The sequence below is a fragment of the Aedes aegypti genome, chromosome 3, assembly GCF_002204515.2.
Source record: "Aedes aegypti strain LVP_AGWG chromosome 3, AaegL5.0 Primary Assembly, whole genome shotgun sequence".
Lineage (NCBI taxonomy): Eukaryota > Metazoa > Arthropoda > Insecta > Diptera > Culicidae > Aedes > Aedes aegypti.
In genome coordinates, this window is record NC_035109.1 from 285,198,846 (window position 1) to 285,343,024 (window position 144,179).

Below are 144,179 nucleotides of genomic sequence, written 5' to 3' on the forward strand. Positions count from 1 at the left end.
AGTGGAAACAACTAAGTGTGAGTAGATCTACGATTCACTGGATTTTTCTTCAGTAGATCCACTACCCATAAACGGTAAGAGCAAGAAAGTGCTTCTTGTTTAAGATGTATGTGTAGTGGCGCAACGTCGAAAAGGGCCTCAAGCGCTGCTGTGGGAGTTGTAGAGAACGCACCAGACATCGCCATCAAGCACATTCTTTGGAGATGGCCCAATTTTGATTTGATTGTTCTCACTTCGCCCTTTTGACACCACACAAGACATCTATATGCCAATATTGGTCGAACAACTGTTGTGTAAATCCATTTGATATACTTGGGTTTTACCAAAGGTTCGCCGGCATTGACCGATGGCCATGCAAGCTTTTTTGAATCTGAAATCAATATGAGGTGCCCAAGAAAGTTTGAAGTCTAGAACGACTCCGACATACTTTACCTGATCAGTTACATTAATCTCAGTGCCAAAAATACGTAAAGGTCGAATTCCATCGCAGTTTCGTCTTTTCGTAAAAAGAACAATAGATGTTTTATTCGGGTTAACCGAAAGGCCATATTGGCGAAACCAACTCTCGACTACCTGAAGAGCACTTTGCATCAGGTCGAATAGGGTGCTTATGCACATACCAACTATCAAAGCTAGATAGTCGTCGGGTCGGCAAATCCATAAGTTGAAAAACCGCTATTATTGAGTTGCCTCAATAGCGTATCTGCTACGAGATTCCACAAAACTGGTGACAAGACTCACCCTTGGGAGCATCCGCAAACACACAATTTTCGAATCGCTGCTTGATGCAATGTCGAGAAGAGATGTCGGTTTTTGAGCATTTGATGAATCCAATTGGTAATCATTGTAGGTAGCCCATGGTTTCGTGCGGCTTCCAATATGGCATCGAAAGACACGTCATCAAAGGTACCCTCAATATCCAAGAAAACACCCAAGCAGGATTGCTTCTGAGCGAATGCTTTTTCGATATCGTATACAGCTTTGTGTAAAAGAGTCACAGTGGACTTTCCAGATTGGTAAGCATGTTGATTCACTTGAAGAGGCATGTTTGCCAAATAAATATCACGGATGTGATGATCGATAATGCGTTCCAGATATTTCAGAAGAAAAGAAGTCAGACTGATTGGTCTAAAACTCTTCGCTTCTTCATACGACGCACGTCCTCCTTTCGGGATAAACTTTACAGTAATATCACGCCAGGATCTGGGAATATACCCGATAGCAAAACTGCTTTCACAAAAAAACACAAAACTTATTTATCTTTCCTTATAACATTACAAAACAAAACACTTAATCTATAGGCTCATATGGTAAAAAACTATTTTTTTTTACCAATTCATTTATTTAAGGCTCAATCGCGTTTAACGCTTTACGGAGCCGAGATTCATTTTTGTACTTTTTTACAATTGTTTAACTTCTTAAGTACCAAGTTTAGTCCGGATTGGAGCCAGGGTACTCGTGGCAACTCGAGGTTAGTGGTCACAAATATTTTTAGGAAGGGCTAGGTTGGGATTGGGTTACAGGGTTCTTTGCAGCTCATCCGGGTGGTATTTCATGGTTGCTCGTTTGTCGTATCATGGCGTATACCAACTTCATGTGGGTTTTCGATTGCCGGATGGCCAGGAACATCAATCCAACACAAATGGGACATAACACAGAGAGAAAAAAAACTGGGGAAGAGAACACAAGAGAATTAAACTTTTATACAACACAAGCGAAGATAATCGTAAATCGACAACATGTAGACGAGATCGCGGGAGCCCAACACATCTCTAACTGAAACATAGGGTTGTCTACCTCGGGTCGCAAGGGTATCCAAAAGTTGTGCTCTGGAGGCGTCCATATCCGAGCACTGCCAAACTACGTGATCGATGTCATCATAACCGGAACCACACCTATTACATATATTGCTCAGCGCGAGGTTAATCCTGTGCAAATGTGCGTCTAGCAAGTAATGGTTGGACATAAGTCTTGACATCACGCGAATGAAATCTTGACTTACATCCCAACCTTTCCACCACACTCGCAAGGATACTCTAGGGATTATGGAATGTAACCACCGTACCAGTTGGTCATTAAGCCAGTCGCTTTGCCAACCGTGAAGAGAACTTTGACGTACTAAATGAAACAATTCATCGTGTGAAATTCTTCTATCATATATCTCACCTTCCTCAGCGCCCACCTTTGCGAGAGAGTTCGCCTTCTCATTGCCATAAATTAAGCAATGTGAGGGGACCCATACAAAGGTAATCTTATATGATCTTTCGACCAGTGCACACATCTGCTCTCTTATTTTTGTAAGAAAGTAAGATGCATGCTTTACAGGTTTCATCGATCGGAGTGCCTCAATAGAACTGAGACTATCCGAGAAGACGAAGAAGTGGTCTGCGGGCATGTTAGAGATCATCCCCAAAGCGAAGTTGATTGCTGCCAGCTCAGCAACATAAACCGTGCAAGGTTCCTGATGTTTTCGGAAGGCGGAAGAGTTTTCATTGAAGACACCGAAGCCAGTGGATCCATTTATACGTGACCCGTCAGTGAAATATCTCCTGTAGGAATCGACATTCTGGAACTTTCCGTTGAAAATACGTGGAATAGTTACACATCGAAGTTGATCTGGAATTCCATGAATAGCAAGTTTCATGGACAGATCTTATTCAACAGAGGAACTGTCATTGGTGAAGCGTACACGTGGAGGGTTATAACATGGAAGGCTAATGTCAGATGACATGTAGTAGAGATAAACTCTCATTAATTTTGACTGAGTATTCAGTTTAAGCAATTCTTCGAAGTTTTCGATGACGAGTGTGTTGCTCACTCCACAATTAATAAGTATTCTTAGCGAGAGCTCCCAGAATCGGTTCTGTAGCGGTAAAACCCCTGCCAGAACTTCTAGGCTCGCATTGTGTGTCGAGTGCATACACCCTAAGGCGATACGCAAACAACGATATTGAATTCGTTCCAATTTAATCAGGTGGCAGTTTGCTGCTGAGAGAAAACAGAAAGAGCCATACTCTAGAACAGAGAGAATTGTTGTTTTATAGAGTTTTATGAGGTCTTCCGGGTGAGCACCCCACCATGTTCCGGTAATTGTTCGTAGAAAATTGATCCTTTGTTGGCATTTTTCTACCAAATACTTAGTATGGATTCGCCAAGTGCATTTTGAATCAAACCAGACCCCAAGATATTTTGAAGTCAAAGACTGATCGATGTCTGTTCCCAAAAGCTTAAGCTTTAGTTGGGCTGGATTCCGCTTTCTAGAAAATACGACCAGTTGAGTTTTTTGCGGTGCAAACTCGATTCCTAAATTTCTAGCCCAAGTGGATAGATTATCAAGGGAATTTTGCAATGGTCTTTGCAAGATGTCGGCTCGTGGGCCCTTAATAGAGACCACAGCATCATCTGCAAGTTGTCTGAGCGTGCATGGTTCTTCCAAACAGTTGTCAATATCTGTAACATAAAAATTATAAAGCAAGGGACTTAAACATGAGCCTTGGGGAAGGCCCATATAGCTAATTCTGGAAGTTGTCAGTTGACCGAGAGTGAAGCTCATGTGTTTTTCTGACAACAGATTGTACAAGAAATTATTCAATATTCCAGGTAGTCCACTATTGTGCAAGTTTTCTGACAATACCGTTTTGATTCATATTACGGACAGCTTCAAATTCCGGACACTCTACTTTGTATGGGAAACATTTCACACGAAATGTTTCAATTTATGCCGTTTAAAAGTTCTCACTTTCGAGGCTCGTTTTAACAAGCATTTTCCACAGATATCTATGAAAATTTAAAATGCTCAACTTCCTTAGGCGTCTCTCTAGTGGTTCAACAATTTCATTTGATGATTTTACTTCTCTATTTATGATTTGTTTGACCTGTCCGGAATTCGAATCGAAATGTCCGGAATATAAGGCAAAAGTAAGGATGCGTTCGTAATAAGAATCATGTAAAGTCCACACATCTCTATTTATTCAAAATTATTTATGTTTCGGAATCGAATTCTTCACTCACCATTCGAAGTTCTAACTCTGCAAAATGGACGCGAAACAAAATACAAAAAATTCTCAACGGAATACAAAAATGGTGTACCGACACAGGTTTCAAAGTTTCAACTTCTAAATCAGCTATAATGCACATTGGAAAACGGAGAAAATTAAGGAACCAAGAAACTGCTACTCTGGAAAGAGAAGAAATCAACCTAGTAAATCACCAAAAAATACTAGGAGTCTGGATGGACCAAAAACTCAACTATAATTACCACATAAAAACGACTAAAGAAGAGATAAAAAAAAGGCTCAATATCATGAAATGCTTAAGTAAAACTAAATTCGGCGCCGACCGAAAATGGTTACTACACATACTCAATATGATTATCTTGCCAAAACTAGCTTACGGAGCTCCAATCTATTTCAGCTCCGATCCAAAAACAGCCCTCAAACTAAACTCTGTTTACCACCAAGGCATTAGATATGCCACGGGAGCCTTCCACTCCAGTCCCATAGAAAGCATTCTATCAGAAAGCGGACAACTTCCTTTAAAATTAATACTTGCAAAGCAAACTGCTATTTGCATGCATTATGCATTTGGCAATTATCAAGAGGAATTTTAAATTCCGACCTACACGTTATAAACAAAACTAGAGAAATACTAAACGAACTACATGTGCCAGATACCACAACTGAAGAGGAAAACCCAACTGCAGCATTAAGATGGGATAAAAGAAACTACCGAATAAACACCGAATTTCCAGACTGCAGCACCCCAACAGAGAAACAAGCCCATTTCAAAGAACTCTGTAATGGAGAATACCGTCATCATCACCAAATATATACCGACGGATCAAAAATGGAGCAAGGAGTTGGATGCGGGATATACTCACACAACTCGAACACCTCCATCTGCTTACCGAAACTGCTCTCAATATTCAGCGCAGAAGCATACGCCATCCTTAAAGCAGTTGAAGCCAGCAATCCAAACAAACTAACGGTCATATTCAGCGATTCGAAAAGCGTACTGGATGCTATCGATAACAATAACTCTAACCACCCGTGGATATCCAACATTAGAAAAACCCTAGAAGAAAAACAAGGAAACGTTGAACTGTGTTGGATTCCAGCGCATGTAAATATATCGGGAAATGAGAAAGCAGACGAACTAGCTAAGAACGGTGCCCTTCTCCAAAACCCTATTGACATCAAAATACCATTTGAAGACCTAAAAAGAGCAATAAATTCAAGTATAATCCAGAACTGGCAAAACACCTGGCAAACAAATAGCAGCAAGCTGAGGCAAATCAAAAACACCACGAAAGAATGGAATACTTCATACAACAACGACAGGTTCATTGACAGAATAATAACAAGGCTAAGAATCGGACATACAAAATTAACACATCAACACTATGCAAAAAAAGAAGACCCCGCCTCATGCTCCACATGCTGAGTACCGATTACCGTTCAGCACATTCTAATTGACTGTCGCCGTTACGAAAAAGAAAGGAAAAACAACCTTTTGGGCTCCTCCCTACACGAGCTCATAGGGGACGATGCCGAATCACTCAAAAAAACAATAACATTTCTCAAAGACAGCAATTTAATTAAGCTGCTGTGAATTTGCACAATTCAAATCACGCCGACTCAACTGAACTTAGCACTCGCCAACAATTATCCAAAGGACTTGTCAGCACAAATCAACTACTTAAATCGAAACCATTCAACAACCTGTCATTCAGTCGTACAAGTCTGGCAACCAGTACATCAACACCATAACTCTACATTCACCATGGGCAAATCGAACTCCAAGGAAACAACCCAAAACGGAGATCAAGACGTCACAATAATAGAAAATCAGGAAATACACACCGGGATCCTGGAAGGACATGAACTAAAGCTGACGTTCATCCTAATCGTCGTGTCGATCCAGCTATTCATCACCATATTGAAAACGGTGAAGAAGCAGTGGAAACAGCAGGCAATCCGAGCCGCCAGATCTGTAGCCGCCCTTGACGTTTAAGATGGAAGACGCTGACCCACAACAAAAACAAGAGGATAAAGTGGTAAAAACGTTCAAAAATTATTTCATTGGTTTACCAAATCTATCAATAAGTTTCTCAATATGTAATTATTTAAATGTAATGTAATTAAAAAAAAAAAACAAACGAAAACGGCTGAATGACCAAGCTGTTAATAGCCGTTAAATAAAACAAACAAACAAACAAACCATTCGAAAGTTAAGGAGTTTGAAAGTTCGATAACGCGGAGGAATCATACGGAGCTATTTATTTTCCATGCTTTTTGTGAGTTATACTTCACTGAGGCCTTAATTGTCCGTAATATGAATCAAAACGGTATTTCTATGGAAACCGAATCAAAAGCGCCCTTAATATCCAAGAAAACCGAAGCCAATTGCTCCTTGTCAGCAAAGGCTAGTTGAATATCTGATGAAAGCAACGCTAGACAATCGTTTGTTCCTTTGCCCTTGCGAAAGCTCTAGGTTTCCCAGAATGGCGGTTGAGCTGGAACTGAGTCTGGACAGACCTTTTTTGCGAAGTTGAATATCCAACGATTGGAGTATTCGTCACTCTCATTTGAGGATGAGCGGTTTCGCATGTTGCGAGCCACTCTCCAAAGCGTCGTCATTGAAGTTTCTCGTGAGAGGCCATCGATGAAACGTCGCCAATAGCTACGCTTCTTCGCTTTAATAAGATTCTTCAGTCTTTTTTCGAGCTTCGAGTACTCTAAATAAAGTTCTGAGGTACCATATCTACGAAAAGCTTTAAAGGCATTAGATTTTTCTCGATACAACTGAGTGCATTCATCATCCCAACCAGGTGTGGCTGGTCGTCTTTTGAAGGATGCACTTGGAACTCGTTGCTTTTGGGATTCTAATGCACTTTTATAAATCAATTCTGTTAGGAATCGATACTCATCCAACGGTGGGAGAGTGTTGAATGATTCGATACCGAAAGTTACCGCTGATGCAAATTTTTGCCAATCGATATTCCTAGTGAGGTCAAAAGGAACCTGAATTGACTGTTCTGACCTTTCAAAATTATTTCTGATAGAAGTTATTATGGGCAAGTGATCACTACCATGGGGGTCATCGATCACCTTCCACATACAATCGAATGATAGTGAACTTGATCCCAAAGACAGGTCAAGACGGCTTTCTTTGCCGTCGGATGAAATACGTGTCACTTCACCTGTGTTCAAAATGTTCAAATTGAAATCGTCGCATAAGTCATAGAAAATAGCCGCTCTATAATCGTCATAAGATTCGCCCCATCCAGTACCATGTGAGTTCATATCACCCAGTATTAAAACTGGAGATGAGAGCATGGAGACTGCATTCCAAAGATGACGGCGGTTTATTGAAACTCTTGGAGGAATATAAACAGAAGCTACGCAAAGGTCTTTACCCTTTACGCTTATTTGGCAAGCAACGATTTCTATGCCTGGGTGAGTCGGGATGGGGATTCTGTAGAATGAGTGACACTTTTTGATCCCTAAAAGCACACCCCCGTAATTATCATCTCGATCCTGGCGTATACTGTTAAAATCGTAGAAGTTAAGATCATCTTCAGAAGAAAGCCATGTTTCACAGAGTGCAAATATATCACAATCGGAGTTGTGAAGCAAAAACTTAAATGTATCTAATTTAGGTTTTAGACTATGACAGTTCCACTGTAGCACAGTGATCATATCTTGTACCTCACTTGATGAATTAGCCATCGAAAGATATAGTCGAAGCAAGGAGGGGCCATGAAATAGTCAATTCCTTGAGATACTCTTCTATTGCGGGGAGAAAAAGGTCGAGTATGCCTCTGAATGTGTTTGAAACTCCGAGAGCATTACATATGCGATCCACAAGAGCCGTAAAAGTTATCAGACCTCGCTTGGCCCGTGGGGTTTTCGAGGAAGAGCGAGGAACTTCAGTAGCTTTTTTCTTGCTATCTTGTCTAGAGCTTCTTTTTGAAGTATATTTAATCGGTGGAGGCGGGGGCGGCAGATCTTTGCTGCAACACGGAACGGAAGCATCAAAGACCTGTATCTCCGGCAATTTCAAATTTGCCCCACCTCCTTTGGAATTAGGCAAACTTTTGAGGGAAGATTTCATTACCTTTCGGCGCAGTCCCGGAGAAGAGTGAGACTTTCGTTTACCGGGTGCGTGTACCTCCGAAGAATCTCCCCCATCGGTTTCGTCGTCGTTCGCTTCATCGGAAGACAACTCTTGAAAAGAGTTACCAACTGGGATGGCTGATGAAGATTCTTTTGTGGACGGATTTAAAGATTTTACCATTTTCGCGTATGTCTTCTTGGAGCGCTTCACAATTGAGCATTTCTGCAGGTCATGAAGTTCCTCGCGACAGTAGTTACATTTTTCGGCTTCCTGTGTGCAAGCATCTTCCAAGTGAGCTTGTTTGCATTTGCCACAACGGGGCTTGTTGTCGCAATAGCTAGCACTGTGACCAAGCTGCTTGCAGTTGGTACAATTGAATACCTTCGGCACGTAAAGACGCACTGGGTAAAAAGCACTGTCAATACAAACGAATTTCGGGAGGACGGAACCGGGGAAAGTCACTCGAAACGAGGCTGACGGCGAAAACACTTTCTTATTTCCTTCCATGGAAACTGATTGCAATTGTTTACAATCCAGTATAGCCACATCAGGAATGGACCGGTTCTCAAAGACGCCTTTGCCAGTCTTAATGTCTTCGCATGTCAGACTCGCGTCGATAATTTTCCCTTCCACCTCGACTTCTCGTGCCGGTACATAGACGAAATATTCCACAGTAAAAGCCTCATGCTGAGCAATTTCATTCGCTGCTTTGTAACTAGGTGCAGTTACACGCAGCTTGGATTCTTTCACTTGGTGAATTACGGTCCCAGGATATTTACGCGTCAGCTCCCGAGAAATCGAGAGCACGTTCAAAATCTTCTTTTTGCGCCGAAAATAGACAACCCAAGGCCCAACCGAAGACGGTTGATAGAACCGCGTTCGAGCAACGAGATCTCTAGGAGGCGTATCGCCTCCATCCGATTCATCCATGCGGAAAAAAGTTCAACCGCAACGTGTCTACTTCCTAAGTTGCTCGCGGTTCGTTAGGCACTTAAACTGCGTCCACAGTGGGATGAACTATCGATATAAAAACCACTTGGGAAAAAAACTCCACCGGCTACGAAGCTAAAGCCTAAAGCCTACGACACAAAAACACAACCGATTGTTTCAAGCGAACGACAAGGAATGGTAAAAAACTATAACAGAGCCATATACTGCAACAAAATGTAGACTTGAGTTTTTATTGAAAAAATAGGATGAGGGAGGAAGCTTTCTAAACACCATTTAGAGATACCAGCATTTGAAAATAAAAAAATAATACAAAAAAAAACGAGCATCAAACAATATATGAGATATCAATTCAAAATTGAAATAAGAATTTAGGTATAGGGCAGCACTTTGTACTCAATATATCCCGAATAGAAATAGGAATTTGATGACCGAAATTGATTATATGTGTTGTTAAATATTTTTTCTCTTGTTAAAATGTATCTTGAACATTGAAGTACAATCTCGTAAACTATGGAGAAACTTTCCTAAAGACACAATTTATCCAAACATTTTTGTTTTCCTAGATATGATATTGGGCCCTATGTGCAATGTACCGTTTTGTCTCAAATTCCGAACAGACTCATATTCCGAACACTCGGTTTTTGTATGGCGATTTGGTTGAAATGTTTCGCTGAAATATGTAACCAAATAACAAGGAAATGGCAGTCAATTGCAATTCAATTTTAACGTCTCCAATATAATTTATACTACGGGAGTAGTGATGATTCACTAGTTTAAGACCAGTAGAACTAGCTCAGATAAATTTATTTGCGAAATTATTCATTTGAATACGGTTTATTCGTGCTGTTCGGAATTTGAATCAAGGTGTTCGGAATATGAGACAGAATCAACACAGTGTTCGGCATTTGAATCAACATGTTGTTTCATACTTTTACGTAAAAACAATACTAAAACTATTTGAATCAACATTATTATCGGTACACCCATCAGCTAAAAGTTAGGCTTTGCGAAGAAATTAAAATTTACCTAAATATCTGCTAATTTAAGCCAAACAGATGCATTTGAAGTCACTGTTGGCCTTAAGTGTTCGGAATATGAGTCAAAACGGTACTCAGTGCAAAAGGAAAGACAGAATTTTGTTGCAGTTTGAATTAATTTGGATTATGAAGCAACTTTTCACTCGTTATTCCAAAAACATGACATCGCCTTTTGCGACACGATAAAAATGACGACGAAGACCATCCGTTGGATAAATTGTCAAGCGATCACATTTTCTAGTAAAGAAAAGTTAGAAAAAAACTGAAATAACAACCTCATTTCCAGGTGAAATGGCTTCCAGTTAGAAGGCAAACGCACACAACAGCGAAAGGACCAACATTTGAGAGGAGTGTACTTCTGAGTTCTTGGCCGCCTTCCAGCCTCCTCTTCCCTTGCGCAATGAAAATCCTTGTTATCTGGAAGAAAACATTCCCATCTACCTACTTATTTTCCCCAGAGTTTTACTTTTTGCGACGTCTCGCATCATCTGCCGGCAGTTTGTCTGCCGGATAGAACTGGGTATGAATTTGGTACCCTAGAGCTTCGGCAGGTGACCATTTTCTATGCTGTTCTACACAAACGACGAAGAAGCGACTCATCCAAAGGCAGTTTCCGTTGAATTGAATGTCCATGACTGAAGTTGTAGCGATTAAAAAAATGTTAGTAGGTGCGGGAGGCACATGGCCAGAGAATTAATTTTGTTACTCGCAATTGGTTGACAGTGCTTGTTAGGATTGTGGTAAATCATTTACTTGCAGCACGCAAGGTGAAGATGAACCGAAGCCATCCCACACCAAGCTGTTAGTGACAATTTCAATCCAATCCAATCCAATCCAATCAATCCAAATCCAATCCAAATCCAATCCAAATCCAATCCAAATCCAATCCAAAATCCAAATCCAAATCCAATCCAAATCCAATCCAAATCCAATCCAAATCCAATCCAAATCCAATCCAAATCCAATCCAAATCCAATCCAAAATCCAATCCAAATCCAATCCAAATCCACCAAATCAATCCAAATCCAATCCAAATCCAATCCAAATCCAATCCAAATCCAATCCAAATCCAATCCAAATCCAATCCAAATCCAATCCAAATCCAATCCAAATCCAATCCAAATCCAATCCAATCCATCCAAATCCAATCCAAATCCAATCCAAATCCAATCCAAATCCATCCAATCCAATCCAATCCAATCCAAATCCAATCCAAATCCAATCCAAATCCAATCCAAATCCCAATCCAAATCCAATCCAATCCAAATCCATCCAATCCAATCCAAATCCAATCCATCCAATCCAATCCAAATCCAATCCAAATCCAATCCCAAATCCAATCCAAATCCAATCCAAATCCAATCCAATCCAAATCCAATCCAAATCCAATCCAAATCCAATCCAAATCCAATCCAAATCCAATCCAAATCCAATCCAAATCCAATCCAAATCCAATCCAAATCCAATCCAAATCCAATCCAAATCCAATCCAAATCCAATCCAAATCCAATCCAAATCCAATCCAAATCCAATCCAAATCCAATCCAAATCCAATCCAAATCCAATCCAATCCAAATCCAATCAAATCCCAATCCAAATCCAATCCAAATCCAATCCAAATCCAATCCAAATCCAATCCAAATCCAATCCAAATCCAATCCAAATCCAATCCAAATCCACCAAATCCAATCCAAATCCAATCCAAATCCAATCCAAATCCAATCCAAATCCAATCCAAATCCAATCCAAATCCAATCCAAATCCAATCCAAATCCAATCCAAATCCATCCAATCCAATCCAAATCCAATCCAAATCCAATCCAAATCCAATCCAAATCCAATCCAAATCCAATCCAAATCCAATCCAAATCCAAATCCAATCCAATCCAATCCAAATCCAATCCAAATCCAATCCAATCCAATCCAAATCCAATCCAAATCCAATCCAAATCCAATCCAAAATCCAATCCAAATCCAATCAAATCCAATCCAAATCCAATCCAAATCCAATCCAAATCCAATCCAAATCCAAATCCAAATCCAATCCAAATCCAATCCAAATCCAATCCAAATCAATCCAAATCCAATCCAAATCCAATCCAAATCCAATCCAAATCCAATCCAAATCCAATCCAAATCAATCCAAATCCAATCCAAATCCAATCCAACAATCCAATCCAAATCCAATCCAAATCCAATCCAAATCCAATCCAAATCCAATCCAAATCCAATCCAAATCCAATCCAAATCAATCCAAATCCAATCCAAATCCAATCCAATCCAATCCAATCCAATCCAAATCCAATCCAAATCAATCCAAATCCATTCCAAATCCAATTCCAAATCCAATCCAATCCAATCCAAATCCAATCCAAATCCAATCCAAATCCAATCCAATCCAATCAATCCAAATCCCAATCCAAATCCAATCCAAATCCAATCCAAATCCAATCAAATCCAATCCAAATCCATCCAATCAATCCAAATCCAATCAATCCAATCCAAATCCAATCCAAATCCAATCCAAATCCAATCCAAATCCAATCCAAATCCAATCCAAATCCATCCAATCCAATCCAATCCCAATCCAAATCCAATCCAAATCCAATCCAAATCCAATCCAAATCCAATCCAAATCCAATCCAAATCCAATCCAAATCCAATCCAAATCCAATCCAAATCCAATCCAATCCAATCCAAATCCAATCCAAATCAATCCAAAATCCAATCCAATCCAATCCAAATCCAATCCAAATCCAATCCAAATCCAATCCAAATCCAATCCAATCCAATCAATCCAATCCAAATCCAATCCAAATCCAATCCAAATCCAATCCAAATCCAATCCAAATCCCAAATCCAATCCAAATCCAAATCCAATCCAAATCCAATCCAAATCCAATCCAAATCCAATCCAAATCCAATCCAAATCCAATCCAAATCCAATCCAAATCCAATCCAAATCCAATCCAAATCCAATCCAAATCCAATCCAAATCCAATCCAATCCAATCCAATCAATCCAATCCAAATCCAATCCAAATCCAATCCAAATCCAATCCAAATCAATCCAAATCCAATCCAAATCCAATCCAAATCCAATCCAAATCCAATCCAAATCCAATCCAAATCCAATCCAAATCCAATCCAAATCCAATCCAAATCCAATCCAAATCCAATCCAAATCCAATCCAAATCCAATCCAAAATCCAATCCAAATCCAATCCAAATCCAATCCAAATCCAATCCAAATCCAATCCAAATCCAATCCAAATCCAATCCAAATCCAATCCAAATCCATCCAAATCCAATCCAAATCCAATCCCAAATCCAATCCAAATCCAATCCAAATCCAATCCAAATCCAATCCAAATCCAATCCAAATCAATCCAAATCCAATCCAAATCCAATCCAAATCCAATCCAAATCCAATCCAAATCCAATCCAAATCCAATCCAAATCCAATCCAAATCCAATCCAAATCCAATCCAAATCCAATCCAAATCCAATCCAAATCCAATCCAAATCCAATCCAAATCCAATCCAAATCCAATCCAAATCCAATCCAAATCCAATCCAAATCCAATCCAAATCCAATCCAAATCCAATCCAAATCCAATCCAAATCCAATCCAAATCCAATCCAAATCCAATCCAAATCCAATCCAAATCCAATCCAAATCCAATCCAAATCCAATCCAAATCCAATCCAATCCAATCCAAATCCAATCCAAATCCAATCCAAATCCAATCCAAATCCAATCCAAATCCAATCCAAATCCAATCCAAATCCAATCCAAATCCAATCCAAATCCAATCCAAATCCAATCCAATCAAATCCAATCCAAATCCAATCCAAATCCAATCAAATCCAATCCAAATCCAATCCAAATCCAATCCAAATCCAATCCAAATCCAATCCAAATCCAAATCCATCAAATCCAATCCAAATCAATCCAAATCCAATCCAAATCCAATCCAAATCCAATCCAAATCCAATCAATCCAATCCAAATCCAATCCAAATCCAATCCAAATCCAATCCAATCCAATCCAAAATCCAATCCAATCCAATCCAATCCAAATCCAATCCAAATCCAATCCAAATCCAATCCAAATCCAATCCAAATCCAATCCAAATCCAATCCAAATCCAATCCAAATCCAATCCAAATCCAATCCAAATCCAATCCAATCCAAATCCAAATCCAAATCCAATCCAAATCCAATCCAAATCCAATCCAATCAAATCCAATCCAAATCCAATCCAAATTCCAATCCAATCCAATCCAATCCAATCCAATCCAAATCCCAATCCAAATCCAATCCAAATCCAATCCAAATCCAATCCAAATCCAATCCAAATCCAATCCAAATCCAATCCAAATCCACATCCAAATCCAATCCAAATCCAATCCAAATCCAATCCAAATCCAATCCAAAATCCAATCCAAATCCAATCCAAATCCAATCCAAATCCAATCCAAATCCAATCCAAATCCAATCCAAATCCAATCCAAATCCAATCCAAATCCAATCCAAATCCAATCCAAATCCAATCCAAATCCAATCCAAATCCAATCCAAATCCAATCCAAAATCCAAATCCAAATCCAATCCAATCCAATCCAATCCAAATCCAATCCAATCCATCCAATCCAAATCCAATCCAATCCAATCCAAATCCAATCCAAATCCATCCAAATCCAATCCAAATCCAATCCAAATCCAATCCAAATCCAATCCAAATCCAATCCAAATCCAATCCAAATCAATCCAAATCCAATCCAAATCCAATCCAAATCCAATCCAAATCCAATCAAATCATCCAAATCCAATCCATCCAATCCAAATCCAATCCAAATCCAATCCAAATCCAATCCAAATCCAATCCAAATCCAATCCAAATCCAATCCAAATCCAATCCAAATCCAATCCAAATCCAATCCAAATCCAATCCAAATCCAATCCAAATCAATCCAAATTCCAATCCAAATCCAATCCAAATCCAATCCAAATCCAAATCCAAATCCAATCCAATCCAAAATCCAATCCAAATCCAATCCAAATCCAATCCAAATCCAATCAAATCCAATCCAAATCCAATCCAAATCCAATCCAAATCCAATCCAAATCCAATCCAAATCCAATCCAAATCCAATCCAAATCCAATCCAAATCCAATCCAAATCCAATCCAAATCCAATCCAAATCCAATCCAAATCCAATCCAAATCCAATCCAAATCCAATCCAAATCCAAATCCAATCCAAATCCAATCCAAATCCAATCCAAATCCAATCCAAATCCAATCCAATCCAATCCAAATCCAATCCAAATCCAATCCAAATCCAATCCAAATCCAATCCAAATCCAATCCAAATCCAATCCAAATCCAATCCAATCAAATCCAATCCAAATCCAATCAAATCCACCAATCCATAAATCCAATCCAAATCCAATCCAAATCCAATCCAAATCCAATCCAATCCAATCCAAATCCATCAAATCCATCAAATCCAATCCAAATCCAATCCAATCCAATCCAAATCCAATCCAAATCCAATCCAAATCCAATCCAATCCAATCCAAATCCAATCCAAATCAATCCAATCCAATCCAAATCCAATCCCAAATGCCAATCCAAATCCCAATCAAATCCAATCCAAATCCAATCCAACATCCAATCAAATCCCAATCCAAATCCAATCCAAATCCAATCCAATCCAATCCAAATTCCAATCCAAATCCAAATCCAAATCCATCAATCATCCAAATCCAATCCAAATTCCAATCCAAATCCATCCAAATCCAATTCCAAATCTAATCCAACCCAATCCCAAATCCAATCCAAATCCAATCCAAATCCAATCCCAAATCCAATCCCAAATCCAATCCAAATCCATCCAATCCATAATCCAGATCAGATTGTTTATTCATATCTAAGTATACCTTAAAAATACACAACGAGCTGCATAGTATGAGTTTTCGACTCTGTTCCTATCCAAAATATCTGCCACAAACGTCCCACTAGAAAAACGATTTCAATACAGTGGGATTCCGTTTTTGGCACGCTCCGTTTTTGGCATGCTCCGTTTTTGGCACCCCCCGATTTTGGCAACAAAATGGATCCGTTTTTGGCAACATTTTCAATATCATTAAAATTTGTATTTTTCTGTAAATATTATTGTGTCGTTTGTTTTAGTCATTTGAAAAGCAATCCAGCTTCACGCTTACCGCATACCAGAGTTCAATTTTCGCCGATATTTCTCAAAATGTCACCAACTTCTAGGAGCACCGTATGCGCTTATTTAATTCTAGATGGCCGTATAGTCGCAACGTTTTATGAAGTCATTAATCTCTATGAGTATCAACTAGAGTTCCAACATCTTTTCTCAGCCATTCACGCTTTATGACCAGCTCACTTAAGTATTCCGGTAGACAATTGTAATGTGTAAAAGTCAGTTTTCTTCAGAGTTGGAACAGCTTTTCTTAACAAAGCAACATTGACAGGAACAAAAAGTCTAAAAATCACACAGAGTTTTCATCTACAAATTCGTTTCGCCATTTCAGTTCACTGTTCTTTTTATTGTAGAATTACGTACATTGCTTATGTAGAACATACCACAGCAAAACGATCCAACATTATATTCTAGTATTACTCAAGTTAGAGTATACTACGTGCCATATCAAGATTTAATTCAAGTATGCCTGCCGCATGAAATAATCAAAATGTTCCTTACGAGATCCTGGTGACCCCTGGCTGGGTCTAGGGTTGTCTAATTGGATTCTGGAGAATCCTTACGTTTTTTGACTCTTTTGTTTTTAATATCAGCTTCTAAGAATTTTCAGTGAATTCTTAGAAATACTGAGCGAAATTTGGGAATTCCTATCGGTTATTACTTAGGGGTTTCTCGCGGGAACCTGAGAATGTATATAGTGGATGCTGTGCAAAATCTGTCGATTCCTTGTAAACTTTTAAGATTTCTATAGCAGCCTGTGAATTTTTAGAGGAATACTGCGGATTCTTAATTGTATTTTGAATATTTTCGGGAAGATCTTGAAGATTCTGAATAGGTTTCCAGCGGAATGTGAGGATTGCTAGTGGCACTCTGGAAAGTCCTTATGAACCTTTGAGAATTTCGATCGGAAACTTGAGAATTTTCAGCAATATGGCAGCGGAATCTTAAAAGTTTAAGCACTATCTTCAAAATTATCACCAAGCTCTTGGGTAGATGTGAATTCCTATCTGGCTCCTAAGTAAGATCCAAAGAATACTATGTAAGATTCTGTGGATTCTTAGCAAGCTAGTATAGAACACAAACGGGTTCTATACCATTTTGCAAAGAATTTTTCATCCATATTTGAAAGACAATACACCGTCGTAAACCAAAGGCTGCACTTATATTATACAATGGACACACGGAACAACCATTCATTGAAGATGAAAAATTTTTGATTCCTGAAATTGAAAAGATTCCTCCGACAAGGAGCGAACCTTCACGAAATCGAACCTACACTCCGTAGTACAATACGCCCAAACGATTGACGCCGCTGACCTTACGGCTACGAAGCCCACATTTCTATGGAAAACACTATAGAAGGCTTTGTCAATATTATGTCCCAAAAAATATAATAGTTTTTTATTGGCACAGCAAATGATTTCAGCTGTCTTTGTGTACTCTTTGGACTGTAGTCAATCATTCGATATCAGATATCTTACTATGCAAGAAATTTAATTTGAAATAATCATTTTCAAATCATCGAATATTTTAAAATTTGACGCTTGCGATTAAAATAGAAACCGTTTTTTCTTTAAGTTTACTTAAGAAGAATCATTCAGTTTTGAAACACCTAGAACTTTTTTTTTTTTTTTGTAAATACGCTTTCAATGAAATTTCTGTATTCTTACACTACTTTGAGGAATTGTTCTGTTCTTGAACAAAGGTCGCTTATGTGATTATTGTTCTACATGACCTAGGTATACAAATAGTATAAATAGCATACATAAAGTTTATAAAACATCATTGAAGATATTTCAGCTATAAAAAATGTGTAGAACGCCTGTCAAAATAAATATGACGAATCTTCAGATTTATAACATACCCCTATCCTACGGAAATCTACATCGAAATGGACTGTTCGGAAGTCTGGTCATCATTTGGTTCCATAATTATGATGGAACAACGTCAAAATGATATTTTTGAAATTGAAAAAATGGGTTCCGATTTTGGCACGGTTCCGCTTTTGGCAACTGAAAATTTTGACTTTGTTGCCAAAAACGGAATCCCACTGTAATAATGGACTTCTAGCAAATGTTCGTCTTTTTTTCCTGTGAATCAAACGTTTGCTCTACTACCTTATATCCGATTTATAGATTCTTACAGGGAGTTTTCGCAGAATCCATCTCTCCTCGGCCGCAGACACAAGCATACATATGTACATATATCTCATTGCATGCGCGCTTATGCCTTAGGTTTGAGGTTGGCTGTACATTTAATATGTTTGGAAAGTCGATGACATAAGCCCAGCATGTGTGCATGGAAATTTTCCTTGGCGTTGTCGCTTTGGCTGATGTTCTGTTGCTGCTCTGTTGTTGGGTGTTGAGCCGGGAGTTTTGTTCGTTCGTTACAGCTTTTCATTTGTTGGCTGGGATGGCGCTTTGTATTGCACTGCGAAGCCAACAGAAGACGATCGAAAGCTCATTTAAATAATTCGATAAATCATCACCACTCACTCATGGCTCTACCAACCACAATGTACGAGAAAGTACTTCTTGCTGCGGTAGTTATCAGCAAATAAAGACGGCAAGCAGACGATTTCAGATGTTTTAGAATCTTGTGTTCTGATGGTGGTGTTTACTGTGAAGGGTGTCCTTATTTATGATTGTTCACTTTAGCTCAAACTTTCAAATGGGTATATCAGAATTACCAATTTTACAATGTATTCAAAATGAAACGATAAAATGAAATTTTTTGTTCATTTCTCATAATCGTGATAGACTAACATGCACTCAACATTATTCCGACAATTTATCCAAATCTCTGCAAGGAAGAGAACCCGTCAGTAAGTATATCGAATTCCATTCATCCCACTTGTTCGGGTTGTCCCTTCCACCCGATTGACCACATTGATACCCAGAAAAGCTGACCCCGACGATACTGCTATACAAAAGCTCGGGAAATGAGATTTGCAAAGCGGGTCCTCTTGCCGCGAGGTTCAGCAGCTTTTCATTACATACCTACACCTACATACATCAATCTATCATTCAGCCATACCAACCTAGCAGAAGAAGCCGACGACGACGGTGGCAGAGTCTAGCGTTGGGCAAATTTGGCCAAATCATCGTTGATACTGCATCGATTAAAATTTAAACGATCGAATCTATTTAATCGATTCCTTTGAAATCATTGTTATGAAAAGTTTCACGTCCAGCGGGATTTGCACCCACGACTTTGTCGCTACGGCTATTTAAGCCTTTCTCTGTCTGAAGTGAATGTAAGTTTCTTACTTCAACGTAAAAGTGTTAAGACAACAAGCCTGGCACTATATCACCACGGAACCCATGGTTCGTTATCGAAACTTGCTCGATTGATTTTCCTTCTTACGTTATTTCCATACAACTTTTTGTCCTTCCGGCCATTAGTCCATATGGCCTATTTTGCCATGTAACGTGTTTCCATTCTACATTTTGTTCCTCAACCTTTTGCCATAGATTCGCACCAAACATCGATTAATAAGACGAAAACTTCGAATCTTGGAACTTAAATTCGAAACCGCCCAATGCTATGACAGACGTTTAGATATTCGATCCTTTTTGCTCTGCGTTCATCAGTGCAGAAGACTCACCAACCGCTGCGGATGGTTACAGGATCTTGGCATTTTATCGATTTGCCTAAACTGAACCGAGACAGAAGGTTATGTGAAGATGGTCAGAGAGGCTTAGACCGATGACAGTGGAGACCGTCGGACCGTCAGGCCACCGAATCCTGCTAGAAAAAGGCTCATGAAAATGGCAAACTAATGTTGCAGCTGGTGCTGCTGCTGATGCTGCCAAGACCAACAAGTTGAGAATGAATGAATATTTAAACTTGGCTCTCGTGCTATGAAACATGCATGGTGCTTCGGATCACGGTTGACTGTAGTTTAAGTGTTTGTCGTTTCGCTGCTGGAGCTGGCTGAGTGAAATATCATAACGTCATCAAAATTAAATAATGGTAATGATTTTTCTTGACGTTGAAAATGAGAATATGCTAATAAATATGTTTTGTTGATATGAGATTCTGGCTATTTCCTTGCTCTTATCTCTGATGGTTTGGGGCCTTCTTTAGCCGAGCGATTTGAGTTCGCGGCTACGAAGCAAAGCCATGCTGAAGGTGTCTGCGTTCTATGCCTGGTCAGTCCAGGATCTTTTCGTAAAGGAAATTTCCTTGACTTCCCTGGGCATAGAGTATGATCGTACCTGCCACACGATATATGAATGCGAAAAAGGCAACTTTGGCAAAGAAAGCTCTCAGTTAATAAGTGTGGAAGTGCTCATTGAACACTAAGCTGAGAAGCAGACTCTGTCCCAGTGAAGACGTAATGCCAAGAAGAAGAAGATCTCTGATGGTGAATCCCAAATGCAACAAAGTTTGCTTCTCAGATTAGTGTTCAGTGAGCACTTCTACTTAATATGTTATTGCAAGAATTCATTCAATTTTATTTCTTGCTGATCAATCGAATAGGTAGCTTATTGCTGCTAAACATAGTAAAATACAAGTAAACTTTTGAAAATATTCCTATTTTTGTCATGTTTTATGCCTTCAAAATACGAATCAGTTGAGCAATTCTAGTAAGGATTTCTATATTTTATCATGGCGAAATTATAACGCAAACATCTTAGGGACCATCCATAAATGACGTAGCATATTTTGGCTAATTTGGCCCATCGTAGCCTATTTTCCCATACCTAATACATGGTTCGTAGCAAAGCCGTAGTCTCCCCCCTTCCCCTTAAAATGCTACGTCATTTATGGACGGTCCCTTATAAAATTTCTGCAGTTATCTTTGAGAAAGATCCTTGATGCAATTTATGAAGTAGTTTTAAAATAAACTTTGAAAAGAATTCTCGGAGGGATTAATGGAAATCTTTAGAATTTTAATGCAGTTCCTGTAGGTATTGTTAGAACTAAGACTTATCCTGCAAGAAATGATTGAGTGAAAAATGTTGGACAAACTCCTAGAAGAATGTTGTCTGCAAAAATCATGGAAAAAATACATTTGAATGATATTTTTGAACAATTTTTGGAGGTGTGTTTGAAAGAATTCCTAGGAAAATTCCTGGAGGAATAACTGTTACTAATTCAAAGGCGTTTCTTAAAGTTTTGACGATCTAGATGAAAATTTTAGATGTAAAAAATCTCAATAGATAAAAAAATCTGAGAAAAATTCTATTTTCAGTAGTAACTTTGAACGATTTAACAATATTGTATGAATTTCATTGAGAACCATTGAAGATAGAAATTATTATATTTCTACAAAATGCTACGAATACCAAAAAATCTTATAAGAACCCCGCGAGGAATAAATTTAGGAATTTCTGGAGCAACAGTTAGTGCAACTCTTACAGCTATTTTTAGAGGAATTAATCAAAGTAATTTCAAAACGAATCCTTAAGGAATCTTTGAACAAAATCAAGAAAAAAAAGCTGTTAAAATCCTTGCAGATTGGTGTAATATTTGTAGGCCTATTTGGAGATTTTTACAAGAATTTAGCAAAAAAAATGTCTAGAGGGAAGTACTTAGATGTTCTAGTACAGATAGACTACTGAAGAAATCTAAGAAGTAAAAAATTCTACGGGAATACCTAGTAGTGGTTCTGGAGTATTTTCTTAAAGAATCTTTAGACAAATACAAGTAGAATTTTTGATGGAGCCAGAGCATTGAGGTGTTTCCGGACAAGTTGTTAAAGGAATTTATGTAATCCTCAGAGATTGGAGATTCTTTGTAGTATTGCAGGAGGAATTACTAAAGATATTCTCGCTGAAATTCTTGGAGGAACTCTATGAGCCATGAGGTGTACTTGAAATGTACTGTTAGAAGAAAAAAAATGTCGAGGTATCCAATACCTATAGTTTCAGCTTTTTCATTAAAAAAAAAGGTTAAATCCAATGAACTTTTTTGGTTTTTCTTGATGGCTGCGTCCTTGCTTTTTTTTTGGATATCAACTGAGCACATTGTTTGTCCATTTTTGTCTTTTAACATCGTGTGCAAGCATAAAGGGGTCGTAGCATTTTGAATCACGTCGGTAAAAACAGAAGCGTTGAAAAAAATTACATGCAATTATTTTTAAAAATTCTCTTTTTTTTCATATGACAAGATTAAAAAGTTTCTAAGAAATTTTAGATTTTCTTGAGAAAGACAATGGAACAATAACGACTAGGAGAACATTGTTTCCCAATTTGTTAACAAGACATAAAATCAACCGTTTTTAAATTCATATTTTCTGTTATTATTCTGCCTAAATACGAGATGTAATCGAAATTGCCCTACCATTCAATTTTCTGAACCACTCGATAATTTGAAGAGAGATTATTTTTATTTTTTATTGTTTCATTATAGGATGTGTATAGTTATTTATGCAACAAGATGCAAAATGATGATTTTTTCAGTACGAGTCGTACATTTATCCAACGAGGCTTGTCGAGTTGGATAAATACGACGAGTGCTGAAAAAATCGAGTTTTGCAACGAGTTGCATACAACATGTTTTGCAATTACGAAAACTACCGTTACAGTAGGATTATATCTAATAGCATAAATGTACTTTACGAGAACCGACATGGACGGACAGCCATGCGTAGTAACAGCTCATTCTATTCCAATCAGGTAGGCTGTGATAAAGTTGAAAGGCTTGTCACAACATTTCCAGGTTCCATATCTGATTCAGTAGTCGAAGGCACACTAGGTAAGACACCGAATACAATTTTCTATACAAATTATGCAGTCATGCTGCGTATGTTGAACTGCTTAAGTGCTTATACGTATCGTGTGATGCTCTCGCCTTTTTGAGGATAGTAAATAGTGAAACACTGACTCTACTGTCCCCTCTACATACGCATGACGAGCCTATTCCCATTTAGAATCCCTGGGTGGGATTCGGATCGTCCAACAGATGTATGAATCAGAAGTCATCAAGAAATTCAGGGAAATTCGTTGAATGGTTCATGGAGGCATTCAGATATAATTTCACAAAACAGAACTAAAAAAAGCTACTTTTCAGCACCGAATCCGAGCTCTTCTTATCAGTTTTGCACAAATCGCGTTATTTCTGAGCGACTTTGTTGTACGAAATTTGTACTGGGTCATAAAGTACGTACAACTGATTTTTTTGGTAGGAAAAGTAGGCCGTTATGACGTTTATTCTGTCGATAAAAATTAAGCTGATATGCAACGGAATTGCAAAAAGATAATTTCAGTATGGGGAACGATAATGGAGTTTAGCTGAAATATTAATGAACATGAATTATTAGTAAAATAATCGCTAAGATTTTCGAAGCATTCCAACTATTACAAGTGTAATCTTTTCTGAATCTGGCCAATGATTGCTAAATGAATTTATTTTGGATAATGATGACGAAGATCCATTTCAAATGAAGATATTTTATTGATCATTTTCATTGAAATCTAGTTCCTAACAACAATTAATTAAAAAAAAAAACAAACCTCTAATATAGAGGATTTTTTGTTCAATATATTATCAAATATATTGTACCCTAACTTGTTACTGTTAGCTTCATCAATTCAATCAAAATTTTATTACATTTTCAGTTGTATTTTTTTTAATGGGAACAATTTTACCTATATGAAACTGGAAAGCTATGTAACTTAAACAGGAAATAAGTTTGTTTAAAACTGTTTACTAAACTATTATTAGTTAGATTATCCTTACGTTTCAGTTAGTAACTAATATCGAACTTTGTATTGAACCTCTGAATTTAATTTTTCTGTTTAGGCCCAACCACTAGGGAAAACTAATAAAAAAATGATGGGGGCGGGGGTGCTTGATATGCTACGTACTTTCCAAGGGGGAGTATCAGCATTTGTGACGAAATGCTACGAGGGGGAGGGAGGTGTAAGAAATCAGTGAAAAATGCTACGTCGTTTATGGACGGCCCCAAAGGTAGTCAAGTCAAGGTAGTCAAAGTTGGGAACCGCATGTAGTACCAGGGGCCGAATGTAGTACAATAAGTACCTATTTTATACTCGACTAAATTTCGTCTTTGGTTCAGAAATATTATATACCTTTAAAATGTATGTATATCGAAATCACCTTTTGGAGAATTCAAGTGCATTGTTTCAAAAACATTTCACAAGAATTTTTGTTTAAAATTTCTTTTAACTTTGCTAGAACACATTTGAAAATGGTAAAAATCTGTATAATCGCCATTTACTCTCTCCACACACGATAACTTCACGAAATAATAGTTTTTAAGGTATTTTCAATAAAAATAAAATTATTTCATTTCAAATTTATTTACGCAAAATATCTATACTTCTGGATGGGCAACAACAAGTTTTGCTTTTTACATGTTTTGTTGGACATACACGGATTTGATTTTGACCCTTTCAAAAATCGACCATAGCTGGAATCGGATTTTTAGTTCCCAGTCACATTTCATATACTTAAGTTTATAATATCCAATATAATTTTTTATCGTATCAGCAATGATAAATATAATTTTTCAGATTTTTATTGTACGTACTTTATGACCCAGTACAAATTTCGTACAACAAAGTCGCTCAGAAATAACGCGATTTGTGCAAAACTAATAAGAAGAGCTTCCAGAAATGTAACACAATCAACAAACAGGTTGCGTACACATCGCTCAAAATTCAAAATCTACTCTTGATAAGTAAAAGAATAAAATGTGTGAAAAACAAATTTTTATCTGCATAAGTCTCAAAATGGTAGTATGGTAAAGTCGTTCCCATACTTTCTGGGACACCCTAAATATGATGAAATTTGGAATACAATTCGAGTGTTATATTTTATTGCATCTGATCTGTAATCCTATGCGACATAATTAATAATAATTTGACAGCTGTAACGGATTTATTTTGTTGGTAGTTCGACTGTAGTTCCGATGTTGATGATAGATAGGCATTTCAGTCTTGACAAAATTAAAAACTGTTATTTTGTTTTGTCCGCACAGTTTTTAATTTTGTCAAGACTGAAAAGCCAATCTATCATCAGTAACGGATTTATTCGATTTACCTCGTATGTGTATACGAAACCAAGCAAAATGCATTGATGAACTCAAATAATATCGATAAAAATAATCAATCCAATCATTTCGTGTTGTGTGAGTTTGATGAAATTTGTCCAAGTAAACGACTTTCTACGTACCGTAATCCGGGGTAACATTGATCAGTTTTTGGGATATTTCTTAAACTGTTCATTTGAAAATGCAAATGTGGCAAGTTTTATATTTTTAAAACAAGTACTGGCACCCACCGCTCGTGATTTTATACTGTATTTCAGTTTTGAAAATATTTATGTAAGTTTAAATAAATGTTTTAAGTGATTTTTTGATTAAGCTGATATGGGGTAACATTGATCACCCATGTAAACAACATTCGGTAATGTTGAAAATGTCGTTGCTTACTTAAATCATGGCCCCTGAAGCCGAATATGAAGACCAAACTCTTACAAATCATATGCTTTTTAAGTTATTTCAAAAATAAAATCACTTTGAACCGCGTAATACGCCTAAAGGTAGGCAATTTCCTAAGGAAATTCTGAATTCTTAATAGTAGTTCGTTAATGTTACTAAATTGAATAAACTTATTAAAAATTTGACAACGGAATCGTTTTCGGCGATGTCATTTTCAGCAAAAACCGCATTTTCTATGCTCATACCATTTGCAGAACTCATGTGAGACATGAATTTTCGGTAGTGTCATCCATAGTGATAAAATTAATTGATTCAACAAGTTGACAAATTTACGCATAAAAGAAACGCGATTTTCGCAAAAAACCTCAATTAATATTAGCTTATGAATGTAAGAAGGAGAGGCACCATTCATGCTTTGAAAATATTCTATAAATAAATGATGATTCGAACTTTTTACGAGAAGGGTCATACTGATCGATGTTTCCCCGCTGATCAATGTTACCCCGGATTACGGTATAATCTTATGCACTTCAGATTCTCTGAGATAGAAGCGAATAGTTTGACGGTCCATTGTATGGCATTTAGTTCTATTTACTATTAAAGTGTATCTGAAAGTTGATTATTCTAATACGGTCGAAATTTTACATTTTCTTACTCTATATACTTGGATCTAACAAAAAAGTAGTGATTGTGTGAAAAAAAAAACTCCAAAATTATAAAAATGATTCGTATTTCGGGCAAATTTCTGTTCAAAATTAAGAAAAACGCCGACTTTCAGAGTTAATCAAGAAAGTGTCCATACATACATACAAGAACTAGGTGTAATGTTGCAGTAACGAACATTTTTGGATCTCTTTTTTTGTCCATGTCTTCGTTTGGTAAGATGAGGCGTTGTTAAAAATCACGCTGGATTTAATCCCAGGTCTCCTGTCAAATGACGCCGTTGCGGCGATCAGCTGTTCCGAAACGTCTCGTAAAATGGCTTATAGTCCATTTTACGAGACGTTTTTGAACAGCTGATCGCTTATTTTATGAATGAATTTTTGACAGAAGGCGGTGTCGTAACGTGTGAAAGTAGCCGCAATATCATCAGTGTTGTCGTTTCGTAAAATGGACTATTGTGTTAATTTCGCGGCACTATGGGCAAATGCCATAATTGTACGGTCAAAAGGAATTGTGTTCATATGTTTGGGCTGAATTGTGATGACGAACAATGAATTTACATATATTCCATCATTCTGGAGGAATGGAGAGATATGCCCGTAGATCTGTGTATTCTAGTAAAACATTTTATTATAGCGTTGATTTGTTGTGTTTTTACCGCTCAATATATCACAGTGAGCCGTGAGTTGTGGGACGGATCTGGAAACTTATTGCGACAGAAATGAAATCGATACGACGGATTGAGAATACGGCAAGATGCATTTTCTTTGCATTATGCCCAAAAAGAGATCAAGATTTATCAAAATCTTATTGTACAATGCTAAAGCCGTTTTGAGAAAGAATTGTTTGGCATCGGTTTGTACCAGCATCATTCACTGCAACACTGGGAAAATTGCAGTACTCACTGATCAATGCTTAATACGATGGATACTACCCAACTAACATTTTTGTTGAATAAGAGCTGAACAAATTACTTTTAAGCTAATAGCAGTTTAAAAAAACTATTGTTCAGCTACTAGTGTTACTTGGGTAGAACATCACCCTAAGATATATTGCTGTGTGTGTTTTAAACGCAAATATCAAATGCGGGAACAACAAACGCGGTAAGATTTTCCACAAGAAATGCGATGTCAAAGATAGGTTTTTCTGTCTAGGTCAGCGATGATTAAGATAATCGTTGCTAGGAGTTCTTCGATTGGTTTGTGTTACCGCATTTGGAGGACATTTAGTCTAGATTTGCACCAGCAATAATCTCACGTCTGTTCTTAAAATTACACGACGTAAACGGGCCAAAAAAATCACACATCATGACGTAAAAGTAAGTCAGTTACTTTCAAGGAGGTACCAGAGTAATTTGCAACGCGTGTAAAGAGACTATGCTCAGAGATTGGCGGCAGGAATGGAATAACTCCACTAAAGGTAGATAGACCCATCGGTGAATACCAAATGTGCTAGATAGGTATAAAAGAAACCGTGGGGAAGTGAATTTCCAACTTGACGCAGTTTTTCTCAGGTCATGGTTACTTTCCCACATTCCTTGAGTTACCTTCTCAGGGGTTTGCAGATTTCCTCCTTGTATAAAACCGTTTTGTGGAATCCGAAGTAAGCACAACTCCCAGCAATGATACGTCTCCGAGTTCCTCTGCTGCTGTTTTTATCCGACGTTACCCATGATCTGAGATAGACAAATTCATCCACTACCTCGAACTCATCTTCGTCGACCATCACACGTGTTCCAATAAGAACTCTATCGCGTTCGGTTCCTCCAGGCAGTAGATATGTTATCTTCGACGTATTTACCTTCCATCCACACATTTCTGCTTTACGTTTCAATTTGCTATACTGCTCAGCAACCACATGGAACGTTCTTGCGACAATGTCCATGTCGTCAGCAAAGCAGATGAACTGGCTGGTGAAGATCGTGCCATGTTGAAGCCCGCCCGTTTCATAACACCTTCTAGCGCAATATTGAACATGAAACAGGAAAGATCATAGACTTGTCGAAGGCGTGTTTTAAAAGGGTCCGATAACGCTCCCGATATATTTACACAGCACTGTACACTATCCACCGTTTGCGCACCGTTCGTTTCATTGTCATGGTCACAACACGAGCTTTAGAATCAACGTCAGCAAACACAAAAATGTTTCAATTGAATGTCGTCTGACACGATAACATTTGCATAAATCATAAGTTTTGCATAGATTTCAGACATCGGATCATAAACAACATGAATAGTTTGATCTTGCCTGTTATGTCGAATGTGTCACATTGAAAGCAGAAACAGAAACAAACAAAACCGTAACGTTTCCTAGCGAAGCTATCGTGGTCAGTGGCATTCAGTTGACATTTTTCGAATTGAAGGAATTTCTGGCTTGCAGTCTTTAATCCTTAATTAAAACAGTGTTTGTCTACTGTCATTTTTCTTTTCGACATTCGTTTGACCTCTCGAGTTGAGAATGTTTAAGCGAAGCGCTGCCGAATATCAGCGAAAACGTGTCGACTACCGTGATTGCTTACAATACTGATCCTGACTATCAATCGGTGCAGAAAAGTAGACAGTATGGGCCCATTTTATTAAGATCCGCTAAAAACACCATTCTTCGCAGCTGCTTTGTTGTTCTTGAGCTGTTTGATAGCATCCTTAACATCACTTATTGTTGGAATTGGCGCGTCTCCCTGATCCGTCGTACCGATGAATCCGTTTCTCCTACTACCATGATCTTCCTCATATCCCACATTCAGGTGTTCATCGTAGTGTTGCTTCTACCATTAAATCACCTCACGTTCGTCCATCAAGATACACAGAAAAAATAAGTGTAATATCACGTCAAATTAGATGCACATTCAATTGAAATAATGACATGTAATGTAAATGTTTAGAATGTAAAAAAGTCGAACCTAATGATACCTTCAGCTGCGTTGTTAATGGACACTACTCTAGCAGCACATAACATATGTGAAAATTAGAAGGGAAAGCTTGCTGGGAACTTGTACCCACCAGCTGCTGGAAAGTGGTATATCTAGTATAGAAGACATCGATCTGTCAACCTGCCAATGGTAAACAAAAACCATGTAATTCGAGCAGTAGAGAGGTTGTTGCAAAAAATCGCAGATATTAAGATCCAGGAACGTTCGACAACGTTGAGAAGCAATGTCTAAAGACAAAAACATTTATTTCAAATATATTTCTTTTCAAAAAAAGATAAAAAGCTTTCATTTTCTAAATCCTTCAATTCACATAAAAATTGCTTAATGCATGATACATCATACATAGTATAAGGTATGACTCAATTATCTCGGTTATGAGTGGCCTAAATTAAATTCCTAAGTTGGACCAAAAATAGTTATTTCCATTACCTTTGTTGCTAGTCTGGATATATGTTATCTTTGTTTCATTCCAATGTAATGTCGATTAATGTATGGACCAATGCACGAGTTCACTAATTTGACGTTTGAGCGGTGCCGAATTCACTCGTTACCATGGCCACGTAAATAACATCACACCGCTCAAACGTCAAATAGTGAACTCGTGCATCGGTCCATTGGTGATATAACTTTTTTGACATTTCGATGTTCTTATTCCAGCATGCAAAAATTAAAATGGGTACCGTAATTTCGGGTGAAATTGATCATTTTTCACGGTTTTTCTAGTCTGTTTTCTATAATGTTAACAATGCCAAACAACTAAATGCAGGAAAACAAGTACGAAGGTGAGCCTCATCGACTTATGTACCGACATTTTCTAACAAATGTCATTTTAGTGTTAACAAATACCTCTAAAATAAAAAATCAGAGGATCTCATTTCGGGGTGAAATTGATTACTTGTCAATGCCATTATTGTTAGTTTCTAAAACAACTCTATATGATAAGTTTGAGCTCCCTGAATCCGAATATGCTTGTAAAATTCTTAACATTGCAATATTTATATAAATAACAAATAGTTAAATTTCAAGAATTACGCGGAAAACGCCTAAATGTATGCAATTTCCTAAGGAACTTAATGATATCTAACAGAAATTCAATTATTTCAACCATATGAGCTAATTGGTACGAGTTTTGGTGATGAAATCTGGTTTGGGGATATATCTCAACAATCCTCACAAACTTTCAGGTTTATACCATGTTCAAATCCTTGCTTATAAATAGAAGTTCATAGCTGTGTGTCAATACTGCACCGTGCATGATTTTGAAATTTTACGTTATTTTCATAGTAATAAAAATTCTTTAACGCAAAAAACTTCACAACACACAATTCTACAATAGTTACGACAAGCAACGTTCATTTACTGCAGCTTACATTGATATTTGTGCTCCATTACGAATAAATAAAATCGTGTGGTACGATGATCAATTTCACCCTTCTGATCAATTACACCCGATTTTACGGTACCACTTTTTGAGCTAGAGTTCCACTTATATTATGTGCTAGCAGTCCTCGAGAGGGCCTTCGGTTATCTCTCCCTCATCCAGCAACGCTGCTTCAAGGCTTTGCGGGTATTCAGTTGCGTCTTTGGGAAACATTTATGAACTTATAGCAGATAGAGATTTCGAATCGAAAAGTACTGTGTATATGGATACGTATTCCGGACTAGGGCCAGACCCAAACGATATCGAAGGGTGGATAAGACGACTATATTATTGCATCGGATTTGGAGAAACTTCGGTTTAGAGATGTTTGGAGTAATTAAAAATATTATTAAAAGTTACGCTACTTCTGCACCTTGAGTTCGTTACAAGCAAACATCTTCCGAGTAGACGTATGGGATCGTTCAAATATTACGTAACGCAACTCTCATTCAGAAAGTCAATTAACTTTGATTTCCTTTTCTATTTCCAGGTTACAAACGACACTACCTATGGCAGTAAACTAGTCCCAAGGAGACATTTTAGTCCGTATCCGACAAAGCATTTCAGTTATTTTTAATAGTCGGTATACATACTACATGGCTATCAAATTGATCCAGAAGTTTGCAGCAGTGGAATGCAATCAAATACAGATGGGAATGAATGGTATCAAAAGTGATGGCGTACATAAAAACGTCACGATGAATTAAAATTCGTCAAGCATAGTTTTTTAGGGTGGTGGCAAACATAAAACTAGTTGGAGTGTTTGATAGCAATTCTCATATCTAGATAATTGAAATGTAACTTTCAATCAATTGAATATTGAACGGTGAGAGCAACGGTTATTTTTAACCATACATATTACTAGTGGTTTCAAATGCGTTATTTTATTTATGCTGAAAAGCCACAATTGAGCACGAATTGTAATTGAAATTGGATTGCTGGAAAAGTTTCTGTATATTAAATTCCCCTAATAATATGTTCGTGATGGTATCGGTTTTAATGAGGACAGAGAAGAGCAAAACTGAATTTCCCAAAAATTTACGATTGTCACCAAAAATTGAAAATTGACAACGGTTCTCGGATTAGAATTGAGCAGTGCTGCTGCACCAGCCAGTGATACACCCTTGTACTCAGCTAGATAGTGCAACTGGACAGTTATGCAACGGATGCAAATTGCATCGAAGAGTCGAATCCCCTTGGGAAGGCAAAGCATCGGAAGCTGAATATGGTGGCGAACGCTTGATGACAGTAGTGGCCGGTGGTTTGAGAATTAGGGAAGATAAATAATTTATAGTCTAGCGAGAGTTGATGGACAGTGACGAGCAAGCATATTGCTGGTGACCGGAAACTGTGCGATAGTCTACTAGAGCGTTGTTCCTGTGACAAAAAGTGCGAACGACAGCTGAAAATGACCAAAGCAAATTTCATTTTGGCCGCAGTCGGAAGTGAAGTGACATCCGTCGTGTGAACCGTGAAGAGAGTAGTAGGAGTACGTTTGGAGTGGTGGACTGCTGTATCTGCGTTTCCGGATCGGAATTGGAGATTCATTTACCGTTGGGCATAATGGGTAGAGCACAGCCAAAATGGATCCACAACCACAGGGAGCAGTCACGTACGATTGTTATATGATAAGGTAAGTGGCGACGAGGAACGTTGTTTTATTGCGCAGATAATTATGCTTGCGTTTGCCAGAGGGCTGGACAGCGAGGATTTATCGTTTTGTTGATTGAATTTATTCTATTGTGTAAAGTTCAGTGAACCGGTTTTCAGATAGCAGAGAATTGAAATGATGTTGAACAGGGAAGCTGTAGCGGAAATGGTGTATCGGATTTAAAAGTTTTCATCCAAAAATGAGTAAAATGCAAAAAACCGGTTTACGGTTGCAATCCACGTATTGCAATCCAATACCACATTTTTTTTTAACTATGGCCTAAACACTGTGGTCTGATCATGAGTTACCCATGTTTTATTACAATAATTACGATGAAATCAACTACTTTCACAAATCATTATCTACCATATCTTTATCTGTAAGTTGCATGTGTGACACTATATTTTCCATTCAATTTATGGATTGTTCTAAGCTAAAGCAATAATGGTCAAGATGAGGGTTAAAATCATACCATCAAGGCATCGACAATTCCACTTCAAAGCAGTATTGGAGAAAGTATTGATACCAACAAAATATCGAATTAAAAGTTTCTAGGGTAATTGTACCAGCTATGGACATAATTGTTCGCTATTACGCCATACGTCATAATCTGATTATCTTAAAATTTTTAATCATTCTGTGTGTTCAAGAAGCTTGATATCAAATATATCTTGATGTTAAAACATTCAAAAATATACAAAATGTGAGAGTTTTGAAGAAAACTGTTCAAATAGGGAACCACTATAGCCAAAACTGGTACACTTTTCCTATACCTACTTGAGTGACATGAGGTGGTGCGAAGAACGAAAATGATTTCAATAATCATTTTTCAAAATATCGCTCTATTGATTTATTAATATTATAAAATGCTTATAAATCAAGATTCTTATTCAGTTTCCGTGAATGAAACAGAATCTTTCATCCTATTTGCGTTACGGTTGCACCAGTTGTTACCAAAACTTTATTTCAGAAAGTACTTATCCGATTCTTGTAGTTTCTTTCGATACCTACTTGGTATCACAGTGAAAAGTATCGAATCCATTTTACTAGATATCAAATCAAAAGTAGCGATTATTTACATAGATCGATTCATTCTTACTTAACATTCAACGTGACTTCGAAAGTAGTGCGTTTTATAGTACATCTGATAACTAATAGGATGCCTTGGGTAATGTGCATTTTCGGGGCGTAACGCAACTTATCAAATTCTCTGGAATAAATAACTTTCGAGTGAACAATACTACACAGATTAATAGAACGTTGCAAATTGTACACACCCTAAGAATTTGATACATTTTCAACAACTAAGTAGGGAGAGAGAACAATACATTAGAAAAGCGCGATTCTTTTGAAACTTTCCCGATCATAGCATTTGCTATTTTGAAAGTTTAACCATAAAATTATAATACTTAATCGTGTTCGGTTCGCATTGTGCGAGAGCGAAAAAATAAATAATCGTGTCAGAATCGAGTGCGAGAAAAAGAATCGCGTCAGTATTGTGTGGTCTTTTGATTCCGTTGTATGATCCTGTTGGGTGAGCGACAGAATCAAGATCAATCGGGCTCGGTTTGCGTTGTGCAAGTGCGAAACGTTATGCGTTTTCACTGTAGAGGGATTACCAACTGGTGAAGTCGTTTCATGATTATGATGATAAATTTTTTACCTAGCTATGTTACGTTTATGTTCAAACCTAAACGGTGATTCGTCACTACAAGTATCGATATAAACCCCTTATTCATGTATCATATAATTTTATCACATACATACTTTATTTTTCATCATAACTAAAATAATCTTTGAATAGTTCTGAAGCAGGTTTTAAATAAGAGTTGTATTATTCCTGTATTATGGCTCAAATCTCCTAACTGGTAGGGAACGTGCCTTTGGAGCCGGTCTTCTGATCGCATCACCCACCAAAGTTGACTTCAGCTCTCTTAGACGACCAATTTAACACTGCTAAGCGTGCGTAGGAAAAACAGAGAGTTTTTTTTTGTTAGCGTCGATACTGTTGCTCACGGCACTTACTCATGTCATAAGCCAACTACGGCTTGCTGAGATCGTCCAGTACGCGTTGAGCTTTCGACTTGGTCGAAAGTCTCTTACTGGATCGCTGTTGCAATTTGGAGATTGCCGCTCAATTTAGATTTGATCTGTGTAACATTTCCATCATATCAATGCCAATCTTGACATTTCGGAGAGTTCTCGCATTATTTAACGACACAATTAATCTGCACACAATTAATTAATGTTCTGTTAAGTGTTTCAAAATGTACTTGCAAGCCATCATCCTGACTGCAGTGCCGGTGAATGATCGACTTTTAGTAGTTTTGCTTGACAAGCTTGTCGACGATTTTAACTGTTGGGAAGTGAAAACCCTCGCGTTTTACAACAGAGCAGCTCTTGTAAACTTTCGGCCGACGAATTTCCAAGTTACACTTTTGTGAATAGATTTTGCTGCCTTCAAGAATATGGCCATCCGTAGCACCTATTTCCAGCACAGTCTCCCGTATCGGTACACCTGGAGATCACCTCAGCAGACAGAATCGCAAATCGACCACGTTTTGATCGATTTACGGCACTTCTCCGACATAACCGACGTCAGAACCTATCGTGGCGCTAACATTGACTCCGACCACTACCTGGTGATGGTGAAACTGCGCCCAAAACTATCCGTCATCAACGATGTACGGTAACGACGCCTGCCTTGGTACAATCTCGAGCGGCTGAAACAACCGGATGACGCCAATGCGTACGCGCTGCATCTTGAGGTAGCGTTGCCGGATGAGGGCGAGCTCGATAGGGGCCTTGAGGACTGCTGGAGGACAGTCAAAGCAGCCATTAACGACACTGCCGAAAGCATTGTCGGATATGTGGAACGGAGCTCAAGAATTGATTGGTTCGACGAGGAGTGCCAGGAGGTTTTAGAGGAGAAGAATGCAGCGCGGTCTGCAATGCTGCAGCATGGTACGCGGCAAAACGTGGAACGATGCAGACTGAAGCGGAAACAGCAAACCCGCCTATTCCGGGACAAAAACTGTAGTACTTGATAGCGATGAATAATTAGCATTGTACAGAAAAAATCGTTCTTATTCTTAATGTTACATGAACGATATGGAGATGAATCAAATTAATTCCAGTCACTAAGAGTAATTTTTATTCAAAATTCAATCCATTAAGTGTTAGAATAATGATTCACAAGTATGCTTTTGTCAGATGCAGAATAGTTAATTTTTAGCAGTTGAAGGATGGCTTTGCTTTGTACAACAAATTCAGGTAAAACATGACCGAAAAATGTTTGTTTAAGGATTATGTTGTGAGTTTACTATTTATACGAATTGAATTATGTACATTAGACTGGCCCAGCTCAGTATGGGAGAAAAATAAAGTTGTATAATTCCACGGGGCACCCCCTACGTTTGTTCCTTAGTGTAAGAGGGTGACTTCCTGAAAATTTCAGCTCATTTGGTCATTCCATGAGTTGGCGCATTTGAATTGAAGTTAATATGAGATTTCCAGCTCAAACATATGGGAAACAATACATCGTCTACTCTTTGGGTCAGGCAAATTGTTGATCGCATTCAATTGAACCCAGAATGTCAAAAACACTACTTGATACACTAGCGAACAATATTGTAGAAGATTGCATCATGATTAAAATTGAAAAAGTTGGTGTTTTAACTATCTGAAGCAGATTTGTTAAGTACAAGCAATATTGCTTTGTATTTCTTCAACACCTATGACGCGGGCGAGCTGCTGCACAAGGCGCATGCATATATGTGATTGTACATGAGTTCTGACCTAAGCCTAATTTTCAACAACTGAAATGTTAATGAAAATGAGCTTCAATTGACATACAATCTTCAACAATTATGTTCATTAGGGTATCAAGTAGTGTATTTGACATTCTGGGCTCGATTGAATTCGATCAACTAGTATATGGAACGGAACAGTGACATTGGGTCAATTTTCAATATATTTGAAACGAATATCCCATACAAACTTCGGATTGAATGCGCCAGCTGGTGGAGCAACCAATTGAGTTGAAATTTTGAGAGAGCTTTTTTCTTACCCTAAGGTACATATCTAGGGGGTGCCCCGTTGAGTTTTTCAACTTTTTTGTTTAAGGGCCAGTCTAATGTACATTTTATAATTATTCACTATTATTTATCCTTTGTTTATTTTTTTATTGTGTTGTAAGATATAGAAACCAGTACCTAATAATAAAATATGAGTCGTAAAATCAAATGACTTATTTATTTTTATAAAACAACAACTTTCAACATAAAACAATCACAAATTTCTTCGAAACATGACGATTCGATAGTTTTTAGGTGTTCCCAATAACTTTCCACGATATTTGAAAAATTCAAACAATGTTTACATAGCAACTGTTTTGTAGCTTGTGAATACTTGTATGGACTTTTTTTGATATATTTTCTTGGATATCCTGTTATTGTTGATGTTATTCCAAAAAACATTCATGCCTGGTTGTAGAGCATATATTGATTAATAAAAGCGTTGAAGACACAAAATGGCTCAGATTAATATTTACGCTGAAAATAAATCCAAAACGTGAATGTCCAAAGTAGCCCCCGGAATCAAAAGTAGCCCCTTCTGACGGTATGTCATGATTTTAGATACTGCTTCACGATTTCATGACCGAAATTGTCACTTTTCATATCAAAAATAGGAATCATATTTGACAGATAACAGATAAGTCCATGAACAGTGCTTATATTTCATGAATTCTATTTATGGTTCCAGCATATATATATAGTTCATGATTTGAGGATGTCAATTCATACTTTTTTAGCTAAGAATTGAAAACGTAACGTACAGCTGTGCGTTATAATAAAATGGTAAATGATTTTTTCTCATAACATGAACATACACCTTCCTCCAGCAATCATGACTCTTTCTCCTTGTTTAGAGAATTGTATTTTTACCCGTGTACGATAAAAATATAACTTGTGATTCCGGCCTTTAAACCATTGATAATCGAGTGTGTAGCTTGTCGTTACCGTGCAAACGAATGAATTTACACGTTATTCAACAATGTTACGATGAAGAAAAGATCCTCCTCTATCTCCCAGGGGTGATAATTTTCATTCTGGCCTATTAATTTGCTTAGAAACAAGGTGCTACACACTCGGTTACCAATGGCTTTTGGGGCGAGATCACAAGTTATGCGAGATTTCATTATCGAATTCCTCCAAATTTATTACACAATCCTGTTGAACATACTCTGAACACGCATAACATAGGGAAGAAATAACATCGATGTTTTTTTAAGGCAGTCATAAATACGAAGGTCGATAAATTAGTCGTAAATTCATGCAATTTGATACGTATTCGTGCTCTACATGCAAAGCATTTCTTCTGCTAAGAGGGAGAGGTGCTAAGGTTTTCACCCCCTCCACGTATTGACTTGAGTGATACAGTGGGATTCCGTTTTTGGCATGCTCCGTTTTTGGCATGCTCCATTTTTGGCACCCCCCGATTTTGGCAACAAAATGGATCCGTTTTTGGCAACATTTTTGAAAACCTTGAAAATATGTAATTTTTTGTAAATATTTTCGTGTCTGTTGCTTGAGTCATTTGAATAACAGGTCAACTCCACACAGATTGCATTCGAGAGCTCCATTTTCATCGATATTCTCCCAAATCTCACCAACTACTAAGGGCTCCCGTACACGCGTATTATCTTCGGGATGGTCATTGGTCATGCATTTGCAACGTTTCGTGAGGCCAATAATCTCCACTAGTATCTCAACTAGAGACCAATCTCTATTTTTAGGCATTCATACTGAGTGACCAGCCCATTTGAGTCTGATAGTAGGTGATATACTAAAAAAATACTTTTCTTCGTATTTGGAACAGCTTGTTTTTTGACGTAGAAGTACGTCTCTCTTCTCTATACAGGAGTGAAATTGGAATTTCAAAACCAAGAGCGTTACGTTGGCATGAAATATTTTAAACTTTTATAACTTTTCGCTGGCTTAACGAAATTTCTTGATTAGCATCTCAATCGAAAGCCAAGACATCAAAGCTTCATGTCGTTTACTTACTGAATCCCACATACCTGTCCAAATAGTTTAATAACTGTTTTAAAAGAGAACGTTGATTTCAAGCAAATCTATAAATAGGGGTGGCTAGAGAAAATTTGACGTCATTTGCTTTTCACTCTCCGATTGGCTCGCATCTCAGCAGGCGACAGATCGGCTTGTTCTGACCGGGCGTGCTTCTCAGGCACAGACATCGATAGCGAAGGACGCCCCCGTTTGTCTTGCTTCGCTCAAATCAAACTGTCGAGCGAGCGAGAGAAGATGCCGTCCGAAGCTAAAGCCATCACCGCTGCCGCCGCCTAGAAGAAGAAGAGGAAGCAGTCCACAGGAGAAATTGCGGTCGAACTGTGAACACGGTCGGGCGAGTCATTCTCGCTTTGTGATTCACCGCTTGTTTGCGTTTACCCAGCCATCGTCATCGCCGCCGCAAACTTCATCGGTTCACCCGCGCTTAAAAATTTCGACTCGTGATGAAATCATCATTGGTGGTCAAGAAGCAATCCCGTTAGGAGCAAATCCCAGAAGCCCCCTGAGTTTTGCTGGTCCGAGCAGTTATCCGTAACAACATCGAAGCTAACAAAGCCATCGGTTCTTTTCAGAGCCATCAAATTTGTGGAAAAGAGTTAAAAGAGAAATATTTCCGACTTTATTTATAACTTCTAGTATTCCTAAATCAATTTCACGGCCTCATACAAAATTTCATTTGTCGTGAATAATTTAGGACTCAACCATTTGAGATTGTACTCGTGGACGCTGCTGCACTGCCGTCGGGGTGAGTGCTCAACATTTCACAACGATTGCAAAATAGAGTGGCTTTTCCAACAGCGCCTTTTATGTTCCATATTTTATGGGAACACTTTGATTAGGAAAATTATCCCATGTGACGAAATTGCGACATATTAAGAATGCTTTTGAAAAGACATTCTCATTGAACAATTGTAATAATTTTGGCACCCATGGATCAGAAATTTACCGTCATAATAAAGAAAACTATTAATTATCAATAGCTCGTATTGAATATTTAGGGAATGCCAATCATTCCAACAATTCATGTTCGACCAATTTCTCACGTATTAGTATTCTCTGCAATTTTCAAGTAATTCCAAGCAAAACACATTATTGGCACATACCCATTTCCCAGATTGGTCGATCAGAAAGCGAAGAGCACAAAAGGGAGGAGCATCATCTGCTATTCCAAGGTTATAAAACATGCTGCCTTCGTTGGATTCAGTTTCATTCCATTTCCGCTTTCGAGCTGGTAAGAGCTCCTCCGAACTTGCTTAGCGAGAAGTACCTCGCTGCTAGAAGCCTGCTGAGCTGTTAATCCAGAATCTGGTTTGTGAAATCGCTCAAGATTTCAAGATTGAGCTACGTTTCCAGATTTCAACTAAATCCCTGTGTACGCTACTCTGTTGCTGTTGTGTACCCATGAAATATTAAGCTTGTTTGTCGAATAAACAGAGAACTTATTCACATCTTCTTCTTCTTCTTCTTGGCATTAACGTCCTCACTAGGACAGAGCCTGCTTCTCAGCTTAGTGTTCTTATGACACTTCCACAGTTATTAACTGAGAGCTTTCTTTGCCAAAGTTTCCATTTTTGCATTCGTATATCGTGTGGCTGGTACGATTATACTCTATGCTAAGGGAAGTCAAGAAAATTTCCATTACGAAAAGATCCTGGACCGACCGGGAATCGAACCCAGACACCTTCAGCATGGCTTTGCTTTGTGACCGCGGAGTCTAACCACTCGGCTAAGGAAGGCCCCAACTTATTCGCATGCATTTGCAACTTTTTCGATTTTTCATACAAAATGACCAACTTTGGTAAGTTAGATCTCAGTTATTTATGGAAATATTTTCGAATGAAACCTTCACAGAACATCAGATGTAACTTGAATTTTAACATATATTTTTGAAAATTTTTCCAATCACAAGTTTATAAGTAATAACGGTTTGACTAAACTGTAATTTTCGACGAAAAATTCAAAACTTTTTATCTTAAAATCTGATAGCCTTACACAAAAACTGTCTTCAGCAAACTTATTCATCTCGTCAACTTTTCTGAAGATACCATGAAGCTATTCCTTCAATATGTTTAGTTATGTCAATCATAAAAAATCGTCAAAAAATTCACTTTAGTCAAACCGTTACTGCTTTTCAACATGTGATTGGAAAAATCACTCAAAAACATATGTTAAAATTTAAGTTATGTCTGATATTCTGTTAAAATTTCATTCAAATCAGTCCATAAATAACTGAGATATAGTTTATCAAAGTTGGTCACTTTGCATGAAAAATCAAAAGAGTTGCAGTTTTTATTTCTCAGCGAAGAATCACACCATCAACGAAAATAGCGCGAAAGCAATAACCAATCGCGTGCGAGTAGCGAACGGAGGGACGAAACAACCAAGCGAGAGCCCCACCACTCGCCATCGGTGAACGAAGCTCGAGCAAATAAAACCACTGGTTGTTCTGCTCCCAGCTCATTCACAAATCGAACGGCATAACGAACGGATCAAGCAGCGGAGCAGCAAAGAAGAGCGCGTGAAAGCCACAGCAGTGTGCGAGTAGCGAACGGAACCAGAGAGCGAAAGCAACAACTGAAAATCATTCAGTGGACGGATTAGTAGTCAGCGCCAACCGGCGACCTGTTGGAAAGTAACGCCAGCAAAATATACACCATCTGCCTCTCCTTACCATTCATATTCTTGTACTTGATGAATTCAATGAAATGGTTTGGTTTGGCGATGGAGCAAAGAGTTATTAAGGATGATTTTACTTAACAAAGAGTTGTTGATAAATATTCCAATCAATAAGAGTTGTTTCGAAAAAGTTCACTTTTATCAGAAATTTCTGCTTTACCAGAGAGTTGTTAATGAAATTCCTGTAGCAAAGGGTCGAGTTTTTCCCCACGAATATTTCCAGCCAGGACCAGTCATGGAGGACAATCCATCCCGAGCATCACGGCCCCCGCTTCTAAAATTCTCGAGTACGGAAATTGGAATATTAATATATAATGCTCATCTTGTACATCCCTTGCCAAGACATCAATTTCATGTAGCCTATTTCTCAGATTAACGCAATAGACTAACATGTAGAAAAATTTCAGATCAATAGTTGCTTATTACAATTGGTCAGGAAACAGTTTATTGAACAGTATTTAAAATCTGTCGCAATTTTAATACATTTTCCAATTTATTACTCGATAATTTAGGAAGTGTTCCCCCATTATATGATAAATCAATGATGCTGTTAGAAATACTATACAATGCTGAGTAGCATGATGTTATTACGGTCCGACGGTGCTGCAGTGGTAAATTCTCAAATTCATGTAATTATGTGGGGTAAATTATGTGAACCAAATTGTAGTATACCGCGATATTTAGATCATTATAGATAAATCAGTAAATATCATCCAATAAAACCTTTTATGAACGTATGTTGGCCCTGAAAAGGGCCGATTGAGCTTGGATGCTGTGACCACGAGTTTACCACGAGGCGAAATCTAGAAGCGCGGATCGGTCAACCTAGAAATCTTGAGCGATTTCACAGACCAGATACTGGATTGGCAGCTTGAAGAATGACAGCTCAGCAGGCTTCTAGCAGCGAGGTACTTCTCGCTGAGCAAGTTCGGAGGAGCTCTTACCAGCTCGAAAGCGGAATTAGAATGAAACTGAATCCGACGAAGGAAGCATGTTTTATAACCTCAGAATAGCAGATGATGCTCCTCCCTTTTGTGCTCTTCGCTTTCTGATCGACCAATCTGGGAAATGGGTATGTGCCAATAATGTGTTGGGCTTAGAATTACTTGAAAATTGCGGAGAATGCTAATGCGTGAGAAATTGGTCGAACATGAATTGCTGGAAGGGTTGACATTAACTAAATATTCAATAAGAGATATTGATAATCAATAAGTTTCTTTATCATGACGGTAAATTTCTGATCCAAGGGGGCCAAAATTATTACAATTGTTCAATGAGAATGTCTTTTCAAAAGCATTCTTAATATGTCACAATTTTGTTACATGTGATAATTTTGCTAATCAAAGTGTTCCCACAAAATATGGAACATCAAAGACGCTGTTGGAAATGCCACTCTATTTTACAATTGTTGTGGAATGTTGAGCACTCATCCCGATGGCACTGCAGCAGCGTCCGCGATTACAGTCTCAAAATGTTGAGTCATAAATTATTCATGACAAAAGAAATTTTGTATGAAGCTGTGAAATTGATTTAGGAATATAAGAAGTCATATATAAAGTCGGAAATATTTCTCTTTTAACTCTTTTCTACTTATTTGATGACCCTGAAAAGGGCCGATGGCTTTGTTAGCTTTGATGCTCTTACAGATAAATAACACTGCGGGATGTTATCAGTTGATTGCCATGGTCAAACGGGGAATGTATAAATTTGAGCAATTTATTTGCTTATTTGACGAACCGAAAGTTTCGTGGCGTGGATGGCGCACAACAGTAACAGGTAGTGAATCACCGGGCTTAAGTCGAAATCTGATGATGGCGGCGATGACGATGGCTGGGTGAACGCAAACAAGCGGTGAAGCACAAAGCGAGAATGACTTGCCCGACCGTGTTCACAGTTCGACCGCAAATTTTCCTGTGGACTGCTTCCTATTCTTCTTCTTCTTCTTCTTGGCGGTGGCAGCGGTGATGACTTTGGCTTTGGACGGCATCTTCTCTCGCTCGCTCGACAGTTGGATTTGAGCAAAGCAAGACAAACGGGGAGGTCCCTCGCTATCGATGTTTGTGCCTGAGAAACACGCCCGGTCAGAGCAAGACGATCTGTTGCCTGCTGAGATGCGATCGAAGCGGAGAATTGAAAGCAAATGACGTCAAATTTTCTCTAGCACCCCTATTTATTAATTTGCTTGAAATCAACGTTCTCTTTTAAAACAGTTATTAAACTATTTGGACAGGTATGTGGGATTCAGTAAGTAAACGACATGACCCTTTGATGTCTTGTCTTTCAATTGAGGTGCCATTCAAGGAATTTCGTTAAACCAGCAAACAGTTATAAGAGTTCAAAATATTTCATGCCAATGTAAGGCTCTTGGTTTTGAAATTCCAATTTCACTCCTGTATAGAGAATTTTTATTTTACTTTCAAACTGTGCGGCATAATCAAATGCAAACGCATTCAGTTCCCGATGGTTAGTGCCTATGCTTTAACTGTTCATAAGTCGCAAGGTGGAACTTTCCCTGAGGTCGTGTACGACTATGACAAAAGGCAGGATCAGCAATTGGTATATGTTGGTTTGTCGCGGGTTACTTCCCTGCAAGGACTATTTTTGACAAACTCTACCAATTCTTCCCAGTTCCATCACGCCAAAGGCAGCAATTCCAAGGGTTGACTTGAGGAATGAGCTGCAGCGCTTAGGCAATCATCGATTAGTGACGCTTTGAGACGAACTGCGTAAAATACTGGATCATAGCGGCCAAGCCTGCATATTGATGAGTATCAATGTACAGAGCCTAAATGCTCAAGCAATGGATATTGCTACACACCAAAGCACTGGACCGATTCAATCGATTATCACGATCGAAGCACCCGAGCTATCAAACATCTAATCTACTGGAGGAGTTTGGTGAACTACAGCTGGAGCCAGAAACCGATCACCCAACCAAGCAACACAAGGAAGCAACGACCAAACAAACAAATTCAATCATCTAGCATTATTCCTGGAACACCATACACTGGTTCTCGAAACCACAGAACGACAAATGGTTCTTTTCAGGACTACCAAAATGAGTCCAAAAAGAGTTAACTTCTGAAAACTTCATCTGATCAATAACAACACAAAACTAGTACACTTACAAATTCATGCACATGACAAATCAAATTATTAATCATCGTAGTTCTACGTCAACCCCGCGGTAATGTAATAGACATTACCCACCCCAATTTTTTATCTGAGGAACAGCTTGTTTGTGCACAAGCACCGACATAAGAGGAACAAAAATTCTATGACTCACACAGAGTTACAATCTTAAATTTCGGCTCACTGTTTTTATTCTTATGTATTAACATACATTGCATATGTAAAAACACACCGCAGTAAAAAATATAAAAACAGCAAAATGCCCTGTATCATAACTTTTGAGTAATTTCATTAAATAAATTGCGTTATTCTAGAGAATTACAGAAGTGTCAATATATAATCCATGAACAGAGTAGATATTTTACTACATTCCATATAATGTTTTTAAGGTGGTATCACCGGCACCATGACAAATGCGAACACAGTTCAAATTACACTTTATTCTCAAAAATGTCACCGAAGCGTGCGATAAAAACGATTGACAGTGTCGCTGTGGTATTGGTACGTATCTTTCTGCGTCAACTATTTCGAGCTACGTTCCCTCTTAGTTAAAGATTCTGTGAGACGTTAAATTTGTTAAGAGAAGATCCAGATTTTTAATCAAGGGTACGGGTCTGAACATAATAAAAATGTTCCTTACAAGCTGGGGCTATGAGAATCATTTTGGATTCTCGGTTCCTGGGGGAATTCTCAGAAATTTTAATGGATTCTTGAGGATATCTGCAGATTACTAGCAAACACTGAGGGTTTCTGGTGGGATCCTGAGAATGTATAATTGGTTATTAGGGATTAGGTCCAAAATCTGGTTATTTCTAATAAACTCTTAAGATTGTTAGGGCGTCCTATAACTTTCTAGCAGGATAATGTGGGTTTCTAGTGATATTTTGAGTATTTCTGGTGAAAACTTGGTGATTTTGAAAAGGTTTTCAGAGGAATTTGAGAAATGCTAGTGGTAGCCTAATAAAAATGAAAATTTGAAAATTTTCACCGGAGACTCAGCAATATCGCAGCGGAATCCAAAGATATTAATTCCTAGCAAAATCCTTACCGGGATCCTGAGAATTCTAGGCGAGATCATACGGATTCCTAGCAAGATAATTCTGAGCTCTTCCATTGTCCTGTAGATCCATTACGAGCACCTGAAGATTTCTATCAGGCTCTTGTGGTTTCATAGCGCGATCATGTAAATTTTTGTTGATCTCATAGATAAATGTAAAACATATATCAAGCTCAATTATAACTTATTTCAAGTAAAAATCACATTCTACACTATTACAAGCCACATTTATGGATCACCTCATGTTTATGCTTATTTTAGTTTGCTCTTTTGACTGCAGTCAATCGTTCAATATGAAATGTTTTACTTTATTAGAAACATAGATTAAGAAGCAATTCTAAGCTTACTGAATTTGGTCAAATTTTCCGCTAAAGTCAAAAAGTTAAACTGATTTTCAATGTTCGTCAAATTAAAAAAGATATGCCGTTTGCAATACACAGCGCTTTTGTTTTGTAAATATGTCTTTGTAAGAACACAGTAATACATTCATTTAAAGAAAAGTTCAAGTACAAATTACAATCCTACGGAAAACTGCTGAACCATTCCGAAGTCTCAATGCCATATGATTCCATAAGGATCATGTAATAACATTCTAATGATGTTTTCAAAACCAAGAGTTGAAAAATAAAATTTAAAATATAGGTTCCGATTTTGGCACGGTTCCGTTTTTGGCAACTGAAAATTTCGACTTTGTTGCCAAAAACGGAATCCCACTGTATTAACATGATTTCGGCTTTATTCACTCACATGTACCAGAAGAGTGAACAAAGTCTCAGAAGCTGTATAACTAAGGCTCTCTACGTATATTGTTTAGCAGCTTACTATGATTTTACATTAAAACTCGAAAATGAGATCCTCGGCAGCTATCATTTGTTGTTAATCAAGTTGTGTTTTGGTAAACTAGACGTACCCTAGTCAGAAGGGGCCCAGATAGCCGTAGCGGTAAACGCGCAGCTATTCAGCAAGACCAAGCTGAGGGTCGTGGGTTCGAATCCCACCGGTCGAGGATCTTTTCGGGGTGTAAATTTTCTCGACTTCCCAGGGCATAGAGTATCTTCGTACCTGCCACACGATATACACATGCAAAAATGGTCATTGGCATAGTAAGCTCTCAGTTAATAACTGTGGAAGTGCTCATAAGAACACTAAGCTGAGAAGCAGGCTCTGTCCCAGTGGGGAGGTAACGCCAAAAAAGAAGAAGAAGACGTACCCCAGTCAACACAAACTCGTAAATGTTAGCGCATAAGAGTACGAAAGTGGAGGCGATATACGCACATGTGCCATAAGGCTGTATGCAAAACGTATGTATATCAGCTCCACATTTGTACTACTATAACGTATTATACACTATCGTGTGTTTACTGGGACGACACTTAGGGTAAATCGCCAATTGTTGAACGGTCAAAATGCTCGCTAATTGTTGAACACGCCATAAGGAATACACGGGCTGTTCAACAATAGGCGACGTTTTTAGCCGTTCAACATTAGGCGACTTGCCCTAAGCGGTCATCACCAAACTAGTCGCAAACGGTCGCAGCTGCATTCATGTGCAAAATGTAAGATAACTATATATGTACATAGGTAAGTTTTATAGATGAATGCATAAAGCGATTCAGAGGGGACACATTTTTTTCGGCTTAGTGAATGTTTCTAGAATTTCTATTTTTTTTTTCAAATTAAGGCTGTATATCAGCAATGTATCGTTTTGCATCTAATTCCCGGGCGCTTCGAAGACCAGACACCATGAATTTTAGAAGCTTTTTCTGGTGATTTGGAGGCATTTTAACAGAAATGTTAATATTAGGGATAATTACATTAATAAAACGCTTCACATAAAATATAAATGCATCATAGTAGACATTATAAATAAGTTGAATCAAATCTAAAAACAAACACACGCCAGAAGCAACAGCATTTTCAACAGTTTTTAGTTCGGGTCTTAAGAACAATTAGTTTACCAGTTTTCGATCGTTTTGTTTCCAGGAGCACATTAAAGTTAATATGTATGAGCCAAAGGCAAGATTCGGCCTTAAAAAAACATTGGAATATAGTGAATTATGAAGAAAAACTCATAAAACTGTTGATTTGATCCAAAAATCTTCGTGTCCGGATTTCGTAGCAATGAATCACGAGGCTTAAAATACCGGACATGCTTAAATCCTTTTGTTAGCTCTTTCTTTAAGTGATACAATAAATGGTGAGAATTATACCGTTTTGATTCGAAACCCGGACAGCTTCAAATTCCGGACATTCTACTTTGTATGGGAAAGATTTCACTCGAAATGGGAGTTTGTTTTCAGGACGCCAGGAGTTTGTTTTTGTTTTTAGTTTCGCGCGTTTGCGGGACGCCGGGAGTTTGTATTTCGTTCTCGCGCGTTTTGCTGGGCAGTGTTTCGGAAAGCCCAAGCAAGACAGTTTGTTTTCGGGACGCCGGGAGTTTGTGTTTCGTTCTCGCACGTTTTGCTGGGCAGTGCTTGGAAGAGCCAAAGCAAGACAGTTTGTTTTCAGGACGCCAGGAGTTTGTTTTTGTTTTTAGTTTCGCGCGTTTGCGGGACGCCGGGAGTTTGTATTTCGTTCTCGCGCGTTTTGCTGGGCAGTGTTTCGGAAAGCCCAAGCAAGACAGTTTGTTCTCGGGACGCCGGGGTTTGTGTTTCGTTTTCGCGCGTTTTGCTGGGGAGTTCTGTTTGATCTTTCGACCTTGACGCTTGCTTTTGCCGGAGCGAGCGACGAGGGCAGGATCAAACATGTCGCGCGTCGATCTCGTAAGTGAAAAAGTGGCGTGATCGGGGAGTTCGGTTGGAGTAAGTTAAAAAGTGCCGCGATCGGTTCGTTCATTTTGATCTTTCGACGACCTTGACGCTTGCTCCTGGGCAGTGCGTCAAGAAAGCCCGAGCTGTCGTCCGTGTTTTTTTTCGGGTCACGCGCCTATTTTTTTATTTTTTTTTTTTTTCTGAGTGCTAGCCGAGCAAACGAGTGAAGCTGAAAGTGGATTGTGGCTGCTCGGTCAAGGATGACGGATCAATTGGTGAGCTCGTTTCATGCTACTATTTCTAATCTGTAAGGTGTATGACTGCACATTTGATCGTTGCAGTGGTGGGATGTAAATATGATGTTTCAACGGACTATGGATGGTTCGTCACTGTGAGTGTCGACACAAACTCTGATTCATGATTTATTTATGTTTAACATTTTTTTGTCAGAACACCCCTTATATACCTTTATTTTTGTAATTAAAAAAACTTTGAATGGTTCGACACTACAAGTGTAGACTTGCGAAAGGTTCACTTTATTCACAAATCTCCCAACTGGTGGGGAACGTGCCTTTGGAGCCGGCCTTCTGATGATGTCCCACCCAATCAAGTTTTTTGTTTCTTTTCAAATGAGTAAAATATAATAACACATGCTTTCGTACTGACAGCTGTAGCAATGTTACATTTAGGTATTTGTCCAACAAACTTTGAATGGTTCGTCACCTCAAGTGTCGGCATAATTTTCCTCTACATAGAAATTATATGAACAATTATATTTACGTATAAGCATGTATATATCTCACAAATCATTGTTTATCATGGTCTAATCGCTTATCAAAGTGAATCCTTTGACCCAACGATCCTCCCCATTGACAAACATCCCTCCCAGTAACCTTTGTGGAGATGCAGAGGCAAACACGGTCTCCAAATAGCAAAGGTTACACACTAACATTCCTTCCCTCAATCCCACCTGACTGCAAGGACGTGGCCGGCGCCGTTATTGACCTTGTATAAATAGAGGCACTGAATTATGCACACTGAAGAAGATTATGGCCAATCCCAGCTGAACTTCTAGTTGATTCTTTGTGCATTTTCACTGACTTCGGTCAATCACGGAATAGCAACCATTGATATGTGTAGTCAGTCTAAGCTAAGCTAAGCTAAGCTAAGAAAGATTTCACTCGAAATGGTTCAAAATGCGCCATCAAAAAGTTCCCAATTGGAATGATGATTTTTATAAACATTTTACATAGCAATCCATGAAAATTTACAACATTCAACTAGTTTTGACGTTTTTCTTACGGCTTAGTGCGTTTAATTAATGATTCGATTATTCTGATTGTGTTTTTCAAGAGCTGTCCGGAATTCGAAACAAAGAGTCCGGAATATGAAGCGAAAGTGTGGTTGTGTCCGGAATAAAAATCATGAAGAGGCCGAACATTTTTATCGACTAAAGTGAATTAAAGATGTGGAATCCGAATCTTCGCCCACCATTCGAAATTTAAGTGTTTGCAAGGCCTGATTACGCTTAAGTTTTGTAGAGAACGATTCAATTTATATGTGTAGTGATTAGTTGTACTTTACTGAAGCCTTAAGTGTCCGTAATATGAATCAAAACGGTAGATAAGAGGAAAAACGAGTGGGCATTGTGAATAAGCAAGCTGCACCTGTAAAAAAAAATTGGGGTGGGTAATGTCTATTACATTACCGCGGGGTTGACGTAGAACTACGATGATTAATAATTTGATTTGTCATGTGCATGAATTTGTAAGTGTACTAGTTTTGTGTTGTTATTGATCAGATGAAGTTTTCAGAAGTTAACTCTTTTTGGACTCATTTTGGTAGTCCTGAAAAGAACCATTTGTCGTTCTGTGGTTTCGAGAACCAGTGTATGGTGTTCCAGGAATAATGCCAGATGATTGAATTTGTTTGTTTGGTCGTTGCTTCCTTGTGTTGCTTGGTTGGGTGATCGGTTTCTGGCTCCAGCTGTAGTTCACCAAACTCCTCCAGTAGATTAGATGTTTGATAGCTCGGGTGCTTCGATCGTGATAATCGATTGAATCGGTCCAGTGCTTTGGTGTGTAGCAATATCCATTGCTTGAGCATTTAGGCTCTGTACATTGATACTCATCAATATGCAGGCTTGGCCGCTATGATCCAGTATTTTACGCAGTTCGTCTCAAAGCGTCACTAATCGATGATTGCCTAAGCGCTGCAGCTCATTCCTCAAGTCAACCCTTGGAATTGCTGCCTTTGGCGTGATGGAACTGGGAAGAATTGGTAGAGTTTGTCAAAAATAGTCCTTGCAGGGAAGTAACCCGCGACAAACCAACATATACCAATTGCTGATCCTGCCTTTTGTCATAGTCGTACACGACCTCAGGGAAAGTTCCACCTTGCGACTTATGAACAGTTAAAGCATAGGCACTAACCATCGGGAACTGAATGCGTTTGCATTTGATTATGCCGCACAGTTTGAAAGTAAAATAAAAATTCTCTATACAGGAGTGAAATTGGAATTTCAAAACCAAGAGCCTTACATTGGCATGAAATATTTTGAACTCTTATAACTGTTTGCTGGTTTAACGAAATTCCTTGAATGGCACCTCAATTGAAAGACAAGACATCAAAGGGTCATGTCGTTTACTTACTGAATCCCACATACCTGTCCAAATAGTTTAATAACTGTTTTAAAAGAGAACGTTGATTTCAAGCAAATTAATAAATAGGGGTGCTAGAGAAAATTTGACGTCATTTGCTTTCAATTCTCCGCTTCGATCGCATCTCAGCAGGCAACAGATCGTCTTGCTCTGACCGGGCGTGTTTCTCAGGCACAAACATCGATAGCGAGGGACCTCCCCGTTTGTCTTGCTTTGCTCAAATCCAACTGTCGAGCGAGCGAGAGAAGATGCCGTCCAAAGCCAAAGTCATCACCGCTGCCACCGCCAAGAAGAAGAAGAAGAAGAATAGGAAGCAGTCCACAGGAAAATTTGCGGTCGAACTGTGAACACGGTCGGGCAAGTCATTCTCGCTTTGTGCTTCACCGCTTGTTTGCGTTCACCCAGCCATCGTCATCGCCGCCATCATCAGATTTCGACTTAAGCCCGGTGATTCACTACCTGTTACTGTTGTGCGCCATCCACGCCACGAAACTTTCGGTTCGTCAAATAAGCAAATAAATTGCTCAAATTTATACATTCCCCGTTTGACCATGGCAATCAACTGATAACATCCCGCAGTGTTATTTATCTGTAAGAGCATCAAAGCTAACAAAGCCATCGGCCCTTTTCAGGGTCATCAAATAAGTAGAAAAGAGTTAAAAGAGAAATATTTCCGACTTTATATATGACTTCTTATATTCCTAAATCAATTTCACAGCTTCATACAAAATTTCTTTTGTCATGAATAATTTATGACTCAACATTTTGAGACTGTAATCGCGGACGCTGCTGCAGTGCCATCGGGATGAGTGCTCAACATTCCACAACAATTGTAAAATAGAGTGGCATTTCCAACAGCGTCTTTGATGTTCCATATTTTGTGGGAACACTTTGATTAGCAAAATTATCACATGTAACAAAATTGTGACATATTAAGAATGCTTTTGAAAAGACATTCTCATTGAACAATTGTAATAATTTTGGCCCCCTTGGATCAGAAATTTACCGTCATGATAAAGAAACTTATTGATTATCAATATCTCTTATTGAATATTTAGTTAATGTCAACCCTTCCAGCAATTCATGTTCGACCAATTTCTCACGCATTAGCATTCTCCGCAATTTTCAAGTAATTCTAAGCCCAACACATTATTGGCACATACCCATTTCCCAGATTGGTCGATCAGAAAGCGAAGAGCACAAAAGGGAGGAGCATCATCTGCTATTCTGAGGTTATAAAACATGCTTCCTTCGTCGGATTCAGTTTCATTCTAATTCCGCTTTCGAGCTGGTAAGAGCTCCTCCGAACTTGCTCAGCGAGAAGTACCTCGCTGCTAGAAGCCTGCTGAGCTGTCATTCTTCAAGCTGCCAATCCAGTATCTGGTCTGTGAAATCGCTCAAGATTTCTAGGTTGACCGATCCGCGCTTCTAGATTTCGCCTCGTGGTAAACTCGTGGTCACAGCATCCAAGCTCAATCGGCCCTTTTCAGGGCCAACATACGTTCATAAAAGGTTTTATTGGATGATATTTACTGATTTATCTATAATGATCTAAATATCGCGGTATACTACAATTTGGTTCACATAATTTACCCCACATAATTACATGAATTTGAGAATTTACCACTGCAGCACCGTCGGACCGTAATAACATCATGCTACTCAGCATTGTATAGTATTTCTAACAGCATCATTGATTTATCATATAATGGGGGAACACTTCCTAAATTATCGAGTAATAAATTGGAAAATGTATTAAAATTGCGACAGATTTTAAATACTGTTCAATAAACTGTTTCCTGACCAATTGTAATAAGCAACTATTGATCTGAAATTTTTCTACATGTTAGTCTATTGCGTTAATCTGAGAAATAGGCTACATGAAATTGATGTCTTGGCAAGGGATGTACAAGATGAGCATTATATATTAATATTCCAATTTCCGTACTCGAGAATTTTAGAAGCGGGGGCCGTGATGCTCGGGATGGATTGTCCTCCATGACTGGTCCTGGCTGGAAATATTCGTGGGGAAAAACTCGACCCTTTGCTACAGGAATTTCATTAACAACTCTCTGGTAAAGCAGAAATTTCTGATAAAAGTGAACTTTTTCGAAACAACTCTTATTGATTGGAATATTTATCAACAACTCTTTGTTAAGTAAAATCATCCTTAATAACTCTTTGCTCCATCGCCAAACCAAACCATTTCATTGAATTCATCAAGTACAAGAATATGAATGGTAAGGAGAGGCAGATGGTGTATATTTTGCTGGCGTTACTTTCCAACAGGTCGCCGGTTGGCGCTGACTACTAATCCGTCCACTGAATGATTTTCAGTTGTTGCTTTCGCTCTCTGGTTCCGTTCGCTACTCGCACACTGCTGTGGCTTTCACGCGCTCTTCTTTGCTGCTCCGCTGCTTGATCCGTTCGTTATGCCGTTCGATTTGTGAATGAGCTGGGAGCAGAACAACCAGTGGTTTTATTTGCTCGAGCTTCGTTCACCGATGGCGAGCGGTGGGGCTCTCGCTTGGTTGTTTCGTCCCTCCGTTCGCTACTCGCACGCGATTGGTTATTGCTTTCGCGCTATTTTCGTTGATGGTGTGATTCTTCGCTGAGAAATAAAAACTGCAACTCTTTTGATTTTTCATGCAAAGTGACCAACTTTGATAAACTATATCTCAGTTATTTATGGACTGATTTGAATGAAATTTTAACAGAATATCAGACATAACTTAAATTTTAACATATGTTTTTGAGTGATTTTTCCAATCACATGTTGAAAAGCAGTAACGGTTTGACTAAAGTGAATTTTTTGACGATTTTTTATGATTGACATAACTAAACATATTGAAGGAATAGCTTCATGGTATCTTCAGAAAAGTTGACGAGATGAATAAGTTTGCTGAAGACAGTTTTTGTGTAAGGCTATCAGATTTTAAGATAAAAAGTTTTGAATTTTTCGTCGAAAATTACAGTTTAGTCAAACCGTTATTACTTATAAACTTGTGATTGGAAAAATTTTCAAAAATATATGTTAAAATTCAAGTTACATCTGATGTTCTGTGAAGGTTTCATTCGAAAATATTTCCATAAATAACTGAGATCTAACTTACCAAAGTTGGTCATTTTGTATGAAAAATCGAAAAAGTTGCAAATGCATGCGAATAAGTTGGGGCCTTCCTTAGCCGAGTGGTTAGACTCCGCGGTCACAAAGCAAAGCCATGCTGAAGGTGTCTGGGTTCGATTCCCGGTCGGTCCAGGATCTTTTCGTAATGGAAATTTTCTTGACTTCCCTTAGCATAGAGTATAATCGTACCAGCCACACGATATACGAATGCAAAAATGGAAACTTTGGCAAAGAAAGCTCTCAGTTAATAACTGTGGAAGTGTCATAAGAACACTAAGCTGAGAAGCAGGCTCTGTCCTAGTGAGGACGTTAATGCCAAGAAGAAGAAGAAGAAGATGTGAATAAGTTCTCTGTTTATTCGACAAACAAGCTTAATATTTCATGGGTACACAACAGCAACAGAGTAGCGTACACAGGGATTTAGTTGAAATCTGGAAACGTAGCTCAATCTTGAAATCTTGAGCGATTTCACAAACCAGATTCTGGATTAACAGCTCAGCAGGCTTCTAGCAGCGAGGTACTTCTCGCTAAGCAAGTTCGGAGGAGCTCTTACCAGCTCGAAAGCGGAAATGGAATGAAACTGAATCCAACGAAGGCAGCATGTTTTATAACCTTGGAATAGCAGATGATGCTCCTCCCTTTTGTGCTCTTCGCTTTCTGATCGACCAATCTGGGAAATGGGTATGTGCCAATAATGTGTTTTGCTTGGAATTACTTGAAAATTGCAGAGAATACTAATACGTGAGAAATTGGTCGAACATGAATTGTTGGAATGATTGGCATTCCCTAAATATTCAATACGAGCTATTGATAATTAATAGTTTTCTTTATTATGACGGTAAATTTCTGATCCATGGGTGCCAAAATTATTACAATTGTTCAATGAGAATGTCTTTTCAAAAGCATTCTTAATATGTCGCAATTTCGTCACATGGGATAATTTTCCTAATCAAAGTGTTCCCATAAAATATGGAACATAAAAGGCGCTGTTGGAAAAGCCACTCTATTTTGCAATCGTTGTGAAATGTTGAGCACTCACCCCGACGGCAGTGCAGCAGCGTCCACGAGTACAATCTCAAATGGTTGAGTCCTAAATTATTCACGACAAATGAAATTTTGTATGAGGCCGTGAAATTGATTTAGGAATACTAGAAGTTATAAATAAAGTCGGAAATATTTCTCTTTTAACTCTTTTCCACAAATTTGATGGCTCTGAAAAGAACCGATGGCTTTGTTAGCTTCGATGTTGTTACGGATAACTGCTCGGACCAGCAAAACTCAGGGGGCTTCTGGGATTTGCTCCTAACGGGATTGCTTCTTGACCACCAATGATGATTTCATCACGAGTCGAAATTTTTAAGCGCGGGTGAACCGATGAAGTTTGCGGCGGCGATGACGATGGCTGGGTAAACGCAAACAAGCGGTGAATCACAAAGCGAGAATGACTCGCCCGACCGTGTTCACAGTTCGACCGCAATTTCTCCTGTGGACTGCTTCCTCTTCTTCTTCTAGGCGGCGGCAGCGGTGATGGCTTTAGCTTCGGACGGCATCTTCTCTCGCTCGCTCGACAGTTTGATTTGAGCGAAGCAAGACAAACGGGGGCGTCCTTCGCTATCGATGTCTGTGCCTGAGAAGCACGCCCGGTCAGAACAAGCCGATCTGTCGCCTGCTGAGATGCGAGCCAATCGGAGAGTGAAAAGCAAATGACGTCAAATTTTCTCTAGCCACCCCTATTTATAGATTTGCTTGAAATCAACGTTCTCTTTTAAAACAGTTATTAAACTATTTGGACAGGTATGTGGGATTCAGTAAGTAAACGACATGAAGCTTTGATGTCTTGGCTTTCGATTGAGATGCTAATCAAGAAATTTCGTTAAGCCAGCGAAAAGTTATAAAAGTTTAAAATATTTCATGCCAACGTAACGCTCTTGGTTTTGAAATTCCAATTTCACTCCTGTATAGAGAAGAGAGACGTACTTCTACGTCAAAAATGTGAATCTGTTCTCTGGCAGTTAATCGCCATCCCGTACCCGTTTGATATTAGTGAAATGTTTGCATTACTTCATTCCTTCCATGCGATGAAAAACAATGATAGCTGGTATATAATTGAAAAAGTAAGTACAGTTTACTTAAATAATCAATGATTATATTTTATTCAACTATTTTCAATCGTGGAGAAATGTCGGTTCCAAGTCTCATGACATATCGGAGTAGTTTGATCTGCTATGGAACAAGCTGCAAATGCTCCATGAGTTATCCATATCTTTCAGAGAAGGTAGGTTACTGTTTAGAAGTTTAAGCAGACTTAATGAGCAAGTGTATGGGGAACAACATGTCGCAAAAGCAGAACACATTAAAATACCGTTTTAAAGCATTTCACACCAATAGCGATAGCCCTTTACAATTGAATCAACTTTGGTAATGTCAATTTTAAAATCTCACAGAAATAACGATTATTTCTAGTTTTAGTTCTGGAGTTTCATTGAACTTAATGTTGATAAACATACATGATTTTCTTAAATTTCATTTAAAATCATTATAAAGCAGTTAATAAACGATAACATTCGTGTGTCCGTCTTTCGAAACAAAGACGTCCGGAATTCGAAGCAGCCTCAGCAATGTGTCCGGATTTCGAAGCAAGGCATGTCCTAAATTTTAATTAAATTTGAACACTTTGACTTCAAATAGTCCAATTTTTTGTTTACTGGAAGGAACAAAACACATGTATTGAAATAGCAACGGAAAAAATATTTTGAACATATGACAAATTTCATTGATAACATCAATTTTAAATATTTCAATTGCTTAGGTGTCCGGATCTCGAAGCAAAACGGTAGTTTGCAAACAAAATATGCAAATTTGATTTTTTTTCTTAGGAATTGATCGAAACCTTATTGAAAACCAGTGACATTAATAGCATACTTTAAAAGTATCATTAACATTTCTGACAGCGTAATGAAAGTGTTAACAATATTTAGATTTTTTTTTATTTATATCTCCACTCAACAAAATGAGCCATATCGAAACGAAAAAGCAAGAAATCAGCAAAAACAATTGAAGAACCTTGTTCTATAAGTATTCAACATGATATTATTGATAAAATATCACGATTTCGTTGAAGTTTGAATTTTTGGATTTATGACCTATGGGGAACCCCTGTGGCCCGTGCGTACAATGCAATACAACTCGGAGCTAACCAACTAACACGGCCACAAAATCCTACGAGTTTCGAGGTGCGATAAGTCTACACAGTACCGGAATAACGACCTAGCTGACAAATGTTAACATACAGAGTTTTATTCACTTAACAGTTTATTTGTTAAATTACAATCATACCATACAGCTGTTCCTTGAAAATAAAGTTTTTCATGAAATAAGTGAGAAAAACATAGAGGCGCATTTGATATTCCTTTTTCTATACGAACTCTGAGTGTGCAGAAGGGCGATAATGATGAAGGTTCGTGTGAAAGAGGGTAGCAAAATGGCGAAGCTGATGATAGTCAAACCAGAAGGACGAGGTCAAAAGGCGTAATCGCTGCTGTCAAACTGAAGGAGACGAAAAACCGAGGGGCGCAACAATTCTAAATTTGGATGAATGGCGCATGACGCATTTTTATTTATTTTAACATGTTGTTCATAACATGAAAATAAGTCAAATAGTTTGCTAGAAGAGTAATACTATAATCGATCGGAAACATAATATAGAATTGAAATTATGTCCGTTTAACCCCAAACCGATTTTACTAAGAATGTCATTGTAGAGTCGAAGCAGTAAACGCGCAGGTGGGCTCGAATCCTGCCGGTCTATGATTTTTTTTTTCGATTGTAATTTTTATCAACTTCTCTGGACTTAGAACTTCTTGCTTGTCAATTTGTTGTTGGTTGCTGGTGAATTCGTCGGTGTCCAGACAGATTCGACTTGAATATCATCATGTAGACATGTTCCAAAATGTATGAAATGTACCCTCTTCTGGTAACATGTCTGACTCTGATTTCGATTTTTCAATTGAACCATTGCAACAAACGATTGATGCAATGTTGAAAACCACAACTATGGTTGAAACTGTTCAATTTGCCGTGAATAACTTTTCTCTAATGGATACAAATAAATTACCAAACATTTTAAATTGAAATACTCGTTCTTTGACAGTAAATGACATACATATAGTGCTGCTCACGCTTGCATGACCGACGTGATCACTTTGATGTTGGCTTGGCTTTTCAGTCTGGACAAAATTAAAAACCTTTAACTGTCATCATCATCATCCACATCAGACAAAAGAACTGTATCAATTGACTCCCTGAAAAATGTCCCAAACGTACCGAAACGTTGGACAAAATAAAATATCAGTTTTAAATTATGCTAAGACTGAAAAGCCAATCCAACATTAGTAAGAAACTATAGCAATGAAAAAGTACATGTTGGTCATATTGGCGCATACGTCGACTATGCAAACATGGGCAGAGCAGTTATTACTAAAACTTAATGAAAGCATGGATCCAAAGTCAAAAGAGACTAAAACTTGTTCGTTTATTGAACTGATCGCCTGGATAAAGCATGTGGTGAAGTTGGTGAAGTCATAGATAAGCGTATAAAACATCAGCTACATCGAACAAACAAATATTTTTTAAATCTTTGAGGAAACTCTAGTAAAATTTTGTACAATATTGATCAAGTTTTAAGGGTATTGAATAAAGAAATATCTGGAAGAGCACTTGTCTAATAAGGTCCTGACGTAGAAATTGCTAGAAGATTCGTTCCACGAGTCTTAAATAAGGAACCAATATAGCTGTAATGGGTTTGAGCCCCACCGGTCAAGGATCATTTCAGATGGAAAATTCCTCGGCTTTCTAGGGCGTATAGTATCATAGTACTCTATTACGTGCAAAACGAGATATACAAATGAAAAAAATGATTGATTGGCAAAGAAAGCTCTCACTTAATAACTGTGAAAGGGCTCATAGAAACACTTAACTGAGAGGCAGGCTCTATTCCAGTTGGGACAAAACGCGAGAAAGAAGAATGAGAAGAAAGAGAAGAAGTAGAGTGCAAGTGAACGGATTTGTTGCGCAAAATAATGCTAAGAATATTTAAATTTATATTTGTTATTTTACATTCTTCTCTTCTTTTTCTTGTAGTCCTTACTGGTACAGAGCCTACTTTCCATCTTTGTTTCCAATGAGCTTTTTTACAGTAACTGAGAGCTTTTTATATACCGTTTGATAGGTTCGCTGATACTCTACCAACGAAGTCAAGGAAATTTCCATTACGAAATGATCCTGAATCGATCGGCAATCGACCCCAGACAACATTGCTTTGTAGGCGCGGACGTTAGCACTAGGATAAGGAAATCCCCTATTATTACATATTTTTAGATTCTGTATAGTTCCCATTTCTGTACAAAACATTCTAAACACATATCACCTCGGCTCTGGACAAACGTCTCCGCGGAGTACACCTTCCCAACGATAACAAACACATATTCCACACATATTTGAATCCACTATAACTTTGAACCCCGAAAGTCATACATCACATCCTTCCGCCTCGCACTCCTATGTGCTTTGCAAAAAGTCGGAGCAAACATCCGTCCATTTCCCTTGCGAGTACCGAATCTAAATCTCGGGGCATATATGTAGTTTGTTATACAACTGCAAAAACGTATTATTTATGCAAAGCGAGCAAATCCCAAATTAGTCAACCCATTAGTCATCGCCGTGTTTGCTGAATCTTTGTGTTTGCTAAAATGCTTCACTTGCGGTATTCTGCTTGATCTCCATAGAACCATAGAGATTCAACAGTAGTGTTTCCGCCTCTTCCCGACAAACACGGCTCCCATGAAAAAAAGCTAAATTGCAACCACCCGTTGCACAATGGGAAAGTATGGACTCATAATGGTGCCTAATTCATTCGGTTGAATGCGGTTCTCGTATACCTTCATATTCCATTCCATATTTACAACTGATAACAGCTGTTCAAATAATTCTTTTCTAGTGTTGAATCATTTGGGGAAATGAATGGACTTCATTTCATACCCAATGACTGAAAGAGAGCATTTTCCCCATTCTGACGTAAAATGCCATTTTTATGAATTAAAGAAAATTTCCTGTTGATGGAACATTTTTCCAATGATTGAAAGAGCCCATTTTTCTCATTATGCGCTTAAAATCTGTTGTTTTTTTCGATGTATTAAACTATTTAGACAGCGTCCATCTTTCACGTAACGCTAAAATTACCAATGCTTGTATGAATAATTTAGAATTTTTGAATAAGTTGTAACGCTTAAGCCTTCTCCCCATACTGCTAGAGCGTTACGTAATTCGTGGACGGAACTTAACATATGATTGCGGCAATTCAAATAACTCTTTTCTAACGTTAAACCACCTGGAGAATGCAATGGATTGCAAAATTGGTCTAGGTGACTAATGAGCCCTATTTAACATAACACGAGTTCTATTTTCTATTGAAATTTGATTTTCAATTCAATTAGGAGAAACTGTGCCTTATTCCAGAAAATGGGACGAAATGGGACCAAATGGGCTTTTCCAGTTACCGTAATCCGGGGTTACATTGATCGGCGGGGTTACATTGATCGGAATGACTCATCTCGTAATAAGTTGGTAGCATCATTTATTGATAATACATTTCTAAAGCATGAATGTTGCTTGTCTTTCTTATATTTATAAGCTATTAAAAATTAAAATTTTTGCAAAAATTGCGTTCATTTTATGCGTAAATTTAACAAGTTTTCGAAACAATGATTTGAATGGTTAAGGATGACACTACCGAAGATTCATGTCTCACATTAGTTCTGCAAGCGATATGAACAAGGAAAATGCGGTTCTCACTAATCGCAGAAAACGATACCGCTGTCAAAACTTTTATAAGTATGTTCAATTAGGTAACATTCACGAATTACTGTTAAGAATGTAGAATTCCCTTAGGAAATTGCCTACTTTTAGGCGTATTCCGCTGTTCAAGGTGTTTTTAATTTTAAAATAACTCAAAAAGTAAATGAGATGTAAGCGTTTGGACATCATATTCGGCATCAGGGGCCATGATTTATGTAAGTAACGACATTTTCAATATTACCGAACGTTGTTTACATGGATGATCAATGTTACCCCATATCAGCTAAATGAAAAATTCACATAAAACATTTTTGTAAACATGCTTAAATCTTTCAAAAAGCAAAATATAAATTTAAAAATATGAAACTCACATCATTTATATTTTTGGATGAAATATTTAAGAAATATCCTAAAAACTGATCAATGTTACCCGGATTACGGTACCTACTTAGATCAATTGAAATATGCTCCATTGTATTCTCCAAATTAATCTATGTCAATTATGTCAGTCTATGTCAAAGAATTATTTAAATTACCGCAATCAGTTGCAAAAACTTTGAAACATGCACACATTTTTAGAGCATAAATTAATACAGCAAAACTGGTATATTTTGTTTTTAATACTAAATGAATACCCATATAATTCTCTGAAAACATATATTTGTTAACCCTAATCAGTTACAACTATTCTTTATTATAAACAAATAGACATATTTTAGGCAAAAATCGGGATAAACGGGCACAGACATAAGATTTCGATGAATGATACTGTCACCCGATTCCTTGACGTTTATTGCATGGATCATGGTGGTTTTCGAGAACCACAATCAGCTACATGAATTAGGTGCCGTTTAACGACCATATTATCCCACTGTGACCTTGGTTGGTCGGAAAAAGCTCCGAAATTCACCCATATTGTAATACATTACTCATTTCATCAAACCGTGCGACACCGTGGCCACCAGTCGTGGCTGCAAAATTTCCGAGACCAGAAAACATGCTGACAAGCATTTACTGCACATGTGACGGAAAAAAGAATAGTCAACTGTGCTAAAATGAAAATGAAATGTCACATAGTTGGGGAAAAAATGGGCACAAGATCATACATACATAAGAGCATATACCGCATCCGCGCCCGCGGCTGTCAGCGAGGGTACACCACACGGCGATGATGGCGTTGATACTTATGTGTATGTTTGCCAGGGATGGTTGCGGGGGAAATGGTTCATTTTTCTCGGAAGATCAAAACCATCTGGCGAGTTTCTTTTTTGTTTTTCAGTATGCTGCCATTTTTCGAGCGTTCACAAGTTTCACCGTTGGTTCCACTGGGTTGGAACGTGAACGAAAAATACGAAAACGCAATTGGGTGGCATGGTGCAAGAAATGGTATACTGCAGGAGTTGGCACTTCATATAGCTGCTTGCGGATATTGGGTGGGATATTACTGTCATAAGTTTGAACATAAACCAATACGGAAGATTTTTGCTTTCATAAGTGTTAATTATGTGGAACTGTTTGAAATAGTTAGGAAATGTTTGTTGAATCCTTTCCAACGAAACTTGTTTGAGCATTGTCTGGGGTGAAAAAGTATGTACCCGATTGAAGGTTCTTGAAATTACAATACATTTCGACTTTCTTTTAGGACCATAATAGAAAAGTTGTAAAAGTTAAAGGTCATAAAAAGAAATTAGGGTCGATTTTTTTTAAATATAAAGACTAGGCGCCCGAGCAAAGCTGAAGAACGAAAAGATAAAACGTTAAGTTATCAGATAACTGGCATTCTATAACTTAGTTTGTATAAATTTTAGTTGAATAAGCAGGCAACATTACAAACAAAATAAAAAATATACTAATGATATCATAAGAACATCTCATTTTGCAGGTTGATAATAATTTCTGTTGTACATTCAATTTCTCCCATCGACAACTCACTATGTTATCAATAAGTCATAATGGCCGAAGAATAGCGTTAGCGTTAGCGTTAGCGTAGTTACGGTATACTTCGTAGATTGGATACTAGCAACATTCATGTTTCTTTTTAATAATCTCATCCTGACTACTTTCAAGAACAAGGCAGGGGAGTATACCTTGCTCAAATCATAAACAATAATACTAAAAGCATGAATATCGCTATTCCCGGCCACGCCCATCTTTACCATAACTTGGGATAGGGGAAGGAAATGTTGATGTAGCACATACTTAATGAGAGGCCACCGACTCAGCGACACGCTCATAAGTGCTACGGAGTTGGAGGTTGGGCAAGGTATATTGTCAGGATTCGCCTAGAAAGCTGGCGATAGACCATAAATATTTGTTGTTTAAGCATTTTCAAATTAATCTTTTGAATGCCGGCAATCAAAAGAGAAAACAATAGCTTATTTATAGTATAAATAGTATTTCGCGAAATGCTTGTCGATTGTGCAGTTATATTTTTGCTCAATAACCAGTAAAAAGCAAAACCGATCCCTCCAGGGTCATCGGATTGTATAAAATAACGATACGCGTAAAAAAAATCACGCCTATTGAAAAACTGTACTGTGCCCATTGAAAAACTGTATTGGGTGGTACTGTATTTTTAGATAATCGAAAAACGAAAGGAAGCGCGTTCGAACTAAACACCCTAGGATAACACAGTCGGTTTTTCTGCTCAAAATTATACGAAAAGCAGAATCGATCCCTCCAGGGTCATCGAACGGTTAAAAAGCATCGACAACCGATTGTTAGTTGTGTAACACCCGCCCGGACAGAATGCGCAATCTGAACATAATTATCAAACTCCGAAAATAACATTTTCCGTTCAAGAAACGATCAAAAGTTCCACGACGCGGACAAAAACGATCCGGAAGGCTCACAAAAGAAAAAGTATCATACTGGAACAAACTCACCGGATTGATTCTCTAAATTTATGTGCTGCCTGTCACTTCCATAATGGCCGAAGAATGATCACAAATATTTGACGTCATTCACTCGTTGATGGTATCCTCTAGCTGACAGATCTTAATTCGTTGATAACTCGAGTCGTCTCATTGATAACAAAAAAAAAAAAACAAAATGAATTCATGATAGAAAAAACTGTTATTGCTATGTTGTGCGATTGTTATTAGACTCGTCATGGCAAAATATGGATGTATTCGATTTACTTGAAGTATAGTTTAGAACTTTCTATAACCGCCATTATGGTTTGAAAGGCAACACTGCACATAAGCATCTAATTCTTCCGGAAAAAGTGCGCTTTGCGAAATAGGTTCACTTCAATTAGTTCATTTAATTATATTGCAATGTTATGTCAAGATTTTTGGTAGATATTTAAGTGGCTTTTAATCATAATCTAATAAATTCATATATAATACAAATCTGTTTGAGTTTAAATTCACTTTCGTTAAATCAAGATGGAATTCGTTCAATTTGATTCTAGATATAATTTGGATCTTCAGATAAGTTTAAGTATGTAGGTGGTATTTAGAGGATGATCCATATAAAGATGAAAAATTCTTCGTATTTAAGATTGGTATTACAGCTCAAATAATTAAAGAAAAGGTAAATATCTCGAATCAATAGAACAATAGCAACTTTGATTGCTGCAGGTTTGATGAAAAAGGTGTTTGTTTCCAATCATTTTTATGCAGAGAACAAAATAATTGTTTTGAATGGAAGTACTGCTAATTTTGTATCAAAAAAGGCTTAATATCCTAAATTAACTGTAAGATATATTGCTGTGTGCATTTGAAACGCAAATATCAAATGCGGGAACACCAAATGCGGTAAGATTTTCTACAAGAAATGCGATGTCAAAGATAGATTTTTCATGCTAGGTCGGCGGTGATTTTGAAAAACGTTGCTAGGTGTCCTTTGATTGTTTTGTTTTACCGCATTTGGAGGACGTTTAGTCAAAATTTGCATCTCAAATGCAAACAGCAATACAAATTAGAGGGTCTTGTCCCGGGAATCCCGGTACAAAAATCCCGGGAAATCCCGGGATCTAAAAAATCCCGAATCCCGGGATATTTTAGAAAATCCCGGGATTTCCCGAAATTGCTTGTTGAACAAGAAAGTTCTGTTGTATTATTTTCAAATAATGACACAAAACAACCGGCATGTTTTCTTATGACTGTTGATGCAAGAATGTATTGTAGTTATTGCATTTAGCTTACACAGAAAAAGTTTTTGTTGAGATTTAAGACCACTTATGTTTAATTTTGTGCTTCTCTGGTTTGTTAGTTACGTAATTTTCAATAAACTATAACAGGTTTCTCTACAGTTTGTTTCATTTGTCAACAATTGATTTGGTGGTTGATATTTTTTTTTATCTTCCCGACAATTCGCCTAATGTTGAACGACTAAAAACGTCGCCTATTGTTAAACAATCCGTGTATTCCTTATGGCGTGTTTAACAATTAGCGAGAATGTTGACCGTTCAACAATTGTCGATTCAGCCTAACCGTTTTAATTTGCACAGTGTACCTTACACTTTTCCTTGTCTAACATGCCCAACGTGGCTGTAACGTCTAACGGGGCTGTTGTGCCAATAATTTGAAATCATGAAGTTTCCATATGATATACAAACGTGAATAAGTTGCAAAATCAGAGTAGATTTTTAAATATTTCTGGGTAAAATTTGATTGTTATCACCATTCTTATAATCAGGATTGATTTTCGTTTAAAATTAACTTTAATAAATGATCATTAACTTCGACTGCAGATAGGTGAAATATTGATGAATGAAATCTAAGATAGCATTGTTTTTTGTTATAGGAATTCAACTAAACCTTCAAAAACAGGTTCAGTTATTATGAAACTACTCTATAAAAGTAAACATGGCTTCAAAACCCGTTCTGACTGTTCTATAGTCGTTTTAGAAGCATTTGATTTTTGTCCCGGGATCCCGGGAAATCCCGAATCCCGGGATTTTTTCGAGTCCGGGAAACAAGACCCTCTAATACAAATGAAATGTTCTTAAATGGGTACTGAATGCGTTATTGAAATTGTTTTGTTTTTCCTTCCAAATATGCTCGAACAGAATTATGAAAAGCTTAATATCACGGATACACGACAAAATAGCAAACTTGGATGACCAACAAAGTCAGGAACCCACAAATATTCCAATGTTACATGTTTTGTTCAGATTTTATCTTTATACGCAATAAAATAAAATCAACTGAATGATAGATAATAATTATAAAATATAGAATTATTTTAATGTTTAGCGCAATTGATTTGGGGTAAATACCTTCCAGCATAAGTATAGGCAGAGGATGAAAGGAAGGACGATGTTCCTCCTGACCGAAGAAAAAATAAATGAAATAATTACTGTTTCAAATGTTTGAATTTTAGAAATATTCTAGCTGGTTTTTCATATTAAATTAATTATTGCGTTATTAGAAACGCAAAATCTCTTATAGTATTAGGAATCCAACAGGCTTCTGGTAAAGATGCCCATATAGATTTTTTGGGAATCCATCCTCCAGAGATAGCTGTAGATTTATGTATTATTTTCAAGGGATTCTACCAATAGTTCCTCTCCTGGTAATTATTCAAAAAAAAAAAAAAAAGGTAAAAATTCAAAATTTGAAAATATTTAGGTATTATTTCAAAAACTTGTCTAACTCCAAGAATTCTCTCGGTCATACGAGAATTCTTTCAGAGCCTGCATAAGCAACTATTCTAGGAATTTTTTCAGCGCTTGCTTGAAGAAGTTCTACGAAGGTCCTTGATCAATTCTTGTAGGGTTTTTAAAGATTTTTTTCAATGCTGTTCTAAAACAAGTTTAGTAAAGCTAGTAATAATATTGAGGCAAGTAAAATAGTTATAATAAGCGGCGTTCATTTATGAACAACTCTTCTATTCGTTGAGGAGCTTTCCAAGAAATTGCTCCACATAATTCTATATTTTCGTCCGAAAATCCTCTAAAGATTTTTCAAGAATTCCTATAGGAACTATTCCTGAAATTTTTCTAGGATTTGAACAGCAATTCCAATACGAATGTGATATTCCAAAGTATTACATTGTTTTTTCTTAGATGATTTACAATGACAATGGGTCAGTGGGTGAGAATTTTAATTTCAATGGTGTATTCTACTATTTTTTTTTAAGATTGGCAAAGCGCTTTATTTTAGTGAACTGATCCGATTCGAATCACTCATTTTAGTCAACCAAGTCTTTCGAACGATTCAGTAGCTCAACGGCTCGCAAAGAAAGAGCGAACTGAGCCTAGTCTTACCTTTCAGATCTTTCACTCTTTCCCATTTTTCGTACATTATTCCCCAGAAACTTGACCTTTCATCTGCCTGTATGCAAGTACGCGGAGCAAATTAGTGGTTTGGCTGTGTATGCTGAGAGTGCGAAGCGGCAGCAAACTGTGTTTGGCTTTGTGCAGTGGCGCGTAAAGCAAGGCTCGTGTCAAGCGTTATAACAAAGCCGAGAAACGAATGAAGGAGAGTAGGGGTAAAGAATCGGTTCGTTATTTTTTCGGGTCACATTTTGACTGATCCGTGCCGATAAAATGAACCAACTCTAGCCAATAAAGAGCAACGAATCATTCGTTCTGGTGAGTGATTCGAATCTTTTGAACGGCTCAGATTCTTTTTGCCCATCTCTAATTTTAATGGTTTATTCTTTCCAGATGTCTGATGCTATCAACAAACAAGTAGATCTCTATGTCATAGAAACCACTTATGAAAATTCTCCACAATAAATCGGGTTGAAATTCAACCTTATGAAACCAACATTTGAAAACAAAAAATGTTTTCGTGGCAACCTGGAATCGAACCAAAGACCTTGCGATCAATAGGCCCGTGCGTACACCACGCGCCAATCGACGCCTAAATGGCCGATAGTGTTTCAATTTTTATACATTCATAAAACAAAAAAATCAACGAATTTCAAATATGTTTTCAACATTTGCAAATGCATGAATTACAAACGTATTCCCATACTGGGATTCGATATAATCCGAGTCGTATTACGAGAGTTATCCATTAATCAACTTGGACATATGCGTTTTTGACTCATTCCCATTCATTGACGGTACTCCATAGATTTTTCCAGGAACTCGTTACGTTATATGAGGTACAAATTTTAGGATTTCTCCATGAATTCCAGTTGGATTATTTTTAAGAAGTTTACTTAAATTCCTAAGACAATTTATAAATTTGCCTTAAACTTTCTGTTGAAATTTGCCCAGACATTCAAATTTTATTTTTTTCAAGAATTGCTCCAGAAAATAACTATTTAATGATATTTACTGAATTTGACCAAAATTAGCTATAAAATACCTCTATGAAATTCTCTAGAGAATCCTCATGAAATGGCATCTTGATTGATTCATAGAGTTGCATCAGAAATCACTACAATTTTGCTTAGAAATTTGTGCAATATGTGCTGCTGAGAATAGGATTTTCTTTAATTAGTTGGCCTAGAGAATAATTCATACTTTCTTTACGAATGGAACTAGGAATTATTCTTATAACTTTTTGCATCTCTAAATATCCATCGAAAATTTCATCCAGTGATATCTTTCAGAGTTTTTTCAGAAATTTAATCAAAAATACTTCTTAGTAATGATATAGAAACTTCTTAAAAGTTTCCAGGAGACATTCTTAATTATAATTTCTTCCACGCATTACTGCAATGCCCGTAAAAAAATGATGTAGATATTTCTTGAGAAATCACTCAAGGGAAATTTCCTGAAGAGCTCCGCAGTTTTCATGCATCCAATAATTCCTTTCTGCAGGATTTATTTCGAATGATTTTCACTTCGGGAGCTAGAACTACTTTTCTTCAGACAGAACTCAATACAAAATATTTTTGGAACTTGTGGAAAATTACTATTAGCAGTTAAAAAAAAATAGCACAATTGCTTAACTCAAAACGCAATTGCTTGAGTTTTTTTTAAAGCAAATACATTGAAAAAGCAATCATAAGAGTTCTAGTAGAATTCTGGTGTAGTTTATGGATTTGATTATGACTCCCTACTTAACATCGATTGTTATGAATATTTAAAAATATTAACTCTCTTGTTTGTTGCCGAATAAGCATTGAAACTAAAAAGTATGATTTATAACGTTTGGTGGAATGATAAAAAGGAATGGAATAACTCATAGTGGTTTTTCTCTCCATTAAAATTTTAGTTGAAACCTTTTTTTTATTGGAAAATGCGTAGAAAGCAATGTTGAAGTAATTTCTCAACAATTTCTTACTCCGACTTCTTACTGGTTACAAATTTATTCTGCATTTCTTCCAAACGAGAATGTATCAAACCTCCTAAACACATTACCCAATTGAGAAATTGAACCTTCAAGAAACTTTTGAGATGGAGTGGATGTCCTTTATAATATTGACTGATAGACGCCTAAAAATGGTTGCTTTTGCATGAAATATGCGAAATGACTTTGGAGGTCGTTTGGTACACTCCCTCACCCCGGATGCAAAACCAACATTCGCCCTTGCTTTGCCTTTGCATTCGTCAATGTTTTATATGATAATTTATTATATTAATGCTGTCTGAATTGACTTAAAAAATGCTCCAAGTATGCTAGTCTAGATGTGTCTCTTTTTTTCTTCTTAATTACATTGAGATTTTTATCAGAAATAAATCCAAAAACAACTTCGTAAAATATTCTAGGAATACTTTCAGGCATATCGCATGGAACTTCAATCATTTTTCAGGGATTTCATGCATGATCCCAAGGGACCTTCCTTAGCCGAGTGGTTAGAGTCCGCGGTTACGAAGCAAAGCCATGCTGAAGGTATCTGGGTTCGATTTCCGGTCCGTCCAGGATCTTTTCGTAATGGAAATTTCCTTGACTTCCCTGGGCATAGAGTATAATCGTACCGTAATCCGGGGGCGAATTGATCACTATTTCACATTTTTTGTCATATAATCCTTAAGAAATCAAATTTTGCCATAATTATTCCGGTAAAGTCAGTACTTCATTGATCTCTATCAGTTTATGTAATCGATTTTTTATGAAATTAAATTTAACATATCATAAAATTAGTTTTATTATCAAAAATTGAAAATGACACGTTGGGGCCAAATTGATCACTATACATAAAGCATATTTGAGAAAGTAAAATTTCCTTATCTACTAAATTTGGGTCTCCTGAATCTGAAAATGATGTCAAACTTATGTATATCATCATTTTATTGCAAAATTAAAGTTTGTAAATCTGCATACTTCGCCTAAATGTATGCAATTTCCCTTGGAATAAGCACGTTTTTTCAACAATAAACGGTTTTATGAGCAAAAACTATTCTTGTAATGCTGTACGATTTAAAAAATGAGTTCAGCAGTTCCCACTGAAGCTTACACAACATTTTTGATACTCTATAAAATAGAAAACATGAAATGTCTGTGATGCCAACGAAGTATTAAGCATCCTTGAAAGGAAATACTGTTTGTCCCAGTGAGGACGTCACGTCAAGAAGAAGAAGAAGAAGAAGATGCATAATCCCAAGGAATTTTCCTTAACAATAGTTTTGGCAGTCATTCAGATAAATCTTTCTAATCGAGTGTGCTTCGAGAAGCCCAGAGTAGTTAATCGAAAAAGATGGTTTTGATGAAACTCACATTAATACTATACTGCCCATAACTGCAAAACAGTAACATTAGACATTTTTGACAAAATGGAGTTAATACCATGGAGAGTCATCAAATGATAAATACTTTCGATCAACTAACTGAAATCTGTGAGATTGTTCAAGAAAATTCGAAAAAAATACCAAGTTGTTTTGTCACATTAGTAATTATAACCGCATAACAGTCACATTGAGATTTTAAATGGGTCTCGTAATGTGATAGCAATGAAATTTCTATCGAAATTATTTTCTGACAATTCACCTAGTATGCGATATGAGTTGTATAAAATATCAGCCTCAAATAAGCAGTTTTGAGCTTCTGGTAATTTTTAGAAATTTTAGTGTCCTCCCATACTGCCATAAAATGCACACTTGGTATTCCATATACACAATGCCTACTTTTGTCGAATGTTACAAATATGCAGTTATGGGCAGTATAGTGGTTACCGTCGCGCGGATTAGTTTCGTAATAACACGCATTAATGATACTTTATAGTCAACGGTGAGACAGTTCGACGACATCGTTTTGACGACCAGCTTCAAAATACTACACAAGGATAAGAAAACCGGTTGGATCTTTTCATGATTGTATGTATCATTTGATTATATTGCCAATATTATATGTATTACGGGTAGGGTGGGACCATCAGGGCATCCGATTGAAGCGAGATGTAGGAAGAGTGAAACTGTCAACTTTCTGTCGCTAACATTTCGTGGAAAAGGGCAGGTTCTTCTCTCCATCTATTGGGTCTTTCTGACAAGCAAGGGCTTGATTGTAGGACTGTTTGTGTGCTCTTTTTTCTGGAAGGAGATTTTTTTTCCCTTGTGGGTTCCGCGTAAGTGTCTCTGCTTACGGGTTCGCATTTGTTTTTGGCCCTTCAGACAGGGGTAAGGTTTTATGCAAATAGTAATACAATCTTGAACACATTGTTTTGTTAGAACAGGTGGAAACCCTGTTACAATAGATGGCAGCTTATATCTTCATCATCATTCAGATAAATGTTTCTAATCTATTGTTTCTATCTATTTCATTTTTTTTCCTTTGAACGAAGCAAGATAAGTTTATTTCAGGAATAGGTCTTGAATTTCCGCCAGAAAATGTATATTTTACCAATTTTTAAGGAGTTCCATATCAGTTTCTCCAGGAATTTATATTATATCTTTCCATATTCCATATATATTCGAGATTATATTTAAATGAGGTAATTTTCAGTAGAGTCTAGGGATTCATTCGTAAGCTCAAAGATGAAATCTGTCAGAAATATCTACGGAATTTACCAAAAGTCTAATCGTGTATCTAAACATAATTGCAGAAAAACAGCATGAAATTGGAGAAAATTTAAATATAACAAATTCAATGCCCAGGTTTTGAAGTGCCAGCGGTAATTCGTTCGGTGCTGCAAACGTAAAGCAAACAGTCCTACCGAAAAAATCAGACTGAAAAAACACTGTTGAAATTTCAATTTCACCGCCTCCGCCAAGCAGAATGGTTGTTGTCGATGTCGGTTACGTAAAAGCGTAGGCAAACCATTACCCACTGGCTGCTCTCGAGTGCACACATGTATCGGTACCACCACCAGGGTTTTGTCGTTCTTTCCTTGTTGTAGCATTTTGCTCAGTCGTAGGTATTTAGAACTGCCTGTGCCACGTGTCCGACTAGCTTTTTCCATTTACTGTGGAAGGTGGTTGGAACTGGTTGCCGGGTTCTCTGCGATGTAACCTGGTAAGGGACGACGGGGTAAAGTGCGCCCCCTAGAAAAAAATGTCGATCACTTTATTCTACTTCGTTGGATTTACAGGAAAGTAGAATAAATAAGCTTTAGTAAATACAGCCATTTAATTAAGGCAATCATATTTAAGAAATTATATTAAAAAAATAAAACCGAAGTTTACGATTTTCAGAATAGTTGGGTAGAACGCGCCACCCAGATCCAAATAAACGTTTTTTTATATAGAGAAATCCAACTATTTTCTAAATACCAATGTATACAGCAGATACTATGCAGTTCTAAGTCTCATTTGAGTTTAAGATTTGCGACATAGTTTGAATTGGAGCAACTATTGAGTATATCGCATTTTGCCCCACGTCATTTATGCCAAAACCATTTTTAAATCTTTTATTTTTTGTTGTGGAAATTGGTAAATGTTTCCCCGTGAGAGGTGATGAAATTGATAGAGATATCGTATGAGTTGATCGAATGTGACCAAAACATCTTTCATCTTGGAGATATTGCAGTGGCCCATTTTACCCCGACGGTGCATTTTACACCTAATTCCCCTCATGTCCGGGAAAGGTAACAGTGTCTCATGATTTTGGCAGTTACATTACAAGTTTGCTACAGTTAGCGACTGGCTATGCAGCTATGGCGATAGCAAATAGAAGATTGTTTACCAGATTCGTTTCAGGCCATTACACAATTGGAAATGGATATCCAAATCCTGACAGAAGCAGAGATTTGATTGTTTTTATACCAAATATCTTTATGATTTATGACAATTCGAGATTTTTCTACGGATATAGGGCTCAGATAGCCGTAGCGATAAACACGCAGTTAATCAGCAAGACCAAGCTGAGGGTTGTGGGTTCGAATTCCGCAGGTCGAGGGTCCTTTCGTTCGACATTTAGGTCTCCTATAAGACGCTGCCACCCACTGTCCTCCCACCGTAGTATATCCCGTGTCCTTTGTTTAGCGCATGTCGTGTTACTTTGTCACTATCGAGGTTTTCTTCTATTTATTCCCTTCGAAGAGTGTGGTGAGTACACTTTCCACAGGCGCATGACTGAGGCATAGTATGAGCTTATTTCCTATCGAATTTCATTTCAATCTATTGAACGACGGCTGAGAAATTGCAGTGGGCGTAAAGTGGGTGGCGGCGTCTAATAGGAAACCTGACTGTAATTCGGAGAACTGGCATTCGTGGAATCTTCATTTGGGGGAAAATTAGCATTCCTTATTATAAAGATTTTAAATACATTTAGTTTTTTATTAACTGGTTAGATCTGACGGAAATGTTTGGCAGAATAACTTTTTTTCTGTAGGCTTTCTTAAAACTCTTATAATTATCATTGAGTTTATAAAAACAAAAATCATACATAGATACACAGAAAGTACCCCTTCCTTATTGAATATGTTTCGCCCTTTTACTCCCGGAAGATTGGAAAACTTGCTAGAATAACGCCGTGAAACTTTTACGGCTCCTATATCAAGGCAACTTTCACCCAGAACCACCACTGCAAAATTATTGGAAGCAACAATGGATCATGTTTGGTTCGGTGTGGTTACTAAAGCGAGAAGAAGTTCAGCTCGCTCGAAGAATAATAAGTTTTGATAAAACTTGAAAGTTTCACCTGCCAGTGTAAAGAGGAGAAAAGCTGTGGATGAACCACGGGAGCTTTTGCAAACCACATGTGGCGAGGGTCGGGTAACGTTGAATAGTGGTTCTCAAACCATTTGGGCATCTGGATGTTGTTACAGAAAATGGATATTACTTCGGCATTGACGTAGCTAGAATATTTTTCGTAGGGAGCCTATCAAATTCTTATTTCACAGAAGTAATGTCGGTCGCAATAATCATGATTCGATCAATGATGCTCGTAGCCGTGCGGTTAGTGTCACTGAGGCATTTAGCCGCATCGTGCTAAGGAGTGTGGGTTCGATTCCCGCCTCAGGCCGGAAAACTTTTCGACAGGAATGTCTTCCGACTGTGCCACTGGGCGTTGCATGCTAGTCCGTTGTCTAGTATGGTGCTTCCTTCAAAGGGCAAATAGCCCACTGGAAGCATTAACGTGTAGTGTCTTTAAAAAAAAAAAAAATTACAATTTTCACCTCGGAAAATATTCATTCTTTACCTAATTCAGTGAAAAATTCTCCCAAAGAACTCAAGAGGAAAATTCCTTGTGATATTTCCACGAATTTTCCAGGTATTCAACCATGTGCTGTTAACACTTCAGTCGTCGCGCCGTTGTATTTTGTACAACACTGTTGAAAAACCTCGCTTTTCATTCACAACAGCAGCGTGGTGGTTCTGACGGTGGCAAATCGCGTGACGACTGGAAGGTTAAGAGATTCCACTTAGAATTCCCACGGCGAATTGTTTCTGTACTTTTTCAGTGCGTTCTTCAAGAACTTGTTTACCAGTTTAAATTGAGTTCCTCCTAGGATTCCCACGGTAAATCATTGGTCGTTTTTATTCAACACATTTTTCTTGAAGTTTCTTCGAACTTTCTGATCTTACCAGAAGAATTTTCGAATAATCTCTATCAAAATGCTTTAACACATCTCTTGACAAATTTATCCAGAGAATGTTTTGGTAATTCTTTTTAATATTTCACCAGGAAAGCCCTCTACGTACTTATTACATATAAATCTCAATTGTAAGTTTAAAATATCATCCACTTGTTCATTAATAATTTGTTTAGAATTTTCTGGAATTACTGAGGCATTCAAGAAATAGTGCAATAAATTCACCAAAATTGTCTTCAAGAACACCAAGCAAGGATTCATCAGAGAGTTCATCAATAGTTTTTCCTACTTTGTCCTTCAGATTCTTCTTAAAAATTCTTTTCAGATTCCTCGAAGAAATCTATCAGAAAACCTCTTTGAAATTCTTCAAGTATTGCTTGAAGCATTCTCAGTTAAAAATATCCAGTACTTCCTAGTAGAGTTTCCGATTTTCCCGGGAACTGACTGCCCGGGAAACGGGAAATCAAATTGTCATTTCCCGAGGATTCCCGGGATCCCGGGAAATTCTTAAAACGTAAAAATTATGCTAATTTGAAGAAATTTTCTTCAAATAATTCATATATTATGTATATTACTTTTTAGCCCATTGCATTTGTATGATCGTTTCTATCTTTTTTGTGAGTAATTTCTTTATCTTCCTCCTAAAGAATGTTGGCTTTATTTTTTTTGCTAGCCTTTATAACCAAAAAGTTTATAAAATAAGTAAAACACTTGACACCGTTTAAACATAATGGAGCAAAAACTTCGAAATTTGCATCATTCTAATGTACAGTGCAGCCAGGTCAGTCGTGAATTATGTAAAGACAATTTACACACATCATTTAACGAATCAGAATGTTTGAGATGACGCACGAGTGATTTTGGAATAATGTGAAAATGGTCACTTCTCTGGAGTTACCTGTAATCTACCAGTGATCCCAGGTTAGTCTTGAATGGTCATCAAGTAGAAAGACATTTATTTCCATTCTGATTACAACAGAAAAAGAAGTTTGATATGGCACAAAAATGGTTTCTACAGCATTGTGAAAATGGACACAGTTTTCTCGGGACATTCTGAACATGACCGGTACGACCAGGTCGATCCAAAATGGACGTTCGACTTTCAAAATATCATCACTTGACCAACCATGAAGTTTGAAGCGTCGTATGAATCAAAAAAACATGAAGATGGCCACTTCGTTGGACTCCCTAGGAATCTATCCAGTGAACCCAGATTGATCATGAATGATCATTGAACTCCAAAAGAACATTTACTTCTTATTTTTCTTCGAATCACGTCACCACTATGACTGAACATGCTTGTCAGCCTATTGCTCTTATGAGCACTTCCACAGTTATCAACTGAGAGCTCTCTTTGCAAAACTTGCCATTTTTGAATTTGTAAATCATGTGACAGGTAAGGCAGCAATCTATGCCCAGGGAAGTCAAGGAAAATTCCATTATCAAAATATCCTGGACCCACCGGGAATTGAACCCAGACACCTTCAGTATGTGCCTTCAGGATGGATTTTTTTTTTGGTGGACATTACCATGCACCAGTTAAGATATAACGCCATGAAAAAGAAGAAACTCAAATTCATTTCCACAAAATTGTAAACCCCTGTTCTACCTTCGATACTACAGGCATGTGTGCGGAAAAACACTGATACCGGAGAAGTATTTTCTAACATGTGCACGTCCATTTCTCCACGTGCACGGCTCGGTTCAGTTGCCTGGCCTGGCAAAGTAATTAGAGAAGTTTTGCTCCACGTGTGAGTGAGCATGTATGCATTTATGTATATGTGTGCATCTGTATGTACTCGCAACCGCCATCTGTCAGAGCTTCTGGCATGACATGAGATTAATCTGTGGATGAACAATTTGTGTGCGCTTTGGTGCTTTGTGTTTTGTGCGCTCGGTGTCTCGTCTCCACGATATATTGTCTTCTAGCTATTGTGTGCTATTGTCGCAGAAGCTAAAATTAGTTGAAAATCAACAAATGAAACCCTGACAGAGTCTCGTGATGAAAAGCACCGTAAGTAGTGCGCATCAGTACTTCCGATACTAAGTATCCCGCCCGCACAGAATGACCGAATAATCGATTTCCGCTGACAAGTTCATCCAAGTTTCAACTGTTGCGACATGCTCGTGCATACAAATATTATTCATACAGTGACACTTAATAACATCATGTCCTTTTATCTTAACAATGTATGGTATAATTTTGTGATATATGTTCTAATTATAACTGATTCGAATCATAATTTGTTATATTCTGAGTGGAAATAAATTTATCCGTATCTTAAAAATGACAACGGTCAATAATTTTATTTCAATGCGATACATTCATGGTATAATCTTGGTACGATTTGCTAGTCGGAGCTTTCTATGTTCGGTTCGGTCCATAAGGGAGGTTTCCATCCCTGCGCGTGGCCTGACCCGCTGCTGGCTTTCGTATTTTGCATGCATATGCAGATGAATAATAGATTATAATATGGTCCAAGTTTGATTATGAAATACGATGTTCGGTTGGGGAATTTCAGCTGTTAATAATGTTTCGCTGGTGGGATGATCGCAAGCAGCAAGCGGCCGTCGTCGCTGTGCGCTGTTGTTGGAGAGCATACAAACTGAGGGGGTGGGACCACTCAGGGAGTCATTAGGATTATATTAATGAAGAGGGTAAGCTGAGATTTAGTGCGTCCTACTATGCTGATGAAACATTGCTTATGCTTTGAAATTGGAAGTTGTTTATGGGTAGATTATGGGAACATTTGTTAAGTTTTGCGTTTGGCCTATGGCAGTTTTGTACCGGGTCTGACATCTAGTTTAGGAATTACTTTACTATGTCATATTTGTTACATTTGGCTTGAATGTTCCATAAAAAATGATTTTTAAAAGTTAAATGTTTATCTAGCATGAGCTCTACAATGTAGGACCCCTGCATACTTAACTTCATCTGACCAATTTATGAACCCGTCTCATTGTGACATTGGTTTATGAGGGAATATTATTAGTTGAGTTTTGGAAGCATCAGGAGAAATCTTCCATTTTTGCAAGTATGAAGAAAAAATATCCAAACATTTTTGCAATCGACTACAGATGACACGCAGACTTCGTCCTTTGGCGGAGAGGCCTGTGTCATCCGCAAACAAGGATTTTAAACATCCTTGAGGTAACTCAGGTAAGTCAGATGTGAAAATATTGTATAATATTGGTTCCAAAATGCTGCCTTGTGGAACACCAGTTCTTTCTGTTCGGAACATAAACCACTGTGACCAATATTTGATCTATTGTAGTAAACACCAGCTCTTACAGGAAGTCTTTCAGGAAATCTTCCAGATCTGGAGTTCTGATAATTAACCTGAAGTGTGCGATTTGACAGATAACTTGAATTATTCTAACAATGTATGTAGGAAAATGGAAGTTTTTTAATTTTACGATCAAACCTTCATGCCAAACACTGACGAATGCTTTTTCTATGTCTAGAAGAGCAAGACCAGTAGAATAGCCTTCAGATTTGTTGGAACGGATCAAATTTGTTACACGTAAAAGTTGATGAGTGGTCGAATGTCCATGGCGGAATCCGAACTGCTCATTGTCAAAAATTGAATTTCCGTTGATGCGGACCATCATTCTGTTCAAAATGACCTTTTCAAAAAGTTTACTGATGGAGGAAAGCAAACTGATTGGACGATAGCTAGAAGCTGCTGCAGGATTTTTGTCTGGTTTTAAAATTGGTACAACCTTAGCAGTTTCCATTTGTCAGGAAAATATGCTAATTGAAAACATTTGTTAAATATATCAACTAAAAATGATAAGCTACTTTCTGGAAGTTTCTTGATGAGGATGTAGAAAATTCCATCAGCGCCAGGAGCTTTCATATTTTTGAATATTTTAATAATAATTCTCACTTCTTCCAAATCAGTCTGCCATGAATTTTCGAAAACGTTCTCTTGATTGAGAATATTTTCGAAGTCCTGAGTAACTTGATTTTCAATTGGACTAGTAAGTCTAAAATTGTGCGCGCTTTCAAACTGCATAGCAAGTTTTTGAGCTTTTTCGCAATTAGTTAGTAATAATTTGTTTTCCTCTTTCAATGCCGGTATTGGATTCTGTGTGAAAAACGTTTTTTGATTTCTTTCTGCAAATCCTGCCATATAATCTTCATAGCAGGATCGCGAGTGCGTTGAAATAGCCTTCTCCTCACGTTTTTATGACGGATCAAGAGTTTAAGATCATCGTCTATAATCACGGATCCAAATTTGACTTCACATTTTGGAATTTCAATGCTCCTGGCTTCAACAATGGAATTTGTTAAAGTTTCGAGAGCATTGTCAGGAAGCATTGAAGAGGAAAACATGTAAGCTATCAGGGTATTGAACTGAGAAATATTCTGAAGAGCACTCATCAAATAAAATTCTGCCGTTGGAATTACTTTGAGAATTATTCCATGACCGATGTTTGGCATTAAAGTCACCAATGACAAGTATTTTTAACTTATTGCTTGCCAATTTTCGCAAGTCAGTTTGGAGCAAATTAACTTGCTGTCCAGAGCATTGAAAAGGAAAATAGACAGCCATGAAAGTATATTTACCAAGCTGTTCTTCTTTCTGGCGTTACGTCCCCACTGGAACAGAGCCTGCTTCTCAGCTTAGTGTTCTTATGAGCACTTCCACAGTTATTAACTGAGAGCTTACTATGCAAATGACCATTTTCTATGCGTATATCGTGTGCCAGGTACGAAGATACTCTATGCCCTGGGAAGTCGAGAAAATTTCCAACCCGAAAAGATCCTCGACCGGTGAGATTCGAACCCACGACCCTCAGCTTGGTCTTGCTGAATAGCTGCACGTTTACCGCTACGGCTATCTGGGCTCCAATTTACCAAGCTGTGTTTCAACTGAAACACCTAATGTTTAAAAAACTTTCGTTTCAAATGACGTAAATAGTTGATGTTTTATACGCCTATGAATGATGATTGCAACGCCCCACATGCCCCATCAAGTCGATCATTCTTCTTCTTGGCTACGTCCTCACTGGGCAGAGCCTGCTTCTCAGCGTAGTGTTCTTATGAGCACTTCCACAGTTATTAAGTGAGAGCTTTCTTTGTCAACGATGCCATTTTCGCATTCGTATATCATGTGGCAGGTACGATGATACTCTATGCCCAGGGAAGTCAAGGAAATTTTCTTCACGAAAAGAGCCTGGACCGAACGGGATTCGAACCAAGACACCTTCAGCATGGCTTTGCTTCGTAGCCGCGGACTCTAATCACTCGGCTAAGGGAGACCTCAGTCGAAGTCGATCATTACGATGAATAAAAAAGTTAGGATCTCTTTTGAGTTTGGATCCAGGTTTCAAATAGGTTTCAGTAATAACTGCTATATGCACGTTATTAGCTGTAAGAAAATTCAATAGCCAAAAATTCGACCTCTTTACCATTCAAAGAACGAGCATCCCAATTTAAAACATTTATTGGATGCATTAGAAAACCGTAATTCAAAAACAATTTTATTAGTAAATTTTACACCTACTTGGACTGCTTCAGTCATAGTGGTGGCTTTGAACATTGCATCAATCATTAGATTCAATTGTTCAGTTAGAAAATTAAAATCAGAGGCAGACGTATCACTTGAAGTGGGTACATTTGATGATTTTCCGTTAGAATTTTCTATAGACGAAGAGGCGGAGTAGGAGTTATCTATGGTGGCAGGGTTTTTTTTCCCCATTTGATTTGAAAGAATTAGAATGGGTACTCATAGTAAGAATAGGGGAGGAGTTATAGCGATCGTTAACTGAAAAATGAGCATTGATCGATACTCTACCATGGAAATTCCGGAAACGACAGTTATCGTAACGGATATTACTGTTTATTTGCCTAGCACGAGCCTCGACGACTCGCCTACGCGAAGGGCAAGCCCAAAAATTTGACTTATGATTGCCCCCGCAATTCGAGCATATAAACTTGATGGTATCTTCCTTCACTGGACAGACGTCCTTAGCGTGAGAAGAACCTCCGCAAATCATGCATTTAGCATCCATGCGGTACAGAATGGGGTTCTGGTAAATTTCCTCCAGGTTTCTGGAAATGTTCCCATGTCACACGGACATCGAACATAAGTCTAGCTTTTTCAAAAGCTTCAATATTATTTAGATCTTTTTTGTTAAAGTGAACTAAATAATATTCTTGTGAAAGCCCTTTCCGAACAATGCCAGATTGGGTTCTCTTCTTCATAATGATTACTTAGACTGCGTAAAACCTAAGTAAATCATTAATTCAATTTTTGATCTCTTCAGGTAACTTATAGTCGCTTGAGAGACCTTTCAAGACAACTTTGAACAAACGTTCAGTTTTGTCGTCATAAGTAAAACATTTGTGCTTCTTCTCTTCAAGATGTTTGAGAAGAAGTTCGCGATCTTTAAGAGTTTCCGGCAAACGCGACAAATCCCCCAAATTCGGAACAACTGACTATGATAGGCGGCACTCTTTGCTTCCTCACTTGAATCAAAGAGCCTGGGCTAAAGACGTTGCTGTTCGGAAAATTTGTCTAGAGCATCGAACTGATTGCTCATTTCGATGCAATTATCAATATTATTCATTTCACCCTTGGAAGAAAGTTCGCATTCCGGAGAAACGTCTTTTCTTCCATTCTTGCCACGTTTAGAGACAGTTTTAAATCCCAGTTTTTTGGAAGGAAGTTGTGAATTCAGAGATTCACCTTTCTTTTTGTTTGTAGTTGCAACCATGTATAGTGAATAAACGAAAGAAGACGAGACCTCCTAAGAGGTTTTTCTCCCAAGACGGTGTCCAAAAAGGATTACCACCGCTAGCTTTCGCCAACGGGTCCAACGAAAAATCGAAGGCAAGGGTCCAAACAAGCATCGTAAAGGGATCAATAGTAGAACAAAAAGTACTGGTTTAGTAGCACTAAAAAGTACCGTTTTTAATTTTAGCACTGAAAAGTACTGTTTTATTGCTTTAGGTAGTTTTTAAAGAAAAACTTCCAAGAGCAGAGAGAATTCGTGCTCGAAGGTACGATGCGCACTGTCTCATCATTCAATGTTCAATGACACCCCAATCTTATCATCAAAGTTCTTATTTTAGCTCGAGCAGAAAAACCCAAAGAACAAAGTGATATACCGTTTTGATTCATATTACGGACACTTAAGGCCTAAGTGAAGTTTAATTCAGCATAGAGCATACACAATAAATCATTCTGGATGATTTTTCAGCGTTATCGAGCGTCAAAAACCCTTAACTACCAAATGGTGGGTAAAGAATACGCTTCCGCAACTTAAATTATTTTGAATAAATCGAAATGTGTGGCCTTTTTATGATTCTTATTCCGGACGCTTCCTCACTTTTGCCTCATATTCCGGACACTTTGATTCGATTTCCGGGCAGCTCATGGAAATCATTATTAGAAAAGTCAAACCATCAGTTTAAGTCGTCAAGCCACTAAAGAGACGTCTAAGGCAGTTGGACATTAAAAGTTTGCATAGATTTTTAAGGAAAAGGCTTATTAAAACGAGCCTAGAAAGTGAGAACTTTTGAAGAGCACAAATTGAAATATTTCGTGTGAAAAGTTTCCCATACAAAGTATGGTGTCCGGAATTTGAAGCTGTCCGTAATATGATTCAAAACGGTATTTTTAATTAGCTTGCTGACTAGTTCATTGCGTCCAGTCTACGAGATGTAACAACTTGTTCCCAACTACATTCCAAATTCACTGGAAGGCTTCTATGGCAACCGACTTTATGCCTGGCACTGTCCTTTCTCTCCACCTACACAAGCTCCAACTGAAACGAGTCGCAAGGCTTTGAAAGCTCTCCCCTACCGCCAGGGGGCAAGCTCATCAGAGTTTCCAACCAAATCGCTAGATCGCGGTTGGCACGTTGTTTGAAGAATGCTTTCAAGCAAATTTACTTTACCACCCTTGCTGGCAACTGTGCAACGATGCTCTGCTTGCTTTTGTGACTTTGTCAGTAAGGGGAGAGAGCCCGTCCAAAGAAACATCATGTCGCGTAGACCGAATTGCTTCGTGAACTGCTAACCAGTAGCTTGTAAATAATTAATTGAGTTTTAACTACTGTCGTCTGATGCTGCTGGGTGGCATTGAAACACATACCTTTCGACGTTCCGCAAGCAAAGGATCTACTCGAAAATTCCCTTTTCTATACTTTTATGCTCGGCAGACGATGCAGCCAGATTGGCGGAAGATTAGTTACCGGTCTTCAATCTGACTTTAGGAAATGAATTTTACATTCGTTTCAATATTCAAAATGATGTGAAATATTCAGGGCTTCGAGATGAACGGTTCGGACGAATAGCTGTTTTGATTAAGTTTAGAGCTTTATGATGATTTTGTTCAAAGGCGTTGAGTTTTTAGCACAAAATCCAATCTCGCATTTTGAATGTTAGTCTTACTACCATTAGGTCAGCATCTCCACCCACAGAATGCTGTAGGCGAGTTCAGATTTCTCCAAGATTGCAAAAAGGAAAGTGAGAAAATCTGGATGATGCATCCATATTTCAAAGGCATGTTAATTTTTTCACGGGAACGATACTTTTACAGCATGCAACATGGCCAACCTGAAAATGTGTTTGAAGATCAATAGCTTGTGCTTAAAAGAGAAAGTTTCGATTTTCTTTTTATAAGTGATACAGTCATTTTATATATTTTTTTACATTTGGCTTGAAAGCCCCAATTGTGATTTTTGAAAGATAGATTTTTATCTACCATGAGCCCTAGATATTTTACTTCATCTGACCAATTTATTGGAACCCCTCTCATCGTGACAGCATGTTTACATGAGCTTTAGGTTTATGTGAGAATATTATTAGTTGAGTTTCAGAAGCATTAGGAGAAATCTTTCACTTTTGCAAGTATGAAGAGAAATTATCCAAACTTTTATGCAAAGGCTTCGTCCTTTGGGGGAGTGGCCTGTGTTATCCGTAAATAAATAATTTGACAACACTTAGGTAATTTAGGTAAATGCATTGAGGAACACTTGCTCTTACAGGAAGTCTTTCAGACTTGGAGCTCTGATAATTAATCTGAAGTGTACTTTTTGACAAATTTTGGATTATTCTAACAATGTATGTTGGAAAATTAAAGTCTTCATGCCAAACACTGTCGAATGCTTTTTTTATGTTTAGAAGAGCAAGACCAGAATCATTGGCAAAAAAATGAAATTTCGTTGTTGTGGGCCATCATTTGGTGCAAACTTCAGCAGGTTTTTTGTCCGGTTTTAAAATTTGTATAACTTTGACATGTTTCCATTTGTTAAAAATGAAAACATTTATTTAAAATATCAACCAAGTATGATTAAGCTATTCTGTGGAAGTTCCTTGATGATTATGTGAAAATATTCATCATCACCAGGGGCTTTCATATTTTTGATTTTTTATTAATTATAGTTCTCACTTCTTCCAAATCAGTCTTCCAGGATTTTCGAAAACGTTCTCTTGATTGAGAATGCTTAAGACATCCTGAGTAGCATGATTTTCGATAGGACTAGTGAGTTCTAAATTGAAATTGTGCGCGCTTTCAAACTGCATAGTAAATTTTTGAGCTTTCTTGCTATTAGTTTGCAATAGTTTGTTTTTCTCTTTCAATGTCCGAATAAGCTCCTGAGTTTTTTAATTATTTAGATAATTTTCAAATGGGCTTCAAGCCAGGGTCCAATTGAAAAACTTTGTGTTCAAAATTATTGTTTCATGTTTGAGGAAAACGTTATTTATTTTTTCTTTTTGAAGGTCGCGAGTGAGTTGAAATAGCCTCACGTTTTTAACCCGTATCCGACAGGGTTATGTGTTTTTTTTTTCAAATTGTTAATGTGAAGTTCAACAAAACTGATTTAGATGCAGCCACCAAGAAGTGGCCATTCGAGATCATACCGAGGCAACGAGGGTATGCTTATTTGAAGCCCATCACTGCTTGTCGTATAAAAAAAATCCCAGCTCTCTAGGTCAATTTTCATGATATGTCCAGTTTTACCGATGTTCCGGATCTTCCTGAGTATCACGAAATGGTCATTTGAGATCACTGTAACTTACAGTCTGTAAGCCGTTTGAAAAAAAAAAAAAAAAAAATCCGGTTCTCGAGCTTAATTTTTATGAAAAGTCCACTTTTACGGGTGCTCCGGATCTTCCGGAGGACCGAGAAATGGCCATTCGAGATAATACCGAGGCAATGATGGTATACTATCTTAAAGCTCATTGTTGCAAGTCGTTTGACGAAATGAAAAATCCTGCCCTCTAGGTCAATTTTCTAGAAAAGTCTACTTTTACGGATGTTCCGGATCTTCTGAAGGACCATAAAGTGTCCTTGACCGCAATCGGTTATTAGTCCAATATTAGCCAAGGATACATAATTTTCGTTTTCTGTTAAATTAAACGATTATACCCGAATTGGCATAAAGTCGTTTGGTATAAAGCCGTTTGGCATAATGAATTAAATAAAATGAGCAGATTCAAACACAATATATCATATATAATTAGTGATTTCTTCTGGACATTTGAAAATCGACACACTGAATTGGTTTTCCTTGAATATGGACATTTTTTGATTTTTTTTTACCAAGATTGGCATTGATGGTCAAGAATTGTTGTAACATCACATTTTCATAAAAAATATGATGAAAAGCAGAGCTGAAATAATCAAGTATAGATTTTAAGTGATTATTAAAAAGCATTACTTAATAATAGTATCGTCAAACGGGGTATCTTTGATAATGCGGGTAACTCTGATAGTGCAATAACATAAATATCTGTTAATTATTTAAACAAAACGAATGCAAAAGTAAAGCCACTAGTATGACACTTTATGTCAAAGCTATTTTCATTTGAATCGAGAAAATTTGAGACTTAATATACAAATATTAAAAATTGTTGCAACTTTAGCTATTTTGAAACGTTTACGAACAACCAAAGTTACCCCAAAACATTAAACCGACTTCCGATTATATGAAAAAAAAAAAAATATATATCCACCGTCTTCAGTGTCGTGTACTAGACTCGACTTCCGTTTTTTCATCGACTTATAGGTATTCCACAAACAGCTTGAAGGTTTATTATCATTTTCATATGATGTTTTTGTTAAAAAAGTTTAAAGTTTTAATGCCAGCAAATATTCACACATCATAAATTGAACGAAGAACGCATCTTTAAAAGTTAATGTTTCTGTAAAAATTTCCAAACGATAGGCTTTAATTTTGGAACGATAAGCTTTTGGATTTTGGATGAATCAAAAGAAACAGCTAATTTCCGAAAGAAGGAAAAATTTGTAATTGGAATAATAATTTCAAGTATGTGTCGAATCAAGATCCAGTGTTTTAAAAAAAATAAATGTTTGTTGATATTAACAGAATTCAAAGCAATGATTATCCTAGCAGCAAGGCTTGAAATAATAAATCTTACTGTAAAATATATAAAAATGAAAAATAGCAATATATAAAAAATGAGGCTTTACAAAATATTGTCTTTTAACAATATAGCTCTAAAGAATAATCTATGTTCAAAAGAAGTCAAATTGATGATTTGAACAATAGAACATTGGACGCCAAAAAAATTGCAACATAAGAATACGAAAGAGTAGTAAAAATTTTAGATTTCACTTTATGGAGTTTTCTTATCGCTGATACCTTGGGCAGATTAATGTTATTTGAAAGAAGGGCAATCTCTGGTTGAATAATAGTACAATATTTGCAATATTTTCTTTACTGTCGGTAGTCCATAAGTTTATTCAAGAGCATGGAATTGTTTAATTAGCCATAATTTTGATTTGTGAGTTGAATTTGAGTTTGGGTTTGATTGGCCGCCCGTGGTTGCTACTCCAGTATCCCCAGTTCAGCTGCACTTACACAAGGAACCAACTGAACGACTGCTTGGGACTTACAGAAACCCTCAGTGTATAAATGCTGGGGATCTTCTATTTTTAGGCAACAATGGCGCCTGCCACGTCAGAATGCAGACCAATGAGGGAAAGGGGGAGGAATTGATGATGCATTGAACTGGCTCCCACAGTAGACCGTATATACCACTGCGTCTACGCCAGTTCATGCGGGAGTGTATGGGTTGGGGGAAAGGCATGGCAGAGAGGTTTGCTCTTTGCTTAGCAGACTGCCTATGTATCAGGCGTAAGGAAAGGCGTGCTATAATGATGATAGAGTGAAAGCGTAGAGAAACGGCTCCTCGTAACATTTTTTGTGTGGAAATTCTACAAATTTTGTATGAGCTGAAGCATTTTGAGGATAACAACCCACAGCATTTTTTGACCCCTTCAGCGTTATTAAAAGCGTTAATGGTCTTTTAATTAAATAAGACTTTCATTGACTGAGACCTTTCCTTGTCAATTTACCATTTTTGTACATGTGCCATTAAGCCCTAAGGGATGACAAGGAAATTTTCAATGCAATAAGATCCGCCACCGGAGGAATTTGAACACATGAAAAGCTGCGCGCTCACCGGTATTTGGACTTCATTCATTGGTGTTCATATTTCAATTTAATTTATAAACAAAAAAAATCCTTTCTTATGAATATAGGGTGTGCCATAGCATCATGCTGTTACATTGATTAATCACATCATAGCTGTAAGCATTTCACCCAAAATTGTCTCTTCTTTCATAAATAGGCTGTTCTTTTAAATTTTCGGTAGATAAGTTAGTCACCAATATCTTTATATTGACCTTTTAAAAATTAGCTGGAAACAGGATATCGTTAAGGTATTTATTGAAGTTAATCCTTGCCTTAATTTTAATCAGAAAATTTCCTTTCAGGAATACTTCATTATGTTGAATCAAACACAACTATTTTTTTGTGATTATGCTATCGAAATTCAGCTGAATGAACCAACAAACCGACAAACGAAAGTTTTTATGGTACCGGCGATCCGATGCCGCCTTTTTTATAAGCGTATTAGTCTTAATATGTCACAGCGGGACAATTGTCTATCAGGTTATGCTTTAAGCGGGTTCCATAGAACAACATTTGCAGCGATAGTATCGGGGTGATATTCCATTGCCATCGTTTACGAAGCAAAATTTTGAAGAAGATCATAATGCTAGTAGACCGACATCTAAAAACAACATGAGTGTAGGAAGTGGGTAGCAGCGTCCAAAAGGAGACTGTACTACATCCTAATTTGGTGCTACTATTTTTTAAAATAGTTTCACCCTTCTTTTCAAAATAGGCTGTTCTTCACTGCATTGCAGCGTGGCGGTGTGAATCTCACCAGTATAAGAGAACATATCTAAAGGAAACCCAGTATGTCAAAATTACTTGCTGAAAAGCTAGCTCCTTTTTTATCTTCTAATATATGAAAATACACTGTTAGGCCAAACTCATTTAATACTGATAAGGAATCGTACAATTATTTTTCCACCTTATGTACAGAATTAGTCTCAAAATGTTATGCATTTGGGGTAATGGCGTTCGACGTATACTATAGTGTCATACAGTCAGTATTGCATACAGCACACGTCTCCTGCAATAGAGCATATCGTATTTATATGCCCACTTCTATTTGTAGCACAATCCATAAATACACAATGTGTGTATCTTATTAATACCCGTCGCTAAGTGGCGTTAGACTAGGCATCAAGTTTGAAATTATTGCAACAACGCCCCCGTTTAGTCATGTTGAAATGCAGCGAACCACAAATTGAACAGTGATCCAGAAACATAACGGAATTACACTAGTAGCACAGACAAACATACTTTATGTTTAAAATTTTGATAGAGATCCTTGACCTAGGCCTGTTGAGACAGATTCCGAATGATCCATGTCAATTATTATTATTTTATTATGTACTCTATTCTTTATTTTATTACAAATTAATCATTCAATTCGTAAAAAGGGAAAATGTTTTATGAGTTCTCCTAATCTGTGCTCCACTATGGCCTGTACTTTGATACACGCAATTTCCCAGTTAAGACCACCAGCCAAGGACAACAATTAATTACTGTTCTGCTGGGCGTGTCGTACGCAGCCAACATTAGCAGGCTGCACAATGATCCTCGATTCCGGACACAAAAGACTCCCATCAACGGCCCCTATGCTGTATAGGTGATTCGGTTCTGGTTGCACTTAGCCATGCTGGTGACTTGGTGTGGAATTCCAACACTTCCGCTTCGTTTATGCAGATGGTCCCACAACAACAGCACGCAGTAACATTATGTTCAGGGCTGGTAACGATAAAATGTATAATAAATAACAAATTTTGAGATTTTGTGCCAGAAAAATAAGAGACAAAAATGAATCGAAAAATAAACAAATAAGGATTAAGAAATGCTCCTAAAATATCATAGAAAATCTTCAGATAATACGACCGGACATTTTTTATAGGTTATTTCTGTGGAACTTCTTAGGAAACTCCTCGTGTGATTACGCCATATATTACTCCCGAGCAACACACATGTTATATTTTAGTATTATCAATTTATATATGACTAGTTTTGGTCATATATCTGTTGATAATACACAATTATGACATGTGTGTTGCTGGGGCTCGATGAATTTTCCATGATTTTCTCCTGACTTTCGACATAATGTAATGCCTTGTGGGCTTCGTGGCCTTGCGGTTAGCGGCGTCAGTCGACTAGGCGTATTGTGCCACGATGTGTGGGTTCGATTCCCGCTCCAGTCGGTGAAAACTTTTCGTCAAACGAAAAATTCATCGCTGGGCTACTGGGTGTTTCGTGTTGTCCGTTGCCTAATGTTAGTAATCGTTCAGTCTGTGCAGCCTTTGTGCTGAAGACGGTGTAAAATGTCTTTTAAGTATTTGTAAAAAATCTGTCAGATATTATTAGATTATTTCTTCAAGAGTTGATTCAGTGATACTGAGACCCAACATACCAATACTTATTTTATGTCATAGCTAGAAAAAAATACTAATGTTTCAATTTGCTAGTAAAAATAATAATTCTGGGTAATGGGTAATTTGGGGCTATGTCCTTAAGCCGAATTTAGAGATCATTTTCCTAAAAAAGACTATTTAAAGGCCATCCATTGAAACAAAGAACTATTTAGAGACATGCCTTGAAATATTAACCAAGCCTCTCAAAAAATCCGCTACTAGCCCTGCCTGTTGGACGACATTGTTTTTGTTGTTGCTGCTACTGATGAAGATGACACTGGAGCCACTGATGAACACCAAAGGCACTGTCTCACGGTTGTCTCATGTGTCCTTGGTCTAATGGCGAAGGCTGTGATGGCCCTGGTCGTAAACCGCTGACCTGATGGTACATATCCCGAACGATACGCCGGCCACCCACAACACTGGGTACCGAGGACCGTTTTACGATGGCCCGCTCGCGCTGGCTGTTCTGCTGAAATGGGTTCGTCTTGCACTTGACTGATGGACGGGCTCATTATCATAGAAATTAAATAATGGTGCTGAGAAATTAATGGAAAATTATTACCCATGCCCCTCGGTCGTGGGACAGAAGGCTTAGTGACGAAAGGTGAAGACGGGGAATTACAACAATGAAAAGAAAGAATAGGCGGAGGTGGAGGTTAATCATTTGAATCTGGAACATGAACCTTTTGTTTAAATTTTCTAATGAAATGAGGAGGACGTCTCCTCCAGTGATTGAAGTTCATTAGATTTTTATTGACAAATGTACACAACTTACTAGGAAAACATCTTAATATAGAATATTAGATAAAAAATGCATCATAGCCGTGCAGATCAGATAAGCTCCTTTTTATGACAAATACCACTTTTTTTTTAATTCAAATGTTTACTTTTTTATTCCATTCTTGTGGATTAACATCGAAACTGTGCAAATGAGACTTCAATGAACGAAAAAAATCTCAATCGCACCGTTATTACTGTTGTTGTTACTTTTGTATATTTACATTAAGCTCTCCTATATTTTCTATTACAAATATCTGCCTAAAGTAATTTTCAAGTGCATCTTAAGGATTTTCACAAAACTGTAAGTAGAATTATAATTAGAATTACAAAATTTGTTATCTATTATATATAGTATTGTTATATATATAGCAGTGAAAGCCGATTTCCATATAAAATGATCAATTTTGACATACTGAACCTTAGTTTCATTATGAGCAATCAGCATGAAACCTTGACAGAGAACTACAAATATGCAATTTTTTTCAAAACACAGGTTAAAAAGTTAAGCAAAAGGTGAAAGCACTCAAAATAATGCAGTCAACTTTTCCTTATTCGATATTCTGTATCTTGATATCGAGTTAGAGAACTATAGTAAAAATTGGTTTGCATGACTAACTCGATACTCCCTTAGATCTCAGTTGCACTGATTTTATGTTCTGTAACTTTATACCTTCCTAACTCGATGGTCCCTTCGATATCGGATTATGGAGAGTAGACTGTAGTAGTTTTGATAAATTAAACCATCTGGAAAGTTAGTTGATAAATATGTTCAGATATTTAAAAAATAAATATTTCACCCGTTAGTTCTATTATAATTTTTATTGGGATGTTATTCTAGGTGTCTCCTAAAATTGCATCTATGATTCATCAAAGGATTTTTCCTTGAATAGCTCAGCTAAATAGCTTACAAGAGGTCTTTCAGATTTGCAATAGATGATGATGCACTTGATTTGTTTATACCATAGACAACAAATATGTACATTGAATCAATTTCTAGGAAAATTCAGAAACGTGTGTATTTAAATTACGACTTTAATGCTCATTTTTTTTTTCAAACCACTGAAATGACACACCGCAAACTCTTCAACATTGTTACAATATTCATGTTCAGTCTCCATTCCTTCTCCACCTTCATTGTTTAATTCAATAAAAATCTGCATTCGAAATTACTTCACCAACCGTAGCGTCCCCAGTTCTCGAAATTGGAACAACGCAATTTATTATGAATTCAACGTCATTTTCGCATTAAAATTAATTATATTCCGACGAGTCGTTGCGTGGATTTCGCTCAAAATAGTATCCTGTGAAATTCAGACCGGATGACACATGCCACGGGAATGCCCAGTATCAAGTACATTTTAGATACACTATAGAGCATGTCACGAAAACAACTGGAAATGATCATTCCCTGTAGTTTCCACATTGTATATTTCCGCACAATGCAAAAAATAGCAACCTTTGTTGCTATAAAGGACACCATTCTTCTCTCGGAACAGAGGTCATAAATTTGACGCCCCTAAAATAACACGAAACAAATACAACAAGTGCAAATGGACAAAGGAACGCTTAGCTGCATCGTTTGCATGGGCACCGCCCTCCGTCGACGAAAGCCCAATCCGTTTTGGCCCCTCAACGACGACATCCATGGGCGTAGCCAGAGATTGATAGGGGGAGTTGTTGTTCTTTTAGATGTTCCTCTAGATGGTACTCTTTAGATTTCAAAGAATTTCTTTTCAATAACTAATCCAGCATTCAAACCTGATTTTTTTTTGTTCAAAATAGATATATCCCGAATTTCTTAGGAGAGTCTTCAGCTATTCTGCTAGGTATTTTCTCAGGAATTTCTCTAAGAACTCTCTAGGAATTCCTCGAAAATGTTCGTGAATTTTTTTTCAATAATGTCAGAAGAAATAATCCAATAATATATTTTAAGATTCTTCCAAAATATCATCTTGGATTTTCTGGATGAATTTTCTTCCAAACTAAGAGATACAGAGATTCCTAAAAAAACTAAGGATTCCACTAAGTGTTCATCTGACAATTGCACAAATAACATTCAATGTCATTTGTAAATATATTCTTTAAGAAATTACAACATTTATTTTCATTTTTTTTTTAAATTCTGCCTTAAATAAAATCACGACTTCTCTATATAAACTATTTAAAAATATCATTCCTTAAAATATCTGCGAATCATTATGATGAAATGCAAATTGTGATATTTCAAGTATTCTTTGAAATACTTCTATTATTTACTAGTTGGATATTTTCAGTATTTTTACTAGAGATCTGGAATATTTTACGGTGAATATTTCTCTCATTTTTTTTCCAGAAATAATGTCTGGCATTTTCTTTAAATAGAAATCGATAAAAACTCAAAAAAATATGCATCGTCGATACATTACAGCCTCTCCGGATATTCGCAATAATTACTAGAGGAATTACATAGAAGAATTCCTACAGCAGTTCCTTCTAGAATTTCTACAATTATTTCTTCCAGGATTTATACCAACTCTTTTCCAAAATTTAATCCAAAGAATGGAATTATTTTAGTGATTTGTTAAGGGAACCATTTATTTTTATAGATTCCACCAAGAATTTAATCAGGATTCCATCTGAGCTTACATTAGAAATTGGCCCAGAGTAGATAATTCTGTGAAATATTTTTTTTTGAATCCCACGAAATCTCACTGAGAAAATTTTCGAGCCGTTTTTGAAAAATCATGAAAAAAATCTCTGAATCAATTTTTGATGAATCCAGAAACGGAAGCACATTCGAAGCATTTCAATAAAAATCCCTTGAAAATCCATCAGGAAAAGGATCCGAATATGATCTCACAGTGGATTTTATGGAATGATTCATGGCAGAATTTAAGCAGAATTAACAGGAGTAATGCCTAAAGCGAGTCTCTGAGAAATTCTTGATGAAATTCAAGTGGAAATATCTCAAAACATCTATTACAAAATCTCTTAAGAACTCATAGGAGAAACGATTTGTGGATCCTTGGTAAACTCCTGAAGAAGCTTTGTGTTCGTTATCAAATTGTATCTATAGATAATCGTCCATTGTGATGTTTTTGAACGTTTTTTTCAGGGATAAACAAAATGAAGAAAACTATAAGGCTCGGAAAAACAAAATACACATGTATAAGTTATACAGTATAACACTTTTCAGCAAAAAATGCTGCATTGAAATATTTTCTTGTTTATCCTGTTATTGTTGATGTAGTTCCAAAAAGCTTGCATGTCTAGTTGTATTTTGCTGTGGTTTTGATCACCGTTCTCTTAATCTTTTCCACTTCATTGGTATTTTTCGGTGACTGTCACCGAAAAATACCAATGAAGTGGAAAAGATGTCTAGTTGTAGAGCATGTATTGGTAAATGAAAGAGCCGAAGACACAAAATGGCTCAGATTAATTGATATGCTACAAATAAATCCAAAACGGAATCAAACCCATTCTGACGGTACTTCTCTATATTGTAAAACCAAAACCTTCGAGAAATTGGGACTCTAGAAATGTCTTTCTGGAGAAATTTATGAAAGAATTCATCAACAAATTCCTACATAGAGTAAAGTGGGGCAAAAGTTCGAGTGGGGTAAGAGTTTCTTTTTAAGATTTCTAGCTCAATTCAAAACAAATCTTATAAACGTCATGGTGGTTCGAATGCTATTCAAGTAAGAGACTTTCACTCCAAATATCATAAAAATCGATTGAGATTTGGAAAAGTTATGGCTATTTGTTGTTTTTCGACGTGAATATTGTAATTTTTGGTCAAACTTTCGTTCCATGGAACCAATTGAAGATAAAATCTTTTTCAATATTTTATGTAAGGGCGTTTCTAGGCCTATCATAAGGTTGCTTTGAGGTGTATTAGTTTTTGCATAAATGCTTGGAAACAATTTTTGGCCCATAGTGGGGCAAAAGTTCGAATCAGCGGGGCAAAAGTTCGACCCATGTATAAAGTCACGGAAAAAATTGCAAATTGCCTAAAATCCACATATTATCTTCAAATTTAGTTAAATTTGTCTGATCGTGTGAAAATTGTCACCAAAATTTTACATTTCCACTTAGTTTTGCGAAAAACTGCTATTTTTGAGTATATTACAATTAACCCGGTTTTGGGCAATTTTTTGATGAAAATTTAGTGTGTATTTTTCGTTAAACTTAAGTTTACGGCTGGTGTAAGGTATGCCTGTCATAAAAGGATCGATATTTTATGTTTTAGTCAGCGAACTTTTGCCCCACACTAGATTCGAACTCTTGCCCCACCGGTGGGGCAAAAGTTCGAATAAGACAATCAATTTTGAAACTGTTATAATTAAAAATGAGTAAATATTTTGACACAAGTTTGTTCAGCAAAATTATAGCCAATATGTTGAAGGTTCACTGTATGGTATTTGTTTTGTTTTCACTGCTATTGTTTTCCTGGAAACTTTGATTATACCACTAAGGTCGAACTTTTGCCCCACCTTACTCTAAATGTCAAAATAAAGCATTGAGGAATTCTCAGCTGTTTATTAAGGCGAAGTAGGCCGTCATTGAAATTTGTACGCGTCGTTAATGATTGTTGCTAATTCATCTCACGATTTCGAATCAAAGAAAATCAGTTGGTTTTGCACTGACACAGCTGAAAAAGTATAAGCATACTTTTTGCATGTTAGCGCGTACAATGATACTTTTTCAAGTCATTATAAACTATCAAGATTGAGTTTTATCACTTTGAAATGCAAGCTGAAAAGTCGTCATTGTTGCCAAAATGAATCACGGGCCACTTAGCCTTAATACTATCAACTCTCAATAACTTGAATTAGGGAGGTATCGTGATATAGAACACCATCGAGGTAGCCATGAAAACCAACTTTCACTATGGTTCTTTAACTCGATATGGAGATACTAAAAATCGAGTTAGAGAGAGTTGACTATGGGAATTCTTCGAAAAAGAGTTGCGAATGTCTGAAAATATTTTGAAGTCATTACTGTATGAAAAGTTGGAGGAATTTCTCCTGATTATTTCCTTAGGCTGATTTTGAGTCACTAAGCCACAGATCCGAAATTAAAACTTTTTCCAATCCGTTAAAATTCGTTGTCAATAAAAATAAAAGTTATAACATAAGGAAACGGCATCTTTCGGCAAGTCATAATTCATATTTTTCATCTATAAGTAAAACGACATTTTACGCTGGCGAATTATAACTTTCGACAGAAATTTTGGGTCCACTTCAAATGAGGCTTCAGGAGTTCCTTCCTGACAACTTGCAGAGATTCCTTCAGAAATTCCTCTTGAAATATCTCCAGAGACTCTTCAGAAGATTTATCCGGGAATTCTCTCAAAGATTTTCAGAAATTACTCCAAGATAATCTCTATTGAGATCCCTACAACGATTCCTCCAGAGTTTCCACTAGCGATTTTCCCAGAGATTCCTCCAGGAAGAACTTTCGTTCGCTACCAGAATTTCTTAACCAATTCCATTTGGGCTCCAGGAATACCTTCAGCAATTCCTTCAGGATTTTTTTCAGCAGTTCCTCCAGAGATACTGCTTAGGATTATTCCAGCAATTTCTGCAGGGCCATTTCTACAGGGACGATTTAGCCTCCGATTCCTTCATAGCTTACTCCAGTAAGATTTTTACTGGGATTTCTCCAGGAATTTATTAAAGGATTTCTCAGGGAAATTTACCAGGAATTTTTGCAGATACTTTTTCGAGGACTCCTTTTGAGTAATCCAAAGGTTATTTAAGCAATTTGTCCTGATATGCCTCCAATTTTTTTTTCCAGAGACTCCTCTAAGGATTCCTTCAGGAAAGCCTCTACAGGGATTTTTGCAGATGTCCTCAAGGCTTTCGCCAGGTTACACTACGACATTTTTCTCAAGGATTACTTCAGGTAGCCTCTTCGAGATTACTGAATTATTCCTGAGATTATCTACAGGGACAGCTCCAAGAATTCTTTCGAAGATTTCACTAGAAATTCATCTAAGGACTGTTCATTTTATGAAGTAGACACTTTGGACATGCAATATCTTTTTAATTTATCAATGAAATCGAAATCGGTTTTCTGTACATCGTTCGACTAATATTGTACAATGCTGTGGTAATAAAAAAGTTACCAAAATAATATGATTTCACACTAATAAGGCACAACGTTTAGAACGGTCGATTTTTGGAGGTTATCAAAATCAAGGATTATTAAAAATCGGCAGGAAAATTCGACAATTTATATTTTTTATTTTCAAAAAATGGTTGTACTTAGAAAGCATCATCAATTAGAAGCTTGCTAAAAAATATCAAATTATTTTTGGAGAAGCAATTTTGCAGATATCATAAAATCATTTTTTATCAATTTTTTTTTAAGAAAAATATCTTAAATTTAAATGGAACTGATATGAGTAGAATTTTGAGGTTTAAAGTACGTCCAGACGGAAGTAATAATATAGTATTTATAATAAAAATAACTTACGCCTTCATAGAGTTGCTGATTTAGTCCTTACGTCATATTTTAAGCACAATAGAAAAACAAATAATTTATTTTCAGAAGACCACTCAAAGCACAATGACAATCATCAAGATTGGGAACACTGCTTGAATTAAATCAAATTTATTTTGCATGTATTATTTTCAGAATGTGTTATTCTGAGACTACCTATCAACATATTTTGAGAAAAACGCTTACAGTTTGCTCTCGATCGATAAACATGCGTATATAATTTTAAAAGTATGGGATTTTTCAATAAAACGACCATAAAGAGTAAATTTGGTACCCAAGAATGCGGTTAAAACTCAAGATTTTGCTTTTTTTTTATACATATATAGTTTCTTTAGTAATCTAAACCAGTTTTGAACACGCATATTACTTTACTTTTTTGCTGGTAGTAAAAAGTTTGTGTATCAGCAAATTTGATCATAAGGAATAGATCACTAAAGTGACTCAGCGTCAGGAACTGATGGAATATTGTTGATGTTTTTAAAAGCTCTACCTTAAGTTGAATAGTAAAGGATACCAACATACAATTTGTTCATTAAATTTAGGATTTTTTTTCATGCGAAAAATAATGCTTAAACTTGACGAACAGTTTTTCTTATGAGTTTTTGCAAAAACTATTTAGTTCTTCAACCGAAAGCATTTTGTAAGCTTCTGTAGTTTCATAACATTATAGAATAATAGTTGAACGATACACAGAAAACCGTTTACGATTTCATCAATAAATAAAAAAGATATAGCATAAACAAGGTGTCCACTTTATAAAATGAACAGTCCTTAGGGATTCTACAAAAAATAATTTCATGAATTTCAATAGGGATGCCTTAAGAGTTGCTTTCAGGATTTTTTCAAGGATACCTTTAGAAAATCCGTTACATTAATTATTCTATGGATTTTTCCAGGTGATCCCTAAGGGATTCCTTTGAAATTTCTCCAAAGATACGTGCTGGGCTTCCGAAAAATCGTCTGGACCCTTCAAAAAATCTTCCAGAAATTCTTACGGCGATGCACCCATGAATTCCTACAGGAATTTCATCGATTTGAATAAGAGCTTCTCCAGTGTTTCCCTCGCGAATGTTTTTCAGAGATTATTCCAGAAATTCCTTTTCTAAATACGTTTTTATAGAAATCCCTGTATAAGTTCCTGGAGGGAATTCAGGAGAAATCCCTGAATGAACTTTCAGAAAAAAATCTAGAGTGATACCTAGAGGAATCTCTAGTTAAATTTATGGAAGAATACCTGGAGCAATTCCATAGGAAATCTCTAGAGGAAATCCTGAAGATTTTTTTGGAACATCAAATATGCTTTTCGGCTAGGCAGTTTTTGTTTTTTCAACAGCTTTATATAATAAGGACTGCGGAGACGAAAAGCATATTTCATTAAAATGTTCTTATTGTGTTATAGCAAACCTGAAACAATTCCTAGATGAATCCTTGTGGAGATTTTTCATAGGAGAAATTCCTGAAAAAAAAAAGACTGGAGAAATCTCTGAATTCCTAAGGGAATCATTGGTGAAATAGAGAAATCCATGAAGAGATTTTCCTACAGAATTTCCTAATGTAATCCGTGGTGAAATTCTCAGAATAATTTCTGGTGAAATTTCTGCAATAATTCATAGCACAATCTTTGGAGGAACTTCAGAAAAAATCTTGGAGGAATCCCTGGAGAATTTTTCAGAATAAATTCGTGGAAAAATTCATGAGGAATTCCTCGAGGACTATCGATTTTCCTGATGGTTACTCCGGGAGAATCCCTGGAGGAAATTCTCGAAGAACCCGTTGAGGAATTCGTGAGTTGTAGAACATATGGAGGATTGGCTGATGGAATCCCTGGTAGAATCCTAGGTGAAAACCTCGAAAGCAATCTTCGGAATAATTCCTGGAAAAATCTCGAGAGGACTACTTGCGGATATCTTTGTATGTTTCCGTGGAGTACGTACTCTGGAGAAATCATTAGAGAAATATCTTGAGTAGTCCGTGAAGAAATCCCCGGAGAAAGCTTTGGAGATTTTCTTTGAGAATCTTTGTAGAGGTTTTTACAGGAGGAATTCTCGGAGAAGTCTTTGCAATGTTTTTAGAGGAATCTCGGAAAGAATACCAAAAGAAATCGCTTGAAAAATATCTCAAAGAATTTCCGGAGATATTCCGGAATATTTCTGAAAAAATCTTGAATCAGAGCTGGGAGGATTTCTTGGATAAATTCTTTGAATAATTCTAGTAAAGATATTACTGGAGGAATCTATATAGATCCCTTTCAGAACCAATCCGAAAAGTATCAGGATCATCAAAAGTTCTTACTGGAGGAATCTCTAGCAAAAGCCCTAGTGGAGAAATCGCTGTAGGAATTACTGTAGAGATTATCGTTTAGGATTTTCTGATAAAATCTCTGGAAGAATCTTTGAAAGAATTTTTGGAGAAATCTGTGGAAGAGTGTTTGGAGATGTTTAAAGAGGAATTTTTGAAGGAATCTCTGGCGCTTGTCCTGAAGCAACTCCGGAAGCCCCATTTGAACTGGTCCCAAAATTGCAATTGCTGTCAAAAGTTTTAATTCGTCAAAGATAAAAATTCTCGCGTTCAGTATCATAAGGGCGTATCTGCAGTGATCGTTTTCTTTTCATCGATTTTCTCTTCTGCAAATTTCTTGGCCAGGTGACTGATTTCGACTGGCTTTCATGTTTAAGTTTAAAGTAGTATTGGCCCTTCGTGCAGCATCGTTAAATATTCCGAAAATCGAATAAGTTTCGTGTACTAAGCCATAGATAAAATCGACGAAGAGTATTCGATCACTGCAGTAAAAGTAAACTAGACCCCCGGGGGGCAAACGTTAAAACAGAACACAGCTAATTCCTTGAAAAAGACACAATACATGTGTCCGAAACGTCGGATGTAAGCGAAAATCCGTTTTTGAGTTTTATTTAAGAATGAATGCCATAACCTCAAACGATATTTTTCTTATTTGTCCGGAAATGGTATTCGAGTATGATACAGCCGTAGCGGTAAACACGCAGTTTTAGAGCACGACCAAGCTAAGGGGCACAGGTTCGAATCCCATCGGTCGAGGATTATTTTAGATTGGAAATGTTCACGACTTACCAGAGCATCGTGTATTTTCGTATATTCCTCAATATACTTTCGAGAGGCAGTAGCTTAGTTGGAACTATATAATGGTCTTAAAATGGTTGGAAAATCGAAAAATCTCGAAAAGATTCGAACCGTGATCTAGTGAGTGAAAGCCACAATCGTTACCTGTCGGCCATTTCACCACCCTGTTAGAAAAGCGTTCAAATCGGAACAAGCTTTGTGTTGCTAGTCTTGGGGGACGTTTTCATCAAGTGATAATGTTTACGTTTTAAGCGGAATTTCGACGGCAAATCTAATCTTGTTTCAGTAGCTCACTTTGCCATGCATATTGGCCACGGACACCGGAGATGTTTCGGTTTTCCGAGGTCATGTCAAAATCCCACATTTTCGAAATATGGCCGTATCTGTAAAAGTAGTTGCGGAAACTATGATCAATCACATTAAAGTAGGTTCCATAAGCCCTGGGTGAAATGTTCAATTAGGAACATGTGCGAAACCATATCAAGATTTTTGAAGTTGATGTTTCGGAAGCATTTCCAGAACCACCGGCTGCTGGCAATTTTTCGTAAAGTTAAGGACTGTTCATTTTATAAAGTGGACACCTTGTGCATGCTGTATCTTTCTTATTAATCAATGAAATTTCAATCGGTTTTTTGCACATCGTTCGACTAGTATTGTACAATGTTGTGATAATAAAAATTCTCCAAAAATAATTAAATTTCACACGAATATGGAACAACGATTAGATCGGTCGATTTTTTGAGGTTATCAAAATCAATGATTGTAAGAAATTGGTTGGAAAATTCGATAATTTATATTTTCTATTTTCAAAAAAGGCTTGTTCTTCGAAAGCATCATCAATCAGAAGTCTGATGGAAAAAATCAAGTTATTTTTGGAGCAACAATTTTACAGATATAATAAAATCAATTTTCCCGTATATTTTTAAAGAATTTTTTTTTAAATTTGATGGGAATTGATATGAGTAGAATTTTTTGTGTAAAAGTACGTCCTGACGGAAGTTCTAATATAGTATTAATATGAAAAATAACTTACGCCTTCATAGAGTTACTTAGTAAGTCCCCACGTCACATTCAAAGCACAACAGAAACACAATTGTTTTATTCTTAGAAGACCTATCAAAGTACATTGACAATCATCAAAATTTTCAACACTGCTGTAATAAAATCGATTTTATTTTCCACATATTATTTTCATAATATGTTATTCTGAGATTACCAATTGAAAAATTCGGAGAAAACTGTTTACAATTTGCTGTAGATCGATAAATATGCGTACATGATTTTAAAAGTATGAGACTTTTTAGTAAAACTACCATAAACAGTAAAATTTATACTTAAGACTGTAGTTTAATCTCACGATTTAGCTTTCGTTTATACTAATATAGTTTCTTTAGTAATCCAAACTAGTTTTGAACACGCTTTTTACTTTTCTCTTTTGCTGGGAGTGAAAGGATGGTGTATCAGCAAATTTGGCCATAAATGGGTAAATCACTAAAGTTACCTATTGTCATGGAATGGTGGAATATAATTGATATTTTTAAAGCTTTACCTTTAGTAGAATAGTAAAGGATACAAACATATAATTTGTTCATAAAAATAAGGATTTTTGTTTTGCGAAAAATAATGTTAAACTTTGACGGACAGCTTTTTTAAAGAGTTTTTGGAAAAACTATTTAGCTCTTCAAACAAAAGCATTTTCAAAGATTTTATATTTTCATAGCATTTTTGAATAATAGGTCAACGATACACAGAAAACCGATTACGATTTTATCAATAAATAAAAAAGATGTAGCATAAACAAAGTGTCCACTTTATAAAATGAACAGTTCTTATAAGGATTTTAATTTAGGCAAAACTGTGTCTATCTCAAATTGAGATTCTCAATAATTCATATTGACTATATTGTCTATGTTCGTATAACAGTCCCATGTTCAATGGGATTTACTATTAATATGAGACTGTTATGCAAATATGGACAGTAAACGTCCAAAGAAAAGTACATAGCAAAAACTCACATCGGTAGATTTTTCTATTATTTTTGCTGTTTAAGCCCGTATGGCATACGAAATACAGTTTGGGCTGAGTGTTGGGGCCTTCCTTAGTCCAGCGGTTAGAGTCCGCGGCTAAAAAGCAAAGCCTTGCTGAAGGTGTCTGGATTCGATTCCCAGTCGGTCCATGATCTTTTCGTAATGGAAATTTCCTTGACTTCCTTGGGCATGGAGTATCGCCGTACCTGGCACACAATGTACGAATGCGAAAATGACAACTTTGGCAAAAAAGCTCTCAGCTAACAACTGTAAAGGTGCTCATTGAACACTAAGCTGAGAAGCAGGCAAAGAAGTTGCACTAGATCCCCGATGGATTATTTGGATTTTAGCAGCAAATGAAAGAGGAAGGTCTTGCCTTTCGTCGGTCCAAAGTTGAGACATGCCGATTTTTTGTTGTTATAAAGTTGCATGAAAAAGACACCGTGGGCTCTGTCCCTGTGAGGAAGTAATGCCAAGAAGAAGAAGAAGAAGAAGAAAAAGGTGAGTGTTGAAAATAGTATTCTTGTGAGAAATTAATGCTTCATGACATTCACCCTCCCCTGATGAAAATCCTGTCTGCGCCCATGACGACAGCTACCACAGGCGTCGGAACGCAATCGGGAATGAAGGCACACAGCAGGGAGTAGGACACTTGCCCCGTCAGGCACGAAAGCAATATTTTCGCATTTCTTCCCGGCTGTCACGTTCCACGCGAAGCTTCATTTCCATACGCCGCCGCCACACCGACGACCGACCGCCACCTTGCGGAAGCTTTCGACATCATGGAAAATGTTTCTGCTCGCTGTCTGGAAAAACGAGAGAAGACCCAACAATCGTAGGATGCTATGTTAAGTACACTCTCGTGCTAAAGTTTTGGATCACACCCTTGAAAACATACAAAAGTGTTTTGTCCATATCGTCTAACTGACACTCTCTATAGGCCCAAACGCAATGATAGTGGAACGGCAACGGAAAGCGGAACCGGTTCGCCAGTTAGTGAGTTATTAACAATGACAAAAACAGTCATGTCATATGATCACAGAGATATCGACTAAACACTTTTGTATGTGTTTTTGGAGAGTGACCCCAAACTTTTGCATGGGAGTGTATACAAAAGCAGCGTGGTTTGTAGGTCCCCGAAGAGTGAAGCAAGCGAAACGACGAACACTGATACTGCCACATTGCCATCCTCGTGGTGGTCTCTGAGGACGACGGGTGAATATAAATAAAAACCGAACAATCCGAAGCCGACCAGAATAAGAGGGAAAACATTGCAAATGAAATAGATTCCCACACGAGAAAGCTCAAAAAAATACGTGCTCAAAAATATTCATATAACCAATTTGGACATGTCAGCGCTAAATGTGGCAGCAATCAGCGGTTGAACAAAAATAAACGGAACCTTTTGTCAGGATCAGGTGAAAATGAGTTTGCCCATTGGCTTAATGAGCATTAAAGAAAGTTCCGGATAATGAGAAACAAGCCTTCACAAACCATAGCTGACCAAATACACGAATTCTCTCTGCTCTTGAAAGTTTTTGAAAACTACCTAGTGCTACTAAAACAGTACTATTTTTCGTTGCACCCGTTAGCGAGAGCTAGCGGTGGTAATCCTTCTTGGACACCGTCTTGGGAAAAAACCTCTTAGAATGTCTCTTCTTCTTGCGTTTATTCACTAAACATGGTTGCAACTACTAACAAAAGGAAGAGTGAATCTCTGAATTCACAACTTCCTTCCAAAAAAGTGGTGTTTAAAACTGTCAAAACGTGCACTAAACGTGACAAGATTGGAAGAAATGACGTTTCTCCGGAATGCGCGCTTTCTTCCAAGGGTGAAATAGATAATGTTGATAATTGCATCGAAATGAGCAATCAGTTCGATGCTCTAGACAAATTTTCCGAACACCAAAGTCTTTATCGTAATCAGTTGTTCCGAACTTGGGGGATTGAGGCAGGAGATCTTGAACTCCATTATGGAAATCAAGGTCTACTTCCAAATCGCAAAGATAGGAGACTGTCGCGTTTTGCCGGAAACTCTTAAAGATCGCGAACTTCTTCTCAAACATCTTGAAGAGAGGAAGCACATTTTTTTTACTTATGTCGACAACGGTTGTTCAAGGTCGTCTTGAAAGGTCTCTCAAGTGACTATAAGTCACCTGAAGAGATCAAAATTGGAATAAATTAATTACTTGGCTTCTCCAAGTAATCATTATGAAAAAGAGAACCCAATCTGGCATTGTACGAAAAGCTTTCTAAAGAATATTATTTAGTTAACTTTAACAAAAAAATCTAAATAATATTAAGGGCCTTATTTTATAAGTCGAGTCGATCAAAAACGACTCGACTGGAGTCACTGTCGACCAAAAATTTTGCTCGACTTGGCTCTGTCACTCGAGTTTATCGACACTTGTCACTCTATGTGACTGAATTACTATGAGAGTCGACGGGTGACATCTGAAATATGCATGCTTACTTTGATCGACAATGACTACAGACGAGTCACGTGAATTTGCTCGAATTACAAAATAGACCCCTAAAGCTCTAGAAAAAGCTTATGTTAAATGTTCGTGTGACATGGGAAAAATTCCAGAAACCTGGAGGAAATTACCAGAACCCCACTCAGTGCCGTCGGTGCCAAAAGTGGGGTTATGGTACAAAAAATTCCGCATGGATGCTAAGGGGTCTATTTTGTTATTCGAGCGAATTCACGTGACTCGTCTTTGGTCATTGTCGATCATAGCAAGCTTGCATATTTCAGATGTCACCCGTCGACTCCCATAGTAATCCAGTCACATAGAGTGACAACTGTCGATAAACTCGAGTGACATAGCCAAGTCGAGCGAAATTTCAGGTCGTTTTTGATCGCCTCGACTTATAAAATAGGGCCCTAAATGCATGATTTGCGGAGGTACTTCTCACGCTAAGGACGTCTGTCCAGTGAAGAAAGATACCACCAAGCTTACATGCTCGAATTGCGAGGGCAATCATAAGTCAAATTTTTGGGATTGCCCTTCGCGTAGGAGAGTCGTCGAGGCTCGTGCCAGGCAGATGAACAGTAATATCCGTTACGAAAACGGTCGTTTCCGAAATTCGCCTGGTAGAGTATCGAACAATGCTCATTTTTCAGTTAACGATCGCTTGATCAGGAACATTACCCTTCAGGAAGATAATAAACATGCTCATTCACAAACTAATTTTAATCCGTCGGTAGCTGTTCGAATCTTTTGATTTCGAATGTATCTACCCACGGAAAATCCTTTGCCGATATCGTAGCAGGTATTTTGAACTCCTCCTCTATTCGTACTATCAAAACGCTCATAAGACCGGTAGTCCTCTATGGGCATGAGGCGTGGACTATGCTCGAGGAGGACTTGCAAGCTCTTGGGGTTTTCGAACGCCGAGTGCTAAGGACGATCTTCGGCGGCGTGCAGGAGAACGGCGTGTGGCGGCGAAGGATGAACCACGAGCTCGCTCAACTCTACGGCGAACCCAGTATCGTGCAGGTAGCTAAAGCTGGAAGGATACGCTGGGCAGGGCATGTTGCAAGAATGCCGGACAACAACCCTGTAAAGATGGTGTTCGCTACGAATCCGGTCGGAACAAGAAGGCGTAGGGCGCAGCGAGCTAGGTGGATTGACCAGGTGCACCAGGACCTGGAGAGCGTGGGTCACAGTCGAGGATGGAGAGAAGCGGCCATGAACCGAGTGAATTGGCGAATTATTGTTGGCGAGGCTTTATCAAGATAATTGATGTAAAGCCAAATAAGTAAGTAAGTCTATTCGTACTATGAGTACCCATTCTACTTGTTTCAAATCAAATGGAAAAAAACGCTGCCGCTACAGGTAACATCTACTCCGCCTCTTCGTCTACCGAAAATTCTAACGAAAAATCATCAAATGTACCCACTTCAAGTGATATGTCTGCCTCCGATTTTAATTTTCTAACTGAAAAATTGAATCTAATGGTTGTTCAATGTTCAAAGCAGTCCAAGTTGGTGTAAAATTTGCTAATCAAATTGTTATTGGATTATGTTTTTCTAATTCTAATTTCTAATGTTCAATAAATAGTAATAGAAATATTTTAAGTTGGAATGCTCATTCTCTGAATGGTAAAGAGGACGAGGTGTTTAATTTTCTTACAGCTAATAACGTGCATATAGCAGTTATTACTGAAACATTTTTGAAACCTTTTTGAAACACTCGCGATCTTGCTATGAAAATTATATGGCAGGATTTGCATAAAGAAATCAAAAAACGTTTTTCACAGTTAAGAAACAAAAATTTTGAAAATAAGATTTCTCAATTGGACCCTGACTTTAAGCCCTTTTGGAAATTATATAAACTTTTGAAAAAGTCTCAGAAGTCAATACCGGCATTGAAATAAGAAATCAAATAATTACTAACTAATTGCGAAAAAGCTCAAAAACTTGCTATGCAGTTTGAAAGCGCGCAAAATTTTAATTTATTATCGCGCAAAATTTTAACTATTATCAAAAAATTCAAAAATATGAAAGCTCCTGGCGATGATGGAATTTTCTACATCCTCATCCAGAAACATCCAGAAAGTAGCTTATCATTCATTATTGATATATTTAACAAATGTTTTCAATTGGCATATTTTCCTGGTAAATACAAAAATGCTAAGGTTGTACCAATTCTAAAACCAGACAAACTCCTGCAGACGTTTTTAGCTATCGTCCAATTAGTTTGCTTTCCTTGATCAGTAAACTTTTTGAAAAGGTCATTTTGAACAGAATGATGGTTCACATTAAGGAAAATTCATTTTTTACCAATGAACAGATCGGATTCCGCCATCGACATTCGACCACTCAACAACTTTTACGTGTAACAAATTTGATTCGTTCCAACAAATCTGAAGGCTATTCTTCTGGTCTTGTTCTTCTAGACATAGAAAACGCATTCGTTAGTATTTGGCATGAAGACTTGATCGAAAAATTGAAAACTTTAATTTTCCAACATAAATTGTTAGAATAATTAAAAGTTATCTGTCAAAACGTACACTTCAGGTTAATTATCAGAACTTCTGGTCTGAAAGACTTCCTGTAAGAGCTGGTGTTTCTCAAGGAAGCATATGGGACCAATATTGTCGTCTGTAGTAGATTACAAAAAAACTTTGGATATATTTTCTTCATACTTGCAAAATTGGAAGATTTCTCCTTATGCCAAAATTCAACTAATAATTTTCCCACGTAAACCAAAAGCTCTTTATTTGAAACCTTCAAGTAGACATGTTGTCACGATGAGAGGGGTTTCAATAAATTGGTCAGATAAAGTTAAGTACCTAGGGATCAGGCTAGATAAAATTTTACTTTTAAAATCACATTGAGGGCATTCAAGCCAAATGTAACAAATATGTAAAATGTCTCTAGCCCCTTATTAATAGAAAATCAAAACTTTGTCTTAAGAACAAGCTTTCGATTTTCAAGCAAATTTTGGGCCAGCCATGTTGTATGCTGTACCAATATGGACTTGCTGTTGTAATACCAGAAAAAATGCTCTGCAGAGGATTCAAAATAAAATTTTGTTGATGATTCTGAAGCTTCCTCCCTGGTATAGTACCAATGCGTTACATAGAATATCCAATGTTGAACCATTGGAATAAATGTCAAATAAAATAATTAATAATTTCAGGGAAAAATCGTTGCAATCTTTTATTGTCACGATTAGTACGATATATATTTAGGTTAAGTTAGGTTAAGTAAATTGGAAGCGTTTTTTGTTCTTATAAGCAGGTGAGATCAACTCACCTGTAAAAATTCCTAACTGCTACGGCAAATGAAATGTAATACATATGTTGTTAACAAAATGTTAATAAAATCTTAAATTTGTTTTACCAAATTAGGATGATAGTGTTGTCTAACACAGAACACCTAGATATAAAAAATGAATGTAATGTTTGAAATGACACTTTTAAAAGAATTGAATAAAAAAGAAGATCAGAAACGTTTACTAACTGTTTCTCTAGCTTGGTGCTTTTGAAAACGTTATTGAGGGGACCCGGCGGCCATAATAGGGGCCATCTTTAGATTTCGAGATGTTTTACCTTAAGAAAATGCAATGAAAAATAAGTATATCAATTTAAGATGAAGTGTTTAAGTAAAATGGCAAGTGCTTGTCTACGTAGTTCTAATACGTAGGTTTAATGGTAACGCAAAGATTTTCTAAATGTTTCGTGAAATTCAAAAATTGATAATTATATGAAAGTACACCCAATCAATGTTCAGCGTGTTAACTTATGTTAGTACCGTAACCGTATCAAAATTGTGAAGATACCCTGAAGCTCAAAATTACCGCGCTTAGCTCTACGAGACTGCTCAGCTACAGCAGTACAAGTGCACACTTCATTACAGACCTTCAACGTCACCCGGAGATTACTTGAGCTTTTTGCCCGCTGGTGCTATAAATAAACCAAAAGTGTAGAAATCACATCTTGCTGTCTAAGAATCGCTGCATAAGATTGTCAATGGAATGCCCCAAGCCCCGAGCATGGAAAGAACATGTGGACAACCCAACCAGTTCCAACCACAATCAACCAACTAGATTCTGTGTGCGGTAGGGTGGCCCAAAATGATCGAACTGCATACATCTTAATTTACAACCCCCAAACTTATTTTGGATCCTCAGAAACTACTGTGAAAGTTTGGCCGAATTTCAGTGTCCTTAGGTATTTTTTTTTGTTCAAATCAACAATGAAAGAAATTCATCAACTACAGCGCCAGCCAAGGTCGAAAATGAGATTGAAAACGTTTTTACTATATACTTAGTCGATTTTCCCCATGCAGTAGCTTTCTGGGGGTCCAGAACAAATTTGGGGGTTGTAACATAAGATTTTAGAGGCCTTCCTAAGCCGAGTGGTTAGAGTCCGCGGCTACAAAGCAAAGCCACACTCTTAAAAATAATGAAAATCACTTCGGACGTAATTCACATTATGACTGAATGACACATGATGTAAGTGATGAAATGACGTAAAAATGGGTTCTGAAAGATTTATTGAAAGAAAAATGTAATTTTACATGATGAAGGACATGGAAACGATGCCGCTATGATTGACATTTCCCGAATCAGACACCATCGTATTTAAAATGTGACACAAATTCACGTCATTTGGCTCGCTTCTTTTATGTGCATCCAAGAGACGTAAAATCGCATGATTTTTTCGGAGCGTCCATGCTGAAGGTGTCTGGGTTCGATTTCCGGTCGGTCAAGGATCTTATTTGGCAAATTTTCTCATTTTTACTTTTCTTATTTAAAAATGGGCCACCTTAGTGTGCAGTCTACCGTGCGGGATGAAGTGCGCAGAGAACGAGTTCACACTCCAGTCACGTTCGTGTTTAAATGAATGAAAAGCCATTTTCCCGTCACTTGTGGAGAAAAACTACGCCATTGTAGTCCACATTGTCACATTGAGTGGTGTGCCCACCGACTGGATGTAGAGAACTGCACATTGCAAAATTGCACGTTGTCCTGTGTCATCGCCGGCAGTATATGCTACATTAAGCTGAATTTTATGTTCTCAGCCTTGAAGATAGCCTGAGAGCCTCCAAACGGCACGATCTCGCTCATCATTTTACAATTGAGTTATCTTTTGGTTTTGTTGTTTCTCTATTCAATTCAGCGATACCGATAATAGTGTTTATCAAACAATTTAGATCAATGATAGAGTTTCGTAAGGGTATTAATTTAGTGTATTAGCGGAATCTGGGGCAAGTGTGAGTAGGCCACCCCTACTTTGCACAACAAAGAGTTAAGTCCCAAACGCAAGGGTGGCGCAAACGGCAACGGAAAGCGGAAACGGTTCGCCAGCATGAACTACAACATGCTTGTCGACTCAGTGTTGGTTCACTTTTATTCGTTGACAGCTCAATAGAGATGGTGTGATTCATTCCGCTTTCCGCTGCCGCTCCGCTATCATTGCATTTGGGCCGTAGAGTATTTATATTTATTACCGGTAGTACCAATTATGGCAGTAATGGGAACTACCCAAGTCACCAAGTAGCACTTTAGCTCGCCCTGCGTGCTGATATTGTGCTATTATAATAATTATACAGCTGTCATACCCTATATGAGCCTTACTATAGCCCTACAAGGCCAAAAGGCGAATTAGCGTGTTAATGGTTACTGGGGTAACATAGTTTTGTTTTATTTACACACAGGAATGATAAAAATATTCTATTTTTTATAGAATAATTATAGATCTTGATAAGACCATTCGTGGCATACACTGAGGAGTTCGAGATCTCATGCATTAATACACCTAATTCGGAAAAGCTGACCACGATTAGCGACACTATTTGTTTCCTCACTTGAATGAAAGAGTCTGGTCTTGCCCAGGCTGCTTCGATTTGATGTTTGGAAAATTTGTCTGAAGCATCGAACTGATTGCTCATTTCGATGCAATTATCAACATTAACCATTTCAAGCATGGAAGAAAGCGCGTTTCCTGGAGAAATGTTCTTTCTTTCATATTTGTCACATTGAGTGGAAGTTTTAAAACCTATTTTTTTGGAAGCAAGTTGTGAATTCAAAGATTCACCCTTCCTTGTGTTCGTGGTTGCAATCATGTTCAGTTAGTGAACGAAAGAAGAAGCGACCTTTTAGTTTTAAAAACTTCCTAGAACAGAATGAATTCGTGTACGCGCAGCCCGAGGGCACTGTGTTTTTCATAATTTTATTCTCACAAAGTATCGTGAAGGTAAAAGCTCATTAGACATTTTCATTCCGAAACTTGCTCGGAACTAGTGTTCCCGAGCACAATTCTCATCCACGTGTCATGACTGATGGGAGGAGAATAGTTTTAGAAGCGTTTCAGTTTACTTGTTCAATCAACCTAATGTGTCGTAATTAATCACTTGGTGGATTTGCTCGAGCGCAACCCCGCAATCAAACACTGCGCATTGTAAACGGAAGCGTGTATTGAGTAACGATCTCCAGTTCAAGCAAAGAACCACTCCTAATCAGCATCTTCATCTTAATCCGCCAAGTGCACACGCCAAACAGTAATTTAAAGCATTCTGGAGAACTCCCCTTTCGGTTGGTGTGTAGCGTCAGATCTTGTCTCTGAGAGAAAGACGTTCAGTGACAGTTACGCTTTCGCGGGATTCGGGGAATGTCTTTGGTGTGTGCTTTTCTTACAACTCCGGGAATTTTGCATGATGGCAGCGACATGCTCTGCGTGTTTCGTTTTGGACCATTTCAAGCAAGAGTTTCGCGTCAGAACCGTCGAAGTGTTTGCCTCCGCGTGTTACCCAGAATCATGTGCCGTGGAGCGTCAAGAGTGATGGAAGATGTGGAGTTCTATTGCCGTATGCATAATCTTGGAAGATGTCACATTTCCGAAAAGATAATCAGTTTTAATTCAATGAAGACGGTCATTTTTTTCAAATGGTGTGTTCTCTGATGTTAGTATTAGCGTCTTTGAAGAAATTATTGCTTATTATTATCAAACATGTTCTACAAACTCTGAACATCATTTCAGCTCCCATTATTCTCGATGGTGGTCTAGATTTTTCATCACATAGTCAATTGTACCATCCGGACATGACGCACAGTGGGATAGAATAGACCAAAAATGTCAGCTGATTACGGTTCTCAAATACCTCCATATTTTATGGAAAAGCGTAAGGATTCGAACTATGACTGTTTCTGTTACCGGAATCGTGTAAAAGTGACCTTAAAATGCGTTTTTTTAAATTAAAAACAGCTATAACTGATTTGAGAATAATTTTAGTGAATTATTTTGGTGATAAAATTTAGCTCACTTCAATTATTGTCAATGACTGTAAAAGCCTATTTTGTCGGATTTTGTTCTAAAAATATTGTTTTTTTTTTATATTAAAAAAAATAATTTACATCCGACTGCGACAGAATCTTCTGAGGAATACAATAGGACACAGCTTGATGATGTTATGGTAGTGGCTTTTGGCAGTTCAAAGTTACGAGGATTTAGTTTTTGGCGAAGAATTCTCCCGGGATTATCCAAATTATTTTGAAACTGTTAGTTAGTTATCAATTTGTGCGTGTGTATGAATTGTATATACACGCAATATTTTTTAAATCTAAATTTTGAGTTTACTTAATTCAAAATTAAGTACATGGATTATTGTTTCAATCCAAAACCTTTCGGGAGTGGGAATACTTTATCCCATGTATGTCGTCTCTATTTTTGAGAGAGCTGGATCTATACAATGGGTAAGTTGGTCCAATAAACCAATTTTGCGTTGAATCAACTTAATTTCCAGAACTTTTTTTCTAATGGAATCAAATCTTTTGAAAAGCTAGCCAATTTGGAGTGATTGTGCCCAACCAATGTTTTGCATAAAAAAAACTCAGATTTGAGTAGATTCGTGTTTCCGTGTACGTTTACTACACTCTCTCATGAAAAGATTACATTTTAGGAGTTGTTCAACATGCTTTCCCGATGTTTTGTGTTTTATTACAGTTTTAACGGAATTACAATGCATTATGCTATCATTGGATATTCCACTGAGAAAAATAAACTAAGTTGAGCGAACTTTTGGGGGCCTTTATGTGTTAAAAAATTCAACAAAAGCTGAGGATTTGAATTTGAACGAATTTGAAGTTATGTTCAAGTTGCGGTCTAAATTTCTTATTATCTGGATCATTAAAAGATCCAAGCCTCCAAACTTGATCATTTTGTATAAACAATTTGTACAGTTCTTGGTAGAATGAACATAAACATTGATTGTGTACAATATTGTGTTGTTTTTTCAAACATTTTGAAGGCGTATAGCCCTTTTGAAGCTTTTTTGATTCCCCTGTACTCTCCTTTCTATCAGAAATCTTCTTAGCCCTCCTGATTATATATCTGAAATGAACAGAAAACTTCTTTGAAAATATATATCAATGAAATACATTTACAGTAAACCCTCCATGAGCCGATGTTCCATTACTCGATATCGACTCATGGAATCATACTAGCTTTCCTTTTACTAGCTTTCCAAAGGATAGCTGTTCCATGAGTCGATGGTCTCTTCAATATCGACTCATGGAGGTTTGACTGTAGAAAAATTTTATTTTATTTCTTGAAATTTATCAGTAGGTATATTCCAAAAGCCAATAGGGCTCTGCTCTGAGAGAAAGATTATTGTGCAATTCCGCTCTGTGCAAAATGCCAGAGAGCTTTCGCGTACGCAGCCAGAGAGCTTTCGCGTAGGCGACCAAGCAACTGGTACACGAGGTAAATAAATGAATGAATGGAAACGGAAACTCTAATGGTATGCAAAAAATGTAATAAAATGATACTGATAGTACTTCTCCGAATCAGACATATTTGTTTTGGTAGTTTCCATCCTTTTGAGGACTTGCAATTGCCACATTTTGATCCTCGTTTTATGATGATGAAATTCCTCATTTTGCGTCTCGAACCTGCGACACCCGTATTGTTGAGTTGTTGTCCTGCTCCTTTGCTCCTACGGCCACATAAGATGAATAGTATTGGAAAGAAAAGTGACCAATTTAAACCATCACTTTTCGCCGTCATAAAACCTGCAATTGTAGTAGTGAGAAGATTTATTTTTGACTTCCTCTTACCGCTATATGCAAACACAAAGCACGTGGTATATCTGTCAAAACACTGGATGGCATTTAAACATGCCCTGTATTCGAATATAAAGCCAATATAGTGCTTATTTAATGCCTGTAGGCATCAGGCTTAGAAGCATTAATAATGCTGTAATAGGGTTTCTATGCAGCGGAAGTGCTTTTATAAGGTGTGTAAGCATTTGTGGTGCTATTATAATACATGTACGCATCTATGATGCTGATTAAGGGATTATTATTAGTGCTTATGGTTACTTGGGGTGTCCTACATACGTTAAATATCCTAAATCTGCTGACAGCCCAAAACATAACTCAGTCGCTCAAAGTTCACTAATAGATGGAGCCAATAAATATAGGGTGTCTGGTCACATATCTGGCACAAAGAAACGAACAATGAGAATTTATGTTGCTTGTTTGTTCTGTAATAATGGATCATTGAAGATAACTCTTTCGGCACTCACCGTATCAAAACAGCGGCGCTACCGTATATGGGATTTGACATTGTAACAGCATCGTTGTTATGTGAAATGCACTAGTCTACGGTGCCGCTATCTGTGCTTTCCATAGCGGCCGTTTTGGTTATTTTAATGATCCATTGTTCGTTTGACTATTGTATACAAGGCCAGAATTTCTATTCTGGATTTATTTTCCGATCGTAAACATTGAACAGATAAGTAGTGCGCGCGTGTGTAAAGTGTAAATTTGTATGGTTAAAGTGTTATTATTCAAGTTTGCCTCTTTTGTATTTGGTTTAAAGCATTTTTATAAAAGTTAGTAAGAAGGTGTTAATTGTTTGAAATGTAGGTGCTTGTATGGTTAGTGATTAAAAGTTGTTATATGTCCTAAAAGATAATTAGTTTGGGCTTCGTGGCCGTGCGGTTAGCGTTACCAAGCATTTAGCCGCATCGAGTCAAGGAGTGTGGGTTCGATTCCCGCTTCAGTCTGGAAAACGTTTCGTTCCGTATTTCGACTGTGCCACTGGGCGTTGCATGCTTGTCCGTTGTTTATTGTGGTGCTTCCTTCAAAGGACATAATCGTCCGCTGGAAGCATTCACGTGTTGGTGTCATTTTTAGTTATATTATACAGTTACAAAAGCTAAACACAAAAAGAACTACGAAAAACAAGTTAAAACAAAGATAAACAGAAAAAAGGTAATTTGATTGTTTAGTTGTGGCAAATTGCTATAGATTTTAGAAGTGACATCACGGGTACTAATTAGTGTGATTAGGTCGACAACCGATCATCTACAAATTCAGTCGTCATTTCTAGTCATTTTTATGAATTTTTCTTTTTGTTTAGAAGTCACTTTGAGTTCTACTTATTTTGATCATTTTGGTCACTTAAGTTTCTATTATTTTGCTGTCTGACCGCTACCAGCCTTGAATTTGGGCTTCTTGGCCGTGCGGTTAGTGTTAAGGTAACACGGGGCAAGTGAGAATCCGGGGTAAGTGGGGCGTTTCGTCATAGCTCACTTAGGAAAAGTTTTTCATGGGAGTATTCTTCTAGAAAATTGAAGATGCAATGACAATGAATGTATTTAGTACTAAACATATTGTTATTTATATTACCATGTGGTTCATGTAACAGTTGTCGGTTCAGCGCCATTTTCAACTTGCATAATAAATTGTGACACGTTTCACGTCTTACATTGACTCTCAAAAAATAAATGTGTTATAAAGCGAATTTTCATCGGTAAGCTATAATTTTAAGTATTATTACAAGCTGCTAACGATAAACCAGTATTTTATTTTCATTCCATATGAAATTTTCGATAGTCTTTCAAACCCCAAAATATCTTTGTACCCGGGGTAAGTGGGACCTATCAAAACAAAAACCAGAATCAAAACTTTTCGTATACGTTTCATACATTTTCCTAGAGAGTAGCACTAAAACATTCAAACAAATGATTTTTATCAAAAAAGATCAATCTCAAATTACGTAATTGCATAAGAGGGAGAGGAAAAGTGTAATTATTCTTTATTTTTATTATTTTTGAAATACGACTTCAAAGTTGAACAAACACAAAGATGAAATTTGAAATGCATCATGAGAACGATCACTTTTCTATTTTATTTGAACTTTATTTGTCATTTCTACCAAATTAAGTAGTGATGGAAAACAATTCCACCCAATTGATTGGTTTTCTGCCAGGCATACAAATAATAACAAAACATATTAATAATTTCGTCAATTATTGATTGTTTATGTGCTACATTTTAATTAACAACTTATAAATGGTATATTTTGAACATGTTTAATCCCTTTTTACGCTTTTATTGAGAAATTTTCAGTTAATATTAAATGTGAGGTGACATACTATTAAATAAAGGTTTTCTTCCTAAAACGTTACGTATTTTATGGTTGATCCCTTATGTACATCAAATATGTACTTAAAATTAAACATCTATGATTTATCAATCCTATTATTGTAATGGTTGACTTGCTGATGTTTATTGACGCATGAAACTGGATGTGTCCCACTTGCCCCGTGTAGCGAGGTAACTGCGGCTAATGGCTCATTCTAAAACTTTCTTCCAAGGTTTCCACAATTTCGAAACTCTTCAATCAGTTTCATGCACACACACTCAAATATGTTGCCAAAATGTGATTGTGTTGTTGGATTTGAAAAATATTGATATTTGATAATTTTATAGAACAATTTGTTTGAACTATCGATTTTTTCGTTCCCACTTGCCCCGCGGTACCTTACAGTTACTCCTTTACTCGATATCGAGGTAGAAAGCCATAGTAATGCTTTTCATTGCTACCTCGATGGTCGCTTGGATTGTAGTTGCATTGGTTTTGTGTTCTATAACTTGAAACTTCCCTAACTCGATATTGAGTTATGGAGAATTGACTTTAGAATGAAGATGAAAGTAGAGGAGTTTGACTTGACCGCACGGAAGGTTATTATGCCCATTTATTCGCATTCCCCAATATATCAGATATTTGGGAAGATTTCTTATATGCTATGCAGGGAAACTTACTTGATACTCGACGGGCAACAATTACTTGCTATTGAGTTAAATCTAGGCCGAATGGATCCATTGGATCCGATAATGAAGCCAATCGCTTCCAGACTGGAAGTTCCAGTCGCCCTGAACGTTAAGCAATCTTAAATCCACCTCAACTGTGAAAAGCCGCGGTCTGCCACGGAGGCAACGGCCTTTTCCTAGTTCTCTGTTGAAGTTTAGTTAAGCTTGACGTTCCTCCGACTTGCGAGCTACATGCCCAGCCCAAAGCAGCCTGCCGTGTTATATACGCTTAACAATATCCATTTTTTTAAAGACTTGATATAACTCGCGATTCATGCGGCGCCGACAGAAATTTACTGCAGAATATTGTTTGCAGCACTTTACGCTCAAAGACTCCACGAGCTCTCCTGTCGACCTCTTTCAACGTCGAAGATTCGTGACCGTTCAGTGCTCTGTAGAATTAGATCTTGTACAATACGAGTTTGGTCTTCGTCTGTTGGCTGCGAGACTTAAGCTGGCTACGAAGTCTGTAAAAAGCTCTACTCGCAGCTGCAGTACGCCACTACCAGCGACTATGTACTTTGTCTTTGTGGTATTAACAATGAAGCAAATGCGTGTTGTCTCCCTTTTGAAAGGCATGTATGCCTCTTCCACGATTCGGCGATCAATGCCAATTATGTCAATATCGTCCGCAAAACCAAGGAGCATGTACAGCGCTGTTCTGAATAATAGCAGCACATGTCGATTTTCATGCAAAATGCTCCCAAACTTTGACATGCTGTAGTTTTGTTCCCTTTCAAGCAATCGAGTTGAAATTTTCTCCACAGAACTACAAATATGTTCAATTTTGCAAACACAAAATTTCAAAATTTTCTAAGCCCCTTCCGGAAAGTGAGATACTAGGTGAAATTGTTCGAAAAAATAGCAGTTTTAAAAATTTGAATTTCGGCTTGACATTAGAGTTTTAAATTGTATATCACTTACCATTGGAACAATCTCCTCCTACTTATCAAACCTACACCTAAACCGAAAATGTTTCAAATATTTGTAGAAGAAAAATTTTAAAATGAAAAACTGCTATTTTTTCGAAAAATTTCACCTAGTGTCTCACTTTTCGGCAGGGACTCAGAAAAAACTGAAATTTTGTAGTTACGAAATTGATCATATTTGTAGTTCTGTGGAGAAAATGTCAGCTCGATTGATTGAAAGGGAACAAAACTACAGCATGTCAAAGTTGAGCATTTTGTATGAAAATCGACATGCGCTGCTATTATTCAGAACAGCACTGTACGAACGTGTAAATAGCTTTCAATGCCCAGTGGTTCAGTCGAAATACGTCCCAGGCAAATACATTTCCAGACTGAAGCAGGAATCGAATCTATTTTCCATGGATCAATGAGGCTAAATGCTTAGTAACACAAATCGTATGGCCACGAAATCCTCTAACCCATAGGGGGAGATCCCCCAGTACCGGACACTCAAGCTATCATATTCATATTTACAAAAATATTGGTTTTATGCGGTCCTGTTACCCATTTATGATAAATATTACCATTTTTGTATCGCACAAAAATAAATTAGAAAATATAAATATGAATTTTGACATTACATTTTGATGATGTGTTCTAGTACCAAATTGACCAGTCATAAAAGGTGGCTTCCAATACCGGACACAATCTGGAAATGGCTCGATTTCTTTATTTTTGTACATCATCGAATGTTTTCACTCCAGGAATAGTATTGCATAGCTAATTCAATGCATTTGCAACATTTACAAGAACAACTTGAGTTTATCTTAGTTTGTAAGATGTTCATAGTTAACCTCTACCATATATGATGAAAAATGACACATTTTAAGATGATTGTACCCCGTTTGGCATAAAGTTGTTTGGCATAAGGTCGTTTGGCATAAAGCCGTTTGGCATAAAGTCGTTTGGCATAAAGTCGTTTGGCATAAAGTCGTTTGGCATAACGGTCTTTTGGCATAATGGCCGTTTGGTATAATGGTCGTTTGGCATAATGATTGATTTAGAATGAATATCCGAATTTTCGAAGCTTTTACGAGATCAACACCACTGAGCCCATAGCAAAATTTTTTCGTAGTTTCTCAATAAGCGTGGTGGTCGTTCTGAGATAATCCAAGCTATGAATGTCAAAAATTGTAGTGACATTAGAGAGCATAACTATATAAAACTCGTAACGGATCTGGTGGAAGATCTTTTCGGAATAATAATTTTCTCCACATCCCAGAACATTAAGTATCGTTGAGCTTGTTGCGATATACATATTTGAAAATAGTAAATTGGCAAAGAAAGTTCGCAGTTAAAGGAAACGCTCATATTTTGCTGCAGATCAAGCTCTGTCCCAGTTTGTACGTAAAACTTGATGAAAATTACTTGGTTAAAGAAGGAAAAATTGATTTGCAAAATATTAAAAGCTCTTATCCAAAGATCTATTATTGCAGCATAATGCAAAAATAGCCTATAAACGAGAGCAGATTATTTTTCGTTTAAAATGTTTAAGGCTCTAACGCAAAATATCTTCTCACAACATAACTCAAATGAACAACACATTATTGAAAGAAAATATATGTGGCAAAACTTTTGAACTACATATTGAATACGAATTTTAATTTTGAAAGTGTACATCATAAACACTGTCTGTTATCGAAAGGAGGGAAAATTTGTGATTGAAATAATATTTTTCCAGCATATCTTGAAAGGAGATCTTGTGTTTGCAAAAACAATATGTAGAATATTGGCAGTAATTATTATTCTAACAGCACATCTTGCAAGAATTGCGAAATATATAAATGGTGTACATTTAGCTTGACTAAATAATAAAATTTAAAACAGTATAAATATAAAGAACAGCTTATTTTTACAAGAAGGCAAAAATTAATGGCTAAATCAATGGTAGATTGGACGTCAAAAACTATTGCGGCGTAATAAAACGAAAAGAAATCAAAAATTGCGTTCATAATCATAGCTCTTGTGCTACTTATCCTCGAATGTCGTTTCTCTGGATGTCGGTTCCCCGAATGCCAGTTCCTCGAATGAGTCGTTTTCCCAAAAAGTGATGCAGTTTATATAGGTGCTATAATAGTCTTTAATGGCTGGAAGGCGAACGATCAAGAACGATAAGCAATCAAAAGAAGCAGGTATTCTGTCGTTCTCGGTTATACACATGTTGGCAAAAATATTGAGGACGGTAAAACTCGAAAGAACCGCCAATTAAATAAAGAAGGGTGCATATCAGATGGCCAGTTCGTTCACCACCACAAGTGCTACAAACTTTTCGGGGAAGTGGACTTTTTGTTGAAGCGGGATAATGGGGGAACTGGTATTCGGGATACTGGCGTTCGGGGTAACGACATTCGGGGAACAGACATTCCGGGAAAAGTAGCACAACCCATCAAAGTAACTGCAGTAATCGATTTCTCTTTTCGCTGATTACTTAAGCAGATCAATGTTATCAATTGCCGCCCTTTTGTCAGTTGGGAACAACAAAATATCTAAAAAATAAAGCTTCAAAGAACAGCCTATGTATAAAAGTAGGTGAAATTTGTTTATATTTCAAATCAACAGTTTTCATGCCTATAATTATGGTTACATCAAGTTTTGAAAAAAAATCCAATGTTTGAAAGAAGGGTAAATTAATGCTAAATATATCAAAATCTTCAGTGCAAAAATGTATTCCAACAGCGGAACTCAAAAAAAAGAATTAATATATGAAAGAAGGGTAATTTCCGTATAAATTATAAAATATTATTGGCAGTAACTTTCCTAATATGCTTAAGTTTATTCAAGAGCATATGATTGTAGAATAAAGTGATATTTTGTATCAATTATTGACTCCACAACAAGCCGCACTAATTAGTGGTCGTTTTGTGTTCATATTCTCCCACTGTGCAACGATGGGTTTAGGAAGCAAATTAGAACGACAATTCCCGTACACATTGCTCGTGCAGATTACTATGAAACGTGTCAAATCTAAGCCAGCTGTTGCCATCATCGTCGTCGTTAGCGTGGAGTGGTCTTTGGTGATTCTATCGACGAAATGACATCCTAAACCACTCCGACAAACCTTATAACATCATCCTTGCTCCAACCGGAGCAGCATCATCTATCCAATGCAATGGGGGCTAACATAGCTTAATGGTAAAACGCGAAGCTCATCAGCCTGACCAGACTTAGGGTTCAAATCCTACCGGCCGAAGATCTTTTATTTTCTCGACTCTTCAGAGCATAGAGTATCTTTGTGCTTGCCACACGATACACGGATGCAAAAATAGTCAATTGTTAAAGAATGCTCCCAGTTAATAACTGTGGAAGTTTTCGCAAGAACATAAAAATGAGAAGTAGACTCCTTCCCAGTTGGGACGTAACACCAAGAAGAAGAAGAAGCATCATCCATCGGTCGTTCGGTTATATGTCGTGGGAATTATGGCGGGACGACATGATTTATGATGCAGCCAGCGTTCTGTCATCTGGAAATGAATGATAAGTGCAGTGTACGAGTTCAACAATATCGAATTAATTGGTAAAGCATTGTCCCATGGCTCTGGGCTAGAAGTGGTGGTTAGTCTTTGATGCACACGGAGAGGCAATCAGAAGGGTTCTCATATTGGCTTTGGTTTATGTTCAGTCGTGTGGTGCTATTGTTGACTGTGCTGAGTTGCATCCCGTGGTCATCTGCTGTAGTGGTTATTGCTCAGCATCACTGCAAAATGAAGTGAATTGTACCTGCGGTGAATTTTGTGGAACTAGTGAAGAGTAGAGTTGAAAGGAATTAACTACAATTCAATCCAAAACCAATCCAAAGCCAATCCACAGCTTAATCAAAATCAATCCAAGCTCATCCAAATCCAAACGACATCAAATCTCCATAGCTAATTCAAATCAATATAAAGTCAAAAAAATAAATTCAAAGCCAATCCAAAGCAAATCCAAAGCAAATCCAACGCCAATCCAAAGAATATCATAATCCAACCCAAATCAAATACCTGGATTTGCCTTGTATGGATATGCAAAAAATCTCCATTTCCTTATGGTAAGTCGGAATTCCCTACCGCAGCATATCTCAGCTTCCACCTGATAAAGGGTGATATACGATATGTGATGAAGCCGATGACCGGACATGGAAATAGTTCAAACTGCAAATCCCATCAAAGCAAGATGGCAAGGTCACCCCAGGTAGGTGCTGCAACGCAAAGCATAGAATATAGACACCGTTTGGTAAGTTGTTGCCTCCTTTGAAAGACTGGGTCAACGCAGCAGCCAATAACCATCCGAAGGACATTATTATGTCATCCCCTTTGCCATTGGTCCCAGCAGAGAGAGAGAGAGAGAGAGCTGAGATCTCACCAGCATATCAGTTTCGAAGCATGATTATGTGGCCTGGTAAGCTGGTCGGGTCAGACCGAGTGCCGAGACCCATCAAATGGCAATGATTATGTAGATGAAGAAGATGACAACGTTTGGCGAGTACTCGTCTGCTACGACGATCCGTTGCCACACAGAGGTCCAGTTTCTCGTAAAACTGTTAAAAGCTTGATTTCCAAACATTAAGTTAAATCACGTAAATCCTTAATTTTTTATCCAAATCTTGACTTTTTAATCTCTACCAAATGCCGTTAAAATCAATATATTATATTGGTCGATAACTCTTCTTACATAGAATTCCTGAAGCCAAGTTAGTTTCATCTTCAGTTAATTTTATTGAATTAACAGTTATTATTGTGGGTATTATAACAGGGTGAGTGATAGTTTTTTGTAACAAAATCTGATAATTTCTTCATTCTGTCTTGAAGAAATTTCAAATTTTTAAAGCAAATGCTGGTACGATTACTTTAAACGGCTAAAAGTCTTGTATGAAAAACAGGAGTTTTATAAGAATTTTGTTCTATGAAAACTAAAACATAATACGACTATGCCCAAAATAGAGTCTTCAGCCATAAATGATGTTCCAAAACACTTTTCATGGCTTAAAATAGCAAATTATTGAGAATGCGGAATTTTGGCAACGTTTTAAAAAATCTGGACCACTGTGTGTTAGTCTTCCGATAGCACGGAATGTAAGAAAAATGACCGACGAGTGTGGTGGAGCAAAATAAAATCGTAAATGTCTCGGCCGAGGGCCAAGCCCGAGAAGTTTGCTGTCGCTTCTTTCCACGTCATTAATTTCGGTTCCGTAGTGTGATTTGACTTTTGAAGCACTCTGGTGGTGGTTTGGTTCCTGACAAAGTGGCGCAACATTGGGTCGGGATGTGGCCTGAGATTGGCAAAGTGGTGGTTAAAAACCAATTTGGCCAAAGCCCGGGCGGCATTAGAGCCCTTGATTACGGAGACATGGATTAGAGTGGCATTTGATGTAAAGTTTACGGGTTTCCGTTAAATCATAGGTTGGAGGAATAGCCGTGCTAGAATTCTATTTTGTTTGTTTCCAAGTTGATCGAAGATTTATAGATTTATGTTAGATGGACGAAATTTAGCAATATTTTGTTTTTTTCGAATCGTTCGAAAAAAATGGATGATACTTTTCCTATGTACCGTTTTGATTCGAATCCCGGTCAGCTTCAAATTCCGGACACTCTACTTTGTATGGGAAAGATTTCACTCGAAATGTTTCAAAATGCGCCGTCAAAAAGTTCCCAATTTGAATGATGATTTTTATAAACATTTTACATAGCAATCCATGAAAATTTACAATGTTCAACTAGTTTTGACGTCTTTTTAACGTCGTGACGCGTGTAATTAATGATTCGATTATTCTGATTGCGTTTTAGAAAGGCTGTCCGGAATTGGAAACAAAGTGTCCAGAATATGAATCGAAAGTGTGGTTGTGTCCGGAATAAAAATCATGAAGAGGCCGAATATTTTTATCGATTAAAGTGAATCAAAGATGTGGAATCCGAATCTTCGCCCACCATTTGAAATTTAAGTGTTTTCAAGGCCTGATTACGTTAAAGTTTTGTGCAGAACGATTCAATTTATATGTGTAGTGATTAGTTGTAATTCACTGAAGCCTTAAGTGTCCGTAATATGAATCAACACGGTAACAGTAAAGGTAATGAATCATTACTAACAGCGAAGACTCTTCTATATTGACGAGAGTATAATTCAATAATATAAGAGTTCTATAAACATTGCTAAAATTGTTATAAAACCAATAGCTACAACATTGTTTTGGGTTTCTTAAAGGTTGCAGGCAGTTGTCAGAAGTACTGAGTAGAATCCAATACAAGGTCATGAATCCAAATCTGTCATAATTTGCACTTTTTTTTATTGTTTTCTTGACAGTCTTAATGAAGCTTGTTGGGTAGAAAATAACCATATGACTAAAATAATAGACTATCTTCTTTGCTTGTTTGTTGGAGACATGTACACGGGTAGAAATCAGAATCCAAAAACAAGATTATGATTTTAGTGTGTTTTCATCTTATGAAAATACACCATGATTTGGACTCATGATATCATGAGTCAGATTGCCGTAACGCAACACACGCGTTTGGTTTTTGTTGCTGATTGCTCGGAATCATGATTCAAATACCAAAAATGCTGAGTCGCGAATCCGTTAATGATCGACGAAATAAAAAAAAGTTAAAAATAGCATACATTGAGATTCGAGCCAAGAACCTTCCGATTGTAAGATACGTACTCTACCACTCAACCACTTCGTTATCTTGAATTAAGAGTGATCGATACGAATGACTTGAAGCAAAGTGCGCCGCTCAGTGTTTTCACACTGGATGTTACGCTTATGAGCAATCATGATTATGACTCCAGGAACCATGATTTTTGATCCTGATATTATGACCTAACCAATTTATGAATTTCATGATTTGTAAATCATGGTGAGGGGATCGGATTTTTATCCGTGCAGCATTATACCTCGCACATTTTCATGAGGTGTGATGTCGAGAGAGTGTTCTAAACAAGGCAGTAAAGAACAATGACCAATGGCTATACCTACGGCAAATCTCTTCGCCGGGCCCTGAAGTTCATTGGACAACTTCCCAGACAACCAGAAGTCGCATAACATTACGTAACTCATTCATGCAAATTATAGCACAACCTTATATCTGGCTATTTGGCAGTAACAAATCTAAAAGGGAATTTTTCCGCTAGGTGGCACTAGTGACTTCTTCAATCTTCAATATCTCAAGATCCTGATAAGCTAGAAGGTTGGTGACTTTGCCAAAGTTGTCAAGCAGATCAAGAGCTATCTGGCAGTAATGAACCTGATTGGAAATGTATCTGCTAGGTAACGCTAGCAACAAATTTCCTTCAAACTTCTTTATCTAGAGATCCTGATGAGCTAGAAGGTTGGAACGAAGTGCAAGGCTGCTAGGCTAGGCAGTTTGCCTAGTCTTTTTCTGTTGCATATGATAAATTGCTATATGTGAGTACGTCGAGAAAGCCCAAGAAAGCGTTAGCGGCCTTGAAAAACGAAAAAAAAACATCGTCTTTCTAGAACTACATTTACGAAAATGGCTTTCTAAAACCTACATAAATTGAGTTAGTACAGAGAACAACAAACAAGCAAGCCCATTTTTCCGGTACGTGTCGTCTACTGATTGAATCCATTTTTTTACAAACCGCAACACAAAAACCGATTCATGGGATTCACTTTCCGTCTGTAAGCTCTGTAGATTCGTACAGCCTCTACTACAGGAAACTATTTCCGCAGGCCCGGTACCTAGGACACGATGTAAGCAAATGACATGCTGCATCCGACTGATAAAGTCCTTTCAACATTCGGTCTTCACGGAATGTTTCCCCGCTGGGCGGCCCGTATGGGAATCAAATGCAGCGGCAAAATTTTGTAGAGGCCTCTATTCGGTTACAAACCGGCCGTATTTTTTCTTCCAATTCGTACCGTTTCCATTGGTCTGGAATATGTGCCTAGTGTGTGACATCTTTCGCCGGGTGTTGGTCGTGAAACCATCATGGGCACTAATGCAGGCAAAAACGGGCTAAGATGCAAAGATTCACTTTTTTCAATCAATTAATTAACGCTGTAATACCCCAAATTTTGAGTTTTGACAAGAGGTATTTTCATTTTTCTTCTTATGGTATATTCTGATTATTTTTTTTTTCAAAGATTATCATATTTTTAGTGTTTTTGATACTTAAAAAAACTAACAATTTAAAAAAATCTTTTTATGTTTTTCGAATTGCACCAAATTTTGGGCAAATTTAATGTTGAAGAAATATTAAATGCACAATTTTATGGCATTGCACATTAATTCATGCTATGGCAATTGTAAGTTATAATCGAACAAAATTTATCAAAATTTCAAAAATCAAAAATAAAATAAAGATGTTTTACAGTGGCAGACTGATATCCATACATGCTGAAAATCAGTACACTTTAAACAAATAGTAGCCATTTTTTTATGAAGTGTGTGGATTTAGAATCTTATCTTAGGTGTATGAATTTCGATTCCGCACGTTAATAATCATTAGAAGTATCCTGATATACGGTGGAAATTTGAAACCGTTTTCATATCCGATTTTATACAAATAAATTAAACTCCAAAGCTAGAGTGAGGTGTAAGAGGGTACAATTTAAATGATACTAAATAACTAAACCGACAAAGTTAAAAAATGCATCAAAAAGATATCTCTCTGAGTTTTAACCATGATTACTTTGAAATGCCTATAATCCAATATAGGACATTTATTATTTTATGACAACCCTATCGCCCACTTCTATTGTCTACCGTGTCACTCGAGAAGCTAGAAGTTCTCTCCTGGGAAAATTGTTCACCTAGCGCGGGTAGGTTTGTCTGCTGGTAAGCCCACAAGGAAAGAAGCTGTTGCAGTTTCGTAACATGATTCCGCCCGTCGGAAGGGGATTCCAATTCTCCATCGTCGTCATCACTGTGCCGGTCTCTCTAGAGTCTAGCTGGAGGATATATTTATAAGCATATTGGAAACTCGGCTTGTTGCATCTTTGCTGGCGAGCAAGGGCGTGGGTGGATGGAAGAAAAAGTTACGGCCAACAAAATAACAATGCCCTCGCTAATGAACAGTTTTATCGAGCGAGAAATGCTGGTCGGAAATGAATATTGGCATATCCATGGATTGTTTGCACCGGATCCGGAGTACCGTTTTGATTCATATTACGGACAGCTTTTAATTCCGGACACTCTTCTTTGTATGGGAAACATTTCACGCGAAATGTTTCAATTTTTGCCGTTCAAAAGTTCGCACTTTCGAACCTTGTTATAATAAACACTTTTCATAAATATCTAAGAAAATTTACAATGCCCAACTGCCTTAGACGTCTGTTAAGTGGTTTGGCGATTTGAATCGACCATTTGACTTCTCTATTTATGATTTTCATGAGCTGTCCGAAATTAGAATCAAAGTGTCCGGAAATCAAGTCAAAAGCAATGAAGCGTCCGGAATAAGAATCATGGGAAGTCTACACATTTTCATTTATTTAAAATTATTCATGTTGCGGAATCAAAATCTTCACCCACTATTCGAAAGCTAAGGATTTTCAAGGCTCGATTACGTGGAGGAATCATTCAAACTGATTTATTTTATATGCTTTTCGATGGGTAACACTTCGCTGAGGCCTTAAGTGTCCGTAATATGAATCAAAACGGTACTTTCTACGATAGGGTTGATGATTTCTGTATAGCTTGGTAAGCTACAAGGAGGCTGGTGGTGTATATTTATTATAAAATATAACTATTTAATCGATATAAACTTGTTTTCGAATGTTTACTTCGCGAAGAATTTAGAATTAATTCATTGATTTAGATCATTATTTTGTGATCAGTGTGTATTTTACTTTCGTGCTGTGCGTATAAAAAAAGTACTTCTTAAGAGCTATATATATCGGTGCTTTCTTTTTAATTCTTTTGTTTTAATCACTCCTCTCATCATGATAACATGTCTACTTGAAGGTTTCAAGGCTTTTGGTTTATGTGGAAATATTATTAGCTGAGCTTTAGAAGCATTAGGAGAAATCTTCCAGCTTTTCAAGTATGATGAAAATACATTCAAACTGAGTTGTGTTTGAACCTTCGACCGTGACGCTTGCTCCTGCGGGGCCGGCGATGAGGGCAGGATTAAACATGTCGCGCGTCGGTCGAGTAAAGTGAAAAAGTGCCGCGTTCGATTAGTTCTTTTTGATCTTTCGACCTTAACGCTTGCTCCTGGGCAGTGCGTCAAGAAAGCCCGAGCAGTCGCCAGTTGTTTTCCCTCTCGGGTCACGCGCCTATTTTCTCTGAGTGCTTTTAAATAGCCGAGCAAACGAGTAAAGTTGAAAGTGGATTGTTGTTGCTCAAGGATGACGGATCAATTGGTGAGCTCGTTTCATGCTACTATTTCTAATCTATAAAATATGTATGACTGCACCTTTAATCGTTACAACGGTGAGACGTAAATATGATTTTTCCACAAACTATGAAAGGTTCGTCACTGTGAGTGTCGACATATAATCTGATTCATATATTATTTATGTCTAATTTTTTTTTTCAAAACGCCTTTTTCCTTTTACCTCTATTTTTGTAATTAAAAAAAAACTTTGAATGGTTTGACAATACGAGTGTAGACTTGCGAAAGGTTCACTTTATTCAACAAACTTTGAAAGGTTCGTCACGTCAAGTGTCGGCATAATTTTTCTCTACATAGATATTGTTCATATCAAATGAAAATATTATATTTACATATAAGCATGTTTATATCTCACCAATAATTATTTATCATGGTCTAATCGCTTATCAAAGTGAATCCTGTGACCCAACGATCCTCCCCACTAACAAACATTCCTCCCAGTAGCCTTTGTGGAGATGCAGAGGCAAACACGGCCTCTAAATAGCAAAGGTTACACACTAACATTCCTTACCCCAATCCCACCTGACTGCAAGGACGTGGCCGGCGCCGTTATTGACCATGTATAAATAGAGGCACTGAATTATGCACACTGAAGAAGATTATGGCCCATCCCAGCCAATCTTCTAGTTGATTCTTTGTGCATTTTCACTGATTTTGGTCAATCACGGAATAGCAACCATTGATATGTGTAGTCAGTCTAAGCTAAGCTATGCTATAGCAAACCTGAAACAATTCCTAGATGATTCCTTGTAGAAATTGTTCATAGGAGAAATTCCTGAAAAAAAGACTGTAGAAATCTCTGAATTCCTTGGGAAATCACTGGTGAAATGTCTAAGCTATGATGAAAATACATTCAAACTTTTTTGAAATCTACTGCAGATGACACGCAGGCTCCGTCCTTCGGTGGAGAGGCCTGTGTCATAGGCAAACAAAGATTTTTGAAATCCTTGAGGTAACTCAGCTAGGTCAGCTCCATTAGGGGATTTTCTCTCCAAATCGCAAAGCACTAGGACCAGATTGACTTATCATCGATCATATGTCAATCATTCTACAATATTTATCATATCATAGTCCGTGTAAGCTCAACGTTAGACATTTATCGATAAGGGAACCAAGTGTTCCGATAGATTCGTATCTGTTCTTGATTCACTTTTTCTACAGCCTCCCATTCCCCATGCACCTGGCTCGTTGAACGTCGGTCAGCCTGATTGAGCCTTTGTTTTCACGGTCCAGTTTTTTGCTGCGTTGGTTCATCAACAGAGAACAAAATGTTTGGATTTTCCCTCGCTCTGGGAAGCAGAAAGTTTGACTGTTATGTTTTAATTTAACAAATCTGGAGTAATTTATTATTGAGGTGAAAACAAATAATTCAATTTTGTTTCGTAATTTAGTACTTCCAGTCAAATCACAAGTTTTAAATGACGTTGTCGAGAGCAAGAAATACAATCGATTTAGCTATAAATCAAAATTTCTTACGACATTTTGAAAATGTACTACCGTAATCAATAGTAACTATACAGATGGATGGAACCATCCATTGATGTGAACATGGATAAATTAGAACTAAACACAAAAAGGGCACGGGTAGGCTATACATCAGGATCGAACAGTAAAAATGCCTTTTGAGGATGATTGAAATTTTGTCCCACAAAGAAAACAGTGCTCTGTGCCCTTTGGGTTGAATGATGGAGGTAGAACTTGATTGGTCGCTTATTGAAAATATTTGTTCTCAATTTAGATGTGTCACTTTCCCATTATAATGAGAAGTGTTTGCTAGATTTGTGAGAAGTTATATCGATGTAAGGCAGTGGTCCGCAGCATAATGGACTATGTGGGCCATCTTCTTCTTCTTTTTCTTCAGCTTAGTGTTCAATGAGAACTTCCACAGTTATTAACTGAGAGCTTTCTTTACCAAATTAGCCATTTTCGCATACGGTAGGTACGATGATACTCTATGCCCAGGAAAAGTTAAGGAAATTACTATTACGAAAAGATCCTGGACCGACCGGGAATCGAAACCAGACACCTTCAGCATGGCTCTGCTTTAAGGTGTGGCCCACTCAGAATTGGAACAAACATCTTTGTTTCTTACAACGACTCTAGTGGTCCAATTTAGAAGCTGAACGTCCATGTGTGCTCTATAACAATAATAACATCACATGATTTTTTTTCGCAGCTTAATTTGAACACACAAGCACGGAGTGCCTTAATAATAAAAAAAAAAAAAAAGTGTACTTTCGCTTGTTAAACGAACCTAAAATTGTTGTAGAATCACATATTGGTTGTAAATCTATCAATCCTTACGATCGCTGGATGAATTATTAAGGTTATATAGTGATTTAAATCAAATTGATATTTCATCATTTTTAGGTGAGTTAATGGAGAGTGCGGGTAAGATCCACACTCTGTTGGGGTAAAACCGACACATCCACTTTGAGTAGAATTTATACGTTGTGAACACCACCATCACATTGCATATTTAAAAGAATGCTTTAAACATGACTTGCGACATTTATAACCCCTTCCTCCAAAGGATTATTCACATATTACGTAAATTATTAAGGAAAGGGCAAAGATCCACTAAATATATGTGAAAATTTCAAATGACCCATGCTAAGATTATAAAGTTGGGGTGAAGACACATGGATATCATTAATTTGTGTTCATGGAATGCTTACGAAGATGAAGTTGTAGCGAATGATTGGTTATGAAAATAAATACTGTTTTATTTTAACAAAACAGAAAAGTGTAATTATTTTTAGATAATAAAAACTGTCGAACCTCATTGTTTGTAAATACACAATAAGATTAATTTATGTGAAAAATTTCAAATTCTATTAATTCTGAAATTTCAAATGAGAAAAATTTGTTAAAGCTTCATCAAATAAGTTGAAACGTGATAACATAGAAATATTTTTTTTTAATACTTTATGATAGTTTGTGGCAAGTCATATAGTGTCATATTTTACATGTTAACAAGGTCGCCATCCGTGAATTTCACTAGAAATACTCACATAAGGGGATTTTTTTTTATTATCGGAAAATTTGGGCCGGAGGTTCTCCGATTTGTATGAAATTTTCACCAGAGGTAGAGCTCGTGGATATATGACCAAAAGTGAAATTCAAAAAAATCATAGTGGCCTATTTTCCCGGAAAACTCTAGGTGAATTTTCACGATTTTCCTATATACCTCAAACTTTAAAAATTCATATCTCCAGAACTATGCATCGTAGAACAAAAGTCTCAGATGTTTTCTCAGCAATCCCTTAAAAATATAAAAAGAAAAATATTTCCCGGAAAATTTTTCACCATGGAGAAAATTGTCGGAAAAATAGCGAAAAAACTATCGTCTGTATCATGAAAAATTTTCAAAAAAATATTTTTTGTTTCATTAATCCATACTCTAACTTTCGGAGTAGTGCTTCGTGAGGCCCAAGCAGGACAGTTCGGTTTTGCGTCGTCCGTTAGATTTTGCTCACAATTTCGCGCGTTTTCGTCGCCGGAGAATTTTTTTTTCCTGTTTGGAGCGTCTTGCTGGGTAGTGCTTCGTGAGGCCCAAGCAGGACAGTTCGGTTTTGCGTCGTCCGTTAGATTTTGCTCACAATTTCGCGCGTTTTCGTCGCCGGAGATTTTTTTTTTCCTGTTTTGGAGCGTCTTGCTGGGTAGTGCTTCGTGAGGCCCAAGCAGGACAGTTCGGTTTTGCGTCGTCCGTTAGATTTTGCTCACAATTTCGCGCGTTTTCGTCGCCGGAGAATTTTTTTTTCCTGTTCGGAGCGTTTTGCTGGGTAGTGCTTCGTGAGGCCCAAGCAGGACAGTTCGGTTTTGCGTCGCCCGATCGATTTCGCGCGTTTTCGTCGCCGGAGATTTTTTTTTTCCTGTTTTGGAGCGTCTTGCTGGGTAGTGCTTCGTGAAGCCCAAGCAGGACAGTTCGGTTTTGCGTCGTCCGATAGATTTTGCTCACGGTTTCGCGCGTGTTGTCGTCGCCGGAGAATTTTTTTTCCCTGTTTTGGAGCGTCTTGCAGGGTAGGTATTTGGGAAGGCCCAAGCAAGACGGTTTGTTTTCGGAACGCCAAGAAGTTTTGCTGTCAGTGTCAGTTTTGTGTTCAGTCGAGGATGAATTACCAACTGGTGAGTTCGTTTCATGCTTATGATAACACATTTTTTCTTGAAAGCGTAACTTTTATGTAATATTAAAACAAACTTTGTATGGTTCGTCACTATAAGTGTCGGCATTATGCTATTTTCTTATACAATTTCAATATACATATATTTTTCTCTTTTTGACATTATTAAAACTTATCTTTTGAATTGTTCGACATTGTGAATGCTGACGTATTTTTTAAAACTTCTACCATATCGAGACAAAATGCACAGTAATACTCATATGTCATTTTCAAACAAACTATGTATGGTTCGTCACTACAAGTGTCGGCATTATTCCTATTTCATATAATTTAAAATATATACATGTAATTTTCAGTTTTCGACATTAATAAAAACGTCTTTTGAATTGTTCGACATTATAGATGTTGACATATTTTTTAAAGCTTCTACCAAAAACTTCTCGAGACAAAAATACAAAACTAGCTTTACATATAAGTCGTATATTTCCCCCTTGTCCATGGATCGCATCACCGACCAGAGGTGACTCCCAGATCTTTTCCTCCCTCACTAATAAACACCCTTCCCGTGGTGATTGTGGAGATGCAGAGGTATTCTCGGTCTCTAGAAGCAACAATCATTACACCCTAACATTCCTTTCCCATCCCAACTGACTGTAAGGACTTGGCCGGCGCCGTTATTGATCAATAATATTAGATCTGCTAAAATTGCACTTCGAGAGTAAGCGGAAACTCCCATCCCTTATTCATTTGGATCGTAGTGCAATTCTTACCAGTTCAGATCAATCACGGAGTAGCAACCATTGACATGTACAGTCAGTCTATGCTATGCTATGCTATGCTTAATCCATACTCTAACTTTCGTCCATAGACGCCAAAGTGGTATCTTTTACCGTTTAGGCGCCAGAACTGAAAAACCGATAACCACCCGCGCGCTTCCCATAGGAAAATGTGTTCTATTGTGGGCCTCATAACCGTGCGCTAACGGCGGCAGTAATTTACACGCATTGTAAGTGTAACGCAGTAACCCATCCTTCCCTTTCCAGTCAGAAGAAGCTTTTCGTCAATCGGAGCACTCTCCATTTGGTCTGTTGGGTGTTTTGTATGTCCTTTGTTCGTAGCCCTTACCATTGAGACTAACAGTCTTTAATTGAAAGCAATGCTTATATCAAATAATATTGGTAATGATATTGGTAATAAGTACTGACCCACAGTATCAAGTAGTTGCCAAGCAAAAAGGATGTTTATGCATACATAAAGTGCTAATTGTAATTCACTTGCTTTTTTCAATTTTGGTCAATTTATCAAATGATTAGATAATGAACTAAAAGCGCAAGCATAAATTTTCTGTTTTGTTTCCTATACAAAGCAAACATATCTGATATAAATTCTAATTGAAGCTTAGAAGAATACAGTATAGTATTTGCATGTATATAATATCAATCAACTGTATAACACTCAGGGACGATATCTATTGTTCCATTGATGGCTGCTGTGGAATAATCCTCTGCCAGTCAGCGTGCATCCTCTACAGTTGGCGCCAGCCCAACAGCGCGCCAAACTGTATTGAGAAGCGAACGCGCGTAATGAATAATTATTGCATGTTTTGACTGTCTGTATTGTGCGCCTGTATAAAACGCACCCATTTAACTTGTAAGAATGTAGTTTCTCTTGTATCCCCACTGAGTAGGTATGCTGCCTCTCAGTGGTGGTAGTAAATCAGTTAAAGTGAAAGTCGTTCGTTTGATTTGTCGTCCGTTGAATCGTAAAAGACACAACGTAGGAAAAACGTCCTGGCCAAAACAGCATATTTAAAACATATTGATAAGTTTTCAAAGAAAGTGGATCTTGAGATTGATCCTTCAAACGTTAGCATAATGATTGATTTTTGTAAGAACTTCCCGTGCGGTTCCCATAGAGGTTATCAGCTTTAATACTAAATAACATTGCTGATAAAGGACTCATAAAACACCCAACAGACCAATGGAGAGTGCTCCGATTGACGAAAAGCTTCTTCTGACTGTAAAGGGAAGGATGATTTATTGCATTACACTTACAATGCGTGTTAATTACTGCCGCCTACAGCGCACGGTTATGATGCCCACAATAGAACACATTTTCCTATGGGAAGCGTGCGGGTGGTCATCGGTTTTTCAGTTCTGTTGCCTAAACGGTTAAAGATACCACTTTGGCGTCTATGGACGAAAGTTAGAGTATAGATTAATAAAATAAAAAATATTTTTTTGAAATTTTTTCATGATACAGACGATAGTTTTTTCGCTATTTTTCCGACAATTTTCTCCATGGTGAAAAATTTTCCGGGAAATGTTTTTCTTTTTATATTTTTAGTGGATTGCTGAGAAAATTTCCTTTCGATTTCAATAAAAGACTTTTGTTCTACGATGCATAGTTCAGGAGATATGAGTTTTTAAAGTTTGAGGTATATAGGAAAATCGTGAAAATTCACCTAGAGTTTTCCGGGAAAATAGGCCACTATGATTTTTTTGAATTTCACTTTTGGTCATATATCCACGAGCTCTACCTCTGGTGAAAATTTCATACAAATCGGAGAACCTCCGGCCCAAACCTGTCCGATAATTTAAAAAAATGCCCATAAGCTACAGAGATAGTCTTCCGATTACAAAGATTCCCTGAAGTTAGATTATTTATTTATTTATTTGGTTCAATATATTCAACACTTATGGTTGCACAGATTGTGACTTAATCTAGATTTCTTATCCTACTGGCAAAAACATTTTTAGAGATATTCAGGTCAAATTTATCGGAAACATCATTAAATAATCTGCAACTATCGTCAAAAGGGTCAAAAAAAGCGTATTGAGTGCGTCTAGTAGGAATCCACAAAATAGAACGATTACGAAGACTGCGCACAGGAGCATAAAAACAAATATTACCTAACAAATAATTACAGTCAATACGATTCATAATCAGGTCAAACACGAATAATCTGCGCAATTTTTTCCTGCGGTTTGCTAGCGTTTCTAGGTCAATTAGTTGACAACGGTCTTCATAGGCCGGTAGTTCGATGGGATTGGACCACGGTAGACGACGTAACGCGTATCTAAGAAACGATTTCTGGACGCTCTCTATGCGATGGCACTGTTCGTTATGATACGGTGCCCAGACTTGGACAGCATATTCCAAAGTGCTACGCACTAAGGAGCAAAAAAGAGTTTTTAAAGCATACACGTCGTTGAAGGCAGCTGTGTTGCGCCGGATGAAACCCAATAGTGCATACGATTTGGCTGTGACGATAGAGATATGCTCGTTAAACTTAACTTTAGAGTCAATAACGACGCCAAGATCTCGATTTTTGTCAACACGTTCCAATTGTTCACTGTCGAGTCTGTACGGGAAGACGAATGGAGAGCGCTGACGACTGTAGGATATCATCTTGCATTTCGAGGTGTTCACTTGCATTCCATTCCTTCCGCACCAGTCCAAAACCGTGTTCAGATCTTCCTGAACAGCACAGCAGTCTTACGGTGAGAATACGGTACGGTAGATTTTTAAGTCATCCGCGAACATCAAACAATCACAGCGAAGAAGATGATGAAGCAAAGAAAGGTGTCGAGTTTACCCCAAATGAAAGTGTCGATCTTACCCCGAGCGGACATTTATTTTTCAATGGCGTTTTCAGCTGTCGAAAAACCAAAAATTAATTTCTCCTTCATGTTGTATCAACGTAATAATAGTAAATGATTATGCAGATGCAGAACAAATAATGACATTTTAAAAATTTCACATGCGAAATAGTTAAAGAATGACAGCGAAATATTGCAACTGCTGTTGCTTCTATGTTATCCAATATGATTTAGTTGTGAGTTTTGGCAGTTTATTTGTAGCGTCAGTTGTAATGTCATTCGAAACACAACATTTCACTTGTTAAGATAGAGCGTGGTGGAAACTGCATGAAAATCTGCTAAAAACATGAAAATTCAAAGTGTGTCGAGCTTACCTACAGTGTCGACTTCACCCTGATTTTGATGATGGGTTACAATCCACTACATTGAATCTCCGCCGAATGGATAATTCTCCTCCACTGGACGCGGTTCTGAGTCAATCGCTTCCAGTCGCCCTGAACGTTAAATCCCCTTAGGCTCTCCTCAACTGCAAAAAGCCATCGTGGGCGCGGCCTACCACGATGGTAATTTTTGCGTGTCGTTCTTCCGGCGTTCGTACCACGTGACCAGCCCAACGCAGCCTGCCGTGTTTTGTGAGCTTGATTATATCCACTTCTTTATTTTTTTGTTTACCGCCGATTATTATTCGCAACACCTTACGCTCAAAAACCTCGAACACTTTCCGGTCGACTTCTTTTAACGTCCAGGAACTATCTGGAGGGTACACAATTGATCCAGGATACCCAGGAATCCCAGGTAGAAGGAGGCGGTATATCCAGGAAAGTGGATACTTTGAAAATGATGGTGAAATTTTTCTTGTGACACATCAAACTTCATGATTCTGCAAAACAAATTCACTAGAAGATATTTCAATGACTTCTAGCGACATTGTCCACCTACTGCCATATTGCGAGAATTTGGTGCCCTCAGGGAATCCCCGGAATATCGTCAGAAGTAATTGGTATTACTTCAAATGAACTTGTTTTTCAAAATTATGGAATTTGGTTCGTTTCAAATAAGGGTTCTGAACCATTTAGAAACTGGTCACTTCCCTGAGAGCACAACATCGCCTACACCGGATAATGTCGCCAGATGTCGTTAAAATGTTTTATATTGGACTTGTTTGGTCAAAATTTATGGTCTTGAGTGGCATGTATGGTTTCAGAATATTTATAAAAGCGACCATTTTCCCGAGGGCACCACATCCCTGGACATTGGTGGATATTGTCGCCAGAAGTTATTGAAATGTCGTCTATTGAACATGTTTTAAAAACTCATGAAGTTTGATGTATCGCAAGAAAAGTTTTACATTGATTCTAAAAGTAGCCGTATTCCTGGTTTCCCCCTCTACCAGGTATTCCTGGATATTTTCTTCTACTTGGCATTAACGTCCTCACTGGGACAGAGCCTGCTTCTCAGCTTAGTGTTCTTATGAGCACTTCCGCAGTTATTAACTGAGAGCTATCTTTGCCAAAGTTGCCATTTTGCATTCGTATATCGTGTGACAGGTACGATGATACTCTATGCCTAGGAAAGTCAAAGAAATTCTCATTACGAAAAGATCTTGGACCGACCGGGAATCGAACTCAGACACCTTCAGCATGGCTATGCTTTGTAGCCGCGGACTCCAACTACTCGGCTAAGGAAGGTCCGGATTCCTGGATATCCTGAACAAATTATGTGCTCTCCAATCGGTTAGATTCAATTCGAAATTATGTTTAACCAATTTTGGATCAGCAAGAAAAAAAAATATATATGTTTTTCTCATAATAGGCTTATAGTGCTACAGGAGAATCGTTCATCCTTTGCAAAATATCCAGGATTTTCAGAACCTGTTCTATGGCCTTTGGAGTGCCAAAATGGGTGCAGGTCGTTAAGCCAAATGCAGTTGGGCCGAATGTCGTTTAACCGAAGGCCATTAGGCCAAATGCCGTTAAGCCAAAAGGGTCGTTAGGCCGGAAGAGTGGTTAGGCCGAAATAACATTTGATCATTGAATATCCAAATGGTTAACACATTTATCGGTGTTTTTCCTTCTTTTTATGAAAGGCTGTTCTTTCTAGTTATATTTCACAGGGGATATGGCGGGCTTCTAGGTAATGCAAATTATCCTGATCGAACAACTAACAACTTATTCGATCTGAAAATTCATTCAGCGGCTTCTAGGTAATGCAAATCATCCTGACCTATCCTTGTTAGTTACCCATTCAACCTTACGATACATTAGAACTATCGGTCATTTTCGGCCTAATGACTCTTTCGGCGATACGACATTCAGCCTAACGGCATTCGGCCTAACGACATTCAGCCTAACGGCATTCGGCCTAACGGGATAGCACCGGCCAAAATGTGTCTTCTATGAAAATATAAGTAAAGTATTTACGGCAACAGACCCGGCAACGAATAAAGGACAAAGATTGGAAAGTTGAATCTTGGAACGTGAGAACTTTGAATGATCCCGCGCGTGTTGGACTCCTAGCTCGTGAACTGCGGAAAGTCAGCGTGAACGTGGCAGCTATCCAGGAAATACGCTGGCCGGGAACCAGAGAACGCGAATTCCGAGCGGTGGACCCCATCGCCAACACTTCATTCAAGTACCTCATCTACTACGAACGATAAGCCCGATGATATGAAGGATGAGTTCTATGAGAGCCTGGATAAGGCCTACGGAGAGTGCCCAAAACAAGACGTCAAGATAGTCATCTGCGACGCAAATGCGCAGATTCCGACCCGTCATTGGAACGGAAAGCCTTCATTCCGTTACCAATGATAATGGCCTGCGGCTAGTAACCTTCGCTGCTGCTAGAGGGATGGCAATCAGCAGTACCTACTTCGCACGAAAGAATATCCGCAAACACACCTGGCGACACCCGAGTGGCGATGCCTGCTCCCAAACAGACCACGTGCTGGTTGATGGGCGACATTTCTCAGATGTCATGGATGTCAGGGCCTTCCAAGGCCCTAATATCGACTCGGATCATTATCTTGTTATAGCTAAAATTTGGGCGCGGTTATCCAGCGTCACGAAAACACGAAACAGAACGCTGCGCTTCAATATACAACACTTGTCGACTGATGGGGTAGATGCACAGTACCGCCAGCCGCTAGACGAGGGAAGAATTAACGTTGCTGGAGATGTCGACAGCCTGTGGAACCCTATCCATGAAGCTGTGACAACAACTGCGTGGGAAGTGATCGGTACTGGTCAACGACGAAGACGAAACGATTGGTTCGATGAAGAGTGCCAGAGAGTGATAGACACGAAGAATGTCGCTAGAAGCCGTATGCTTGTGGCCGGTACCCGACAGAACAGAGAGCGGTACAGGGCAGCGAGAGCCGAAGAAAAGCGAATCCACCGCAGAAAGAAAAGGCAGCACGAAGAAAGTGTGGTAGCTGAAGCTCAAGAAAGCATGAACCGGAATGATATGCGGAGATTCTATGCAACGGTCAATGGTGCGCGGCACAATACCGTACCAGTGTCCTCCAAGTGCAATGATCGAGAAGGAAATTTGCTTACCAATAAAACGGCGGTGGCTGCCAGGTGGAAGGAGCACTTTCAGCAATTGTTGAACGGTGAAAATGGAAATGTAGCGAGGAACAGGATGATCATAGATGATGACGATCAAGCTGTGGACCCACCGACCATAGGAGAGGTTAAAAAGGCTATCAGCGAGCTGAAGAACTGTAAGGCTGCTGGGAAGGACGAGATGCCGGTCGAGCTTCTCAAGTGCGGAAGTGAGCAGCTTTAGCAGTCGATCCAACGAGTACTTCTGAAGGTATGGGAGCACGAAGAATTGCCCACCGGCTGGTAGGATAGCCTCATTCGCCATATCTACAAGAAAGGGCACAGAGTGGAGTGTGTCATTTACAGAGGAATTAACCTGCTGAATTCGGCGTACGAAATTCTGTCGCGCATCCTGTTCAACAGACAAGAGACCACTAGAGGAGTCCTTCGTCGACGAATACCAAGCTGGTTTCGCGAGGGCCGTTTGACACCGGACCAGATGTTTAGCTTGCGAATGATCTTAGACAAATTCCGGAAGTATAATTTGCAGACTCATCATCTGTTTATTGATTTCAAGGCGGCGTACGACTCGATGAAAAGAAATGAGCTTTGGTAGATAATGTCTGAACTTGGTTTTCCGGCGAAACTAATTAGGCTGATACGTGCTACGCTGGATGGTTCGAAATCAAGTGTTCGGATCGCAGACGAGGTGTCAACCTCGTTCGTGACGTTAGACGGATTGAAGCAGGGAGACGCACTTTCGAATTTACTGTTCAACATTGCACTCGAGAGTGCTATTAGGAGATCTGGCGTGCAGAGAAATGGCATTATTATCACAAGGTCGCACATGCTTTGCGGACGATATAGATATAATTAGAATTGATCGCAGGTCAATGGAACAGGCCTTCGTGACTCTGAAAAGGGAGACAGCGAGGATAGGCCTGACCATTAATTCTACCAAAACGAAGTACATGGTTTCAGGTAGAGATAAAGTCAGGCATGGTGGTGTAGGTGCTGAGGTAGTGTTTGATGGGGATGTGTTTGAAGTTGATGAAGAATTTGTGTACCTTGTTGATTTGGTAACACTTGTGATATGTGACAACGACGTTTCTCGCGAAGTGAAAAGACGTGTTGCGGCTGCGAATAGGGCCTTTTACGGACTACGTAACCAGCTTAGGTCCCGGAGCTTGCAAACGGAAACAAAATTCGCCCTGTATAAAACATTGATTCTTCTGGTGGCTCTCTACGGGCACGAAGCTCGGACGTTGAAAGAGTCAGACCGGAAAGCTCTTGCTGTTTTCGAGCGTAAAGTGCTGCGGACAATACTCGGTGGGAAACTCGAAAATGGTGTGTGGCGCAGACGTATGAATCACGAGTTGTTTCAAGTGTACAAAGATGCGAATATTATCAAGCGTGTAAAATACGGCAGACTTCAGTGGGCTATTCTAATCTAATCTAAGCGCTTGCACAGCTAATATTGAAAAGCATTCTGGAAATACCTAAATTTATTCAGGTATTTTCTTGCCAGCATTAATATTTGCAGATTATCAGCGATATGATACATATATTAAAATGGCCAGGCCCACTGTGCAGATTTTGGGGTTGAAGAAAATTAAAGAAATCGTGACGATTAGGTTATTCACGTATGTATAAACTGATAGACACAAAATCTTCAATTAATTTCAAGAAGAAACGGGGACAACCGTATCAACCGTTTCCATTCAGGGTTAAAGGTATAATCGTTGGGAGTGGTGATGCTAAGAAAGTTATTGCACATTCGTGTGCAAGTAAGTGTAGTAAGTGAAAAAGTGGCGTGATCAGTTAGAGTAAATGAAAAGTGCCGTGATCGGTTAGTTCTGTCTGATCTTTCGACCTTGACGCTTGCTCCTACGGGGGCCAGCGACGAGGGCAGGATCAAATATGTCGCGCGTCGGTCTAGTAAGTGAAAAAGTGGCGTGATCGGTTAGTTCTTTTTGATCCTTTGACCTTGACGCTTGCTGCTGGGCAGTGCGTCAAGAAAGCCAAGTTTTTTTTCCTTTTCGGGTCGCGCGCCTATTTTTTTCTGAGTGCTTTAATATAGCCGAGCAAACGAGTGAGGCTGAGAGTGGATTGTGGCTGCACAGTGAAGGATAAAGGATCAATTGGTGAGCTCGTTTCATGCTACTATTTCTAATCTATAAAATATGTATGACTGCACATTTAATCGTTACAATTGTGGGACGTAAATATGAATTTTCAACAAACTATGGAAGGTTCGTCACTGTGAGTGTCGACACAAACTCTGATTCATAAATTATTTATGTTTCACTTTTTTTTTTTTTTTTTTTCAGAACTTCCCTTTTTACCTTTATTTTTGTAATTAAAAAAAAACTTTGAATGGTTCGACACTACAAGTGTAGACTTGCGAAAGGTTCACTTTATTCAACAAACTTTGGATAGTTCGCCACTGTAAGTGTCGGCATAAGAATAAGAGTGTTCTAGGATGTTCCAACCAATCGAGTTTTTTTGTTTCTTTTCAAATAAGTATAATATAATAACACATGCTTTCGTCCTGACAGCTGTAGGAATGTTATATTTAGGTATTCGTTCAACAAACTTTGAATAGTTCGTCACCTCAAGTGTCGGCATAATTTTCCACCACATAGAAATTGTTCATATCAAATGAAAATATTATATTTACAAATAAGCATGTATATATCACACAAATCATTATTTATCATGGTATAATCGCTTATCAAAGTAAATCCTGTGACCCAACGATCCTCCCCATTAACAAGCATCCCTCCCAGTAATCTTTGTGGAGATGCAGAGGCAAACACGGTCTCCAAATAGCAAAGGTTACACACTAACATTCCTTCCCCCAATCCCACCTGACTGCAAGGACGTGGCCGGCGCCATTATTGACCCTGTATAAATAGAGGCACTGAATTATGCACATTGAAGAAGATTATGGCCAATCCCAGCCGAACTTCTAGTTGATTCTTTGTGCATTTTCACTGATTTCGGTCAATCACGGAATAGCAACCATTGATATGTGTAGTCAGTCTAAGCTAAGCTAAGCTATTGAAGCCTTGTTCTTTTGGTGTATTGTTCCATCTGCTATGAATGTCTCCGGATGCCAAAACTGATACCTAATTGAACTCCTTGTTGGCCAATCCTCAAGCCAAAGCTATTTCCTCCGACATAACTCGGGCTCACAAATTAACTGCAAATCTTCACAGTAAAACAATTTGCACTACTGCTCTTCAATATTCAGTTTAACGTATTAGATGCAGCAAATACTTAAATTACTATACATAAAAAACTGGAAATTCTTCAATTTGACGGACCATACGGCAGACTTCAGTGGGCTGATCACTTAGTGCGAATGTCGGATGAAAAAATTGTGAAAATAATATTCAGCAGGGAACCAGGTAGAGGTCGGCGGCTTCGGGGAAGACCACGAATACGCTGGCTGTACGCAGTGGAAGAGGACCTGGCGACCCTAAACATTCGGGGCAACTGGAGAAGTTTCGCCCAAGACCGATGAAGATGGAGCTCTAAAACACGCCCGGCAATGGCGTGACGCTACGCTGTAGCCATCAAGGTATCGAGGTAGGTAAGTAAAGTATTACTAGTTCAGAATGATTTATCTCTGGAAAACTATGATCTTTTTTGATTTCATGTTCATATAATCTAGGTTAGTTGAAATTATGCCTTATGCCACACATACATCTGCCCACCCCCAGAGAAAGGAGGAGGGTCAAGGAACCATTACGAACACACCATCTTTTAGTCCCACTCTTCCCCTTGAAGTAGCTTCAAAAAGTTCGTAATGCGGTTGGCGAGTTTCTGGGAGCGCAAATAAGTCTCGCCCCGGGCTTTTTCGGGTAAAAGAAACCCTCAGTAATTTCCGATATTAAGAAAATTCCTTCAGACATATTGGCTTTGCAGAGGAGTTTCTCATGTCAGTCTTGGAGGAGTGGTGGAATTCAAGAAAAATGATGGATCACCTGGGATAATTAATAGAAGATTGTTTATAATGATTTCTAGTTGACCTCTTGGAAGAACCTGGAGAAAAAATGTATGTTGAAATCATTCGACGGATTCCTGTAGAAATTCTCGTTACACATTTTGTGCAAATAACTTAACAAACAAAGTAGGTACCTGTTCGTAATCAGAGGAATCGCCTAAGAAACTTATAGAGGTGCCTTTAGAGAAATTTCTAGAAATTACCTCGCACTTAAAAAAAATACTTTCTGACGAAGTTTTGAGTAAAACAAAAGGGGAATCTCGTTTAGGTGGATCGGATTTCTAAAACAAGGATCCCAAAATACTCTGTAGACCTCCGAAAAATGGAAGCGTCAATAAAAATGGTAATTAAAAAGCGTGTCAATCAATGCCACAGACAATCATTAGCTAAAGCAGTTTGTCAATATATTACAAAAAAAACGCATACGAATGTGAAGAATAGTAGGTACATAAATTGAAAAAGATCAATGAACTGATTTTGGTGAAATTTATTTGACTATGTTAGAACTCCAGAGGTTAACATTATAAAATGTTGTAGAATAGTGATCTTCATGCAAACAAAACATCAAATTTATATCAAAAACGTCATAAATGTGGCATAAGACGACAAACATATTTTTATCCGCAAGGCTATATGGAAACTATCCATAGTGACCCTTCAACGAATATAATTTGATTCACAATGCAACAAGGCGATTTGTTGCGAAAAAAGCTAAATATGTCTAGCATACGAGCCGACGACAACGATGGCAGACAACCAAGGCTGGTCTGAATAATTTGATAATGAACAAGCTTTCCAACTGGTTTGAATGGTTGGGCAGTATTCAACTGTTCACAAGGAATGCGTATGGCTGGCTAACTGACGACAATATATGGGGGGCATTAGGCGAACCAAAGCGGAAAACAACTGGAAGTGTACACCATTCGCAAAACAAGTAGCCGTGAAAGCTCCTGGTCATTTTGGCACTGAGTTTGTTTCGGGTTGGCATCACCATGGGTGAGATGGCGGAGCTTAGCAGCAAAGGATCTGAAAGGGGGTGTCTTTTTGTGGACCAGTAACCAGAGCCAGACTAGCAATATTGACGACTTCTCGGGGACTTCGTGTTTCACAGTGAGTGGTTCCAAATAGGAATTTACAAGGCGGATAATAAACAGCTTCTAAGTGGCACA